General features: G+C 41.2%; 2 protein-coding genes, 1 long non-coding RNA gene and 1 pseudogene across 10 annotated transcripts; all 4 read right to left on the minus strand.

The window, feature by feature from the left end:
* Positions 1–21,214: 21,214 nt before the first annotated feature.
* LOC119532427 (classical arabinogalactan protein 7-like) lies at positions 21,215–79,871 on the minus strand. Of its 3 annotated transcripts, none has more exons than XR_005216534.1 (2): positions 77,815–78,621; positions 21,215–21,334 (listed from the first exon to the last, which is right to left on the minus strand). XR_005216534.1 is itself a non-coding variant. In XM_037834846.1 (2 exons), exons 1-2 carry the CDS (start codon positions 79,008–79,010, stop codon positions 73,223–73,225), a joined length of 315 nt encoding a protein of 104 aa, XP_037690774.1. In that variant the 5' UTR covers positions 79,011–79,871; the 3' UTR covers positions 73,043–73,222. The 3 variants fall into 3 exon arrangements, 2 of the variants coding, with proteins under 2 accessions (XP_037690774.1, XP_037690773.1); XM_037834846.1 differs by lacking the exons at positions 21,215–21,334; positions 77,815–78,621 and adding exons at positions 73,043–73,525; positions 78,999–79,871; XM_037834845.1 differs by lacking the exon at positions 21,215–21,334 and adding an exon at positions 73,043–73,525.
* Positions 41,622–63,070, minus strand: LOC119532429. 5 transcript variants are annotated; one of them, XR_005216536.1, is made up of 5 exons: positions 62,896–63,070; positions 56,726–56,901; positions 56,468–56,558; positions 42,987–56,327; positions 41,622–42,166 (listed from the first exon to the last, which is right to left on the minus strand). It is a non-coding gene; the product is annotated as an uncharacterized LOC119532429 (long non-coding RNA). The 5 variants fall into 5 exon arrangements; XR_005216537.1 differs by lacking the exon at positions 62,896–63,070 and adding an exon at positions 58,206–59,458; XR_005216539.1 differs by lacking the exon at positions 62,896–63,070 and having other exon boundaries at positions 42,680–56,327; positions 56,726–59,458.
* Positions 79,872–81,080: 1,209 nt separating the features above from the next.
* On the minus strand, positions 81,081–85,576 carry NKX2-1 (NK2 homeobox 1). Of its 2 annotated transcripts, none has more exons than XM_037834836.1 (4): positions 85,206–85,576; positions 84,861–84,931; positions 83,642–84,027; positions 81,081–82,742 (listed from the first exon to the last, which is right to left on the minus strand). In XM_037834836.1, the coding sequence occupies exons 1-4, from the start codon at positions 85,287–85,289 to the stop codon at positions 82,000–82,002; spliced, it is 1,284 nt and encodes a 427-aa protein (XP_037690764.1). In that variant the 5' UTR covers positions 85,290–85,576; the 3' UTR covers positions 81,081–81,999. The 2 variants fall into 2 exon arrangements, with proteins under 2 accessions (XP_037690764.1, XP_037690765.1); XM_037834837.1 differs by having other exon boundaries at positions 84,709–84,931; positions 85,217–85,290.
* A 16,861-nt stretch (positions 85,577–102,437) lies between these two features.
* On the minus strand, positions 102,438–110,955 carry LOC119533001 (annotated as a pseudogene).
* Positions 110,956–144,179: the final 33,224 nt, after the last annotated feature.

The raw sequence follows: 144,179 nt of genomic DNA on the forward strand, positions 1-144,179 counted from the left end.
GATGGGGAGACACTGAAGACTGAAAGAAAAGGAATTAATTGGCCAGATTTGCATTTGGGAAAGATCATGGTAGTGCTCTGAGGTGTGTGTATGGTGGTGGTGGTGGTGGTGGTGGTTGGGAGGAGTCAAATAGGAAAGTGAATGGAGGCCGCTGCAGTGGTCTTCATGAAAGAGGATGGTGAGCTGATATAGGGAAAATAAAAAAGAGGGAAGGATCCAAGATATATTAACTGATGAAGAGAATGCAGGAGAAGGAGCTCACTGAGAGAAAAAGTGAGCTCAGGTAGAGACTGAGGTGAGCTGGGACATCCATGTGTTATCTTCATGTAATCCATACAACAATCCTGCCTTTGAGAACTACGATTACCAAGTTAGGCCTTGCTGACTCTAGTCATCACCATCCCATTACTTCAAAGCTGCCTTCTCCCCCAGGAGAAAAATAATTTCCCTCAGCCTACAAATACATGCTGCACTTTGAAGGTGCCTTACTATTTGCAAAGCTATAATAATTAATAACATGATGTTTCATCAAATACTTATTCAGCCTCTAAAAATCTCTAGTTGCTCTGGTAACCCATGATGAGTTAGAGACAGACCCTACTCACCAGAGTTTACAATATATAAAGGGAGCTAGATGCACAAAAATTATTATGAATCAGTTGAAAAGTAGAAAAAAGGTGCCACGGCACTATATCAATTTAGAAGAGGGAGAAATTATTTTTATGCAAAACACTTGTAAAGCACCTAATAATGTACTAAGCCTTATGGTTATCCAAATGAGTTACACTTACAGTGCCAGACTTCAGTGGCTATTTACCACAAAACTTGTGGGAACTGTAGCAGGTCTTAAAAAAACAGGTGGAATTTGAATAGAGATGCAGGGTGCAGATGGGGGTGGGAAAGGCATTCTGGGTGAATGAAGCCCAAAGATAAAAGCATAGAGATGGGAATACTTGGTAGTGTTTGGGACAGGTGATAGATACAAGAACATCAAGCAGTGTGACTTAACTGGCACAGAAAGGGCATCAAAAGGGAAGAGTGAGAAAAGCACTCAGAAGAGAGTTTGGAGCCACTTTGTAGAAGGTCTGGAATGCCAGCCAGTGGGTTCACATAGTCAGTGGATCCTTCCAAATTGGGACCCAGATTTCTTATCACCCACAAAGGAAGTGAAGGAAGGCAGTTCATGAACTATTTTCACTATTTCAGAAAGTTTAACCAAAACATTATGCTTCTTTGTTTTTGGTTAGAATTATGTATCAGTTTTTCTTTAGGAAAACTCTGGTTAGATCATATTGATAAGAAGCTCCGCATCATAGGCTGGGTTGGGATTAGTACACCTGGTTCTTTTATGAGATCCATAGGTCAGGAACACTAGAGCATTTCACAAGGACCTGAGATTGTCCTCAGACACACGTATATTGGCAACCACAATTATGGGATACCTAGTAACACACAGTGCTTAAGTATACTTTAACATCATTGTTTATTCACATTGTAGATTAATGATTTTATAATATTATTGGGGAACCCTGATTACTATTTGTTATTGGTAAAACCTTGATTCAATACTGAAGTGGAAATAATGCTAACAGTTACTAAATGTTATTTGTTTTGTATATAGGCACTTTCAAAACATGATATCCAGGAAAAGACATTTCTCCATAGTAAATATACAAATGGCCAGTAAAAACAAACGATACTCAATATCTTTAGTCATTTGGGAAATGCAAATCAAAACCACAATGGGATGCCACTTCACATCCACTATGTTGGCTATTATTTTTTAAATGGAGAATAACAAGTGCTGGAGAAGATGCAGAGAAATTGGAACTCTAGTCCATTATTGATGGGAATGTAAAATGATGCAGCTACTGTGGAAAGCAATATGGAGTGGTTCCTAAAAAGTTAAATATAATTACCATATGACCTGGCAATCCCACTTCTAGGTATATATACAAAGAGAGTTAAAACAAGAGTGTCAGACAGATACTTGTATCCCAATGTTTATAGCAGCATTGTTCACAAAAGGCAAAAGATGGAAACAACACATTCCATCAACAAATCAATGGATAAACAGAATGTGGTATTTGCACATAATGAAATATTATTCAGCCATAAGAAAGAATGAAGTTGTAATACATACTGCAACATAGAAGCACTTTGAAAACATTATGCTGAGTGAAATAAACAAGGTACATGAGGACAAAAATTATATGATGTCACTATAAGAGAGAACTAGAAATAGCAAATTTACAGAGATAGAAAGCAGCTTAGATGGTATCAGGGGAGTTGGGGAGAGGAGGAGTGTTTGTTAAAATAAAAATAAAATAATAAAATAAAATGCAAAATTCCTTGGAGATCTGGGGGAGATAAAGCATGAGAGTAAGCTTGTTTTTACTCCCCTATTTATGTTCATAATATAAAGATCATGGTAAAAAATATTGACTATGAGTTGATAATCATTGAGGCTTTTTGAGGAGTTCATGGGATTCATTGTATTATTCTCTCCACTTTTGTATATGTTTGACCTTTTCCATAATAAAAAAGGTAAAATGCTGCACATAATAAGAACTGAATTAATGTTAACAAAAACAAATGGTTTGCTCGATAAAGGAATGAGCCCTTCTCTGAACCCTTCCCTGTCCTGGGTCCCATTCTGTCAGCAACTCCCAAGAGGTCTCAGAGCACACACATGATGACTTAGCTGGATGCGGAGTGAAGATGTAGTAAGAACATAGCAGGTTCTTCAAGGGGCCTGATCCAGTAAGGTGAAAGTTTAGAAGAACATAAGTCTTTCACTCAGACCCCTCCAAACGACTGACGTAGCACAGACTGGGGAAGATGGGGCTGGCGGCGACACAAAAGAAAAGACTTGGGGGTCTGAATGAGTTTTTAATCACTGGCTAGCAGGCAATTGCACTCCGTCAATGAGGTTGTGCTGTTCAGAGAGAGGGAATGGAGACAAGTAAAGAAAGAAAGAGGGGAGGAATGGAGGGAGGAACTGAATGAGGAATGGAAGGAAAAGGCAGCAGATGGCAAAACAAACAAACAAACTATAGTTGTATATTTTTTCACCTAGTTAGGCAAGGTGAATGTTGTCCAGGGGAGGCAGTGAAAAAGAGGCCCTTAGTGGAGAAAAGACTGAGAAGAACTTATATATGCCCTGTCACGAAGAGATTGAATAAAGAAATCTTTAAACTGAAAAGTTAACTGGTTTCAGTTTCAAAGTTATAATGGAAGTTACAGGCCTTTTACTGTAATTTTCCTGGACATGGATGGCACACATGTTATAAATAATAGTGTATGATTTATCTGATTTTGATTATTATGTCTTATATATAACTTTTGTTATTCCAGGAAGAAAAGAGGGAAAAAACCATCTTCCTACTTTTAATGCTGAATTTTTTAATTGTTTTCAAGCTCACTGAAACTTTCAAAGGATCATAAATATCCAACAATAGAGGATTGGTTAATATATTGTGGAACACCTGTAACTGAAATATTATATAGCCATTAGAGATGATATTATAAAACATTTATTGAGCGAACAAATTTAGACTGCAAAACCATAGGCATGACAAGATTCCACTTAAAAGAAAATGTGTGGTGCTTTTGTGTGTGGATGTGGGTGTGGGTGTGAATATACGCATATATGCTTAGGAAAAAACTGGAAAAACATAAACAAAAATTTAACAGTAGTTATTTCTAGGAGGTGAAATTATAGTTTTAGTCTTAAAATGTGTCTATATTGTATTTAATGAGCATGAATTGCTTGTATAATTTTTAGTTCTTGACACATGAATTAAAGAAGACAAAATAAATACAGTAAAGTTACTTTTTACAACAGACATTCTAAATTTGGCCCATCAAGCAATAAAGGTTTTAGCACAAGCTAGACCAAGACCCTCCCAAGTGTTTCCTTCAACTACTCTGACAGGGATGCAACGGGTGCCTTTTGGACAACCTGGAACTCAAATTGAACCCTTTTTTCATAAGAACACCCATTAACATTGTCAAGTACTAAGGTTATAAGAAATTCAATTTGTGAAGCCTGATCTAGACATTTTCAAAATTACAAATCTCAGCTACCAAGAGCCTTCTAGAAAGTGCCTTTTTCTGAACAAGACTGATAAAATACATTGGAGTGGGGAAAGAGGGGTGCCAGAGGTGAAGGAGGTGAAGAATTGTTAATGGAAATCATATTTGAGCAATTTGGGAAATAGAAACACTTTTTTTTTCTTGTTCATATCTTGTGTCTTATAAACCAATGCAACAATATGTCAATAAAAGATATTGAGTTGCACCTGCTAAATTGAACTATTAAAAAAAAACTTTAGGAGGATTTGTAAAAATAATTATTAACTTCCTTCTCCCTTTGCAATAGAAGCACATATTTAGATTTAGGTTTACTGATGGCCTCTTTACTCATGATTTTTTTCCCTTGCTATCTGGGGAATCTGGAGAGTTTTTAGTTATGGGATCCACTGCATCAAGAGACAAAAGAAGAACCTCTAGGCCTCAGGAGTTGAATGACATTTCAAGAACAATACAGAAAAAAAGTTTCCTATGCTTCATCCTTACTCTGGTGGCTTTCTCTTAGAGCATTAGCATTATGTTTGATATCATCAAATAAATAACATTCTACATCAGTACAGATATTATTTCATTACTGTTGATCTTCTCTGATTGTGGAAAATGCATTCTTTCCCTTTAGGGGAGGATTTTTGGTCAGCTGATCTGATGAGAATGGAGAGATGTGAGAACATTGAGCTGTCTGTGTTTCTCTTTTTAAATCAAAGTAGCCGTGATATCATTTAGCAATTGGATTACATGAAAAATCCCAACACAGCATAGCTCTTCTATTGAAATTGGACTGATTTCTTTAGAGACCATATGATCTCAGCAGCAGTCTGTGAAAATCCTCTGGAACTTGAAAGAAACTCAAATTAATGGATTTTTTAAAAATCTAAGCCCTCATTTTTTCAAGCATGAAAAGATCCCTCCTCCCAGTAATTTGCAACTAAAAACAAAAGTGAAAGCATGCATGTCTGTACTTATAAAAAATCTAATGCTTCACCCCATCTTGTGCTGAACTTTTTGATTTCTCTGTTTTCTAAAGGGAATTACCATATTTTTGAACATACCAAAATTTCCTTTCAATACCTCACTAGCCCATAACTCAAAGTTCTTAAAATTGCATATACTTTTTTTCTAAAAAAAAAGTGAAGTGCATACTTCTGCTAAGAGTAGTTATAAAGTGCTTCCCACTCTTATGATTTGCAGAAACCCATGAGGTATCCCTCCAACCCCATATGGGTGTTCAAAAACTGGGATACATATGACATCCTCTTGAAGCAATGGAGCCAAAATATTAAATTTTGAGGCATTTACCATGACAAGTGAATATTTATATTATAGTGGTGATTAAGTTTCAAAAAGTTTTATCAACCAGTTTTTCTAATTAATGAAATTCTCTAGAGAGTTTAAAGCAAATTGATTTGCAAAATTTAGGATTTTTAGAAATATACATATTGTGCAGAGCACCATTTCCCAAACTTTGCTTTTTTCATGTCACACTTTTTGCTTTATCTGCCCAGTGATTGTTCTGTTATTTACTTCATGATTGCTTTCAGCAGATTTTAAACCAAATCACCTTTGGCTTTGTTTTTTAACCTAAAGTCATTCTAAGAAATAATATCTGTGAAATTATGAGTTTGTTACATTAATCAATAATTTTTGTTACTAAATAAAATAAAGATATGACCATTAAAATAGATATCTTCATGCATATTCCCTCAAAAATCAGTGGTATACATATCACACTTGAAGAAATTCTAGCATCAAGAAAGCATTCTTGTACCTCCTCACTTTTTTTAAAGATTCACATCAGTCTCCTGTTTGCAGATGACATATGTGGATAAGCCTGGCCCTAAATTTCCACTGTGACATGAAGGGTATAAAGGACCATATTTCCCAGCATATCCAAGAGTGGTCTCTGCATACTACCAGCAACTCTTCCCACCAGTGGTTTCTCACTGCCCAGGATGGGGATTCCTGCTCACTTGGATAAGTGTCTCACTTTCTTGAGGTGATTTTAGGTGGCTGAGGCCTAATACGGAAAACTCCAGGGGCCTCCTTTTCCAGGTTCTGGAACTACCCTGTATTTCTTTTAAATAGACCCAAACCCACTTGACTAAATGCATCAAAAGCCTCAAAAATACAAATATCTTTTGACCTAGCAATTCCATTTCCAGGACTCTATTCTAGGGAATAATTAGAGATTTTGACAAAGATTAATTTACAAAGAAGTTGATTACAATGTGGTTGATAATAATGAACATAAGGAACATGGGAAGCAATCTAAGTATCCTACTCTAAGAGATTGATTAAAGTGTCAAACATACATATGATGGAGCACTGTAGAGGTATGTAAAAAATCAAGTTACAGGATCTGCAGAAATGTTCATGACATATTAAGTAAAAAATAAAGGTCACAAAGCAGTGTGCTTTTTATGATATCTACTTAAAAAACCAAAAGACTGTATCCTAAAATATTGAGTGGTTCTCTCTATTGGTGCTATGAGTGATGTAATTTCCTCCTTCTTCAAACATTTCTTGTTTTCCAAATTTCCAAATGATAAACATGTAGCATTTTTAAAATCAGAAGAAGAAAAGTAAATATCAGAAGAAGAAAAGTATTGTTTAAAAAAATTAGAGGTACAGCGGGTTTGGATAGACTGAAATCCTGAGCAGCTCAGAACTAGTCCAGGCTTTAGGAACCAGATGAAGATAACTCAGGACTGGGAGAGCTCTGTTCCTGAATTTAGTGAAATTTATAGAGACAAAAAAGATCTTTGTAAGGACAGGTTATCATACCTACAGGACTTCTAAGATGTCAGACTACTTTAAAAACCTGTACTCCATTTCAGCTCACCTCATGTCTTCTGCAGTCCCTTAACCTATACATTCTCTCCTGAAGTGACCTTTCAGAAAGGCTTCTGATCTCTAAAAGGAGGTTGTCTTGGGAGGAAGTGCCATCAAGGGCAGTCTGGAGAGCTAGAAGCCCAGAAGCAGGAGATGGCTTCTTAGGGCTTGCTCTGGGTTGAGGGAGAGAGCCAGTTTCTCTGTAGGATGCTCCAACCAGTTTATCAAAGAAGGAAAGAAAGTCAGGATTCCTGGCAGAAATGCTGTTCAGGAATTAAGGTTTCGTTTTTAATGCAAAACTTTCTGTACTGATTTGAAAATATCTCCAGTGTATGCATTGTTAAGAAAGAAAAGCAAGGTTCAGAACAAAACACAGTATGCTACATTTTGATTAAGAAAGTGAAGAAAAAATAAACACATGCACATACACATATATATTTGCTTACTTTATCCTAAAGAAGCATTGGAAGGATATATAATAAACTAATAAAAGTGTTTACCGAAAGGGGAGATGGAAATGGGGTGGCCATGAACCAGTAATCTCAGTGAATATACTTTTATATTATTTTGATTTTGAACTATGTGACTGTATTGTCTATTCAAAATAAATAAATAATTAAAATTCAGCCAAAGTTTGGGGGTTGGTGGAGGGGGGTAGGGTTGTCTCTTTGATTGAGATGGCCATGTGTGTTATCTCTCAGAAATCTAGCATGGAGGACAGGATGCAGGAGGACTTGTAGTGACATGGAGTCAGTCATTCCCATCATAACGTGGGGGAATTTATCAGAGAGTTCTTTTGATGGACAGGATGGGCCAATTTAGGGTCTGGAAGCCAACCTCACAGTTTGCCAAGACTTAGGTGGTATCTTAACAGGTTTTGACCAGCCACACATTTGAGGCCAGAGTTACTTCCTCTATAAGCACAAGAAGGCATCCTGTGCCTGGGATACAGGCTACTGATCTGTGGTTCTGAGAATCAGAGAAACTGGGGTATGTTTAAAGCAAAGCACATGAACAGATCAGTTCTGGATTAAATGGTCATAACCTGCAGCTTCCCCTGCTATTCAACAGCCCCTGTGGGACCTACCACTGCTAGCTTGTTTCCAGGTGTAAAGGGATTGGAAAATGCAGCTCATATACCTATAGGTCTATGCATTATGTTTATGTGGATATGGCCGATTCTTGGTTATACACAAATGTGATTGTCCAGCCTGGAAGGATGGGGTCAATCAGAATAGGGTTTGGGCTGGATGCAGAAAATATGAATATATGCATATAAAGGATAAGAAAGTGAGTATATAGAGGAAGAAGGATTGGGGAAGAGGAATTGACCGAAGGCCAAAAACAATAAAAGAGTTTGTCTCTCTCTTCACCAACCTGAATACGGACAGGTCAGATCAGTGGCCATGGAATTTTAGAATGGGAGGGAGATTAAAAGTAAACTAGTGGAATAGATGATTTTACAAAGAAGGAAACCAAATATAAAGTATCTGTATGGTGGGTGGGAGAGGATTCATACATGCATAAAGAAATAACATGTATGTGTTGTCAACTCACACAAAGATACATCTTGGAATACTTTCTACTTCTCAGGCAACTTAATTTACACTCAGTATCTAAAATATTATTATCAACTCATTCTCATTGCTAAAAATGTGTCTTGAATACTAGGCTTCTATGTCCATTATTTCAAAGCAACTGCCAAACACTGTAAAAATGGTTTCATTTACCTCCAGAATTTGCCAAAAAAAAATCCAATGAGGACTGAAACCAGTAATGACTATTTTCTGTTTTCTTTTCCCTAAGTAATTGACCATTAATTATAATATCAATAGGCAGTGGGTAAGGAAAGCAGACCCATGTTAGGGTTACATTTCATTTGTAACTGTTTTGTATATATCATAAATCTCTAATATTGGGCTATTGTCACCCATGATGAATTATTGTAAGCATGTCAGCACATGGTGGAAGTCAAGTACATTCAAATACTACTCAGTCAGAATTGAATTTGGCATGATAGTCTCATAGAAGGGGGCTCAATTGAGAGTTTCCACTTGCCTGCTCTAAACTTGTCACTTGTAGGTGCTAAAGAGCTTGTTGTGTTGGTTTAATTAGTCAACAAATCGGTCCTTACTTGATTGCGTGGTCGTATCACATATGTTAACACTTCAGTGTTTGATGGAGATATTAACAAGTGACAAGAGTCTCTTGGTCTGTGGACTTTAAAGAAGAGAAGCTCTTCTATATTATTTCATTTGGCCCTGCCAATATTTATTAGATCATGCAGCCCACAGGCTGCCAGTTAAAGAAAGACAGCACAAACATTTTTCAGGGTTATGCTCATCTGTATCCTAAAGAAGGGTCACTGAACAATCAATGGGAGAAGAGCATAAGTAAGATAAGTGTTTTCTTCCACCGCTTACAAATTCATTATTTGATACAGTTTGCTGCAGACCTCCTTTGAGCTTTTTTCACTTAAAGATAATTTATGACAAGAACAGAGAGGTTCTTGAAAATGCTATAGCAACTGAAGCTGAATGATACCACTCGGGTGCAAGACGCAGAATCACCAGGGGCTGGTAAATAGGAAGTTTGCATTTGTATGAAGAACTGTATTAAGTATTCATCAGTGGTGGATAAAATACTCATATTAATTGTCAGTAAGAGATTAAAGGGGAAAAATATAATAATCAAAATTATTATTCCCAGGAGTGGGGAAAAGGGATAAAAAGTTGGTCCCTGAAAGTTTGCAAAAGACTCTATTCACTTTTTCTATAGCAGAACAAACAAAAGGGAGTGCTTACTTCGAAGGACAGGCTTCATTTGTTCTGTCACCACTCTGTTATGGCTTTTATCTGTGCATTAGCAAGAATCAGATTCCACACCATGTGCAGTAATGATGTGAAGTATATGGACCAGAGCCATCAAATAGTTCATTGTGGTAGGCCATTGCTTTGCACAAACATTTAAATGACTGCTAACAATTGAAAAATTGCAAGCAGTGAGTGACTTTACTAGTGAATATGGTGAGGTATAAAATTATGAGTGAAGGGTTTCCTGTTAAGTCTTCCTAGTGGGAATTTTTTTAATCCAATTTATTTTCATCTTTCTTAGGAAACCACCTGGAAACCCAAAGATCCTTGTCTTCTCCTTGCCTCACAAAGGTAGTATTTGCCACTCCTCTCCTTAGAAGAACTCACATTGATTTATTCAATATTTAATTATGTGATGTTCACCATGTTATTGGCTGGAGATCAACCTGCCTTATCTCTTCCTTATCTACCACATGGTGAACCCCCAGGGGGCCTGACCTAAGTGTTCATCTACTGGTTGATGAGAATTGTCTTGAGCTCTTGTAGATATGGCAAGCACTAGGAGGAGGTGCACTTGAATAGTTGAGACATCAGTGTCTTTACACAAACATTCTCTATAATCACAAACTCGGAGAGCATAGCTATAGATTAAGGAGGCTTTTATCTAAATTTAAAGAAGTACTCCTCAAATAGTTATACCATCTTCCAAAGGCCATTCCATTTTTAGCCAAGCCCTGGGATTGGGGCAGCTGCAGTGTGCAACTTAAAGCCTATTTCTAGTCTGAAGTCATCTGAGGGAGAGTTGAAAATGAGGGATGTGCTTTTTCTCATTTACCTTTGCATCAGCTTTTGTCTAACCTAAGCACCAAACTAAATTATTCTTTAGAAGGTGATTAAACTTCGTAACTTCCTCCTCCCAACCCCTTTCATCATAAATGCTTCTCATTAGAGTTACAAACCAACTCTCAGAACCAGCCAATCAGGTTATATACTGTGAAGAAGGCCTTCAGTGAATGCTTGTAGATTGATTGACTAGGGTAAATTATGAGTGTTAGCCTAACCAACAGAAACAAAAAATAATTTGGCTGAGTGACAGGGTTAACAATGAAAGGCTAAGAGGGCAAGATGGGGTGCAGTATGGGGTAGCACAAATTTACATTAAAGCTGTGGAAGCATTGGCAGAATATTGTCTTCTGAGGAGTAGGAGATAGGGAATGGGTTGGTTGGCTTGCAGAAGCTATGGGTACACTCAATGCAAGAATTTTCCTGCACTGAGCTCTAAAGAAAAAAAGAAAGAAAGAAAGGCAAAGGATACAGAGACTGAAAAGCCATTTGATGTGAGGTGAAGAGGAAGGATTAGGGGGAGGGGAGACGGGAGTAAAAGCTGTTGCAAGGGGAGCAAAGGAAGGAAGAAGGGAAGCAGGAACATGTGTGACTTGAGCCAACCTAAGGCTCAAGCTCTTAGCACTTCCAATTTTTTTTGCTATTATCACATTCTTGTACATACAGCTTTGTGTACTTTTGAAAGTTACTGGGGGAAAGCGAAATATAAGGACCTTCCCACATTTTATAATTCTGTAATGTTGGAATTTTGTACATGCAGAATGTATTGCTTTTGCAGTCAGAAAAAATAATTCAGAAAAATTAAAAGAACAAGTTTTGGAGCTGTAACTATCTTCAAATAGAAGAAAGTCAAAATATCAAATTATGGAGTTCAGCAATTTAATAGCAAGTTGGGACTATTGGATTTTTTTTTCAGTTCATTTAGGAATATTTACTTCAGCCTCCAGAAGTGGTTTAATCTCCAAGCACATCTCCTTTCTGAAAAGTTTATAATCTTCTTCTGTAGTTCTTAGAGATTGTTGCTTGACCCCTCAAATAAGAACAAAATGATTTGCCCCGAACTGGTAGAAAAATTTTATTTTAATTATTTTCTAAGTCCCATACCTTTACAGGGTGGAAAACTGCTCTTAAATGTGAAATAGGCTGACAGGAGACAGATCCATGGTTGCAAGAGGCCAGTGATGGAAGGAGGGGACAGACTGCAAAGGGACACACAGGAGCTTATTGGGATGATAGAAATATTTTATATTTTGATTGAGGTAGTGGTTACATGACTGATTACATTTGCCAAAATTCACCAAATGTGCACTTAAAATGGATGAATTTTACACTATGTAACTGATACCTCGACAAAGCTATTCTTAAATAGCTTTAAAAATAAAGTAAACTAGTACTCTTTGGGATGATCATTTATAAGAATATTCCAAATTCTACAAAAAAAAAAAAAAGGAGGGTTATCTTTTCAAAATCCTAAAGCTAGTACAATGATGTGTGTGAGATTTGAAGCGCTAAAAGGACTTTACATACTTAAATGCCATTTTTAGCTCTTTGAAGCTAGCATAGAAAGAAGAAAAGAAGTGCATTTTTTAAATTACAGATTTTTATTAAATAAATTTTGCAATTGCTTTTTCTTTTAATTTACCTTGGGGGAAAAATCCTCACTCTGGTATCGATATTTTGATTAAAACAAATATCCACCCATTCATTAAAAGTTTCTCTCATATAAAGGAATCCCCCCACCCACTTTTCTCCTTTTTATTTTTTTTATTTTATCTTTTTTGATTGGTGGTAGACTCACAGACAGACAGAAATAAGCTGCCATTCTTCCATTTGATAGCCAGACGCTGCCAGTTGTAGCCAGGGCAGTCATGCTGTTAAATTAGGTCTAATGAAGGAGTAATTGCTTTAGATATAGTGAACCATTTCAAAGAAAACAAGGATTCTAATTGATTTGCAATTTGTTTGGCACATTGCATTGTCTGTGGCTATTGATTAGTCTTCTGGATTTCACACTGCATGTGTTTCCCTTTATTAAGGGAATAACAGGTTACTGATTACTTTCTTTCTGGGTTTAATGTAGCGGTTAATGTCTACTTTGTTCTTGTGTCATGTCACAGGCAAGGAAGGAATAATAGGCAAGTGGGTGGCCCTTTGCTAAGCAACTTCCCTGCTGCTCTGAGCTGTGTGCTCAGAGACAGGCTGAAAAGCAGATCAAGAGAAAGGGTTAGAATAGCAGGACTCACAAGTTACGGCCTGAGTCAGGCTAGACCCGGCTCGAAACTTGGCTTTCCCCTCCCAGCCAAAGCATAGCATGGGACAAAGCAGCTGGTGGTAGATTTGTTCTTGTATCATTCCATTATTTACAGACAGGATATGAATATGTGCCCATTGTTTTGTTTAATAGGGATGCATACTAAATAGGCTTGGAAGAAGAATATTTGAGGTTGAGAACTTTGGTTCATTTAACCCTTTGGAAAGTGACATTTTTTTGGCACCTGGGAAATACTTGTTGCTGAGGTGTCGATATGATCATCAAAATGGCTCTTATGTTTATACCAACTGCAGGGGAGGGAGAAAAAGTTCTCAGGGTTGCAGTCATTTCATTGCCCTCAAAGCACAGCAGGAATTATTAGCTTACCCTGGCGTGCCCCTTTGTTTTCCTAGGGCTTTGCTCCTCCAGCAGATACTCATTTAAGGCGAATCCACTGCTTTCTGAAATGTGTTTTGCAATGGTGCACAGAACAGGCACTCACTTAGCGGATCTAATCCTTTCACAGCTCAGCTTGTTAATGTAGCAAACTGCTGAAAATGGGAAATGGATTCTTTAATGAGACCGGTCCCTTCGTGGCTTTATTCTCCCAGTCCAACCCCTAGGCATTCATTCAAGTCCCCCTCCAAGCCAGGATCAGGCACCCCCACTTCCCACCCAGCAAGCTACCCCTTTTCCAGGACAGAATCCCATCTCTAGGCCCCTTGCCTCCCCGAGACCTTCCCAGAGCCCCTGAAGCTCACAAATAACAAAAGGATGTGAAGAGTAAAAGATTCCCTTTTCTCTGCATCAGTTACCTCTTTCCTAAGCATGAGTGCGCCTTTTCCTGGGCTCCCTACCTCACCAGGAAGGTTGCAGAGAGGAGCTTTTCACCTGTTAAGTTGCATTCAAAGTAGCAAATGCCCAGGAAATGCAACTAAATTTATCAAAGAAACACAATTTTTCTATACTATCTAACATATTCTAATATATTTTTTTGCTATATTGGGTATTATAGAAATGCCAATTGCAAAGCATTTGAAATGGAGCAAAGCAGGGAAGGTAAATTTGGACTCTGTTCTTAATTCTTTTTCTTTTACCATTTTTTTTTTTTTTTCACTTCCCTGGGACTTCCAAAAGCCAGTATGCTTCTCCTCCAGAAATCCCACTCCCTTGTAAGCAGATAAAATTCAGATTAAGAGGAATATTAAAGGCAACTTGGAAGTCATGACAGGGCAGCCTGCAGTTTGAAGTATGCATTTAGAAGAGAAAATGGGGATAGTTCTCCACATTTAGTTTTGGAGATACTTGGTTTGAGAGAGTATATCTGCCTCAGCTCAAGTTTTCTTTTAGTCTGGATTATTAAGCATTTTTTGTGTAGGGAGTCCTTCGGCAATCTGAGGAAGTCTGTGGACCTCTTCTCAGAATAATGTTTTTAAATGTATGATATAAAATACCCAGGATTGCAAAGAAAACCAATTATATTGAAATAGAGTTACCAAAATGTTTAAAATGTATTTATAGCCATTTCTTTATTACTATGTATTATTAATGAATTTCTTTATCGAAATAGTTATCAAAATATTAAACATGTATAATAACAATTTATTATTATTTATTATTAACGATTTTCTTGCTTTCAAGAACAAGATCTATTGATGGGCCTAGCCTCTCCTGTAATTTTGAAGTAATACTGAGTGTAAATTAAATTTTGAATATCTGCAATAACTTTAATGTGTTTAAAACAAAATCTTGATTTCTCTTGGTGACAAAGTCACAGGTTCGGCTAATAATACTGTTTATTGTCTGTATCCATAATTGAAAGGGGTAAGTGAAAATAAAGATGTCATTTCTCCTACCCTAAATTCTATCCACAAACCCTAAGGACTCCTGTCCCATGCAGTCATAGCCCCTTCCAATGCCCCATCAGTTGTTCAGCCCCTTGTCATTGTAGCTCTGGGGAAGAGAAAGAGAAATGAGCTTGTGAGGTGGCCCTTGGTGGTGCCCAGGGTCTGGTCCCACCACGCATTTGACTAGGGGGGATTTCATGGAGCTTTGCTTCCCAGTATCCCCATGCGGGTAAAACCATGTCTATGTAGGTTAAGCACCACACACCATGGGCACATAGAGAGAGGAGAGCCTAGCATAAAGTAAAGTGGAACGAGCACATACATTGTGCTTATATGCATTCTGTGAGGCTGCTTACAAGAGTCACACAAGTTTACAAGAAGACTTATGATTCGTGAATAAAATGAATCATACAAGACGTTAAAATAAAGGGACCTAAGTTCCTGACAGATAGCTAAGAAGGTTTGCCAGATTTAGCAAATAAAAATACAAATTTTGCATGGGACATACTTATACTACAAAAATATTCATTGTTTATCTGAAATTCAGATTTAACAGGGTATTCTATATTTTATGTAGAAATCCTAAATTAACATATATACAAAAGGCAAATAAATCCAGGAGTAGGTTACAATTAAGTGACATGAAAGATCATGTGTTTAACTGGTCAAATCATTTGAACTAGGCAAGTTTTTGGTGACTTTTTTTTAAAACCAAGGAGCACCTTAAGGATTGAAAGGGGAGTAAAAAGGCCAGAGGGGAAAAGGAGTCAAGGAGAAGGAATTATATGAGTCAAAGGGTAGGAGAGTCAAAGGGCAGGAGATAACAAAAAGTTGTCCTGCCTAGAACTTATCCTATCTGAAAATCCAGGGCAAGTCAACTTCCTGTGAGACTTTTCTCAGTTACTTCTTCCTCTCCCTTGGCTACCACTCTGCCCTGATTCTTTCAAAATGGACAAAACCAACATTGCTTGAGCTTCTACTTAATTCTCACGAGAAATACGGAATCAAGGCTGAGGGAGGTTAAAGAACTTACCTGGCGTTGCCCAGCCAGGAAGTTGTAGAAGTAGGATTCAAACCCCGGTAGATACACTCCAAAGAATTGGTTCATCCCACCATACTTCCCCACCACTCTAGCAATTACTGCCCCAGTATTTTATTCTCCTCGCTCCATTGCCACCGCTCCTGGTTTACCATAGAGAATTGAAACTGCCAGGGCCAGCAGGTTTGTGTTGTATGTCAAAATACTATGAAAGTCCCACCATGGGGTGGGTTGGGGTGACAGTTTTCTGTTGTCCAAGGTAGAGCAATTCAATTAATTGGATGGAAAACTCACTTCCTTAGAGTAGATAAACCTAATCTACTTTCCTATTAACAACAGTAGTAACCGCAACAGTAACAATAAAGAAAAGCCACATGATTCCAGCACATCCATGCCACCTGGGTCAGGTGAATTTAGACACGGAGATTTGAAATTGGGGAGGACAGGTTCAGATCTCAATAGCTGGCTCTGGACACGTGTGCTCTGAAATCGCTCATCCCTTCTATGCTTGCATTGTATCACAGAGACGTCTGGAGTACCACGTTCTAGAGTCCCTGAGATGAAAAGCTATTTACAATAAGGAAAAGCGTTATTTTATTATGCCTTTTTATGCCCCAGAGCACAAGGGCAAAGGCAACCACAAACAAGCTTCAGATTCTATCTTTGGAAAGTCCATACTTTCTATTAAACACCTGAGATAATGATGTCTTAACCCAGCCAGAGCCCTGCCATCTCTGAGAAATCAGGCATGTTTTTAAAGCTTTTCCAAGGAAAAGCTTCCCTGACTGAACTCTCAACCATCAGACTTCATCTGCACCCTGGATCCCATCATCCCATCTTGATATTCAGATATTTTCACCTTTTGTAGAGGCATTATCTCTTGCTTTGTCGTAAGTGGTATCAATAGGTTATTTATATTTTTAACTCTATTGAAAAGAGGATTATACCAGGGCATTTAATTTTAGTTAAGAAAATATAGAAATTACTCCCATGTATGAAAAGCAGTGCTTTAAAATGAAAGAAAATAGTTCACTTCTCACTGTCACAGCAGTAGCACTAGTAAGTACTTCTAAATTGCTCCACTTTGCTATTGTCTGAGGTCCTTGATAAGCATTCTGCGTTTTAAGCTTTATCTATTTCTCATCATTAAAAAGCTCATTAGTTAGAGTACTGGTACTTTCTTTACAGTTCATGAATTCAGATTATAACCTTGTGTCCTATAAATGGTGCCACTCATTCAATCATCCAAAACACTAGTGTAGAGACATTTAATGGTAAGATTTAAAATTAGATTTCTACATTTAGAAGTCTTAATAAAATATCCTGACTGCCTAAAGTTTTAAAAGGGGTACCTAAAGTCAATGGAAATGCCATATGCGGCAGGACGCTTTGCTTCTCACTGAGCTATTGCAAAGATTAGATTAGATAGTCCATGACCAAATTGCAGGCATAGTAACTGAATGGGGACATATGCAGTCACTGCACCCAAGCCTAGATTTCTAATGACAAGACCGTCTTTTCCTGAGCTAATGTAAGTAGCTTTCACAGTGGTCAGAATTTGCAGTGATGTCCCTTTCAATATGGCTTCACCATGAAGCTAATGTGTCCTCACTCGAACCCAGGATTTGTGAACAGTATTTGTATAATCTATTACTTGAAGAAGCCCCTAGGTCACAGATTGAGTCATCATGGGTCCATTAGGAACCAAGGACCTCATTGACCCTGATTCCACAACCAGTCAATCTCAAGATGCTGAGAACCTTCCTAAGGATTTGGCAAAAGGCTAGATTTCTTGTCCCAATGATAGTAATTAGAGGTAAAAGGGGAAAGTGGCAAAGAGCACCTTGGAAAGGTGGAAACAATAGACAAGACCTTTTTCTATCAGCCTGACTTAAACCAAGGAGCAAATGCAGCCTTACCAATCTGTGTACTCAATGGAAGCAGAGGCAGAGGAAACTGAGCTCCCATAAAAACTGAAACTGACACTACATGAAGAAGAATCAGAAGATCGACCATTTCGGAGAGTCCCCAAAATACACACACCTCCTCCACATTTGTATTCTTCCTATTATTTTTGTTAGAGAAGTTGTAGGTTTAGAGAAAAAATCAAGCAGAAAATAGAGTTTCCATATACCTGCCCCATGATTAAAATTTTGCATTAGTGTACTGCCTTTGTTACAGGTGGTGAGAGAATATAGTTTTAATTGTACTATTAACTATAGTCCATTAGGATCACCGTTTGTGTTGTGCAGCCCTATGGTTGTTTGTTTATTCTTTTTATTTGATATTTTGCCCCAAACTGATTACTGTTGACCTGAAATAGATTCATAATACATTCACCTTTCCCTCGAGTGGCCTACCCAACTTCCTATTCCACTCTGTGTGTTCCAATTGTGAACTATCTCCTTGTATATAGGGGTGAGAAAATGGCTAAAGGACGATGGCAGAGCAGCTTGCAGGTGCGGACAAATTTAGGGGTCGTTCTGGGTGCATACCCATGAGGTATGGCTTTCCCCAACAGACTGCTCTAGGCTGAGTACAAAGTTTCTTATGCTTGAGGAGTTTAGGAATTATGCCTTCTGCCTTTTGCTGCACTTTACACATAGGCAAGTTAAGTAATTTGAGTATGGTATTTGACTTACGGTGTTGCACCCACTTACCTAAACTCATGGTATTGCACCCACCATGGTATTGCACCCACTTACCTAAACCATCTAGAATGAGGAGCACAGTCCCTTCCCTAGCTACTATCCCTCTGTCCTTCCATTTCCTTTATAGTGACTTTTAAGTTTCTCTTTCCTCAGACATCCTTGCCTGCAAGGTAGCATTTAATGGATGGTTTATTAATTTTTGTCCATAGAAGCCTGTCTTTGAGAATTTTCCATGGTGCCCAAGAACTGGGGATGCATGGCCTCTTGCTCCTTAAGAAGCTTATATGGTTCACTGTTTCCTAATATCAGCCTCTCCCTCTTCCCTGTCACTCCCCCACTGCACACTCCACCACCTTCCATGCCAACATCCATGCCAACTTCCTCACCTTACCCCCACCCCTGTATTACGAACAGGCAATCCAAAGAGATCAACATCAGAGTACAATTCAGGAGTTGTAGGTTCTATTCCCAACTCTCCCAGATCTGTTTCTGGGAACCCACACTATTGTCTAACCCACTATATCTTGGCATCTCCATCTGTAAATCAAAAACAGAATGACTGGTGAAAAGCCACTAGTGAAGAAATACTGGCAGGTCTAAGAGAATGAAAAATGTTACATGTGCTTATTAAGCCAATGCAGTCCCTCTGTGTAAGCCACAGTTGTTCTTATGTGAGAGACTGAAGATCCTCTGGCAAAATGTTTCCATATTGGGATACATTTTTTGTCAGACATATTGCCTACCTTCAGTGCTACCATTCTCATGACCTTGCCTCACCCTTGGAGAGCTCTAGCCTTTTCCAAACTTCATCATCATATCTTGGCCAGCCTCTTGAGCTGAGGCACATATCTTGAGATTTTAGCAAATCAATTTTAGCCTTTGTCTCCATCCTTTCCAAAATTTCTCTTGGTCCGCTGTTTCTCAAGAGCCTCAGCTTGGGTGGATAGCCCACGTTATAAAACAGATGTGTTATTGGATGTGAAAACATTTTTGGATAGAATTCTATTCTAAATGTATGACAGGAACTTGCTATAACAATAATCTGTTCAATGAATTAAGTTGTAAAGGAAAGAATCTTACATATTTCTATTCCAAAAAATAGGTTTTCATAAAAACAAGGCACACCTGGATACCCCATCTCTTTTTGCCACCTGGCAAGGAACATCTGAGACCCTGTGATGTCACCTTATTTAAACTCAGTAGTGATTAGCCCTCAGGATGTCTGACTCCTGCCTACCTAATTCTCTGGACAGATTCTGCTCATTCCAGTTTTCCCTCAAACTTCAACAAACAGAATATGTTGCTGTGTTTTACCACTGCAAGCCTGGCCCCAACCTCTGCCCAAACTCACTTACCTGACCTCTCCTGCTAAGCCAGGTCCTCCTCAGTCTCTGCAGCCTGCAGTGGGTTCCGAGGCCCAGATCCCCTGAGCTTATGCTAATGTCTGCAGAAGCCCTTCTGAGCTCTGACATTCAGCTCACACCGACACATGGACAAGGTCGCAGCACTTCTCCTCAGGAATCCAGGGTTTTGCCTCCCGTCCCTGCATTTTAGAAGTCAAGGCTGTAGTGGGCGGTATTTCTTCATGTAGTTCAGGGTTTTCTGTGGACAGCAATCCATGTCACTCATTCACACAGCAAGCCAGCATGCCGCAGCCCAACACTGTAATAAAGCACAGTACACATGGTGATAGCTCTTAGCCAGGCCAAGCCTGCACTCTAAAAGGCAGTACTCTCAGCAAGAGGGTGAAAAGGGCCTCTAAACTCAGGAGCCAAGGAGAGACAGGACAAAGCATGGCCCACACAGGCTCTGTGTGTCAGTTAAGAGACCTAGCAAAGGGTCATTATCTATGAAAGCCATAGAAACCCATGCCCCTACCTGCACCACTCCTAAATAACTCAATTTCCTAACATTAAATGTGCAAGAATTCACAACTGTAGAGAAGCACAAACTTGTATATAAGAAATTATTTTTTAATGGTTTATTTAGTAGGCAGAGTAATAAATAACCCCACCCCTACTTCCCCAAAGATGTTCCTGTCCTAATCCTTGGAACCTGTGAATATGTTACCTTACCTTACATGCAAAAGGACTTTGCAGATGTGATTAAGCTAAAGACTTTGAGATGGGGAGAGTGTGTGTGCTGGATTACCCAGGTGAATACAATGTAATTACATAGGCCCTTAAAATCAGAGAACTTCTCCCAGCTTTGATCAGAGGGATATTTGACTACAAAAGAATGGTCAGAGAGATGCAATGTTGTGTGGCTTTGAAAGGGCCATGAGCCAAGGAATGTGGGCAACCTCTAGAGCTGGAAAGGACAAGGAAACTGGTTCTCCCTGAGAGACTCCAGAAAGGAACACAGTCTACTGATACTTTGATTTTAGCCCAGTGAGACCCATTTCAGTCTTCTGACTTCCAGAACTGTGAGATAATAATTTTTCTCATTTATTTAGTGGCTTGAGCTCCTAAGTCTATGGTAATCTGTGACTACAGCCATAGAAAATTAATACAGTTTATACTAGCATTTTGCTAAATTCGTTGCCTCAATTTATCTTACTTGAATGCTTTGAGAGTTTTCATCACATTTCTCTCTCCTAGAGGCTTTCTGGAAACAAATTACTCCCTTGTTTTTGTTTTTTTCCTTTCAGATGTAAGCTGAGCTCTTATTCTATCCACTGAAAGGCTCTAGCAATATTAGCTCAGCATATAACCTCTGACAAGAACAATCTGCACAGGATGTTATATTTGCTGCCTCAGTAAGGGGGTGTAGGGGTGTGGTGCAGGGGCAGAGAGCCCATTAGCCAAAGACATACCCCAGGGAAGATGATGTGGAGATATTTTTGACCAGCTTGACTGTGGCACTTCATCCCTGGAGTTGTTCCCTGGAGTCTACATTGCAGCTGACTGGGCAGTTTTTCTCCTAAAAGCTTCAGATGACTGAGCGTGCTGCCCTGGGGGAAGGCCCTAGGGTGGAAGACAATAACTCTGAAAGAATCCTATTTCTCTCCCTTACCACTCCCTCCCCAACAATGAAAAGTTAGGAAAACAACCAAATGTGTGCCTCAGAAAAAATGCCTAGTCAAGCAGTTGTTTCACCCCTGCCTGTTGAACATTTGGGTCACCCGATTCAAATGTTAAAGCTGTGTTCAAACCAGAAAAAATAAAAATAATAAGCTGTCAGAATAATTACTAAGAACATGCAAGGATTATACAAAGTAAACTGCAGCCTGCAAAAAAGAGAATTGCATGTTAGCTAATTGTTAATTTTAGCAATCGCAGTGGCTAATTACCACGGCACACATTGACTATTAGCTTGATGCCCCGGCACCTGCTTTCTCCAATGAACAGATTTCTTCATCGCTAGCACAGGAGCAAAATGTGTAATTATTGGCCATCATTGGGGCGATTTTTCAGTGATTCTTTTGTGCGATGTGAATAAAGCGTAATGACATATTTTATTAGAGGGCAAATAGCTGTTTGTTAATGGAAATGATTTGAAATCCAAAAAAACTAGAAGCTAGGAGCATGTTTTCAGTATCAGCGTGAATTCAAATGTATTTTCTTTTAACTCTTTATAAAAGGAGCATAGAAATCAAATCTAAACTGAGTATAATATATTTAATGATATGTACAAACACAGCATTGATTAATTACCTCAAATGCTTTCAACGGTACACCGTTTATTTTGTTTCAGTCATGTGTTAAATTTTTGTATTTCATATTTAAATTCTTATTTCTTGGTCCGAGAGTCTTGGTGAAGCTGGCCTGCGTCACACTTCATTCCCTGAAGAACTCTTTTTTTATTGGTATGCGTGGCACTTGCAGAGAGTGTTTTTTTAAATCTAGGCTTCACTGCTTTCAGAGCAGGGCACATTGGTGTCTCTCGGAAGAGATGAGCCTGAATTAGGTTATCAACACCCAACTGGCAGCCACTGAGTAGCTTCTACATTGTAAATAAGGTGCCCTGACGACAAGACTGACAGTCTTGCAGGCTTGGAAATGTCATTCTTTTCCTCTTCATGACAAAATTAACAGATTACTACCAGAACCTATCAAAGAATAAGAGCAACGTCTGTCTTCACCTAAGGCATATAAATGATCATATATGTGCATATGTGAGTGTGTGTGTGTGTGTGTGTGTGTGTATACATTTAACAGGAAAACAGTACTTCCACTGACCATGATGCAACATAGGAAATAGGATCTTTTCGTTCAACTCTCTCCCATATCAGGTTCTCAAGCCTATCTCTGCTTCCATTATCTTTTATTCCCACCCCTACCCCTAATCTTTGTATTTTTATAATGAAATAAAAGTTCTAAATATGGTGCTATGGAACTTAAGTCTAAAGTCCTCTATAACTGTGAAATGAAAAAAAAAAAAACATTTGAGAGTGGATTAATTAAGAAATAAAATTAACATGTTTAAGATCAACATATTCCTGTTGTTTTTCTAGGGGGAGGGGAAGCTAGTTTGAAAAGAGGGTTTAATTCCACCACATATTTATGTCTTATTTGTATTTCTAACTCTGAACACTCTGTGCTGAATTCTTCCTAAACCATGACATGAAAAGTACCTCTTGTTCTTGACAGGAACGATTAAAGGCTACGCTTGAGATGTGTGTTTGCTGAGCTTTCATCACTCCGTTCCACTCTCAGGTTCGGTTATGAAAGTTGTGTATTTTTGAAGGTCATTGAAAGGCAACCCACCTCTGTTTTCTGAGTGTGGAGAACTTGCTCCTAATCACCAGGCTTATTGTTTTATTGCCACTGTTTACAAACAGAGAGAAACTCCCTTGAATGGGCGCTTCCCTTTCTTACCACAGGCTTCCCCACTATTTTAAGATGTAGAGAAGTTCAGTATTCAGGTTCACTGTTTGACCCATTAAACTGGTATTGAGGTATAATTTGTGTGTTTTCCCAGTACCGTTGCACATAGAATGGGGTTCATTTCCACACGTTTGAATACATTTATCCAGTTCAGTGAACCTGTTGTGAAGCTCAGCAAAACTCAGTAGGTGGCTTTAAAGTCCTGTAATTAGCCCATTACAGAAAATCTGTACTTTAGATTTTTGCACATTGGTTAATAAGCATAACGTGCTTCATATATAAATAACATTACATTAAATGATGCAATATAAAGGAATTAAAGGCCAATGGAGTTAAACAAAATACTTGAAAGAGACCTCAAATTAGCATGTTTAATTCCAATTCACTGCACAGGAAAAGCCTCCTGCTCTTACTGTACCAGTTGCACACCAGCTCACAATAACGTGGGCCGTGCGTAAGGTACTGGTTCTTTATTTTCCACATCCTACCTGTTGTCTGTCTACTCTGTGACGCTTGAAATGGATTTAGCCTTTACCTCATTTTCCTTCATTTCTAATCATTGTCAAGGTGGTGAGTCGAGGGGAGAGGAAAAAAGAAAAGACAAGACTTCGGCCCAGCTGTGGCTTCCTGGGCTGATCCTTACTTGAGCACTTCCTCTCTGACTCACTGGGGTAGAGCCTGCCACACCTGCTCTTCCTCTCTGCTTGTGTCTCTCACTCGAATCCATCTGACAATTACTTCAGAACGAAGTGCCGTGTGCGTGCCACATACACAAGAACTTATTCTTACAGTTCAATCATTTTACTAGAAATTTTGCTGTCAAACAAGCTTGTGTGATATTGTTCCGCTCTGGCCTATTTGAAAAAGCTTTTCACCTTTCTATGGAATGAAATTATATTTCCATTTAAATGGTCCCCAAATGGTGAGGCTGTTCTGTGACTCCAAGAACAAGTACAACATGAAGATGAAGTTGCATTATAGTTACATAACCAGTGATAGAAAATAGTTGCACTACAACTCACTCTACACTAGAGTGTAAGCTCCACGAAGCCAGGAACCCTGATGGTCTTGTGTCCTTTTGTATTCCCCTTACCCAACACAGTTCATTGATTTGTTTATTCATCAACTATGTATTGATTATCTACTGCATTCCAGGCACTGCAACAGGCTTTGAGATACAGTGGTAAATTGAACCTTCTTCCCCAATAAAAGAAACTGGCCCATGGCCAAAACTCCACCCACAAAATCAATTCATCAAATGTTAAATTTACAGAATGACTAATTTGTCAAATTTACCAAATGTAATGATTTACCAAAAATGTGTTTAACTAGCTGCAATTTGTGAAGGGTAGTTTTAGTTCACCAGTTTTCATTTGCTCTTTACAGCAACATTTCAAGGAATGGTTAATAAGCAAAAGCTAACAGTAGTTTATTCTTTTTATGCATAAATTTTATATTCAGAAAAATTTCATATTTTTACCCAAAATTTTAGTCATTTTCCTTAGGAATAGTCCATCCTATACAGATTTATTTTTTATGTCATTTATGGTTTTGTCAACAACTTAGCACTTTTAAGACAGTATTTGCCAATTTTCTAAGAGGAATTTTGGCCTTAAATTGTTTTCCAGCAACTGATTGACAAAATCTAGTATATGATGCTGTCGCTTCATCATCTTCTTGTTCGTTTTTATTTTACCCATCTTTGAGAAGTTTTTAGGACATTTAACCAATCTTTTAAATTGTTTTTTGCAAATTTTATTTGAATGTAAATATATAAATCAATTTGTGGGTTTTATCATTCATTTCATTATGGCAATCCCTTCTGAGCCTCCTTACTTCCTTTATGCATCTTTGAACTCTTTTGCCCTTTCATTTCAAATGATTTAGTGCACTACAACCTGGTAAAAATATCTCAATTTCTCCTTGTTAGAAAATAAAAATTCAGCATTACATCTTCCGCTACTTCCAGTTTCTTTCAGATATTCTTGAAATAATTTTGTACTTTTTCAAAATTATTACCATGGTCAACACTCTTTTTTACAATTGCTCTATGGCATGGTGGACTTAATTTTTGTTTCTAGCAATTAAACTTTTAAATTTCAGCATTACACATGGGATATTATTTCAATTGACTTTGAGTGTTTCCCCAGCTTTCTGAATGTCATTTAGAATTTTTCTTATCTTTAAGCACTTTTACATTCTTTCACCAATGCCTCAACTAGCATACAGGCTTTGATTTCACATGACTGCATTCCATGTTCATTTGGTTATAACTCCACAGAATATCAGCTCTCCAACTGCTTACTAAACATCATGTTGTTTTCTCAGAATTAATTTCTCTGAGGAGAGACCTGAGAATCTCTTTGATATTGTCTCAAATAGGCTCCAGGACCAATCCCAAACCCAGTGAATCAGAATTTTAGGGAATGGGTCTGGGCGTACAGATTTAACAAGCTCCCCAGGTTATTTTGCACCCTGAATTTTTGGAACCACAAGTATAAATCCTAAATAAATAAAACTCAAAGAGAATATTGTGTCAGGGTTTAAACCAGCAGGGGTTTCACCTGCTTCTTTGAGTAAATCCTTTAGCTTTACTTTCTCCCTTATACTGGAAAATTGCTGTAGGGCCGGAATGCATCATTATTCCTTCCCTTCTTTTCCCTCTCACTCTCTCCTAACGCCAAGGAGAAGCCTTCTCCAGGAGTGTGTTCTAGGTTCCATGTGTTGGCAGCAGCTACTCACCCCACACACACTGGGTTTCTGGGGTTTCTGGGTTCCCTGGGCCTCAGGCCTGGAGCCCCAGCTTCCCAGGTGGGCGAGATCATCTCTTTGACAACTGTGCCCACCTTCCTGGTTTAAATCCCATGCCTGCACTCTTCTGAGTGAACGTGCCTGCCCTCAGGAGTGAACAGAAACCTCGGCACCTTCAGTCCTCAGGGGCTATTGAACCACCACCACCCTCCAGCCTCCTTTTATTCCCTAACTGCCCCCTACACACAATCCTCACTATATGGAATTAGGTGGAAATAGGATTTCCAATCAATTAATTTTGGTTGGAAATGGTGGGTTTTTTGCTGGACACCCTGTGCATGGTTCCTTAATGGATTCCAACAGAAATCTATTGTTTCATAAACATTTTTCAGTACTTTATTATACACATGTGTAACCCATCCAGCAGAAGATTGTGATTTCTGTCAATGACACCATCTCTCAGTAATCCACAGTTAAAATTTTCCTTTGACGTTTACATGTGTGGGTATGATTTGTTTACTGATATCACCACTCAATTGTCTCCTCTTGAGTGTGGTCAGCTACACATACTTGGCTCTTTGTTCATTTAACCAGTTTTTTAGTGGGTGCTTAATATGTAAGTACTAAGGTCTCATTAGACACTGGGAATACAGAGATAAATAGGATCCTGTTTCCTGCCCTCATATTACACACAGTCTAGTAATAGAGGTGGATGTGTTTTCTCATCTAATTATAATACAAGAATGAGATATGTGCTAATGCAGCCTTATTTCTCAGAACTTAATTCAGGTAGCAGGAATAGTGCCAGAACTTTCTCAGATACCCAGAGATAAGAAGGATCCAGCACTATCATATCATCATCATTATCATCAAGATACTGGGCCATCATTCAGAGACATAGAGTACATAAAGGTACCACGTTGTAATGGAGGATCATTTGCCTCATAGACACCAGAGGTTTGTACATATATTAGGATAATTTTATGACAGATAGGAAAGGGGTAACCTTATGTAATAAGCACAAAGCCACTTATGCTGCTGAAAGTCCTGGCATTAGGCACTATCTCATTTAATCCTTAAAATAAGCATGTGAAGCAGGCATTATTGTCCCCAATTTATAGATGGAGAAACAGGCTTAGCAAAATTAAATAGCTTGTTCAAGGTCACACAAGTCCATCCACATGATGTTCAAGATTGAGGACTGGTTGAAAAGAGTTACTAATTTACATTCTGAATTGCTTTGCACAACAGCCTAGGGGTAGCAAAGATGACAGCTGAGTTGCTAACTAGTTTGTCTTTGATCCAGACAAATTCAAAGCTCTAGGATTTGCCTGCTACCTGAGAACTTATGAGAATATTAGAAATGCTCAATGCTGTTGTCTAGAGAGTAGATAAAGTCATTACTGGAATACTTATGTTTCCTTGGTTGTTTGCAACTCTTCACCATACAAAATAGATTACTTACCAGCATCTTGCTGGTAAAATTTATTCATCCATAAAGTATGTGTATATGTCCACAATATGTAAGGCACTGGAATTGGTTTAGACACGGATACTACTACCGTATGATGAAATGTGCCTAAATGACCAAGAGGGAGAGGTAAAAGGAATCTCAGGTAAATTGCTTTCCTGTTTCAGAAAAGAGAGCAATTCCTTCCAACTAGAACAGCAGGGAGGGCTTCATGGACGAGGGAATGTTTGACCAGGCCCTTGAAAGAGGACAAGAATTTGGATGTCCAGAGGCAGGAGTGAGGAGAACACTCCCAGTGAGGAAGTCCATCCCAAGTAAAGGCAGGAGGTGGAAAGCAAGGAACAGATACTGGAAATTGGGTCATTCCATTTAAACTACAATGAAATGCTCTCCCAGTGTTCCCTTAAGACAGGAAAAGAAATGTTATTTCTTGATGTGACACTCAAAACAGAAAACATCCCCACACAGATATTCTACTCCGGTTCTGAAAGAGAAAGATTGCACCTGGTAAATGCTCCAGGTGAAAATTTGTCACCAGATTTTATGGCAACAACATCATAAAACAAACTTCTGATAATGCTAAGAATTCTAGCTCAATGTACAGCAGATTTTTGCTATTTATGTCATTCCGTTTTGTGCGTGAGCATGTGTGTGTGTATGTGTGTATGAACTCTCCTTAATGCCACGTGCTTACCTCTTAGGATGTGGTGAAGATTCATTAAATGATCACAGTGACCTGAAATATCTTATGAAAAGAATTATCCAGGAGATCACCATGACTAGGGTATTATTCTTTAATAACAGCAATATCAAGACTTCAATTTTAAACCATCCCAGTATCTTTACCCACACAGTTATTTATGTGGCACTTGCATATACCCCTTAAAGAAGTAGGTGAAAATTTACCCTTATTCTTCCACATTCTTCTCTTTTGGAAAGTTTCAAGAGGAACATTCCAGAGAGGAATAATCAGGGGGAAAAAATCTTATAAATCACCTTCTTTCCTCTCATAGATGTAATTTTACAAATTAAATTATTCTTGCCGTTTACTGCTTGGGTCTGATATAAATCATTTCAGTTGTTAAAACTGCAATTGTCACTTGCCATTTGCCCCAGTGGAAAAAAATTATGAGGTAGCTAGTTAAAATGGGACAAAAATTGTGTGCAGTGCTTTCTGGCCAGTGACTATACAATTTGCTGACGATCATGAACTTGCCCACCAGGCAAAGGCAGTCACGTAATGACCCAGCACCCTCCCTGGTGACAAGCTGACAAGTTAGTTTGCAGAGCAATGAAAGACTGGTGTCTGCTGGTTATGTGAGAACATCATTTTACCCAGGTTAGATTAACAATAACTAATTGAGGGTATTTCCAATATTGTAGTAACACTGGTTAGATTTAATAGATGAGCTATGTCATTTGATAATAGGTTGCCTTTATTACAGAAGTTAGAGGAATTTTGGACCTCATAATATTAGAAAGAAAATTTGAGTGAAAAGTTGTATATACTTATGTCTTAGGTAAAATGAAAATTAGGGTAGACTGTCTTTTCATTTAGCTAAAAAATAATCCTAAAACATAATTTTAAAGACGAAAAATATTCTCGAGCTAAAAAAGTTGCCTAGGGAAAAAGACAACAAAATTTTTGAAACATATAATGTAAAATATTTATAATTAGAATATGCAAGTAAAATGGGTGAAAGACTGGGATAAGAAGAAAGGACTTAAAATGCAGAAAGAGAACATACAAGAAACTGGCTAAAGTGATTACACCTCAAAGAAGAATTGGGAACTGGTGGTCAAGGGTAAGAGGAACACATGTTTTGCATTTGAATATTTAACCTTTAAATAACTGTGTTTTCTTTAAGTTTTTTAATTAAAAATAACTTTTAGTGAATTGGTCAACTGTTTTTCAGTATTTATATTGTTGGCTTTTAAAAAAATTCACTATGTGCTTGCTTTAAATCAGTTTTTGGAAGTCAGTGGATTACAAGTGATAAGCGAATAAATAAATACATTAAGCCCTGTGAGGAAGCAGTTAGGATGGTGGGGTGGGAGATTAAAGCAAAGTATTCCATTGCTCTGACTTTTACTCATCCCTTTTTTATATTCCATGTTCTAAACCTCATAGAAACTCTCTGCAGATTTCATAATTTCAGTTTTACCCAACTCATCCACCTTATAATTATGAATATATGGACATAATTAACTGAAATCACTTTGACAGAGAGGAAAAAATACCCTACTTAAAGCTAATTAGATGAATCATGAATGCCTGGAAGAACCTGTTTCAATAAGGTGAAAAACTTTGGATAAAAATTTAATGAAGTTTCCAATTGATTTGACCGCAGAGAATATTGATAAGCACTCACTCCATGCAGATTATTAAATTGTATTGATTTAGGATCCAAAACTCCAAACACCGCTGTTGCTTCCAGAGGAGACCTGATTGCACTTACATGTCACATTCATAAAAAACATAGTGCACTAATTGGGAGTCTCCCGCCATCTGCACACTTGCTTCCAGGCGCACATGAAATGATCAATGGGAAAGCAGGGTCAATCCAGGCAGACTGTGAGTGAAATTAAAATAATAAAATGTCTAAACATTTAACTGCAAATAGGAAATCTTTATACCCACCCACACCCTATTCTGTAGCATAAAGCTAAGGCACAATTATTCATATACCTCAAGTAATTTGCAGGCTCCATACAAAATCTCATTTAAAGTAAGAAATTGCTATTTCTGCACATTTATTCTACCAAATGCCAGCTAATTGCTGCAATGGCCATTATAAAGAATAATTTTCGCTTAGTGAAAAAAAAAAAGGAATGAAGAGAACATTTTCTGGTTTTGTTCCACTGCGAAGGCTCTATTCAGTGAATGCTGAATGCACAGCGTTTCACTGCTACATTTATTATGCTGAGAGGTCAAGTATTACACAGCATCTTGTATTACGCTTTGCATGCTAAGTATTTCACTTCACAAATTGACCCTCCGGTGTACTTACTACATAATGCTTTAAAAACCCAGCTAAAACGCAGGACAATTAGCAATACTTTCACTCCCAGTTAACAATGGGGACACCAATGTAGGTGATTGCATTTACAGTGTAGCTTTCTTCACAAAACATTTTTGACACATTAAGGTACTTTGGAATTGTGCAGTACCAGTCCTCTCTTGTGAATGGTTTTCCAGCATTTGCAGAGAGAAACAGTTACTGTATGTTAGAGCTTAATTGAAAAGAATTCAGCCACAGCCTATGAAGCACCAATTAGGGTGATATTATATCATAAAAAGCTGTAATATCCATTTTCAGACTTGTGCATCAGCCAATACAAAGTAGGACACAATTAAAAAGGTATACAGTTTAAACCCTTGAAACTGTTCAGTTTAATTAGGAGTTCAGTATGGGGGGAGGGGGAGGGGGGAGGGGCAGAAGAAGAGGAAGTTCTCTATAGGCTAGAAGACCTGCAGGCGCTACTTGCCCAGGAAGACCACCTAAGTTGGTTCTTCCCCTTTAAACCACCCTTAGTTAATGTAAGTGTGGAGTGCTTGCTTTGTCCCCAGCAACTAGTTTCTAAGATCAGATGAACAATCATGCTAGCCAGGAAGTGCTGTTTTCCAGTAATTCTGGTATCTGCTGACGTCTAGAGGGAGAGGTGGCAGAACCTTCTCTAGGCCAGGGAAGAGGGAGCATGGTATTGATGTTCTCTTGCCAACACAAATCAAGCATAATTAAAAGGGAGTTAATTGCATTGCCTTTAATGAAGAAAGACACAGATCACTGTGAAATAAAATGGACATGGCCAGGTTAGTGCAAGTGTTTTTGCAGGCTTGGCTCAGAGCATAATATTTAAATACTGGAACCTGCATGAAATCCTACTTTGAGGTGATAGCCTGCAGGTAATTAACAGTAAAACAACATTATCAAAGTTCTTGTGCATAGCATGTTTGACTGACTGGAGTGCTTCTCCTTACAAATCCTACTAATATCCATTTCAATCTGCTTTAATATGTTCACAAGTTGGGACTTATTTTGAATTCCACTGGGTAAATGAGGATAGAACACTTTGAATTTGCATACTATGCACATGCCTTTCATGTATAAAGGGTTTCAAGAATATTTTTAAAAGAAACTACTTACATCCACGATCGAAAAAAAGCTTCACTATAACAAGAATGAAAGTAGAAAGGATTTCATTTATCTATCGTATTTATCCCATTTGAAGTTATACAACAGATACATGAAAACAATCTTTATTAGGTTTGAAGAAGAAAAAGTTATTTAATAATTTGTTATCAGTGATACTGCAATTTTCTAATGGGATCTGTAAAAGTCTGTGTTTGAAAAATGTTGGTGGACAAGTGTTCACTTCTGATTTGAGAAGGCCTCTCTTCAGTCCACGAGGTTATGGCAGGCTTTTTTTAAAAATTTCCTCCTCTTTCCTGTCCAGCAAAGAGATAGAACTGAAGTGAAGTATTATTGATGAGATAAATTTGAGTTTGAGACCACCTAAAACCCAGTATTCTTCCTTACTTTCTTTCTCAACCAATTCTTCATGACCTTTAAAAAATCAGCAAACAGCTGTATCTCAAAGAAGATCCTAGGATACCCACTCTCAAATCCACTATCTGTCCCAAATAATTCATAACACACAGTGATTACTTTGGAGAAATTTCTGATATTCATCCTTGGTTTCAAATGCCTTGAATTAAATCAGGATGTTAGTAAAATAGTGATAGGTGCATGGAAATCTGCAATAAGGTTATATTACACCATTAAGACTGTTATTGTTTTACTGATTGGATGTATAACAAGAGACATATTTGTACTGGGAGATTTCACCTTTGAAAACTAGGCCAGTTAGCAGACTTTAAGGTGGTGGTGGCATGAAGATGTTTTCTCTTTTAATGGAAATGGAGCCAAAATGATGAATGTGATTAGCATAAGAAGGATTCCAAGGGATTTGAAAGTGAAGGGTTTTAGATACTGTTCAAGCAACTGCATAAGAATTATACACTGAGCAATCTAGATTCTTGGTCTTTCTATCCAGTCCCTTTCCTGTGTTAGATTCCTCTTCAAAAATGAACAAGATGAGGAGGTTCAATTTGCAGGCTTTAATAACAATCCAGTAACTTGTTGCATTAAGATTCTTCCAAGGTGACAAGAGATTTTGCAAATGTTTTTCTAAGTTCATTTTCTGGTATTTCTGGTATTTCTGGTATTCTCACCATATGAGGGAGTCCAGAGAATTAATTAGCACATGTGATCTGGAACTGATTTGATGACGAAAATTGCTGCTGAGGTATTAAAGATCTATTTTTATCCTTTCTGCAGGAAGAGAAGTGTCTCTTCCTCCACTAACTGGTTCTGTCAAGAAGATATCAAATGACTCAGGTATAGTACCTCACTTTTCCTTCTACTGTTTAATCTGCTTTGTATCCAGAGCTTACCATACCCTACTGCTCAAGAAATAATCAGATTTTCATTCACTGAAATACCCAAGGATCACATATTCATAAGCAACCCTGGACTAGCAGGAAATGTAAATGGGCAAAGTGCACCAGGTATAAGACAATAAGGAATAGTGAGGGCACTGGTGAACCAGACAATGCATTACTCAGCTCTGGAGATTTGGATCATGCAGAAATGTGATCTCAGAGTTGCGGGGTCTCGTAATTTTTTCAAGAGAAGCCAGAAGTGTTTGTTCATTGTGAGTGTGTGTGTGTGTGTTTCCCTGAGTTTTAAAACACCATGATCAAAGTGAAGTATATCTGTGGCCCAGATTTGGCCCATGAGATAATCATTTGCAATCCCTGGTATAAATCTTCCTCTGATATGTTTTAAATGTCCTTCTTTGGGATGTTAATGAGCTATAATCTTGCCAATGTGAGATGGTCTGCATGTTTACAGGCATTAAATTTTAAACTACAGTATGGAGCAAAGATGAGCATGCCGGGCAGATATTTCTCCTGGTACATGTATTTTCATAACAATCTGAAATTAAACTATATGACCAGAAAGATCTGTCTCCAGACACAAGAGCAGTTTCATTATAGTTGCTATTTATGAATAATTTCAGTGATATTGGTTAATATTTATTGATCTGTAACTTGGTTCATGACTTTGTGATGTGTGTTTTTATATATATTATTCCACTTACGCCTCATAACAATATCCCATTATTCAAAATGAGCTAGGTGATACTGTGGTAACAAATCACCCCACAATCTCTAAGACTTAACAGAACCAAAGTTTACTTCTCGCTCATTCTGCATGTCCAAATGGGTCATCAGGGTGGTCTGCTCATGATTGTCTCTCAGGGATTCAGGCAGAAAAAAGTTTCATCTCAACATTTGCTTCCACCTTCACCAAGGTAGGTGAAGAGGGCAAAACAAATCTGGCTTCTAAGTTTCCGCTCAGGAGTGACATATATAACTTCTGCTTAAAGTCATTGATCCTAAAAATTTAATTAGAGGAATAAATGCTTGAAAATAGTTGGAGGGAGACATGCTTTATCAAATATCAGAACATATCATAAGGGCACTACAGATAAATCAGGTATTTGCATAAAAGTAAACAAACAAATCTGTGAAACAGGGCAAAGAATCCAGAAATAGATCTCAATATGTATGAGTATTTGATATATGACAAAGATGATAGTCCAATTCAGTGAGAATAAAGTGCCATTATTTTAAAACAGTACTAGAAAAACTTAAGTTGAGCTTACATGCAAAAATAATTTCAAATGGGTTAAAAACTTAAACATAAAAATGAAAGAATAAAAATCCCACAAGAAAATTTAAGGGACTACATGTATGGGGAAATCTTCATAACTGCGACAATAAACTTAGAAGCTGTATGAGAAAAGATTTATATATATTTAGCTACATTAAAGAAGTAGAAAATGAAGTAGAGTTCTATCAGTTGACTTGGAGGAATTCTCCTAAGGAATTTCCTATTGAGAAAAGAAAAATACAGGAAAATATGTATAACATGATACGTAATATCATATTATATATAATATGATCCTGTTTTCCTAAAACGTGGCTCAAAAAGCCTTATGCATGGTAATGCATATATACTGTTATACACATTTCTATGCTTATATGTGCATGGATAAAAAGATGGAAAGACATGTTAGTTGGAAAACATGGGTTTTGATGGGGGAAGAAGCATTAGGGAAGGAGATGAGAAGGGAGGAAGCCTTGACAAAAGGAAATAAAAATAATCTTCACAAGAAAATATAACATGTTTGCTGGAACCCTGTTTATTCATTAATGCACAGATTTAAATGTGTAGTGTTTGTATACAAATAATTTTCAAATATAACCAAATGTAAATAGGTCACGTGAAAACAAAATGTACAAACTAATATCACTAATATCGCTTGACTACACTTTAAGCTGTAGATTGAGGCAGGTCAATTACTTATCCCATCAATCATGAGGAGGGATTTTTAAGGTTTCTTAAGAAAAATCCAGGCTTTGATGGCAGGTGCTTCTCACAGGAAGATGCTATCATGTAGGCAGGTGAAGTGTCTCAGTGTTCATGAAAGAATACCAATCTGGCTATATTTATTAGATCTAACGTATTTGGATCTGCCATCAATGATTCCCACGCTATCCTTGTCTTCGGGTTCTTGCCAAAGACAACAACCTTAAACTCCCTGCTATCCACATTACCTAAAAACTATGCCCAGTCTCCAAACAGGAGGATGGCTTTATTATAGTTGCTGTTAGCTAATAATTTAGTAATGATTACTAAACTTTGGTTTTCTTCTAATTGATAGATCTGGTAAACCTATCTGATCAAAGGTTTGCAATGGAAACTTATGTTCATTTTTGGTTGAACCTTCTGTAGGAACAAAACCATTTGTTTCACAACACTGAAGACTCTAGGAAGCTGTTGAACCTGGTTGAAGCCTAGAAGTTTCAATAAACAGTAATCTTGCTATAGCTACTAAGCTACTGCTTCTCTTAAATCATGGAGTTTGTTACCCCAGCAAACTATTTTTAGCCTCTAGTCAACCACATTGCAAGCACAGAGACCTTAATCAAAGCAAAAAACAATTTTCAAACTTTGAAGCTTCCATAAGGATTGTGGGAAGATGATGGATGAGGAATCTCCAGGAATCAGTCCCTCCACCAAAACAAATATTGGACTGGCAGAAATGTTCTGAATAAACAATTTTTTTAACTCTGGAGTCTAGTGAAACACTCTGCAAGATCCAGAGAAGAGCTGGATGAAGAGGACAGTAAATTGCAGAAAAAAATCAATGAATTTCAACCTCCATGCATCAGCTACCATCCCCTGTCCCCTAACTGGGTGGCGGGCAGAAGTGGTACTACAAACCAGGCTCCTGGTACAACTTGATGGTATCAGGGTAGGATATAAGGACATAGTCTTCCAAAATCCAGGGGTGTGTGGTCTGATCTCAAATCAATGATTTTGGTCAGCTACTTCAGATTACTAGGGGACTGGCTGTGAGGCAGCTATTGTTCCAACCACCCCTCCCCCTCAGACAAAAGTGGCAGAGGAGTCTTTAAAAAGCAGTACTTTTTCTCTCTTTTCTCTTTCCATTCCCCATTTGGGAGCAAAAATTGTTCAGAAAAGTAACAAGTTGTTGGCTCCAGCCCACAACAAAAATAAGCAAACAAACAAACAACTAGCAATTCCAGAGGAGTAGAAGAACTTAATTTCCAGAGTTTTAACAACATAATGTCCAGTCCTTTAAAAATTATGAAATACACAAAGAAACAAGAAAGTATGGCCCATTCACAAGAAAAAAGGAATTTTCCAGAAACCATCCTGAGGAAGCTCATACATTGGAACTATTAGTCAAAGATTTTAAGTCAACTGTCTTAAATATGTTCAATGAGCTAAAGGAATCCATATACAAAGAACTAAAGGAAATTAGGAAAATGCCATCTGAACAAAATAAAGAGATAAAAATTATAAAAAGGAATAACATAGAAATTTTGGAGATGCAAAGTACAGTAATTGAAATGAAAAAAAACTCATTAGACAGAATCAAAAGCAGATTTGAACAGGCAGAAGAGAAGATCAGCAAACTTGAAGAGAATACAATTGACATTATCTAGTGTGAGGAGCAGAAAGAAAAATAATGAAAAATAAAAGATGAACAGAGACTGAGGGACCTGTGGTACACCATCAAGAGACAGAGAAAGGGGCAGGAAAAGTATTTGAAGACATAATGGTCAAAAACTTCCTTAATCTAATGAAAGACATGAATATACACATCCAGGAAGCTTAATGAACTCCTATCTGGACAGACTCTTAAATGTCTACACCAAGACATATTATAGTGAAATTGTCAAAATCCAAAGACAAAGAGGGGATTTTGAAAGCAGCAAGAGAGAAGTGACCTGTCACATATAACGGATGCCCAATAAGATTAACAGCAGGTTTCTCATCAGAAACCATGGAAGCCAGAAGACCACAGGATGGCATATTTAAAGCTCTTAAAGAAAAACACTGTCAAACAAGAACTCTATATCCAGTTGTGCCAGTTTGAAACTGTTAATGGGCCCCAGAAGAGCCATGATCACTTAATCCAATTTTGTTGGGTGGAACCCTTTGATTAAATTATCTCCATAGAAATGTGATCCAACCATTCCGGGTAAGTCTTAATTGGAGTCCTTTAAGAGAGCTCACAGAAACAAGGAGCTCAGAGAAGCTGAGAGAGACATTTTGGAGAGAAGCTAAGATCCATAATCCAGAGTTTGCCCTCAGAAGAAGCTAAGAGCTGACACAGACCCAGATGCTTGGAGATGCTTGGAGATGCAGACAGAAAGATGCTTGGACACGCTAAGCTAAGAGATGACGCCAAGAGTTTGCCCCAGAGAAACTAAGAGAGGACTCCCAGATGCTTAAAGAAAAATGCCCCAGGGGAACCAAACAGAGAGCTGAGAGAAGTTAAGAAAGACAGAAGCCCAGAGACATTTTGGAAAAAGCCATTTTGAAATGCAACCTGGGAGCAAAGGACCAGCAGACACCAGCCATGTGCCTTCCCAGCTGACAGACTCCATTGGTCTTCCTTCAGTGAAGGTATCCTCTTGTTGATGCCTTAGTTTGGACACATTTATGGTGTTAGAACTGTAAATTTGTAACCTAATAACCCCCCTTAATAAAAGACAATCCATTTCTGGTGTTTCACATAATGGCAGCTTTAGCAAACTGGAACACCAGCAAAATTATCTTTCAAAAATTAAGGAGAAATTAAAACATTTACAGACAAACAAAAGCCAAAAGAGTTCACTACCAGGAGACTTCTCCTACAAAATATGCTAAAGGAAGTCCTTAAGGCTGAAATAAAAGGAAATGAGACAGTAACTCAAAACCACATTATGAAATGAAGAAGATCAGTAGTGGTCACTGCATAGGTAAATACATAATCCTGTATTATTGTACTTTTGGCTTGTAGCTGCTTGTTTTCCTCCTTAAATGGTTTAACAAGCGAATGTGTAAAATAACATCAAACTCTGTGCTAATATATGCACATGTATAAAGATACAATCTGAAATGGCAATATAAAGGGGGAGGGACAGAGAGATTTAAGAATAGAGAGTTTATATTAGGTTGTTATTAGTTAAATATGTTCATTGTAATTACAAAGGTAATCACTTAGAAAATATCTAAAATATATAGAGAAAAAGAAAGAAGGGAATTAAAATGTTATACTCCCAAAAAGCATCTAAATACAAAAAAAGAGGCAGTGATTGCATAATTGAGGAACAAAAAACATACATGACATACAGAAAACAAACTGCTAAATGGCAGAAGTAAATTCTTCCTTCTCAGTTATTACTTTAAATGTCAATGGATTAAACTCCCTAATTAAAAGACAGAGATTGGCAGTTTGGATGAAAAAAACATGATCCATCTATATGTTGTCTACAAGAGACTCATTTAGGTACAAAGACACAAAGAGGTTGAACATAATAGGGTAGAAAAAGATATTCCATGCAAACAGTAATCAAAAGAGAGCTGGGGTGGCTATATTATTGTCAGACAAAACAGACTTTGTCAAAAAAGATTGCAAGAGGCAAAGAAGGATATTATTTGTTGATAAACAATTCAATCCAGCAAGAAAATATAAGAATTATAAACATATATGCATCTCGTAAAAAAGCCCTAAAATGCATGAAGAAAGAAATTGACAGAATTGAAGGGAGAAATAAATAGTTCTACAATAATAGTTGGAGACTTCAATAAACTACTTTCAATGATTGATAGAACATCTAAACAGAAGATCAATAAGGAAACAGAGGATTTGAGCAACACCATTAAACCATTAGACCTAACGGACATAACATAGAACACTCACCCAACATTGGTAGAATACACATTTTTCTCACATGCACATACAACATTTTACAGGATAGACCACTTGTTAGGCCACAATTAAAATCTTAATAAATTTTTAAATATTGAAATCATACAAAATATCTTCATTGACCACACAGAATAAAGCTAAAAATCAATAACAGAAAGGAAAACTGGAAATTTTACAAATATGTGGAAATTAAATAACCAATAGGTCAAAAAATAAATCACAAGGGAAATTAGGAAATATCTTGTGATAAATGAAAACAAAAATACAACCTACCAAAATGTATGAGATACAGTGAAGGAAGTGCTTAGGGGGAAATTTCTAGCTCTAAATGCCTACATTTAAAAAGAAGAGAAATCACAAATTAATAACCTAACTTCAAATCTAAAGAAACAAGAACAAGAAGAGTGAACTCAATCCAAAGTTAGTAGAAGGAAGGATATAGTAAAGATTAAAGCAGAGTGAAATGAAATAGAGGATAGAAAGACAATAGAGAGCATCAACAAAACCAAAAGTTGATTTTTTGAGATAAATAAAATCAAGAAACCTCTAGTCAGACTATCAAGGAAAAAGAGAGAGAGGATTCAAACAGCTAAAATTAAATGTGGGAACATTACTACCAACCTTACAGAAATAAGGATTATAGGAGGTTATATGAACAACTATATGCCAACAAATTAGGAAACCTAGATTTAATAGACAAATTCCTAGAAACATATCAGTCATCTAATCTGATGTAAGAAGAAATAGAAAACTTCTTCAGACTTACACAGATATTGAATCAGTAATTAAAAACCTCTCAACAAATAAATGTCCAGGACTGAATGGTTTCACTGCTAAATTCTACCAAATATTTAAAGAAGATTTAACACCCAATCCTTTTCAAACTCTTCCAAGAAGTAGAAGAGGAGGGATTGCTTCCTAACTCATTCTATGAGGCTGGCATCACCCTGCAAACAAAGCCAGATAAAAACAGCACAAGAAAATAAAACTGCAGAACAATATCCCTTATGAATATCGATGCAAAAATCCTCAACAAAATACTAAATGGACTATAACTCAGCCATATAAGGAGTTAAGTGTTGGTATATGCTTACAACATGGATAAACTTTGAAGACATTATGTTCAGTGAAATAAGCTAGACACAAAAGGAAAAATATCATATGATTTCTCTTACATGAAATACATAGAATAAACAAATACATAGAGACAGAAATCAGAATAGTGGTCATGAGGGTTGGGGCAGAGGGAAATGGGGAATTATTGCTAAATGAGTTTTGGTTTGGGATGATGAAAATAGTCTGGAAATAGTAGTGAAAGTTACACTGTTTTTTCAATGTACTTAATGTCAAAGAATTGTTCACTTAAAATGGTTAAAATGAGTTTTGTATTATGTATATTGTACCACAATTAAAAATTTATTGTTTTAAGTTTGAAGCTTCCATTCTTAGCGCAGATATTTGGATGTCTCTCAAGACTGTGTTTTGCCCAACATCTCAAAGCAGTGGTGAAGCCAGAAAAGGAGCTCATAGATTTCTGATTCCCATCACTTAGCCCTTACAACAGGCCTCACCTTCTGCAGCCAAGGTGGTAAAACAGCTTACGTGCTGGAGTCTAGTGCCAGGCTGCAGTGCACAGCTCGATGACTTGAAGCAGGTCACTTTAGCTATCTACAGCCAAGTGATCTCATGTATTCTCTAACATACGATCTCAGGGAAACCTTTTGTTTAATAGCCCTTATAAAGCTTGCAATTATATACTTATTTGTGTGGTTCTTTGTTTAATTGCCTGTCTCCTACACTAAATCATAATCTCTATATGGATAGGGACAATATACTGAAACCCCAATGTCTAGCATTGTACCTGTTACATACTAACAGTCAATAAAAATTTATTGATTTAATGAATGAGTAAATATATAAACTGAGGAAAATGATCTCAAAGTATCTCATCAGCTCTGATAGTCTATGATTCTCTAAATGCAAAAAACTTTGATTTTTAAGGCCCAAACATCATCAAATAGATTAAGTACCTAAGTGAGCGTGGTTCTGTTCTACATAGTAACTTTGAAAAAACTAGACCTATTAATCATAGTCCCATATATCTGAAGGGGTGTGCAAGATTCCGTTTCACCCATGGCTTTGCCTCTAAGCAGAACTAGTATTCATGCAAGATTAGATATTGTTACGTATTGTATTGTATTGTACTATTTTGTTCCTGAGTATTGGAGTCTTAACAGTAGTTGATTCATAAAAGGAAGAGGACTTAGATTTGCCTAGTCCAGTGGTTTTCAAACTTTATTTTAGCAGTGGAACTCTTATTTTTCAAAAGAAATCTTATATAGAGGTTCAATATTTTTATATCTAAATTTCAATCTATAAATAGAATAGATATAATTTTTTTAAAAGATAGAGAAGCTCTACCCTGGATGAAGTGAGAAGGGGAAACGTCAGAACATTTCACCTCAGATTTCACCTCAACCTTCAGGTTGGCCCCTGCTCCCTCCACCTGCCCTGCCCTGTAGAGCCCCCAATGTACACCTGAGACCAGCAGTCCACAGTCTGAAAGCAGCCAGTTTGAATGAATATCTCCTTTTAACAGATAAGAAAACAGACTTGATGATAATCATGTTCTTTATTATTCCAAATCCTTCCTGCAGAGAGTAAACCCCATCTTTTTTTTTTGTTTCTTGTTAGTAGGATACTTTGTACGGTCTTCCCTTAAATATTTTTATATAAATCCAGAAGATCATTCTCACCATTTTCTTCTTATAGTAAATCACTTTAATTTAATTTTACTCATATAATTTTATTTTCAAAAAAAAGTCACCAAAAAAACAATTTTTGAAAATATAAAGAATTTAATAAGCACTGTTTTCCTGTTACCAAAAAATAAATCCATAAAACAATAAAAAATATTGACCTTTATAATCGCAAGCCTAAATTTTGTTCATGTTTATTATAGACACACAATGAATTAAAAGAGCATACGTTACACATTTTCAAATGAAACAAAGATCTCCTATCCAATTGTAGAGGTTGTAGATGTGACTGACTTATTATAAAGTAAAAGCTACATCTACCAAAGAGCATACATGTAGTATTGATCTGGAATTGGCATGATGACAAACTACTCTGCAAATCTTCCTCTTCCCAATTAAGGTGTCGCTCTTGAACTGATTGAAAGCTGTTTGATAAGTACACTTTTTTCAAGATGGTATGCTCAGTTGGGGGTCTTTTTATTAAACTGAAATTCCATCATTAGCTTTGACTAGCACCAGCTGCTGTATAAATTCTGCGTTGATGTAGATCTCCACTGGTATTACAAATATTGCAGGTGAATCTGACTCCAAAATCCTCAATCACGCAGTATGAATAATTAACACCTGATAAATGCAAAATAAAAAGGACTCTCATTAGAAGGCATGTTACTGAGGTCACAATCCTACCTCAGCTCCTCAGAACACTGAATCAAATACGACTTTAGTTGTGAAAGAAATGTTTCTCAATCTCTCCACTTCCTGATTTTTCTCATACCTGATCAGAACTGGTAAACTTAAGACATAAAAGGAAATGTTTTAGTCATATGACAAAGTTAAAGACAGAATCCAAGCTCCAGCACATTCTAACTAATGTTTACGTGAACAATTCCAGATGTGTACACTGGAAGAGAAAGTTAATTCCCAGGCTTTTGGGGCTCATACCTGCCATGCTTGTTCTCTCCTGTATATAGTTCACAATCCTTCACTACTTGAACTCAAAAGAGAAAATTTCCTATTCATGAATTTAATATTATTTCTATGAGATATTTTGTAAAAAAAAAAAAAAAAAAAAAAAAAAAAACAGCATAAAAGAGTTACAGAAATGTTCTTTATAATTTTGAATTTATAAAAACCTACTTTGTGCACCAGGTGTGTCAGGTGGAATTTCTCTAAAAGTGGTTGGTATGTTTTGAACCATGATAAACTTGAATCCTTGAAATAATGAAACACATTAACATGAAACATCCCATAACAATATGGTGATTACAAGCAGAATGATTTGGATTCAGTTCCTGAGACTCCATTTCTTCATCTGCAAATTGGGCATAAAGGTTATTTCAAGCTCTGAGTGAGATACTGTATATAGTATTTAGTGTTACATAGTGCACTAGTTTTCTATTTCTGCATAACAAACTACCACATGCTTAATGGCTTAAAACCATACCTATTTATTATCTCAGTTTCCACAGGAGTCTAGGCACAGTTTAACGGGGTTTTCTGCTTAGGGTGTCCCAAGGATGCAGTCAAGGTATCAGCTGGGCCATGTTGTCATCTGGAGATTCCACAGGGAGGAATCCACATCTAAGCTCCCTCAGGTCCTTCGCAGAATTCATTTCCTTTCAGTCTAGGTCTGAGGGTCCTGCCTTTTTGCCTGCTGTCTGCGGGAAGTCACCTGCAGTTCCTTACCATGTGAGCTTCTCCAATATGGCCGTTTTCTTTGTTGAGTCAGCAAGGAGAGTCTCTGGAGTGAGTCTGCTAGCAAGACAGTATTGTATTTTGTAACATCATCACAGGAATGATATCCCATCACTTTTGCCATATTCTATTGATTAGGAGCAAGTCACAGGTCCCACCCCACACTCAAGGGTGAACACCAAGAAGCAGGGGTCATTGGGGGCCACCCTAGAGTGTCTGCCACAAGTAAAAGAATAAATAAATGACAGTGAGGTGAATGAATTCAGGAATGACTGAGTGAATGAATGAACCTTGTTACCAACTGGGGTGTAGGTAGAGTAAGCCATAGGCCCCTGGGACTGCAGAAAACATGGGAAATTATTCTAAATACCAAATAACCAGGGGGGCAACAGACTCTGAAGGTAACTGCTCAGTTGAAGTCATTAAACAAGAATTCATTCTGTGTTGAAATATTGTATTGAAGGGTTTTGGGGCCTGGGCTTTGAGGCCCAGAGAATGTCAGTGTAAGAACTCAAGGATGGATGGACAATGGTACCCTAAGGATGGAATAGGGTTTTTATTCACCCTTTAAAGTGATAATTTTCTTACAGTTGAATCAAAAGAAGAAATTACAAATGAAATAAAATGGTCAAATATAGTTATGTAAACTAACTTCTAAGCAATAAAAATAGCTAGCGATAAAAACAAAAGAAAAATACTCACTACCAATACAAAATAGCTATCTCCAAGCATATAAATATGTATTCAATCATACATATGAACACTACCAATGCCCCAAAGGATAGATGGGCAAAGAACAGAAATAGTAAAATAAAACTGAAAAAAATTAAAACTAATTTGGACAGGACAGAAGCCTCACAATAAAAAATATTTAAAGTACCAATCCATAATTTTTGTTTTACATCCGATGAGATGAGAGAGTAAAAGAGTGTAATGATCTGTAATGACCTGTATTAGTATTATTCACTACGCAGCTGGCATAACTTGTAACTCGTCCTTGGTGGATGGATATCTGATGACAATTAATTCTCAGTCAGTGGTAAGAGAGTGGGTGTAGATGATTGTGGTACCTAGAAAACTAAAAGTCTTCTTTTCTGAGCATAGGTTCATGTTAGCATGAAGCTAACATAGAAAGAAAGAAACTATTTAAAATTCTTTCTAATTGACTTTGAATACCCCAATAACTGGAAGACAGTAAAACAGATATAGATTAGACATGGAAAGAATAAGAAAACTAAACAAAAGGACTGGATACTCCATGGGAAGTGAATCTGCCCAAGAATGAAGTCAGTGCCTTCATTTTAATGAACACTCTTTTGACAATGCCTTGGCTTCTTTGTGACTGGATTGCTGGAGAAAGCAGGATGAGCACATTCCTGGACTCAGCACAGAAGTGATAAGACAGGTAGGTTTTCAGCTTTTCCCTCACCTTCAGGCCTGTTTTGGATAGACAAGAGATGTTAGTTCCGAGGGCAGTGATAAAAGTTTCCAATGAGTTTCTTCATGAGTAAGTTATGGTATAGCCCTTGTCATGGCCAGGAATGAAAGGGCCAACAATTAAAGGAGTTAATAGTAAATATCATTGTTATTAATGATATTTTTATCTTGAAGGGGAATGAGGCAGACAAGGTCAGGCTTGTTCCTGGACCCTAGATGGGCTATCTTGTGGGGTAGGAGAAGGCAGACCCTCATGGGACAGCTGCAGCAGGGGGCAGTAGGTGGAGGCTCTGCCAGATGAGCACAGCACCTGAAGATGATGATGACAGACAGGCAGCAGATGGTGTCTGGAACATCTAACAGCCACGGGCATGGCCTGTGGTTTCCAAACACAACTCCAGGCTGACTAGCTACAAGAGATCATGTAGGCTCTTGCTGCCAGCACCATCCATCACCCCCACTGATTAGGGGCAGGATTGGTCTGGGACCTGATGCAGGACTGCAGGACAGGAAGGTGTTGTTGGCATGACATGGCAAAGGTGAGTCAAGAGGGATGGGATGGGGAGGAAGTTAACCAAGCAGATGGCGGTTACAGTACCTTTTTGAGAGCAGCCACTTGTTATTATGCACTGGAAGAGAGGAGGAAATGGGCTAGAACAGAGACCGTCACAGGGAATGAGCAGATTGCACATGTTCTTTACATTTACATATTTATATGTAGTAAATATACCTTGATCCTGTCCCTTTAAATATGATTACCCTAGACCCATTTGGAGGTCCATGCATGTGGCAGTTTTCATAGTTTTTGTCTGCATTTGGTGAATCATAAGCATACCTGCCTGCATCGGTACGTCTTTCTTGACTGTAAATTTTTAGAGTGCAGGCATCAGATCTATGTAGTTTTCTTTGAAAAGTGCATAACACGTAAACATTGAGATGATTAATACATTTAAGAGGAAGAAGATGATGACACTTGTAAAAATGAATGGGATTAATAAAGCCATTCTTTTTTGTAATATCAATGGGATTTGAAAAGTGAGTACTCTGCTGGTGAGAAAGCATCAGTACCATTTCCAATGCTTAATATCGGACTAGCTTTCTTATTCCTCTTAAAGGATTTACTATATGAATCTACTTCTAGGAGTCTAGTGTAGGGAAATAATCAGCAATGTGAACAAAGATTTGTGTATCAAGACATAGCACCTAGATGCCTAACTGTGGGAGAATGGCCAAGTGAAGTGTGAAATATTTGTAAGATGGGATATCAAGTGGTCATCGAAAGTCATATTTAATCATTTTAACAGCACAAGAAAATGGTTACATGAAAATAGCAGCGTAAAAAGTATATACAGCATGTTTTCAACCATATTTTTTCTAAAGTATAGAAAACACTGGAAAGAAATACACCAAAATGCTAAAAATAAATAAATAAATTGAGTTCTAAATGATGGCAGAGAAATGACTTAGAGATGTGAACAACGAGGAAACAGAATGTGCCCAAAGGAATGATGTACAGGGAAACTAACATTTTTCGAACACCTACTTTGTACAGCAATAAGCTGAGTATTTAATCCTTTTAATTTTTTTTTTTTAAAGATGAAAGCTAAGCATTGGGATAAGGCCACAGGGAGGAGAGGGCCTCTTTCCTCAATGAACAGAAGCCTCCCTTCTTAGCTTAGTGAAAGAAATGGAAGGCTCAGAAACTTTGAGTGAAGTCTGAGTGAGTCCGCGAGATGACTTGGACATGGTTAGGAGCCCATCCCCTCTGCGGAGCAGCTGAACATGACAGTGAAGATGAGAGAAGGAATCTGACAAACAAGGGTTGAGTGTAAGCACAGTGGACAGATATGGAAAGGGGATAGGCGAGATATTAGGCCTATTCTCCACTAGTTCCTAAACCTTGTTGCCCATTTAGAATTACCTAGAGAGCTTTCTAAAAGACATGCAGCCAAGAAAGTACAGGCCCAAGTAACCACATCAGGTTGTAGAGAAGGACAAAATGAGACAAAATAAGGAATAGACAGCACATAGAGAATGAAAGGAACTAAGAAAGCATATGCAGGCTTTGTGCTTGGTGCTTTATATGGGTTTGCATATTTACCTCCTCGCAACAGCATTCCTTAACAAGTATGGGTTTCCCCTCATTCCCCCTCTTGCTTGCATTTGCAACATGTTCCTTCCTACAAACTTCACCTCAGTGACATTTAAGCATGTTCTTCATCCCCTACTCCCCTTCCAGCTGCTGTACTACCTCTGTCCTCTCCTTCAAAGCCCCAATTCTCAAACTGGTTAACTACATATAGTCACTTCCTCATTCCTACATGTTTCTTAATCCACTACCATCTGGCATCTGAGCCCACTATCTTTCTAAGACTGCTTTCACCAGGTCACCACTGGCCTCCTGGTTGATACAATTAATTGAATACTTTTCATTCCTTACATGAGTTTTGGCCACATTTAACATCTAAGAAATAGTTAGGGACACCTTTTCACCTAATGGATATCCCACAACTTCTTTAAGCCTCAGTTTCAATATATTCCAAATTGAATTCATCTTTCCCCCAAACCTAATCTTCTGCAATGTTCTGTATTTTAGTAAATGGCACCATTACCAGATCTCTTCTCACTGTGGTCACTGTTCATTCTACCCCTTAACTGCCTCTCAAAGGAGACAGTCACACGGCTCCATCCCCACGGCCCTCCACTAGTTCAGATCACCACCATCACTCACTTGGTCCAGACTTTCTTAATCCCCATCCCTCCACCGTCCCACCATCATCTCTAAACTATCCCCATAATTCAGTCAGAGTGATCTTTCTAGTTGCAAGTCTGATTCTGTCAGTCTCTACTTAAAAAATCTCCATGACCTTATATTGTCCCTGAAATAAAGTTATAACTTCTAAAGTGGCTTACAAGATTCCTTTAAGCTTCATCTTCAACACTTCCCCTTCTACACACCACACTACTGCAATACTTTTAGTTCCTCCATTGTAGGCGCACGCTTCTCTCTCTAGCTGTTTCCAATGCCTGAAAGACTATTTCCTGACTTTTCTTCTGCTTAGGTCCTTCCAAACTCTTAGGTCTCAGCTTATAACCACTTCCGCTGGAAATGCTTCTCTGATCCCCAAGTCTGGGTTAAATATCCTTCCTATGGACATTCATTGTATTGTAAATGCTCTCAAAACCGATCTCCACTTAACCAACTCACTTGATACACATCATTTCCTTTGTAAAACATACTGACAAAGCCCTGGGCTCACCAATGCTCAAAGCTGGTAAGCTGCTCTCTAGTGCACCCATTTACTTCTGCTCCCACTAGTTGAATTGAATTGTATGCCACCAAGAGACAAATGTTTGTTACAATCTTATTTTATGTCAGTCTCACTTGTTACTATAACTGCCATTCAATTAAATAGTACATAAATTCAAAAATCTGAGTATAGAAAGGAAGTAGTTCTTTCTATGAAAATTACTGCAGAAAGACATGAATGTGAGCTGCTAAAAACTGCTGTCACATTAGGTATAGATGTGACAACTATAAATGGGAAAAAAAATTGTTAAAAATCTAACAGATTCCACCCTCAGATTGATTTCGAGTATCTAAGTTCTTGCTCCCATTTAAAGAAATTAAAACTGGAAATTTAAAAAATGTATTATGCATGTGGTTTATGTCAGAAAGATGACCTGGGACTGCAGTTGTTGGACATATACCTAAAGAAAAGCCCTTGTCCCTACATCAAAAATTGGCAAGTTAATGTATATTTATGTTTTAAGCTGAAATGAACCTTCAAGGCACATAATCATTTTTTTAATGATTCTCCATTTTTACTGAAGTCTATCAACCACTAGTCCAACTCAGGTTGGATACATGAGCTTCTACTGTCCTTACAGCTCTGTGTTATAGTTGCTTATTTGGTTGCCTGTCCCCATCCCCAGAGAGTGGGTGCTTTGCAGTCAGGAACCATGTTTGAGCTGTTTATCACAATGCCTGGCACACAGTGCACTCTGTATTTTGGGGGATTAATTCAAATTACCAAGAGGCAAAGTATTTTGCCCAAGGACATATAGCAGTAAATGGTGAGTCACAATTTAAATCTAAGTCGATGTCGTAGAAAGGGCAGCCCATTTGGGAGGTAGATTTCCACAGCAATCATATTAGAGCTAGTACTTGGGAGGGCTTACTACGTGTCCAGCACTGTTTTATGTCCTTAACAAGCATTAAATCCCTAGATCTTCCTAACAACCTTACAAGATAAATATTATTATTAACTCATAAATTCCAGATGCCTGAATCCAATCCAAATATAAAGAAAACCAGAGGAAGGCTTTGTGGCTTGGGCGTGGCTTGACCAAATGCCTGAGAAGAAACATCACTTTATTCCTTTAGTAACAACTTTTACGATTGGCGTTAGGGAAGAGGAAGAGAGGTGAGAAGTCTGAAATGGAGCACTCTCTAGAGTTTGCTCTCCTCCTCACACACGTAAAAGTCTTGGGGTGTGTCTCACATGTGCTAGGTTATAATTCCTGTGAAAGATGCCATTTTTATGCTTTTTTCTCTGTTGGGTATCACTGTATCCTGCAGGTTCACCCATACCTACTGTAAACCAGAATGCTGCTGTCTCCTGCTAGGCCCAGTTGCACTTTGGGCTCCTCCATTCCTGTGTCTCTCTTGAGGAAACTGCTTGAGCTCCAGGCCATCTCCCTCTTACTGGGTACCACCGTGACATGTTATGCTGAGTGCCGCCACTGAAACTGGGAGCCCAGACAGCAAATGGGCCAGTGCTGCTCAGAGGTCTGTGGCACAGTGGAGGAGAATGCTGTTCCGTCTGCTCTCAGCATCCGCTATTACCAGAGCAATACTGGTTGGCTCTCTGAAATCTCACAGAGGCTTCGGTGAAGATGGGTCTTCTGGTTTTCATTCACAGTCCTTTCTCTTTCCCAGGACCCAGAAGTGAGTCCATGGACAACTAGGCCTGGGGCAAATGCAACCGACCCTGAGGTACTTGGAATAGCTACTCTGCTCCAACAACCAAAGCCTGATAACTGGGCCAGGCTTGTCCCACATGATCCCCATGTACTCCCCCTCTCAGCCCCTCAGACAAGGTCAGATGATTCTGAATTCTAAAGGTGAGCTCTTTTCAGCTAAGCTGGGATGCCACCTCACTTGCATTCAAGACCAAGCGTGGGAAACAGAAGTGAAAGAAAAGCAATTTGAGATCCTGTAAGGGATGAAGCTCATGATTTGGGGAACCCTTGATGGCAAAGACTTTTAGCACTAACTTATGTTCTGCATTTCTCTGGAAAAGTCTGGTGCTTTCCACAGAACTTTAGGGCATTGTGTGCAAGGAGATGAAGAAAATATGTGATGTACAATTTTTAAATCCAGAGGTTTAATTTCTGTCCTTGTCCTATCATTACAGGAATTATATTAGTGGAATTTAATCCAACAGCCACTTTAAAGCTTTGGTTGATGTGCATTTTTTTTTTGAGTAATGCCTCAGTGCAGAAGACCATAAAAGGCCTCTTTGGGGGGGGGGATGCAGACAAAGTGAGTTTGAACTCTTCCTCCTACACAGAACTCATCGCTCAGCACATGCAGGGATACGGAGCAATACAGCCCAACGCCTCGTGAGCATTGAAACGGATGGAGGGTAGTTAGTGATGATTGTTATATTCTCTTTTTTGCTTACCTATATGCTCCAGTTTTCTATAATACACATAAAACAAGGATAAATACTCTTCAATCAGAGTCGGCGCCTGACACTCTGATGACTCTGTCCTCCCCGCAGCCTTCCCCAGAGCTGGCTGGTGAGCTTCCTCCATCTCATCTCTGAACATAGGATGGGAGGGCTGAAAGCAAACCAGAGGACACCGGTCCCACCTCTTCCCTTGCTCCCTCTGCTTTATCACTGCAGAGATAGATACACTGCACACTCAAGAGAGCCTTCATTATGCACCGTAAACTACAAGATGCTATGATGATGATGATGATGATGATGATAATAATAATAATGTGCCTGAGAGGCCTTGCTAATGTTTTAAAAAATAAATAGGCTAGGCGTTGAATGAGTGTTGACCCAAAAATTTTAAAAAAACTAAAGAACTTTAAACGATATGTTGCTCAGTGCTCCTCTCTGATGTCTGTTTTTCAATATGATCCAAAATAAATAAAAATTTCTATTCCAAACATCCCCCTTGTAGGCATGAGATCTTTTAGTAAGCTGTGTCCTAAACACATATGGAGTTAGCTTCATTTTTGGTGTGTGTTTTTTTTCCCAACCCATGCAGGAACAATACTCTTATCTAGATAGTTCTTGTGGAATGAGTAGATAGGAAAAATTTTAGAGTTTGAATTTAAATATTTCTTTCATAGCTGATGTCCTCTAATGTTTCTTTATCTCTTGACCATCATCTCCATCATCATCATCATCACCACCACAAACATCTGGCTAGTATTTGAAATTTACAAATCATTTCCACACACATTATTTCTCTTTGTAGTTCTATGAGGGAGCTATTGCTATCTACATTTTATTGAGGAGGAAACTGAGGCTCATGGACGCTAAATGAGTTGCGTAAAATCTCACAACTAATTCAGGTACAGAGTCAGTACTCAACCCCAAATCTTCCAACTCTACTTTTTTTTTATTCTTTATTCTACCACATTGCTGTTCCATTTCTTGGTGCATTTTAGTAGCAGTGACATTTGGCTTGACTTAGAAAATCTTGAACTAAACCTTTCAGTAGCTACCTTTACCACACTCCCAAGAGAACAATCCAGGGGTACAAACAGGCTGAAAGGAGCCTCTTATGTCATTCCACATCTGTCCACCCATTAAAATCAAAGCACCAAACCTTAAGGACATCTTTGGAAAGTTACAACTGGAATTTAAGTTCAGGTAGTGAGCAGGGAGAGGGGAGGAGAGAGAGTTTTGCCGTAGTGGCAGTGCAGCTATTTTCTCTCTCCAACCACTAATGTTTAAAAAAAAAAAAAAAAAAAACTCCGAAATATGCAGCATGAACCAAATGCTATGTTAGGAGGAAGCAAGTCTAAGCAGTTGTGGCAGACTAGTACACAGGATCCAGACTAGGGGGCTGGACTGCAATTCCAGATTTGAGGATTTCCAACCTATGAAACACCCTGCCTCAAAGAGTAAGCACAGAAGAGATAGGGCGCATGTCTGTCTGCATGATTCAGAGTCCCAAGTTCAGCCATGGAGGGCAGAGAAGGGGGTTGTGTGGGTGTTCTTCAACACCCCTGGGGTAGGGTTGCCAGATTTAGGGAAAAATAAAAATATAGGACACCCAGTTACATTTGAATTTCTGATAAACAACAAACACTTTTTTTAAAAAAATGCAAGTATGCCCTATGCAATATCTGGGACATATTTATACTAAAAAATTATGTACTGTTGATCTGAAATTAAATGTAACTAGGAATCCTGTATTTTATCTTACAATCTTACCCTAGGGGCTAATCTGGAGGGCACCCCTGGGCCAGGTACAGAGAAGGCTTGCTCGAGGCCATCCCTGACAAGCCAAGAGCTAGAACTGAGCTGATAGGAGCAAGTCTGAATTAAATCTTTGGTTGTATATATACATCTTTTCTCGTGTTTCATCATCTGCTTGGGCCTTTTGTCTTTGATTGAGAGTCTTAATAAACTGTGCCTGAATACCACAGCGTTAATCACAAGCCTCCTGAAGTATTTTCAATTGTGTGTAATAAATGCCCATATACTTGGGATTTAGAGTGAGAACTACTCACCACAATATTTAGTTAAAATTACAAAGGGAGTACAAATTAAGCCATCATTTTTTAAGGTGTATATTGTAAGTCTTATTTAATTTCCCCATGTTCTTATATGTATGTTTGTATAACTGTTGTGTCAAGACTTTCACTGATAAAGTATTTCAATTAGCTGCTAAAAGAAATACATCTAAGGAGTTATAACTGATGCACATTTGAGCTAAATACCTATAATCAGAGTTGTTTCTCACCTGAGTCCCTCTTACTGATGTTATGTAATAAGTGGCCCTGATTGCTGGCAGTACCTTGCTTAATGGGTTCACATTTGTGTGGTAATCACATAAAAATAAAATAATGACTCCCTAGTCCTTCAAAAAAGAAACTGACACTAGGTTTGGGATAGATAAGTTATATATGGTCAGTTTATCATGTCTGGGAGTCTTGTTGCTAAACCACCAGGATTTTTCAGACTCTTTTCCACAGGACTGACAGGGGATAAAAATAAGCCATGAAAGAAACTGGTGAGTGGAAGGCGTGAGTCGACCACACTGGTGCTCAGCCCCCTCCGTGCTTCCGGCCACCTGCCACTAGCTTCCCGGGCAAACAGAGCTTTTTGCCTGGGTGTGGTCATATGGCAAAAAAAAAAAAAATGGCTGAAATGAAGTGAAAAGGGGCAAAGCTGAGTGAGGAGATTTGGTGTAGACATGTTCAGGGAAGTAAAATACTCTCTTATCCATGACCAGCCTTTTATCCTCCTTGTGGAACATGCATGATGATTATATCACTCTTCAGCAATATTCTAACACTGCCTTTTATAATCATGAAATCATCACCAAGAGTTTTTCTCATAATTTCTTTATTCTCTGCCACCTTCTCTCATAACCTCTTAATTTTAGTTCATGGAAGTAACCGGATAATTCACAAAATCTGGCTCAATTCCACTACCTTGCCCCAAATGACCTTAATCTGGGAAATTTACAGAGCTTTGTCAAAGAAAAGTAGTATTTTTGTGGCATGGCAGCTACTTTTTCTTATTTGTTTCTCAGCATAAGATCTTTGTTTAAAGCTTAAAGGAGAAATTTTTCACATTGCTCAGCTTCATGGCTAAGTGGGACAATCAAAAGTATGGGCAAATCAAGCCTCTCCAACCAAGTTATCATAAGAAACCTGAAGTGGCCACTCAAAACAGGCTTGTCCATAGTAAGTTAGAGAATGAAGTCAACTCCTAAAATTGTTCCAATGTCTTACATATGTCCTGTTATAAGAAAGTCCATCTCTGAGAACTTTGTTGAGAACAATATTCCTCCTCCTAGCTCTGGTCTAAAATCATTTCCATGAGATAATGGGTCTAAGAATGTGGTAAGAAAAATCCAGTGGTTTCTAAGAAGGTTTCTATCTCTTATTCAGAGTCTCCTTGCCCAGTCCATGTAATGTTCTTTATACCAAATGAATGTCGCCAAGTACCTCCAAACACCTCAAAATGCATCTTCTGCTTCCAGAACTTGGGTAGGGGGAAATTTATTTTATAATTTAATTTTTTAATTTTATGTTTTTGAACAGACAAAAAAACCAAAATGACATAAAATGGTATACACTGAGAAGCTGTGCTTCACCCCCTTTCCCTATCCACCCTACTAACCCCATTGGCCTCCAGAGATTTGCACTTCCTTTGGTTTCTTATGAGGTTTTCCAATGTGTTTATGCACATTCAAGCAAGTGTTAACACATATTCTTATTTTTACTTTCCTACATTCCTTATTCAAAAGAAATACTCTATACCTGTTCTGTACCTTGCTTTTTCATATAAATATATATCCTGGACATTATTCCATATCAGTACATAGAGAGTTTATTAAATGCTATAGAGTGCCTTTACAGATGGATATCAGGCTGTTTCCTAACTCTTATCATTACAATGTTACAGTGAAAATTTTGTGCATTTGTCCTTTTTTACATGCACAGATACATCTGTAGGATAAATTTCCAGAAGCAGGACTTGACAGAATTTGGTTAAATACCTCTATTCATCACTTATCTAAGAGTGGCCTGTATTTTAGTTAGTGCTGTCTGATTGTCTCCTCACTATTTTATGAGCTTCTGGAAAGCATGGACTGTTTCATCCATCTTTGCATCTGCAGCCCCTAGAATAGTACCTAGCATTTAAGCACTGAAAACAAGCTAAACTTACTAGTGTAACTATAACCTTGAGAACATTAAAGCAACCCCTCAACTTAAAATGCTGAGATCTAGGGTGTAGCTTAAGAGGCACTCCAAGTTTTTAAAGAAGAAAATGGGGCTCATAAAAATATTAAAGAGTAGAAGTTTCAGGGATTAGGTTATCTCTTCAAATCCAGGAACTGAGTCAATGTCAGATAAATTTTCTGGGTTAATCACACACAGAGAGGCTGAATGGTAAAATGGAGAGGAAGCCCAGAGAATGCTGCTTGGTGAAGATCAGCCACAAGTGGCTGAGAACAGCACTTCTTCGGAAGCTCAGCCCAAGTAAAGGTAAATGCACCCCTGTATTAGAACATGAGCAGAAAGAGAGAGAGAGAGAGATTATGTGAGTGTGTGTGCCTGTGTATTTGTGTGTGTATGTGGAACACGGTTCTAATTCAACTTCATCTCCATTCTCATGACAGCCTATATGAAGGGACACTGGCTTTGCTCTGCAGCCCACCCACCCCCACCTCCACTTGCAGAAAGCAGCTAGCAAGGAGACTTGGTGAAAACTCAGAGTGCCATTCCCCACCCCATCCCCAGCCATTGCTGCTATCCTAGCACATAGGCTTATTCCCTCTTTCCACTAGGCCATCACTAACTATTCCAGCTGCTGCTGAACTATGTTTAGCCACATTTGCAGAGCTGGAATGGCAGGCGGTCACATCACAAACAGAACCCATACCAGATCTTATCAAAAATCCCTCCCTCTCAAAAACTGTCAGTGAAAGGCAAACTGATACAATCTAATCTCTTTGGTCATATCAGTAATATGGCAATGTAATTCAAATTTTTAAATGTGTTTTTATCTAGCAATTCCACTTCAAGGAATTAATTCTACAAATACGTTTATAAAAGAACAAAAGAATATGCATACATTCCCCAATGTATTCTTTGGAAAAGCAAAAAATATATATAAAAAAACAAAAAAATAACCTAATATCTATCAATACAGGGATAGTTATACATACAACAACATATATAATATCCTGTGCACTGTTAGAAGAATGAGGTAGGTCCCTTTGTGAGGGCATGGAACATTAGCCAAAATACATTAAGTGAAAAAAAGCAAGTTACAGAGTAGCACATATATTATATGATCTTATTTGTGATTTAAAATAAGAAATGCTTGCATGTGAGTGAAAAATGTCTACAAAAATATACAAGAAACTATTACTAACGGTTACCACCGGGGAATGGGTTTCAGGAAGCTGGTGTAAAATAATTTTTTTTTTTTTTACTTTATGTCTTTTTTATATTGTTTTTATAATTTAAAACTCCACTTTCACTGAGTCTCTTATTTCTTAGGTTCCTGTGGTATATGGATTATATGGAATTTAGTGATCATTTTTGACTCAGAATAGCCATCACTTAAAATATTCTCCAAAAGGTTTTTTAAGACTCAATAAAGAGCTATGGTTGACCTTAATTGAGGTTTACAGAACTGACTTCTGCATCATGGGCATATACTCAAAACCCAAGTCATATAGGAAACTTGGTAAAATGTCCAGTGATTGCCAAATTCAATGTGTTGGGACTTCAGGCCATTGATGAGGTTGTCAATAATTTTAGCAGCACTCTTAAACCACCCACAAACATTGACTTGTCACTTACCTGGACACATCTTCTAAGGAATGCTTTTAAGTTCTTGTATTGTAATACCTGCAAGGTTTCCCATGCAATGGACTTTAAAATCATTAAAAAAAAAAAAAAAAAAAAAAAAAGTATATCACAATTTACAAAGTAAAGGAGAAGAGAAGAAAAGATGATCCTATATTGTGCAAGTATCCTGCTGCTATGACAGAGACTGCTCAGGGCAGACTTACACGAGTTGGTAGATTCTGACATTAGGTTTTGAAACCTTGATCATTGGAATCAGTCAGTCAGTTTCTGTGCCTGATCCTGAAGAAAGCACACCTGAGACAAGAAGCGAGAAGATGAGAAATCGTCAAGGCCAGGGGAAAGCATTTGGTAGATACAATTGGCAACAGACTCAACCTTACGTCCGCCAGAGGTAAGGCCTTAATCAAGAAGCTCAACTGTAGCAAAATTTTATTTGGAACATTAATTTCCAGGTCACCTACCTTTTTGAAGATTTCCTGTTGCTAAGATGAAGATTAGTCCTTGGTTACTAATCTAACAAAGTTTTCCAGTGTAAAAAACTTGGAGCAATTTGCCATTCTCTCTGCAACACAGGGGAGAAGAGTCCCGGTGTGTACAACATTGATTTCAATGTCCCGTGGTATCCTCGCTCTGCTCTCTGCAAATACAGTATTTTATGTTTACAAATGTAGAGAAACCTACATTTTTTTTTTGATTGTAGGATGGTAGGTCTATACTAGAAACTAACAGACATATGTGTCATGCAAATAGATAATCTATCTTGCTGTGATTATAACCAGGTTTAGTTTATGGAAGTAATCCAAGCCTGAAATCCATAAACAACCATAAGAGACCTTCAGAAACAGAGCGTACTTTTGAGATAAGTCCCAAAACCTCTAAGAGCTCCCACTTTACAACTAAATGCTAAAACAAAATAAGTATTAGAATAAGAAAGAAACGGATTAAAAAACAGCAAATGAGGAAGAAACAACAGAAATTAAAAGAAAAAGAGCAGTCATTTAGCAATTGTTATAGCCTTGTCCACTTAATTCACTTACTACCAAACAATTTATCTTCCACAGTTAGAAAAATGAATGTAACCTTTTAAGAAAATTTTGCTTCTACAGAATGAAGAGTTGTAAGCCTGTTTGATAATTTAATTTTGAATATATGTGTGGGTGTAATTTGAGGTTTTAAGGCACTAATCCCCAATATTTAGATCTGGGTATACAAAAATAAATTATCATAACAACTAAGGGGAAGTCAAAATGCACATTGGCCCCAATAATTGAAATAGTATAGGTGAAAGAATATTTCTTTACTCAATTCTCCAGGTAACTGTAGACCCAGCCAAAATCCACAGGGTTGGGCTACCTCTTCAAATTCATTTTGGTGTAGAATGTTTTCTCCTTTGAACCACTAATCAACCTCATTATGCACAGTTTCTACAAATACAAGCCTATTTGCCCCAATGTCTTAACATCATGGTATCCTCTCATCAGAACATTGGTTAGGTTCCCCAGTGTGAATCACTTATCCAGTTGCTCGCCTGATTATTCTCATGTTTTTGAGATTTGTGAAATGTGGCAGATAAACAAGTTTATGCTGTGTGCAGCTTGGAGGGCAGCCAATGTCTGTCTGCCTATACAGTATATTTACCCTCCTTCCTCAAATCTCTCTCCCATACAGAGAAGCTGTATTTTTTAAGACTAAAATCAGTGTAGAATGCAATCCAGTAATGTCACTGCAGAAAACAGCAGGTGCTCATCCACTCATTTGCAATGATTCTGGCAGAGAAGAAAGTGAATCAATGATTCATCCAATGGACAAAGAAACGTCAAAGAGACTATTCGGAAAACTCAAGTGTGAGGAAGGAACATTCCCATCTGAAGGTGTACTCTGATTTTAGAAAGCAAAACCTTCCACAAGAAAATCAGGAATTTTGTTGTGCTCTGATGGTACCTGCAGTAAGCAACGGCATGTTCCCTCTCTCCTTGATTCCTCTGTTTTATTGCTTTTGTGTTGTACTTCTAAAATAAATATCAATAAATCATTGCAGTTAGATACTCTAATATAGACAGAAATGTACTTGACTCCCTACAGTCATTACAATTGGAGGGGACTCTGATTAGGATGCTTTACTTAATTAAGTGATATCGTCTAAAGAGAGTTCTTCCCTCCGTTTTCTGTTTAACAGTCTTATAAAACACCAACAGAGGAGATTCATTCTGTTGTTTGCTTTCCTTATTGTAAATGGTTTCTTCTCATTCATATTTTGCAGAAGAAGATGCCATGCTAATGAAATGGCTAATAAGCCAAAGACTGTGGTTCAGCTACACACAGAGCCTTATTCAAATCAGCCCAAGTTATACTAGCCTGAGAATGTTTTCTCCCCCCAGTCCCAGAAATGTAGTTTAAAATGTATTTTTACATTTGTAACCTAAAAGTAAAGGTGATTCAAAAATTTTTTTTTCTGAGAAATTGTACTTCATCTGCTTTATGTATATTTCAGGAGAGACCTTAAAAATCTGTTTATTGGAGAAAATAGAAAATACAGGTAAAGAATAAGCAATCCTTATGCATCAGACGTTATTTGTGAGGCACATTGATTTTACTGAAAGAAGTCATTAAATTTGGATTGCCGATACAAATATGATTATATATGTTTTCTAAATAAAATGTTATTATGTTGCAATTGAACTCATCCATTTATTGTTTGTTTACCTAATGCTCAAATGCATGTTTTATTCATAGATGTCTGGGAGAAAAAAATTTTGCTTGATAATCACACCAAGCATATTTAACAAAAGCGATTCTCCTTTTATTAGTGAAGAAGTTTAAGCAGAATGATTTCATTTTTTTCCCCATTTAGTTAATTCAGACTTGCAGGATCCTCAGCATACAGCTTTTGTTTCTCCCCCTGCTGCCTTTTATGCCTTTAATGTATGCATGCCTATCCACTGATGGGAAAATATCATTTCCTCAAACTCTTCCCTTTTCCTTCTTGACTATATGCTCAGTTTGATTTCTGGTTTTGGTTAGTTTTCACTAGTTAGTTCTGTCAAATTACTTAATGTATGAGACAGACAAATTGATGCCAAATAAATAGTTCACAATCCTGTTAAGGATTTTAAACTCTCTTTCTTTAGAGAGAATTTGAATTCTAAATATATTTATTCGTTCCTTTTGAAATGAATGCTATAGGAGTATATTTATATTTTTATAGAAATTTAAAATTGTATAGGATAGAAAGTAGTCAAAAAAGTGGAGATTTATTAATATCTATGAAATTGTTTTTATTACTAAATAAAACATTTTTAACAAAATGTTTGCAACTTTAGCAAAAAAGCAAAGATCTTGTATTGGATTTAGCAACTTTGTCTGTATTAAAAAAACAGTATTACATGTAAACACTCTTAAATGAACTCAACCAGCTTACAATAGATCTTTTTTACCTTGATATGACAGCCATCTAAAAGCATCTAATGATCTGTAAAATTTAAATGCATATAAGTCTCAAGATATAAAAATGAATATTAATGAATCACATGCAAGAGATTTTAAATTCATTCCTAAACTATTAAATGAAGACTTTCTAACATTGCTAAGAATCTGAATTGTTTTAATTCCTGACCTGTATAGCTTTGGCCATTTATCAAGCAAAATAATAATAATAATAATAATAATAATAAACCAGAATTGCTAAATGAGTTAATTAATGTTGCATGACTCTAAGGTTTTGTTTTGTTTTTAACTTCAAAAAATCACTACCTGGAAATATTCTGAAGTTACATAATTTTTCTTAATTCCCAAGTGCTTCCATGAGCTCTACCACAGAAAAATAGTAAAACAATGTGCTTCCTGGTCATGTTATCCAAAGTGAATTCCAGGAATTGTTTGTAATTGCTTTTATTTTTAAAAGATGCTCTTCATTAAAGACTAGCCTTACATTAGTTCTAAAGTTCGTTAAATTTTAATCATTTTCTAATTTTGTAACCTAGTTAATTTTTACAACCAAAAGCTTGGTTAGCCTACTTTCTATTAAACAAACTTCTTTATACATTTTCTTTAAGCTCTTCATTTAAAAAGGTGCCTTTGTCCCGGAACCAAACATATGACATTCCTGCCCCCTAAGAAAATTTTTGAGGAATTGAATAACAGCAAGTAAATTCTGATAGAGGTTTTATTCCATTCTCGTATATTTGTTTGCTTCTTTAAAAAATAAAGTAATTTTTAAAAATTAAGATTGTGGCGTTTTTTCTTAAGACTCTTAGGACGAATAAGAATTGCATCCAATAGAATAACTCTGAAGTTAGAGTTGCCACTGAATCATTATCTGGCAAAAGAATGTGAGTCCTTTTTTTCCCAAACCAATTATTTTTATCAAATGACTTTTCTACCTAAATAGATTGCTTTAAGAAATAATGATTTTAGAAATAAGCAGAGTTATTGTAACAAGCATTTTTAGACCATTACTATTTCATTTCCTATAAATCAAATTAGAGGTAACAGAGCCAATTCCAGTCTGTTATTTACTGGAACTTCTTTTCACCGGGGCAGTGAATATTTGCAGCTAGTGCTCCAATCCTGACAGGAAAATACATCAGATTTTTAAAACGTAAACTCAAATATTTCTATGCCTTTAACAGGCTCTTTAGTAAGGGAAAAAAAAAATTCCATCCTAATCTGGTCCTTTTTTTATAAGATGAGTGTTCTAAAGTATTTGTCATCAAAGCCGTTTGTCCCTGTGAAGCAGTAGAAAGAGTAAATTATCGAAAGAGAACCTAGCTAAGAGAGATACTCCTGCAATGAAGTAGGTCAAATCTGTGCAAAAAAAGAGGACAAAGAAAAAAGTTTAGTGCTAAAGCAAAGGTAGTTCCTTGAAACAATTATTATTTCCTTTCTTCAGAAACATACAATGAATGCTCAAGAAGGAAAATAATTAGCCATAAGCCTTGTTTTTAGGGGATGGGGAGAAAAAAAACATCCGTGTGATATCAGAGGAGTAAACATACAGACCAAAATTTAAAAAAAAAAAAATAAAAAAAACAGACAACCCAAACCAGATTGTATTTGTTTTCTGCTAAAGCATGTTTTCTTTTGGCTCAAGATGACGACAGAGTCTGATAAGAAAATTACTCCTGTCAGCCAGTTGTAGTTTATAAATATAGGAGAATGGATCACCGCCTCATTTGAAGACAGTTCACTTATTTATAATAGCACCAGTTTCACAGCTATTTTTAACTTTCAAAAGCATACCTACTAGAAATTCACAAATCAGCTCTTATGAGGTGGAAAAACTTACAAATCACGGTCAAGACGTATATTTCTGATTCAAGTTAGATATAGTTTTAACAAACCATCTTATGAAGCTCTTTTGAAATACCTCAGTGGCCCAGACTAAGCTCTACCTTAATGTGAAAACACAAGGTAACAAAGAATCTGTCCAAAAAAAACAGAATAGTCTGCAGAAAAAGAAATGCTGTTTATAATGGACAGATTATGAACCTCATGAGAATATGACAAAAGCAATATTTTGCCCTAGTACAATTCCTGATGCAGAATTGACAAATATAAAGCAAAACTTTTCTGGGTAGAATCAGACACTGAAGGACTTGTAGAAATAGAATAGTGTTAAGTAGTGCATATTCTTTAAAAATATATATGATATAGAAGTTAATGTAGTTAACTTAGTTAAGCATTCTGTAAACATGAAAATAGCTATGATGTAAGTTCTTCATTATTTGTAATATATTAGTTAATCATTCATAATATAATGGCTCAACAGTCCAGGAAAAGCCCAGTTATCTTTCACAAGTACCATAACCATATATAAATCATATAACTAAGATATACGCTCTAAGTTTTATTTTTTAAAATTTCATGTTCAAACACGTAAAATTAAAACAAAAAATGTAATTAAGATTATCTCCCTAGAACACAAATAGAACATTTGGGGATTTTCAAAATCTTATTTTCATAATAACAACTATTGGAAAGGGCAATAAAAATACATCAGATATTTTAATGACTGAAATATTTATTTCCAGTTCTTTTTGCATCAAGACTGTGGGAAATTTGTATTATGAAGATCAGATGGTGTGCTGATGTGAGAAATGTTGCAAAGCATCCTGTTGATTAGTTCTAATTAACTGCAATGCTCTTGTGTTCTCAGTTTTAGCCGGCACACACTACACAATGCCTTTTATTTTGCTTTGAATGGATTTTTACTTAAAAACAGCTGACCTCAAAATCCACAGCATTTTGGCTTTTTTTTTTTCTCTTTTAAAATTTTCCTGCAGTATCTTCTTTTCTATTGTAAAAGTTAAATTTGAAAATATTTTTAAAGCATAAAGTATAATCAGTTAAATTAACAGCACTCATGTGGTCTTTCACATGTATTTTGCATGTTCTATAGTATGTGGTTACATTCTTAAACCACATTTCAATTCCTCTTTAAAAGTTATACATCTGAGAGATGGTTTAAGCAGGAAATTCTGAAAAGAAATTTTGACCATGCTGCTAATTTTTTATTTTTGTAATCAGACTGCTAAATAGAATTGCACACCATGGAGCTAAAACATGGTATCACAAGCAAGAGATAGGAAGAATTCCAGAAATAAAAATATTAAATAAAATTCTTTGCACTCACCTTTCTCTGGTGATTTAAGCTCAAGCAGCCCTGACAGAGAGAAGTCATGAATTTTCATCAGCTTCACACATGTCATATATTTAAAAACATTTTGATTTGCCCTGGGACCCCTGCATGTCTCTGAAGCACAGTAACAGTGCTGTGATGTTTTGTAGGCACAAACCCTATGAACTCCCAGAGCTCTCAAAGATATATTACTAATGTAAACAGGTCCTTAAGGAAAAAAAAAAAAGAAAAAGAAAAAGAAAAACAGACCATTAAATAACAGGAATTCTCCAAGGAAATGTGGAACTTAAAATCAGGAGGGTACCATTAGAAGCTGCATACTTTCTATAATTTTAAGGGCCACAATTTTACCCCTGAATTACCTTTCTGGGAACACACAATTATTTGATCTCAAAAACAGAATCGTTTTGGACAGGAAAATCTAAAACCTAAAAATTAGAGCTAAATCATTAATTTAGTATAATAGACCTTGACAGTGATTAAATAGTCCTCTTAAGATTAATATAAGGAAAAAAATGTGACCAACATTTTACTAACTGATCTAGAAGGGAGGCTAAGTGTACTAAGCACAGAGCAATAAAAACAGAATTTTATCCTTAAATGACACATGTAAGGGTTATCTTCCAAAGATTTCTGTTCCTTTTACAATTGTGGAATGTCATTAAAATGAGGTAAGAAATAAGTATTAGGAGAGAATAAATGCAAAGTTACAAATTATAGAATGATATAAAGTGGCATTACCAATAATTTACCCTGCGCCTTTCACTTTACAACTGAGGAAACTGAGACCCAAATAGGTAAAGTGACTTCTCCAAGATTTTACAAAGACTAAGTCATAAAACTAAACTAGAGGCAAGTGTCTGGACTCCTGGTAGCACTTCTCAGTCTTTTAACACAGTAACTGAAATGACAGCGCAGGTGGATGTTATCAGACAATTAAGTAAAACAATGAGCAATAAGCCCTCAACCCTGGAAGGTGAATGCAGAGCACACAAAATTAATCAACCTTCCTCACCCAGTATGAACATTTTCCTTAAAAAGATGCATCTTTGGAAAATATCTTTGTGCCTTCACTCTTGCTAGGCTTTGAGGATTGGTATCTATTTAATGAAAGGTGGTTCTCTTTAACACACATACACCATGAAAGCAGGTAAAAACAATCTCCACATAGTTTCTGTCTCTAGTTTGCCCTCACTTCCAATCCATTCTCCACTCTGCTGACTCCTTGGTGTTTCTAAAATGCACACCTGGATTATGTTCAAAAATATTCAATGACTTTCCATCTCATACAAGATAAAATCTACCTGTCTTGGTCTGGCATTCAAAGGACTTCAAAATGTTTAGCCACACCACCACTCCAGTTTTACTCCCAGCACTCTCCTCACCCTTTATGCTCCTGCAATCAAACTAGGTATCATTATCTCGATATGATATGCTTTCTCATCACCTCTGGGCCTTTGCCCATGCTGTTTCCTCCACCTAGAATGACTAATAAAACCCTGCTCCTGTTTCTCATTCAAGAGTGAGCTCAACTATCCCCTTTTCTTCCCCTGCCAGACATAGCAACTTCTTCCCCTGAGATCCCACTGCATCTTGCACAAACCTTACACTACTGCACTCATCGCATTGAACTGTAATTGTCTATTTACATTCCTGCCTCCCCATACCCATTGTCTTTGAGGTCACAGACATATATTTTTCTCCACACCTAGCACTTTGCCTGATGTAAGCACTCAGTGAATGTTTACTGATTGAATAAATGAATGAAAATAAACTACCCTATTTTTTTAATCACAAAATCTTTAAGTCTTTGGGTGATATCTCCTAGTTCTTCTGTATAATGTTTCACCTGGGTGCACATTGATAACAGTATTTGTTACCAACCTCTGTTTGGTTTCTATAGACCATTTTCTCTAAGTACAATTTTTTAAGCACCCTCTCGGTAGAGTGAGTTGACTTTGGCATGAGGTTGGTGGTGAAATACCAACTCCTATCTACATGTTAATGAAGAGGAGAATTCTTGGGTAAACAGTGGGTTGCATTGTTCCAGACTTGGTAAAGAGTTTATATTTGGATATAAAGAAGAAATAGTATCAGCATCTCCATGCCAAGTGAGTGTTTGTAAAAAGAACTTTCAGCTTTAAACAAATGGAATTTAGATTTGAGACTGCCGGTTATTTGAGGTTCCAATTGTCTCTCTCCAGCCTTCCCCATCTCACTGAGTAAATAATGCCTAGGTGCAAAATTCTAGGTGGCTTGTTCACCCTGAAACCAAACTTGGTACATAAACACACATTTTCCACTTGAAGCAATAACCTCATACTCATTGATGAAAGGTTTCACATTCAAAATTGAAAACAATTTATCTGCATTGTCTTCCCTTAACATGTGGATAACCTTGAGCCAGGCCCCCAAATCAGTGAAGAGAGGCTACAGTAGCTGTTGGGCCAACATATGACACAGGCCATCTCAACTCTGAAGTTGAGCATCATAGACATTGGTCCTGTGGAACAGATTCCCCCTTGGTCATCAGATCAACTTCCACAGAGAAGCTTTTTGTGGCATTGTCATTAATAATAGCCCCTGATTTTGTTTTTGTTTTTTCTAATTCTTTTCTGGTATATGAGGCCACACTAGCCAGTTCCCATCCCACCCTATCCCACACCTCCCAACAGAAATTTGTGATCTTGTGCTCCCTCACCACTTCAGAAGACAGCTTCCCTTTAGAATCGTAAAGGCCTTGAATGGTGGGTATGCTATAGAAAGTTTAAGTCTGGAATGTAGAAAGAAATTAAGGATTTCCCAAGTTATTGATTCTTAGGATCCATTTTGAGCTTTGGGTTTTTTGTTTGTTTGTTTGTTTTAAACATTAAGGAATCATCTCAGACAGTTTTTATTCACAATAGGCAGGGGAATTTCAGTAAAAGACTCCTCTGTTGTTTTCAGTCATTTTAAGTCATACCCACCAGAATTTTAATAATTTGTTTGGTCACATAAAAAGAAGAGAAGTACTAACAATAGTCATTATCTTTACATTTTGCACATCAGAGAAAGGATTATAACAAGGGAAATAGTGAAAGTGTTTTACAAATTCATTCATTCAGAAAATAATTATTTAGAAGGTACCATGCAAGGTACTAATTAACATCAGAAACAGAGGGGGTGGGGTGCAGAGTGGAGATTATGGTTGTTTACAACTCAAAATTAAAGAATGTAAAGTATGACTACCTATGAATTTATAAAAGCTTGGAATTTCTTTCTGTCCACTCCCTATCCATTCTCTTGAAAGAAAAGTTACCTGGTAGGAAGAGTTAGTCACGATGGGAAATGTACTTCAGCATAAATTTCAACTTTATACTTATTAAGCAAGAAGGAAATAGAAATGTCTCCAAGTTGGGTGGGGCCATTTGAATGTTCTCCATAAACTTATAAAAAGACATAGGCTTCAGTTTTCTTAAGGGTTTGGAAATGAATCCATTATATTAAAATGACTCTTAGTAGCGAAAGCAAGTAATGATTTGCATTATTAGCTAATAAAATGGGAGGTTAGGCATATTTGTACAATAAGGTCTTTTTTTATTCACTTTTATAGAGATTCTCTTCCATCCCTGCTTAAATGAACTTGGAAGATTGTTCGCCATTCAGTATTGTTTAAATTACAAGGCAAAAATCTGTCATCTGGTTTTTAAATAGTTTTTCCCCTTGGTAATATAGATGACTAATGTCCATCTCCATTCTTTAAGAATACACTAATGTAATGATAGTATAATTTGGAGGAAAAATTTAAATTAGTTTTTTTTATACCTCACATCTCTCCTGGCATATTAGAAATACAATATTCTTCTAAAAAATACTTTGCTAATCTTCCTGAACACCCATATTTCAGTGAATTGTACTTTTCTGTTCAAAAAAGGGCTCTGAGGCCTCTCACACAATCAAATTCCCTGAAGAAGACTTCATTGAGGAAGTCAGTCTACTTCTTATGGCACCTACTGCTAAAAGTTACAGCTTTGCCTTCAGCGATGATAGTTTATTCTAGAGCTAAAAACCACTTCCAAGGTAAGAGTATGAGAAAATTATCAACAAAGGGAACCCAGGATGTCTTCTTTTCACCCTGATGATTCTTGTATATTACATTCCTAGATTTTTACATCGTTAAGAAAAGAACACTAATATTTGAGAGAGAGATAGTTTTCTTTTTCAGTGTTCCTATATGCTAAATACCTGTTTGTTTCAATTTGAGGTAGGAGAAAAATACTTTTATGTAATTTCAATTTCATAGATCTCAAAAGTTACATGCCTAAAATCTTACTGACTTAGCAATGGTTTCTCTATTAAAGCAAGGGTTAAAACCAGAAGATTTCATTAAAAGCTCTCGGTTACTTTTCCAACTACTATCTGATAAAGGACACTCTTCTTGATTTTGCTCCCTATTAGTAATGAGAATTACTTGTATTACTTCTATTAGTGGCTGTTTTCAAAACAGGGACTATCAAGTAATATATCTGCAACTTAATTCCCAAGGAAACTACTTGAAAGCTTCTGTATCTAAGTCACTTCTTGTTATTCCCCTTCCTGCCCTTCGAATTGTATATGCTTAACTATCTCCAGGAGGAATTCCTCCAGAGAGATTTACACCACATCTGAGGTGGCGGGGTTTAGAAATGGAGACAATGATGGATCCACCTACGACCACTAAAGTTTTTCTGGCACCTTCTAGATGCTACTGCAAGATTACATGAGGGCTTCACTCCCCTCCTTGTCTGCTGGCAGCTAAATGGGAATATTGGACAGCTGCCAGAAAGGTAGGTAGCCAACCTGTTCGCCCTTGATTATGCCTGCCAGCTTTTTATGAACAGCAGTATGGGTCAAGTAAGTGAAATCACAAACTGAGGAGAGTATTCTGAGAATGCAAAGGCAGTTAATGTCCTTCCAAGCCTCAGATGGCTGGCAACCCTTGGCAGAATAATCTATGATTTGTGACACCTGACCCTTCCACTGTGGCTGTTATCTATGTATTCACTAGAAACATATTTACAGGATCTATCAGCAAAGATGCCTTGTTTGTAATTACCCAATTGTCATAGTCACACCAGGATTTTGATACAGCGCCTTTTCACAACTGAAAACCTGCGCTAAACTACACACAGGATTGGCTCAAAGCAGGGATCCTCAATCAAAAGATCAAGATTTCTCCTGGTAGGTCTGAGAGAGATTACCACAGCCATGCCCCACCCCTATCCAATCACAAGAAAGAAGCTCTCTCATTTATTCCCTTGAACCTTTAAGAATTCTTAATAAAGAATAATCAGCTATAAGAAATATGGAAAGTGGGCCTGTTTAAAATAGAGTCCATCTGGTAAAATACCGGAAGAGCTCACCACTTGTGAGTATTGCTCTACATTTACCTAGTACTTAGAATCAGCAAAGTACTTTCTCCTCACTTAAAAGTTTTTGGTTACAAAGGCAGACGGTTTCGTGACAACTTTCCTTCATTCTTATGGAATCAAAAATAAGAAGTTTTTTAAAATCCTCCCTGAGACAAGTGAAAAATGAGAGCGCTACCGTTAAAAAGTTATTTGGGTAATTGTAAATGTATCGTCGCCTCTCTCCAAAAAAAAAAATGATATTGAACTCCTCCGCGTGAGAAAATTCCTCTTGTTTACATCCTACGTTGACTTTCACGTTATTATTAACTGCTAAAGGTGAAGCCGTAATTTAGGGAACCGAATCAAACCCACCACGAGCAAAAAATTCATCATGATTCAAAATGAAACAAACGATAGTCCAAAGTCATTGTCATGCCTCCCAAATGAGACTTTCCGAGGAAATGAGAGTGACCAAGTCGCACCAGATAAATAAATGAAGGTGATAAAATCGCCACAGATCAAGAAACACTACTAGGGAAAGCCGAGGTGACAGCAACGGCAGGCGACCCTGCGGAACGGCTTCGGCGCAACGTGCCCTGAGCACTGCTGAGATCCTGACCACCTGGCAGAAAGCGCGGCCAGAGGCCTGAGCTTTAGGCCGCTGGGTCCTGGCAATTAGAGACTAGGGGCCAGCCCCGGGGCCTGGAAGATTTGGGGACCAGGCTCCTAAGGTTGAACGCCCTCCGCGAGGCACTGGTGGAGAGGGAGGAAAAACCCGCGGACTCTGCGCGCTCAGTACAGCCCACGTCGAGGCCGCAATAGGGCTCTGAGGGTAGTTCCGCTAGCGCGGGGCTGGAGGGGCACCTTCCCGGGACCCACGCGGCGGTCCCGCCGACCACGCACGGAGGGACACGCGCGCCTCGGAGCCCAAGGGCGGGGGCGCTCAGCGGATGGGGGCCCGTGACCCGAGAAGTTAGAAGCTTCTACTCCGCGGCAGGAAGAAAGACGCCAGACGGACGCCACTGCCATGAGCCCACGAAGGAACCGGCCCACGGCACTGGAGGAGGGGGGAAGCTCCGTGATGGAAGGGGACGTAGACTCTCTGGCGGGATCTTTGGGGGACACCCGGAGGTTGGACTCCCCTTGCAGCTGGGAGCCATCTCCATGCAGTTCTTCCCCAGCGACCCGAAGTCAACCCTGCGAAGATGTTCCGGATATTAGAGAGCAAAGGGGGGAGAAAGACGAGTTATTTAAATGGGAGAGGGGAGAGGAGAGAAGACCACAAGAAAAGAAATTCCCATCACCACAAAAAAAAAGGTTGCTAACAATTCCTGAGGTTTTATGCCTGGAGATTTCACTTTAAAAGCTGGAAAAAAAATTATTCCACGCTTTTAATTGAAGTAAACAAAGTGCAACAAATCCTAACTCAAATATGATTGCGGTGAGATTAGGGTCTAATTGCTTAGGGTTCAGGTAGAATCTGCGGGCTAAATCCTACAGGGCCAATCTAAATTTCACAATCATTCTGTCAAAAGGAGAGCGATGAGAGCCCACACGCTTCCTAACAAGTCATTTTTAACAGTTACAAGCTTTGCACAAAGACCACACAGGGCGTCTAAGAGATGCAAATCTAATCCCTGGTCATTCTGCAGGCCTTCAACAAAGATGTGCTAAACCCTAATAGAAAAGAAATCAGTTCTCTGTCACCAGCCCCTGGTAAAATCTATTAGAGAATGGACAGAGCCGCATCTACAGCAGTTGCTGCAAAGGTTAAGGACAAGTACAAATAAGAGAGACCCAGTTTTGTTTTCCGTGTGAAATATCGGGAGAAGCTAACCCCAAATGAGTGACGGGATTCGATTCGTGGCTTTGCATTCATTTGAATGCTAGAAAAAAGTAAACGCACACACTAAGACTTTTGAAGACTCCGTTTCTGAATTTAGGAGAGATGAGACAAATTCTCCCCAAAGATGGAAACCTGTGCCTCCGAAAACATCGAAGAATATTAACCGGGAAGGGAGGGCGAGAGTTCGGGTCGCCGAGGGAGGACTCTGACGCGGCCTCCCGCTTCGGGTTCCCGACACCGGCCTCGAGTCCCGCAGCCCCGGCCGGCGTCGGGAAGCTGCCCCACTGACTTCGCGCCGCGGCGCCTCGTCCTTCCTTGGAAAAGCCCCGACGACCGAGCCGCCGCCGAGCGGGGACTGGGGTGCGAGCCGCCTCCCGTCCCTGGTGCCCAGCGGAGGGCGCCGACGGCAGGAAAGTATCGGCGGCCGCCCTCACGCCCAGAGGAGCCAGCAAGCGCTCGGGCACCGGGTCTCTCTCCCGGACCTCACCAGCCAGGCCCGGTCTGCGGCGGGAACCCGACTGTGCCTCACCCGCCCGGGGCGTCTCAATTGTGCACCTCTGCGGTCACCAACCAAATGAGATCCTCACTAACACAGTGTCATGCTTGGGTATTAAAAGGGTTAATGTGCTGCAGCTAAAATATATCAGTGTGGAGGACCCTTATAGGAAGGGGCCCAGTCTCCAGGCCCCTAGGAGAAGCTCCCAAGAGGGGTCGGTGAGGTTTTTGCAGGGTCATAGATAGCTGGGGGGCGAAGACGGGGCAGGGAGAGGCTCCGGTCTCCTCCACGCGGGGCAGAGTCCCCCGCGGCGGGGCGAGTCTGGGCCTCCCCTGGTACTGCAGGGTGACTGTGAGCGCCCAGCGGAACTGGGCCGGCCCCGACTGGGGACTGGAAGTGAGGGTGGCGGGGAGGGGGAGAAGCGACCGGATCCCGAAGGGAGCGGGAGGGGCAGCCGCCACCTAGCCCACGGCGCGCTTGGGGGACACTGCCCGACCCGGGCGCAGGAAAGGACTCGCCCCTTCGGGACCGGCTTTCCATCCTGCGAAACGGTTCAGTACCCAAAGGTGAAGGCCGCGGGGCGGGCTAGGCTCCGAATCGCTGCGAAATTACGCGGTCATTTTCCTAGGTTGCTAGGGTACCCTCCAGGTCGCGCTTGTAGGGACGAAAGGGGGCGCTGCTCAACGGACAGGATAGGAAGACTGAGAAGCTCTCCTTTTCCTAAAGGGTTTCTCCCAACTGCAGAGAAAAAGGGAGGGTCACGTGTGCAAATGAAGTTTGGTCTGTTTCCCCGGAAGTTTCCAGAAATCACTGTTTCCTCTCCCCGTTGCTGCGCCCCTCCCCCCAGGTACTCAAGCATTTGTTCCTCCTCTGGGTATAGAGCGGGGAGTTGGCCGGCCTAGGGGTATAGGCTGGGGTTTGGGAGGCGAATTTCAGTCCTTGGCCCCTCTTTTCCGTGGCTCTTTAGTTTAGTCCTGCTAACCGGTCCCCATTCTTAAAGCCTGGAGGGAGGGAAGACCGTGGTTGCTAGATCTGCCCCTCAGCTCAGGGACAGACCACCGTACATACTTATGTTTCCTCCTCATTCCACTCTATGGTTGCCCATGCCACGTGTGGTGGGGCTGTACTCCTTCCTTCCCATCTTCGGATATTAATTGGATTTCTCCAGACTGCTGCTTCTCTTTGCTGCTATCATATTTTCTTGGTAGTTCTCTGTAATGCTGACCTTGGCTATTCCCTGGTAGTCTTACTTCGCCCTCCTCCTCCCCAACTGGCCTCCCATTCGGGCCTTTAAGAGCTTTCATTCTTTAGGCCTTATCCCGTCCATTTTATCTGTTTTTCCTTTCAGTTCTGACATTAGGGAAATGATAGTGAATTGCCTATAAAGTAAGACTGCAGCTATGAAGCTGGAATTGGAGAAAAAGCAAGTACAACATAGGCATTGAAATGAATAAAAGGGTAACAGGGAAGGGTGAGGAAAACAAATGAAAAGTAGATACTGAAGTCACAGCAGGCTGTAAATACAACAGTAAGATGCTCCTGCAAGTGATCTTAGGGTTCTAATGAAGGCTTTGCATGTCTGCCTTGGGAGGTGGGGGGTGGGGGCAGGTTCGCTGAGGATAGTGGGTTGAGGTTTCTTCTCCCTGACCCATGTTGCACCTAAACACCTGGACCTGCAATCCTGAACATGTGTGTCCTGGGTCCCCAGGTTGGTTCAGGAAGATGTGAAAGGATTAGCACAGATCAACCACCGCTCCCCAAAATGCCCACCACTCTGTTCTGACTGTATGGCCACTATATCTCTGGGGCTGCCAGGTGGCAGAAACTTCCAACCCTGGGAGCCTGCTCTGGTTCTCTGCTGCTCCGGAGGCAAATTCCTGTGCATCTCCCTCTGTCCATCCAGCCAAGCATAGGCTGGGGCATTAATCCTCAGTAGAGCTCACTCTCCTTACTCACAGGAGATTTTGTTCTATTGGTCTCAACTGTGAGTGGTGACACCCCCACACCCTTTGGTGGAATTAGTGCCACTGGACCACTCTTGCTGATCCACAGAATGGGTTCTAGAGAGGAAAATGTTCAGAATTTAGAGCTTGGGATGGAAGGAGTAGGCGTAGGGAGGAAGGATGTCTTTAAATCCCTATGGTCCCTATAATTTGGCTCCTGTTAATTTTAGGATGAGGTTTGCAGAAAAGTGAACAAGCAGGGTCAGGAGCTGTGCAGAACCCGCACCCCCCCCCCCAACACACACACATGCACTCCATCTATTGGTTCTCCTTTCTTCCCAAAGGCGAAAATACTTTGCAAGAAGTCTAAAAACAGGTCGCCTACCTAAGAGGTACCAATAGGATAACTTAATAAACTATCCCTTTTTGAAATAAAAAGGAATCCACATTAAGCATAAACTTTTATTAGATTTACTTTGAGCCTACTAAAAAGTTCATTAGATGTTAGTATCTGGGCAGAGGAAGAAACTCGCCTTTTCCTTAGGGAAACTCATCAGGGAAACAGCAGCAGTTCACTTTGTTTGATTTTGTTGTTCAAAGAAAGATCATCCTTTACCGTCTTTGAAAAAAAAAAAAAACACAAAACTTCAAGTTAACGTTTGAATCATCATTGTGACCCAGTGAAATCTTTATTCCGCACTCCAGGGTTCTTGGTGTGAGCTCCAGAAGAAATTGGGGCCCCAGCCAGCAAATAGCGCAGAGCCGAGGTTGTTCTCGGCGCGGGCGGGGAACTGATTGGAGCGTCACCCGCTGGGGTTGGGGAGGTGAGAGCCGGAGCCGTGAGAGTGGCGGAGAAGGAGCGTAAGGCTGCTGGCGGGGGCGCAGTGATGGGGTGCGGGGAAGCCGCGGGCTGCGGAGGGGCGGTAGCGAGGCGGTGGGCTGAGGCCGAGGGCAGCTGCTTCTCTTGGCTCTGGAAACCAAAACTTTCCAAGATGAGAGACCATAAAATCTGTCGAGATTTCAAGTGCCTTTACTTCTAGCAGAGATCCCCTACAACCAATTCGGAGCTGCGGGCCCGCAAGGCCCCCAGATTCTTGGCGCCGCAGCGCGGCCACAGAGCCGCCCCGGAGCTTTCGTTGCGTCGCGTCTCGGCGCGCCTCCCTCTTCTCCCCCTCCCCCGAGCCCCGCGGCACCGGGTCAGGGCTTCGCGGTACCAGCTCTCTAATTTTAGCCCTGGGCATCCTCTTCTAGTGGCCCTTCCTTGAAAAACAAGTTCACATTTGCCATCAAATCCTTTACCTAGTGTTCTCTTTATTAAATGACTGTTAACCGCCCCGCAGAGAAGCACAATCTACATGGTTTCTCTGTCACCTTTCTCGCCGTTTTTTTGTTTTGTTTTGTTTTTGTTGTTTTTTTTTTTTAACCAGCCATAGAGTCTCACTGTGGATCCAAAGCTCTTCTTTTCTAAGCAGTTAGGTTATATATTCAATAGGAATATTCGATTAAAAACACATCGGAATTAAAGACTGATGCACACGATCTGAGACTGGAAGAAAATATTTAGTGCTTGCCTACAGATTCTGTCACCCATCATCTGCTCGGAATGCGCTGGGTGTCTTTCAGCGTGTCCGGCTCTTATGATTGCAAATGGCCCTGTTTTCAAATGGAAATAAGACTTGCAAACTGATTATGTGTATTGAATCGGAATCACTCACTAGATCCTCTTGTTTAAAATGTATTGAAAAAAGGTTGATGGCTGCAGACCTCTGTAACCAGCTCCCCCTCTTCTCAGGGAGGTCGATCTATTTTGCAACTTTTTGCCATTTGAGCACGTTTCGGCTAGATAATTACGTTTCCATTGTGTTACCAGCCCAACGCTCAGACATGGTACACATACCACCTCCCAGCCGTCTCCCCAGGCCTCCCCACTAGCATCAGCCCTCAAACACTACACACATCACACGTTGCACCCACCCTTCCCCAATTACTTTGAGCCAAAGACTTACTCCAAGCAACACAACTGAGCTGCACACAAACGCCAGCAGAACCCAACTCGCTTTCACCAGATGCAGTTCTTCCTTTTCCTTCCCCCTCCCCCCTTCTTTTCGTCCTTTCTCTTCCCTTTTCTTCTCCTTTCTTTCCAGCGAACAGGATCACATACACACAAACTCCCAGCTTCCGCATATATACATTACAGAATTAAGGATTTAGCCATGTTCAGAATTTCCAAGAATTAATTCTGTGTCTGTGCCATTGTAATGATTAGAAAACAGTTCATACAGAAAGGTTAATATCAACTCTTGGGAATGCATGAAGGAGCTTGTTTTCTTCAATAATTCTCAAACGTTTTCTCTTTACTCCTATCCAGAGCTAGATTATGACTGTGGGTGGGTTGGCTGTTTGTTAAATGATATTTCCAGAAGTTCCCGGGTTTGATTTCAGTATGAAGCCAAAGCACTTGGACATGTAGGGAGATATTTGAGTTGTAGGTTTGATACATTGCAGCACTTCCAAGGTTTACTGCACCTCAGGAGTCCTGCAAGGGAGCGGGAATCGACATTTCAGCTAATACTGCAGGTTGGTGGGTAGTAATGAATTAGCTACAACTTCAGTCTGTCCTGATTGGAGGCGGAGTTGTATGCTTTGTGTGCGCCTGTGGCGCGAGAGCTGCAATTTTTTCCTTAAGCGGACTCAGAAGGGAAGGAAGAAGCCTAATTGCCCACCTCCACCCCCACCCCTCCTTCCCACCGAAGACTCGCAGACCTCTAGGCACCGTCGAGTGGCCAAGCGGGGAAGAGAGATTTAATCCTCTAGGACTTCAGTCTCCTCTGAAAAAGCAAGCCTACACTGAAAGTCTGTTTAGAAAACTGGTGCTCTGGGGGTGGGAGTGAGGGTCTGCGAGGACCCTAACTGCGGGGCCAGCTCTAACACAGACGTAGCCAGACTCGTTAAACCATCGATCCGATCTCCTGGGTTAGGGCAAAGCGAGCAGCTCAGAGGAACCAACTCTCGGTCCTCTTCGCGTCATTACGGTAATTCCCAGGTTTACATCTGCGCGCGCGCGCGCACTCTGCAGTGTATGTGCGAGAGAGATCAGGTAAATCAGTAGCGCACAGGCCAAATAAGCCCTTGTTTTCCTAGAGTTTTAGACATCTTGAAGCAGCAGCATTGGGAGGGAGGATGCGAGGCAAGGTGGAACCAGTACCCTTCTGGGTGATTTTCCGTAGAATGGCTCCGGGGCACTGCGACTGGGGGAAGGGTATCCAAGAACACTTTTCATGGTCTGACATCTCTGATTTTGTAGAAATGACATTACCAACACTCTTCGAAAACGCTAGAAATGCAATTTTTAACATTTTGTCAAGGGTTTGTTGTTATCGACAGTGTTTTCCAACAAGACAGATTTCCCAAATGTATGAAATGGGAGGAGAGTAAGAAAAGTTTGCTCTTGTCTTGTCGTGCTACACTGAAACCTGCCGTCTTATTTCCACTACCCCGTGAAGGCCGAGATAGCAGGAATGTTTGCTACAAATGAGGAGCAGAAACATTTCCATGTGGCTTTGTTGTTGTTGTTGTTGTTTGCTTGGCAGCAGTGTTTATACTAACAATTTCTATTGCTGGATGATGTTGGTATGGCAAATGACAATTTTTGTTATAGATTGCCTCAAGAAATCACATCCACAGCTATGTGTCTCAGGCACTAAGCTCAATTTGTTTAAGAATAATTTTAATATTTCCCAAACATAATTTCTTTTCCAAAATTCCACATGGCAAAAAATCAAATATTCCAATTTAAAGTAAGCCAAACAAAATTTTGTTTATTTGATTTTTAAGGGAAACTCAGTTTGATGTAACATCTTAGTTGAGGTAATAAATGCATTCAACTTTCTTACATCTAACAGGTTCTGTAAGTTCCCCTACTTATGAAAACTTTTCTTTTTAAATATTTTATAAAAATAGATTTTCAAGATAGCTAAGCTAAATACATACTGTGTATGAGATACTTATATGAATATACTTCTATGCATATACAAGAATATGTTTTCAACCAGTTATACCTACATACAGAGTAAACAGAATCAGATGTGAATTTTATGTTGGTGAAAAGAATCCTCTTTAACAAGTCCTGTTGCCTGCAATATTTTTGTTTATGTTTAGGCAGAACACTAATCATACCAATTTAGATTGCAGTATCCTGCAAACAACTACAAAAGAAAAGCCAAAAGATGTATTGAAATCTCAGGCTTTCCTACAACTCTTAGTAACAAAGGTAATAAATGTTTAGGAAGCACAGAACAAATGAAAACATTGTCAAGCAAGGAGAAGGACAGTGCCTAGGTGCCCTCCAAATTGGGCATTAGGTCACTATCAGAGAGAAATGCAACCAGCCACTTCAGCTGTGGCTTCAGATGAGGCAGAAGCTGTGCTGCCAAGTTGCTGAAATTGCTCCTCCTACTTGCCTCTGAGAATCAGCAAGGGAAGTTCAGAAACTCAACTATATGGGTTGGGAGTTAGTTCGTACAGACCCTGGACCTTACCTTCAATAAGATACATACTTTCCTCTACCCCCACCCATACACAATTCCCCCTGCTTCTTGGGTGGAAAAACTCTCCGGAGAAAGTGGCTGAATATAGGACACTTTCCGCTGGTGAAAGAGGCTCCAGAAAACTTTCTGTGCTCCAAGTTGAGATAGGAGCTAATATTGGACCTACAGAGGGTAGCCTGTAGCTGCAGAAACACGACTGCACAAATGCACAACCACAAACACACCAGCCAGGAAGGCAGGGGGTGGACCAGTAGAAGGAGGTGTCCAGAATCTTGTAACAGCAATCTGGTTGAATAAAGAAATCTCCATCCTTTCTCATAACCATGCCTGTCACTTTTCGTTCCATTCGAAAAGAATGAAACAAACAAACAAACAAGCAAACCATGCCTAAGAGCTATGTCTTACCGGATTCACCTTTCCCCACAGGCTTTCTAGTTCTCCAGAAATAAAAATCACCTGTTCATTCTGCTCAGTTGTTCTAATAATTGGCAGTGGAGGAGTCATATCTGAAGAAACGGGAGACATCCGATCAGAACTTCGCACAACTCTCCTGTTTATAGAAAATGAATTTCTGCCTGGCTTGCTTTTAGATCAGGAAAGGGGTCAGTCTTTACCAGCATAGTTCACACAGATCCTGGATTTTTTTCCCCCCTTTATCTTAAATTGACCCTCTTTTAAGATAAAGATATAATAGAGAAAGCATTGACCTTACCTGGTCCCTAATGAGTTGGAAGTCAGAAGACCCCGTTCTCATTTCCTCTTATCTCGGATCGCTTGAGAAGAAATTCGTACTACCCTTTGTGCACTCGCGCCTGGACATAGCCCGTTACAGTCACCCATAACGCGAGTGAGCACGCTCGAACGGTGTAGGGCCTCTAAAGTCTGAGAATTCTTCACCGGGGCCTCAAAATCGAAGATCCTGATGCCAGACCTAGGCAAGGTCACTGGAGCTCCCTAAAACCTGCCTCAGGAGGATTTTAAATCCTTCGGAGGCTCCCGGAACAAGTCTTCACCCTAAGCAGTGGGAAGAAGAGCCGCCTCCTGCGGGGCCCCTCGACTTGGTCGCCGAGGCCTTCTCCCCCGACTCCAGGAGTCTATGTCCTAAAGCGTTTCTCGCGGAGTTGGCCCCCGCCTGACTCGTATTTCACGCGCGGGTCGCGTGCTACTTCCCACCCGGCCAACTCCTACCCCGGAGCCGCTGTACCCGTTGTGAGGCATTCCTTGCCCCCACCCGCCTCCTGGCCTTAAGGACCCCAGAAGAATTCGCTTGTGCCCCTGTTGGGGGTGGCAGCCGACCAGGCTCCCTTCTCTCCTACCCCGAGCATCTCTTCCGGGCTCTTCTCGCCTCCCCTGAGCCCTGCCCAGCCCCCGCCCGACCAGCTGAGAGGGCTGCTTCCCAGGCTGGGTTCCCAGACTGGGGCAGGGGTGGGAGCGCTTTCGGATGCTAAACATCCAACAAGCCAAGACTGGGGTTTCAGGCCCCGAGCCACTAGAGCCGCTCTCCAGGGCTCTCGAGAAAGTCCTCGTGTTTACATGGAGGGTGGGGGTGGGGGGAAGGGGGAAGGAGGCACGCAGTTTGCAAAATCTCCCCCTCTCCCCACGGCCGTCGGGGCCTAGGGATGGGGTGGGGGTTCTCTGGCGAGGGCGCTCGGCATCGCGGGGATCTCGGAGCGAACTGCTCTGCCCCCACGCTTGGGGAATCCTCAGGCTCTTCCCGGCACAGCAGCGTCAGGGGCATCCCCAGAGGCTGATTTCTTTCCGCGGGAAGCCAAACCCTACCTGGGCGGAGAGGCTGGAAGATTCCGAGACGACGCTGGACTTCCCAGAGGCTGACAGGGATGAAGGGGGCAAGGAGCGCAGGCTGCAGAACCCTTCTGGGCTGCACCCAGGGCGTACCTGTTTCTCCATCAAGACGCTTCAGATTGCTTTCCAGGGCCGCTTCCTGCCGCCGCGACAAGCGCTCCCAGCCGGCAGCAGGAGCAAGCAAACCCGGCGTGATTGATGATGAGACGCGGCACTATTTGTCTGGGTCCCATCCACAGACTCTAATGAATTCACCTTTCCCCGGGACAAGTAAACAGACTTTAAACTAAGCCGACTGCAGAGAGCAGGGAAAAGAATGTAGTTGATGGAAAACCCATCCAGTGCAAGGATGATAAGACCAAGGGTAGCACAGCCCACAAAAATTGACTGTCGAGGGTCCGCTCCAAATTCGGGAGCGGAGGGGAGAGGCAGCCGCAGTGGCCACAGTGAACACAGCCAGCAGCGTGTTTTGGTCTTGGATGGGGATGGGGGTACAGGTTGAACGAAGCTCCCAACTCCACAGAATCGGCATCTTAGGATCTAGCAGCCGCTGCGGTATCTAACTCTTCTTGCCCAGTTCAGGCGTGAGCTAGGTGCCTTGGCCATTTACACTCCCCGTCCCGGGACCAAAGCTGCCCATTCCAAGTCAAGTCTTCGAACTTTCCAGTTTTTTGTGTGCTTCCCAAAATGTGAGGCCTGCTGAGATTTCCCCCAACAAGCACACTCTGTCAACCCAACCAACCATTCTCAGAATCTCCAAGCCCTCCGTCCATATTGGAAGGCTTATCTCAGAGCCAGACCCAGGGTTCTGGGGCAGAAAATCCACCTAGCCCCCAGTCCTAACTGGAGAGAATTCCCCAGGAAACCAACAAAGAGGGCTGCTGGGTGGGGAACAAGGTCCTAGGCCAGTCCACTTCTTACAAGCTCCTAGGTGGGGGCGAGGGGAGGGGAAAGAAAGAGAACTAAATGAAGAAAGTAAGGAAAGGTGGAAAGTGTGAGGCAAGGAATGAAAAGTTGAAATTGTAGGAGAGAAGTGAATACATGCCAAATATGAATGAATCCCCCACAACCTGACACTTCCAAGTCCTTAAAGAAAAAGTGCTTGGAAAGGCATCAATCCACAACCGATTTGACCGCCTTTCCTCGGGGCAGTTTATCACCGGTGCCTTAGGAGTGAGAACGAAAGGGCAACAGCCCATCCAGGAATTTTGATTTCTTTCTGTCCACAACCACTCCATGCATCACCTCTGCCCCGCCCCGCCCCGCAACTCTAAGAGTTCTCTAACCTTTCTTCACTCCACCCCACCCCCAGAAATTTGGGCGACGAGGAGATGAGGAAATAAGGGGTCAGAAGAAAGGGATCGAAGATGATATTTTGCCAGGGGGAGGAGTGTTGTGGAGCAGGGAGGTGGAGGATTGAGGACAGGAGAAAGATTCGTTACTAAAAGATATAGAAGCCTAGAGATGGAAACCGCCGGAATAGAAAGAAAAACCTCAGCCCCCCCCCAAAACTGCGGGGGCTTTCCCAGGCCGGCGGCCCAGACACCACGGAGGCTTGAGCGGCCTCGAAAAGCTAGGGGTCCTCGGCCTGTGCCTGCCAGGAGATCGCTCTTTTTGAGCAGAAACAAAATCCAGTAATGACTTTCCCATCAGCTTTGGAAAACAGCTTCCCACCAAATTTTAACTGCGAAGGGGCTCCACCGCAGTTAGAAATATAGGGCCAATCCGTTCAATAAAAATGGGAGCTCATTCAGGCTTATTTAGAACGGGATGTCCCCATCGACTGTTTTAAAACGTTGGCTCAGCTATATAAGATCACAGTAGATACTTTTGAGTTTTCTAAAAACAGAAGCTTGTCTATGAAGCCAGTTATTGCCGTCTTCCTCTGTCTCTTCCTTTTTCACTTACCCTCCTGGTGGAAGTAGTTAGATTTCTCTTCCCTACTGCCGAGTCCCAGAACTGGTCAAGGCTAGCTCCTCTCAATTACCAGGCAGAGTAAAACCCCCTATTCCCGCAGAGCAAGGACCCTGGGCCCAGACTTCTTGGATGGTTCGAGATCCCTTGCACCCCTAAATAATTCGGATCCCATCATGCCAGTGATGAGGGCCCCCAACCAAACCAAACAAAAACAAAACCAAAAGCCAATTAAAACCAACGCAAAAACAAAGAGGAGGGTTTTTAATCAGAAAAAGAATCTTTTAAATTTGTATAATTTATTAGAAGCTTCATAGGAACTATATTTAAGCCAAATATCTACATAAGTTACAACAACAACAACAAAAGACTGACGCGGCAAATACCAAACTGCCAAATAATATACACAGATTTGTCAATGCCCATAGAAAATGTGAGGGGCTAGGATCAGGAACTGGGTTTCTTCCTTTCTTTTTCTTTTCTTTTTCTTTTTACAATAAAATGTACAGATTTCTAAAAACTAGGCCTTTAGTCCAACTTTTGACAGTGTTTTACAGCTACAAGTTCACATGAAACAAGACAATTCTCGCTGGGGCCATGGAGACCCGGCCGCGCTGGGCGGCCAGAGGGCGCCGGGGAACGGGCGCTTCCTTTGTGCCAGTGACAAGTGGGTTCTATCCAAGAGTCTTTCCTCTCCCCCAGTCCCCGCCCTCCCTTCGAAAGAAATCCTGGTATTTACAAGCGAGTCCACTTTGCTGGCAGAGTGCACCAAGAGTGAAGTTGGCGATCTTTAGAGTCCAGAGCCATGTTAGAGTAGAGCCCTCTCCAAACTGCGCCCCGCCCGGGCGTGGAAAACCCGTTAGAATCACCTAAGAGACACCCCCAAAGCTGTTCTCTTTATGTCCTTCTTTGTTTAAAGACTCCTTAAAGAATTGGATTCGCTTGGCTGTCTATTATTTTCTTTAGGGAAAAAAAAAAAAAAAAAACCCACAAAATTTAGTAAAGAAAAAAAAAGAAATATGCCCAGCAGTTTGGCTTTTGTGTTTTTCCTTGTTCTAAAAGGAGATAGGTTCTTAAGAAAAGTTGAAGCGCGTGGAGCAGCGGGCGGATGGTGGTCTGTGGTGGGCAGGATGGGGAGCGGTGAGGCCGCACTCTGGGCTAGGACGGGCCCGGCGTCCTCTCACCAGGTCCGACCATATAGCAAGGTGGAGCAGGACATGGTGCCGTAGTCCGAGCCCGAGGAGTTCAGGTGGGACAGGCTGGAGACCTGACCCTGCAGCGCCGCGGGGCTGGCGGCGTGGTGAGCCAGGTCCGGAGACTGGCCGGCGCTGCCCGGCTGGTGGCCGGGGTGTGTACCCAGACCCTGGCCACCGCTTCCCACCGAGATAGCCGCCGCCGCCGCCTGCGCCGCCTGAGCCTGCTGCTGTGCCTGCTGCTGCGCGTGGCCCTGCAGGCCCGCTGCGCCCGGCGCAGGAGCGCCTGCCTGGCACGGTTTGCCGTCTTTCACCAGGACGGGCACAGCCACGCGACGCGGTGACTGCTGCTGGGCTTGCTGCTGCTGCGGGCACCCGGCGCCCCCGCCGCCGCCGCCGCCGCCGCTGTCCTGCTGCAGTTGCTGCTGTGCCGCCTTGTCCTTGGCCTGGCGCTTCATCTTGTAGCGGTGGTTCTGAAACCAGATCTTGACTTGCGTAGGTGTCAGGTGGATCATGCTGGCCAGGTGTTCACGCTCAGGCGCAGAAAGGTACTTCTGTTGCTTGAAGCGTCGCTCCAGCTCGTACACCTGCGCCTGGGAGAAGAGCACCCGGCGCTTCCGGCGCGGCGCGCTCGGCAGCGGGGCCATATTCTTGCTCACATCCCCCAGCGAACCCAGGCCGCCCATGCCGCTCATGTTCATGCCGCTCGCCGGGCCCATGAAGCGGGAGACTGTAAGCGACAAACGCATAGCGTCGGCCGGGGCCGGGCCGGGCTAGGGCACCTCGGCCTTTCGCACCCTTGAGCCTCCTGGCCCGCCCAGACGGCTCCTTCCTCACCCAGGCGGCCTCGCGTTCCACCCAGAATGGTCCAACCGCCGGGGATCGCCAGCGCCTGTCCGAGGTCGTGCCATCGAGGGACTTAAGGGAGAGCCTCCCCCGCCCCCAACCCCGGCCTGGGTTACTCTCCTTTAGTCTTGGTGCTAGACCCTCAAAAAAGCGCTGTGAGAGAAGGACGCTCCCTACCCTTTGGTTCCTATCCCGGGCAGGAGTTGCGGGGTTAGTTGGCCAGAGGCAGCGAACTGGCTCCAGGCCGGGGACTGGGGGCCGAGGATAGACCACAAATTAGGGAGCTTAGAAGAGGGGAGTATTAACTCCCGAAAGCTCGAACCCCTAGACGTTTTGTCTCGTGGCCACACTCTCCTGTCGGCCCCAGTGTGGGCACCTGCTCGGCTCATTTCGAGCCCCCTCCCTCCCAGTAGGGTGACCTCCTGCCCGGTCAGGCCGCGCCTCTTGGTGCGGGTCTCGCAGCCTCTCCCTTCACTCGCAGGGCACCTCCCTGAGCAATCCGAGGTCTCCCGCGCGGAGCGGAGCTGCCAGCGGGTCGCTTCTGGGAGATGCCGAGTAGAAACACCTGCCCGCAGGACCGCAGGGCTACCAAGTGCCTCTTCCTGGACCCCCAGCCCGGATAAGGGGAAGAATCCTCTTGCCGCGCGGGACTCCCTGGCGCGACTGCCCTGCCGCCCACCCTGCTGTCCAGCGCGCAGCCGGCTTGCGCCGCGCCTTCCCAGCCACTCTCCCCATGCCCTGCGCGCTCAGCCCGCGGCCCCACAGTGGGGCGGCCTCACTTACTGGCGGGGAAGCGGGGGTCTGGATTCGCGCCGTACCATCCGGGGCCGGAGGCGCTGTTCCGCATGGTGTCCTGGTACGGCGGCAGCTCGCTCATGTTGCCCAAGTTGCCGTTGCAGTAGCCCCCCACGGCGGAGTGCGAGAGCTGGGGCACCCCCGCCGCCGTCATGTGGTAGGCGGCGGTGACGGCGCCGTGGTGCCCCACGGCGTGCTGTTGCATGGCCGTGGCCGGCGGCGCAGCCTGGCCCTGCCTGTACGCCGCCAGCGGAGCCCCGAGGCCGCCGCCCTCCATGCCCACTTTCTTGTAGCTTTCCTCCAGGGGACTCAAGATGTCAGACACTGAGAACGGAGTCGTGTGCTTTGGACTCATCGACATGATTCGGCGGCGGCTGGAGGAGGAAGGAAGAGGAGGAAAAAAAAGGGAGAGGGGGAAGGCGAAGCCTCGCTGCTTTTTTTTTCTCCCTTTGCCAAATATTCTGGTGTTACCTTAACGCCGATCTTGTTGGATGTACACGTAACCGAGTGGACCGAGTCCGCCTTAATTGGCTTGAGTGGAGGCTCGGGGGCTGCCTAGCGTTTGTTTTAGCCAGGCGCCAGGTTTTAGGCAGCCACCAGAGGCGGGGCGTAAGCGCTAAAGCAACAAGACAATAGAAGCCTACATCTTGCCCGAGATAATTAGCTTACATGCTGATGACAAGGTAAACACCTTTAAGTTTCACTTGTCAGGATTTTAGGTCTCAAAGAGGGAGACAGAGGCAGAGTCGCGACCCAAAGCATTGCTTTCCTCCTTCCCTGGGGACCCCCACCCCATTTTTTGTGGGGTGCCGGCTGCGCTCTGGGGGTGGTGGGGGAGGGGAAGGAGGAGGGAACCGAGAGCGGGAAGGGCGGGAGGTGGAGTGGGGAGTAGCCGAGGAGAGGGTTGGTGGGGAGGAAGGAAGGTGAATGCTGCTTTGCAACCAACTTGCGGAGTTACAAAGTGGAACCATTTTCCAATTCGGTCGGGGTTCCCCGGGCGGGCGGGAACAGGTATATTAGTGGGAGGGGGCCGAGGGACCGGGTGGGGGTTTCACCTGAGCCTGCCGGGACTGCTCCTCCCTCCCGCCGCGGCCTCCCAGCCCCGCGCCTTCCCATTGCCTCCGGACCACATCAGGATTCACGGCGCGGAGCCCCAGTCGCCACCAAATGAGGCGAGCAAGTCGGGAGACGAACCCTGGGGCCGCACCGTTGGTCTGCGTGTCTGTCAGTCTGTCTGCCTCTTCTGCCGCCGTCAGAGGGACACCCTCTGCTCCCCGCCTACCCAAGAGAATCCCCGCGGGTGGAGGGGGCGCTGAGCAGGGGAGCTGCTGAGGCTGGGAGGCTGTCCCGAATCCCCGCGCCCACCCACCCCCACCCCAGCTCAGGGGCTTCTCAGCAGACCAGGTCCCCTGCATTACGCCACCCCCCCCCACCCCCACCAACAAACACCACGCGGCGCACTCTCCCCACCCCCACAAGCATATCACTGGCCGCCTGGGCTGGCGAGGTTGGAAAATACTAATACGAGAGGCTATCACTGAAGTTGCCCCACCTCGAACAAACCTGGTGTCCCCGACCCTCGCCCATCGCGTGGACTCGCGGGGTTCTGGGGCTTGAGCTGACTTTCCGAGCACATCACAGCCCCAGCACCCAAGCCCAGGGCCACGGTGCTTTCCCCTCTGATGCTTCAGGGAGGTCGCGGGTAGAGAGCGGCGCGAATCCTAGCCCGCCTGTTGCGGCGCGGGACTGAGCCTAAACCCCGGCGGGACCCGCTGGCGGGGAGGGGGCGAATCCCCAGGCGCCGGCAACCCAATGGGCGGGAGGCTGGGCTGGGGCTCGCCTCCGCCCGGAGCTCAGCCATGCAAAAGTGCACTTGCTTCCCCGGGAATAACCAAATATCTTTGTTTAAAGTGGCGGCGTAAATGGCCAGTCGCTTTGTGGCCACGCTGGATATTAGTAGATGAGGATCATTCTGCTTCAATTGGGCGCCTCTCATCTGGCGAGCAAGAAACTGCTTAGGAGGAAGTGGGTTTCCTTTCTGAGCGTTCCCAGGCTTCAAGTGTGAGCCCCGCGCCTTGAGGGTCCTTGGGCTCCTGGCAAGGGGGAGTTGTGGGCTCTTCTCGCGCAGGACCGGGGGCATCCGCCGCTCGGCTCCGACCAGGCCCTGACCTTCAAAGAGTGGACCACCAAGAGGGGCGCTGCGCGGCCCAGATCCTGAGACCGACTCTGGCTTTTCCTCCCCTTGGATTTAAAATTTTTATTGATTTTTCTTTGGCTGAATTAGCTTTTCTCCGCACTGGGGACTGGGAGGGTGGCTCTCTCCATGGCCCGGGAGGGACCTCCAAAACCCTACCAGGACTGGTCAAAGAGGCTACTCGAATTTGGTTTTTGTTTTCACATTTTCTTTCCCTTCCTTATGGAGGGGGAGCTCCCAATGACGAACAGGCAGTTATGGACGACTTAATTCAGCAGATTAGACGCCTTTTTTCTTAATAGCAATTACGGTAGAAAAAGTTGTTTTATTTGCTTTCTATTTTAAGATTTCAATACTCTCCTTGAGGAGTGCTTCACAATCTCCCAACGTAAAGCCAATTTCTATCCTAAAATTTCATTTCCTCACTATCTGAGCCCCTTACAAAAGGAGATAAAACTCGGGGAACCTCCTGGCTTCCGAGGCTTGCGCGTTAGCCGGCGTTTCCATGCGGCTCCAAGGCGCCCCTGCCTACCCGGCAGGCAAACTTCTGTTTCCGCACCTCTACGCGCTCACGGCTGAGCCGCGGAGGACACCTGGCTGGCTCTTTGCCCTTCTTTCCGAGGGGCTTCTCTGGGGGGCGCTCTCACGAAGGACTTAGACCGCATCAACTGCGTTTTGGTCAATGTGGTCTCTGATCCCAGTGCTCTCTGGAATGCGACATCATGCTAACCGGAACAACCAGAGAGAGCTGGCAGAGCTGAATACAGACCTTGTCTGCATGCGCAACCCAGACCCCCGGCCTGCGCCCTGAATGGGTTTTATTGGAAAGGCTGGGTGGCTTTCCCAGGAACTGTCTCCTCCATTATTTCATACTGTTGATAAGTGTAAGGAACACCAAGGATAGAACGTCGTACATCTCTCCCAGTCTCAATGACATTTAGAAATGGAGATAAAGGGTTTTTGTGAGATGCAAATAAGATCGAATACATAAAAGTGCTTTGCAATTTTTTAACCTCAATGCCAGCAATCGAGATTTTTGTAGTTATTATCATTAGCAGAAGGCTCATACAGCAGGCTAATAGTTTAGGGCTAATCTTCCATTGCCCCTAAGCGATGCCGCTTTGGTCTTCGTCCCTCTGCCACTTTCCAGCCCGGCAACAGGCCCAGGGACACGTGGCTGGCAGCTATCTGGTCCTAGGCTCCCGGAGCCAACGAGCAGAAGGGCCCGCAGCTCCCTAACCCCGGGACGTGGACGCGGAGCCACTCAGCAAGAGGCGGGTCCAGGTGCTGTGAGGGAGCTGGAGTGCACTCCAGGGTGGCGGGCAACTGTTCCTGATCCACCCTCTTCCAGCCACAAGGGCCGTGCTCTTTGCAACCTCTGCTTGGCAGGAGCTCTAGCAACAGTTCCCACCTGGACCTCTCCTGGACTCTTGCAGCGCCTTGCGGGCCCCGGCTTCCCGTACGTCTCTCACCCATGCACTTTCACATACACATCGCCCAGCAGTCTTTCCCAGGCTCACTGCACTGCCAAGAATAAGCCCAAAGACCAGGCATTTTGTAGGAAAAAGACGGGTATATAGATTTCCGAACTTGTCCAGGCAAAAGCCTTGAGGGACCCTCTCCTGGCCCCAACACCTCTTCCTGACCGATGAGTGTCCTTTCTTCCCGCCTCCTCCCGCACTCATCTTCAATAACATGGACGCGGGTTAAACTAGTGGTTTCTCCAGAGGAACATGAAAACCCTGCGCCCATCCGGGGCTTGCTTGCAGCATCTTTCTTTATTCCGCAATTAACTCGTTTCCGGGCAGGGTAGCGGTGGGGCAGTGGGCAGAGCAGGGCCTAGCGCCAGCCTCTCCCGGCGGAGTTTGCCCTGGCGCTGCGGCACATGCCCGCCTCAGACGGTCGCCACACTCTTGCTTCACTGGCTGCGGAGCCGTGGAGGTGCAGGACCAGGCCCTACCGGGGAGGAGCAGAGTTGTCACCAGCTTATGCTCCCTACCTGCGTGGCCGAAAGGAAACTCCCTTCTCTCCCTCCAGTGTCACTTCTTTGAGAGTTTAGAACAGAAGGCTCATACGGCAGGCTAATACGGGGTCCGCAGCCCGCACTGGGTAGGGGACGAAAGGACAAAGCCTGTTTTCTCCCCTTTTGGTTCATTTTCTAATTCCTTTCATGACCCTTCACACCTCTCCTAGGGCGCTGAGAGACCACGTTTCCTGGAGGTATGTTGCTCCAAGTTTTATCGCAAGTCCTGATTCATTCAACAAATATTTATGGAATGCCAGCTTTGTGCCAGGCACTGTGCTAGGCCTGGAAATTCAGCCTAAACAAGTTAGAAACGGTTCCTACCCAGGAGGAGCTTACATGCGAACAATAAATCACCTAAGTCATAGGTAGTTGCTTCGTGACAAACGTCACTGCGGGATCCGACTGCGATAGAGAAGATCATAATGGAGATTTGGGTGTGGGTTTCTGCACCATTTCCTGATTTTTAAGAGCTCTGGGGTCTTGAGAAAAGTACTTGAGAAGGTCAGAAGTCCTAGGGTTTGAACCCTGGCTTTACCACTTTCCAGCCATGTGGCACAGCTCTGTAGGCGCCTACCGCACTCTGGAGCCACACCATCACAGCCAGATGGTATATTGTTTACCATCTTCCCCTTCTCGAGGGCGGGGCCCTGTTTTATTTATCCTTGAAACTCTTAGTGTCTCAAGAGATGTTGAATGAAGAGCGTCTATTTCCTGAACTGTAAAAGTGTGTTCATAACCTGCTTTGTGTATCTTCCAGCATTGTTTTGCTAGGGATCCAAATATTTAAGGATAGGATAATGTGCGAGCTTGTAAGAATGCAAATGGAAGGTGTTACTACTTTTGATATCCGAATCCAGGCCTCTGACCTCTGAGAAGCTCTCTGGCCCCTCGATTACTCCGGCGTCCAGACCAGAGACCCGGGAGAGGCAACCCCGCCCAGCGGGAGGAACGCTAGTACGCAGGCAGGTGCTGGGGGTAGCTGCTCTCCAGCTCTGAGATCCAAGAAACCAAGACAGGACTCGGAGCCCCCTCTGGAAGGCATCTTCCCGGTGCCTTCTCCCTGAAGGGCCTCACAGGAGTCCCTCCTCCCCTCTTTCCCAGACACGAGACCCAAGAGCCTTGGTAGGGTCTGCACAGCCCGGCGGCTTTCTCCAGGAGGCTTTCTTAGACGGTGAGCGAGGAAGAGCTCTGGAGATGTCTTCTGCTCGACCATTTAGGGCCTTTGAGGTCGACCTTCCTTTGGGGGTTGCTCTTCTCAAGTTGTGGCCGCTGGGCAGGCCGGGAGGGACGCCGGGACATCGAGCGCAGTTCCTTTGCCACCCTCTCCCTGCACCAACAAGCTTTTGGTGTTGGTATGTGGAGGCGGGGGCGTGCGTGTGAAGGCCAGAGACCTTCTGGAGAAGAGGAGAGAGTCGTCAAGTCTCCCTAGAGGTTGACACCTGTGGTCTTGGAACTCGCCTTCTTTTCGCGTAGCTCAGTTCAAAGCCTGAATTCAACTCGTTCCAAGTTATATCCGGAGTCCGTACCCTGTCCACCAACTCCAGGATCGCCCCCTGGCGGGAGGGGGTAGGAGCGAATTTGGGGACCATGTCAGAAAGCAGACAAGGGGAACTCGGCTCTAGCAGCACCCTTTTAAATGCGAAGAAACTAACACCGGCGTAAGGAATGGGGGACGCCCGCCTGAATCCACTTGGAAATCCAGCGATGCCAGGCGCCTCAGGAGAGAGGCGAGCAGTTCTAGGCGGGGACTCCACAGAGAATCTGCTTCTTCCATTTCCTCCTAGTTCTTGGTTACTGTTTAAATAACGATACTCGGAGAGAGAGTGGGTGGTGGCGATTTCTAGAGTCTCTGGATGGATGGCAAGCCCTTGTCCTAACGGGCTGGTATGCCGGCCAAGGCGCTATCGGGCGCGTGCAATTCCAATGAAAGTTTTGCGGCAGTTGCTGAGACCGAAGTGACAGATTCCGGAAGGATCCTGGTGGCGGCGCGGCTGCTTCGCCCCAGGACCCGTGCAGCCTCAATCAGCTTTAGATGGCCGCAGCCTGCAGCTCTTTCTGCCCTCCATCCTCCATCAAACCGCAGCCCCAGCAGTGTACACCCTGGGGCTCCAGTCTCCCCAGAATCCCAGCTACACCTTTGGGGCCACCGAGGAGCCGGAGGCTCAGGTCCCGTGGGCCCTGAGTGTTCGTTTCTGCACAGCGCTGGGGTTCCCTCGTTCATTCCTTGCCTTCTCTCCAACTTCCTGCCCTTGCCATTCTCCCCGCGCCACCCCCCTCCACCCCCCACCTCCCCACCCCTGCCCAACATTCGGGCCTGGCAAAGTTTCGGGTGGTAGCAGTACAGACCCCAGGCCTGCTCCGGGGAATCTCCAAGGCTCTGGGTTTTCAGGGACAGGACTATGACTGGATTGCCCCAGCTACCCAGGATTTCCGGTGTCTCTCTGAAGGTTGCAGACCGAGGCGAGCCGCAGTGCTCTCTTCCGGCTGTCTAGAGAACTGCAGTCTCAGGAAGTCCTGGGGAAGCTATGCTGTTAGGTCTGCCAGGCAAGACTAATAGAGGTCAGAGCTCTGTTCGTCTGCCGCTCACTTGCGCCCCGCTTCTCCCACTCCCCTCCCCCCGCCCCCCACCGAACAATTCACGGTATCATCCACGTCCGTAAACCCAGCGGTCCTTAGGTCCACCCAAAGCCACTGCAATATTTATCATTGACTCTTGAGATCACCAGCCCTCCCGCACCTGCTATTTGAATACGCGCATGTGTTGATCAGGGCCATGGAAGCTGATGTGGCACCTACAGCCCTGCTTTAATTATGCTTTATCTCATTACGGGAATCTACGACAATTGTACATGCATTTGGTGGCCAGCGAAGTGGTGGCCAGCGAAGTAGTTTGCGCTTTCTGCATGTCCAAAGCGTCGAGAAAGCAGCAGCCTGACGCAAGGGGGCTCTGCCTTGCTGTTTAAGCAGTAGGGTCATAGAAAATATCAGAGCAAGTAAACTTCTGGGACTAGTGACACTAGGGCAGGTGCCTTCCAGCCCTACAGATTCTGGCACCAACTTACCCAGCTAGGCTTTCCCCTCACTTTCCCTACTTCTCAGACTCTTGTCAAGACAGGCTCCTCACCACCCCCCTCCCATATGCCTAAATTACTCTGCTTTTTTTATTTCCACTTAGCCTTCCTAATTTCCACTTCTTCCTTCCCCCATAGCTAAGTCATACCCTTCTTTTAGAAAACTCAATTGCCTTTCCAATTACTAAATACCTGACATATAGTAGAAGCTCAATATATTATTTGCAGAATAAATGAATGAATCTCTATTCTACTCTGTTATATAATTATTTCATATATGTTTGGGTTCTCTCCTCAGCTAGGCTGTAGGCTCACTGACTTCAAGGGTCACTTTGATATGTCCTCAGAAACGTGCCCAGTGCTCTGCAACATTTGATACTGTTAATCATCCCTTCTAAAAATTCTCTCTTTGGTTTCAAAGTCACTGCTCTGTTATGGTTCTCCTCCTTTCCCCTCTTTGGCCATTTCTTCTCAGAATCCCTTGCTTACATCTCCTACCCATCCCAATTGCTTCAGCCACCACCTTGTGCTAACGATCCTCCAAATCTGCACCTCTCTGTCTGGTTTTGGTGTCAGGGTGATGCTGGCTTCCTGGAAGGAGTTGGGAAGTATTCCCACTTCTTCAAGTTTCTGGAAGTTTGTGAAGAATTTGCATTAATTCTTTCTAAAATGTTTGACAGAATTAACCAGTGAAGCCATCTGGCTTGGTGTTTCCATTATGGAAAGATTTTTAACTACAAAATCAATTATATATGTTCAGGTTATATATTTCTTCCTGAATATGCTTTGGTAGTTTACATCTTTCAAGGAATTTGTCCATCTCATCTAATTGTTGAAATTATTGACATAAAATTATTCCTATGAGTTATTTCCTTATTATCCTTTTAATATTTGTGGAGTCTATAGTTATATTCCCATTTTACTACTGATATTGGTAACGTCTTTTCTTCGTCTCTCTTTTTTTGATAAGTCTAGGAAGAGGTTTGTTCCTGTTTGCTAAAGCTGCCAGAATGCCAAATACCATAAGTGGATTGGCTTTTACAATGGGGATTTATTAGGTTACAAACTTACAGTTCTAAGGCCATAAAAGTGTCCAAACCAAGGCATCAACAAGAGGATACCATCACTGGGGAAAGGCTGATGGCATCTAGAACACCTTTGTTAGCTGGGAAGAAACATGGCTGGTGTCTGCTGGTGCTTTGCTTCCTGGCTGCATTGCTTTCAGCTTCTGATGCCAGTGGCTTTCTCCTTAAGTGCCTGTGGGTTCTCACTTAGCTTCTCTGGGACAAATTATGGGCTTCAACTTTTTTTTGTTAAATCATATTTGTTATTGTAGAATATAACATATATACATAGAAGTGATAACTTTCCAAGTGCAATTTAACAAGTAGTTAAGAGAGCAAATTTCAAAGAATGTTATGGGTTACAGTTCCACAGTTTCAGTTATTCCCTTATTGTGAGATACAACATATATGCAAAAAAGTAATAACTTTCGAAGTACTATTTAACAAGTAGTTATATAGGAAATTTCCAAAAATGTTACGAGTTACAGTACCAGAGTTTCAGTTATTTCCTTAGTGTCAAATATCACATATAATAAAATGGCGATAATTTTCAAATTACAATTTAATAAGTAGCTATAGAGCAAATTTCAAAGGATACTATGGGTTACAGTTCCACCATTTCAATTCTTTCCTTCTAGCTATTCTAATATCCTAGCAAATAAGAAAAAGAAAATTATATAGAGATTCAGTATTCATAATCCTTTGTCAAATTCCATCTTGTCTGTTGCTACCCCTTCTTCTATTTTAATCACTTACCTGACCTTCAGGGATGTCTAGGCAGTGACCACCATAACTTGTTCATGTTGAAAAAGGGGTGTTGACCTTATGGGAAAAGGGGATACATCTGGTTGATATTCTTGAAGAGGCTATTGCATCTGGGTTTTGGGACTTAGTTGGCATAGGAGCTTTCTGAAGTATTTAAGTTTCTAAGTGTCTCTCTGGGCTTTCTTCAGAATGTCTCTGCCTTTTATCCTCTCATAGAGGTTGCCATAGACTAAGATCCACCTTGAATAGGTGCTTTCACATCTCCATGGTAACAACCTAATCAAAATGCCCAACCAAAATAAGTCCATACCTACAAGAGTCAATTAAAAGGAAATAGCCTTTCATGGGTGTGGAAAGCCGCCTCCCGAATCGGGCCTAGCGTATGCGCTGCAGCCTGCTCTAGAGTTACCCCCGCCCATCGAGTGAGCCAAGATGGCGCCTGCATCCTGTTTCCGCATAGTGACGCATGTATCCGCCACCCGCTCCTACCAATCGAAATCCTGTATACGCGATACTAGCCTAGAAGCTTATTGGTTGTTAATTGTGTATAAAAGGTCTTACCCGGACGGGGTAGGGTGAGACAGCCCACAAGGAGCCGTGCCTGACGGCCACATCGAGGCTGCTCTCCCACGAGGCGCCGTGCCCCGTGTGGGAACCAGTAACACAGAATGTTCATCTAGCTGTAGTAAAGGGCTTGCTTTCACAACTGCCGTGTGGTTCGAGTCGTGATTCATGACCAGGTTAGTTCGCGCAGTCTGCATCTCTCTCTCTCCTTCCCTGTTTCCCCTCGCCGGCCGGGAACCGGGGACCGAGCGGGGCAGCGCCGGACAAGTGGTGGCCCGTACGGGGAAGCTCCTCCTCCTGCCTCGCTCTCGACGGTCCCTCTGTGAGGAGAGCAGCGCTGCGCGTCGAGCTTACGGCGGACTTCCCGCGCCTGATCAACGCGAGAAGGTGAGTGCGTCTTATTACATGATAGTTAGGGCCCGTGGGTTTTCAGGTGACCCCGGGGGACTCGGAAGAGCTCTCCGAGTGACTGAAGTATAGTGCCGACTGCAATCATGGGGCAGTCCGGAAGTTCACCTCTCTTAGCTCCCTTAAAGAACCTTTTGAAACAACGGGGTATCTCGGTCAGGAAAAGCTCCCTTCAGCGTTTTCTTGATGATGTTGATACTTTAGCCCTTGGTTTGCCTGCACCGGCAGCCTTAGCCTACCCTCTTGGATGAAGCTCGGTCGCGACATAGACCGAGCGCGCCAGACGGGCGTGTGTATGGACCCGATTCTAGTACCCATATGGGAGACCGTCCGTGCGGTCCTTGAACTAGAATCGGCTACCGGCCTAAGCCCGTCCTCTGTCTTGCAAGAAGCACGGTGCGCGCTCCAAGAAACCCAGTCAGTTTCGTCAGCGGACGGCTCCTGTAAGGGCAAACCGCCGGAGTCCAGTGACTCTGACTCAGAGTCAGATAGCGATACTGACGAGAAGGCGGAAGCATCCCCGCTAATTGAGTGGGAGGAGCCTCCCGCCACACCCGTGCGGCCTTCCGCCCCGCCAATGTCTACCGCTGCACCCCCAGGGACACCCCAGCTCCCAACTGACGCCTTGGGCGGTCCCACCAAAGGACCTTGCCGAGAGCTCCCTCTAGTGGCCATGCCCAGTAAATGTAATTATCCTTTGCTGCCAGACCCGGAAACCCCGATGGGTCGGTCAGGGGAGGGGCAACCTTTGCCGTACCCCCCGCCCGAGTATACAGGCCCTCAGGACCCTTTGCCATTAGGTAGTGGTGGGAGACATTTCTGGAGATGGAACCCTTTCACAACATTTAGACCTTTTGGCATGCTGGGTGGCTACCAGCCACTTGAGCCGCAGCCAGTCTCAGAAATGTACCCGGTTATTATCAATCCCCAAGGTGGCAATCGGCACGAATCATATGATTACAAACTATTGAGGGAATTGAGGCAGGCCGTCCATCAGTATGGCCCCAATGCCCCTTATACCTTGAACATGATCGAGAACCTCTCTGCTCTAAATCATACACCCGCAGATATTTTTCAGCTAGCCCGTGCTTGCTTGCCGTCAGGCCGATTCATAGATTGGAAAGCATGGTTTGAGGAGTTAGCTGAAGAGCAGGCCGCAAGGAATGCGGCGGGGAGACGTGGCGGGTGGAATGCTGACATGCTGTTGGGGAGAGGCGCCCATGCCCAGAACCAAACGGGTTTCCCACAAGAGGTCTATGCCCAGATCTTCCGCTGTTTTGTGGGTGCCTGGAAAAAGCTAACAGGTGAGGGAGAGGCTCAGGCCTCACTCAGCAATATACACCAAGGCCCCACAGAACCATTTGCGGATTTTGTAGCCAGGATGCAAACCGCAGCTGAGAGAATCTTCTCAGATCCAGGAGTAGCAGAGACTGTGGTTAAGCAAATGATTTTTGAGCAGTGCAACAAGGAGTGCAAAGTTATCCTGGCACAAAACAGAGCAAAAAATTTGACAGAGTGGGTCAGGCTCTGTAGAGATGCTGGCAGCCCTTTAACTAATGCAGGTCTAGCTGCCATGCTAGCCAGCTCCCTACAGGTGGCTACAAAAAGCCCGAGAACCTTAGGGGCAAAGTCTAACGGGTGCTATGGCTGTGGCCAATCAGGGCACTTTAAGAGAGATTGTCCCAATAGACGTCAACCCCCTGCCACTCAACGGTTTGGCGAACCAGGTGCAGCAACCAGGCCGTGTGGCCGTTGCCACAAAGGCCCCCACCGCGCAGAAGACTGTAAATCGGTTTTCGATGCGCAGGGTAGACGCCTCTCTGGCCGCCCCGAGCAGATTCCAAAAAACGGGAAGAGGGGGTCCGCCCTTTCGACGGACCCCCTTGCATGCCATTCGACAACACAGGATCCGATCAAATTCGTGCGTCCCCCGGCTCAGCAGGACTGGACCTCTGTGCCACCTCCAGACTCGTACTAACCCCCTCCATGGGTGTCCAGTTAGTAGGGACCTCCTTCAAGGGGCCCTTACCGGCTGGTACTGTAGGGCTCATATTGGGAAGAGCATCCACGGCCCTGAAAGGATTAACAGTTATACCAGGACTTGTAGATTCAGATTTCACAGGCCGTGCCCAAGTTATGGTTCAATCTCAGCGGGGCACCTTAGTCATTGCAGAAGGTGATAAGCTGGCGCAGCTCCTGCTCTTACCCAGCTTACATGCAGTCTTTCCAAGCAGAATCAGACAGAGAGGGGAAAAAGGGTTCGGATCCAGTGAAGCGATTTTTGAGGGACTCCATATGTCCCTGGAGTCTCGACCTATGCTAACCATTAAGGTGCAAGGCAGATCTTTCTTGGGCCTGCTCGATACAGGGGCCGATCGGTCTATCATAAGACAACAAGAATGGCCCCCCACCTGGCCAACGAGCAGGGCGGAAGAGCCCATTAGAGGAATAGGCCAAATTTCAGCGCCCATGCTCAGTGCAGCTGCCCTTCATTGGGCCGATGAAGAAGGACACCAAGGCAGTTTCCAGCCTTATGTATTAGCCCTGCCTGTGTCTTTGTGGGGAAGAGACATTCTGACCCAAATGGACGTTACTTTAATTAGCGGCTACTCCCCAACCTCTAAGCGACTGCTAAAAGAAATGGGGTATACCCCCGGCAAGGGTTTAGGAGCTTCACTGCACGGACGTGCGGAGCCTATACAAGCTGCCCCCAAGTCTGACAGACGAGGCTTGGGTTTTTCATAGGGGCCACTGAGGAGAGATTCCCACCCACACCTATAAAACTAAAATGGAAAACCGAGGCTCCGGTGTGGGTGCCTCAGTGGCCCTTGCCACAGGAAAAACTTGCAGCGTTGCACGCCCCTAGTATCAGAACAACTAGAAAAGGGCCATATCGCCCCTTCCACGTCACCGTGGAACACCCCTATATTCGTAATAAAAAAGAAATCTGGTAAATGGAGACTGCTACATGATCTAAGAGCTATTAACGATTGCATGGAGCCTTTAGGGCCCGTTCAGATGGGACTGCCCCTCCTCTCGGCATTACCGGAGCACTGGTCGATTTTCATCATAGATCTGAAAGATTGCTTCTTTTCTATTCCGCTCCACCCTGAAGACACCCCTAAGTTTGCCTTTACTGTGCCCTCTAGTAATCAAGAGGAGCCCTGTCAACGCTTTGAATGGACAGTCCTGCCCCAAGGCATGGCTAATAGTCCTACCATGTGCCAGCTGTATGTCGCTGCGAAGCTAGCTAGCACTCGGCAGCAGTTCCCTCAAGTGAAAATCATCCATTATATGGATGACATTCTCTTAGCCCATAGAGACACAGATCTTCTTAAAACAGTTTTGTCACATTTAGTCCTTAGTCTTAGAGAAGCTAACCTAGAGATTGCCCCTGAAAAAATCCAAATGACTGACATTACCACTTTCCTGGGGGCGAAAGTCGCACCCACTCATGTTTCCCCCCAAAAGGTGTCTCTCAGGCTAGACAATATACACACTCTCAATGATCTACAAAAACTCATGGGGGATATCAATTGGATCCGTCCATACCTAAAAATACCCAATGTCAAACTAACACCTTTGTTCGACCTGTTGAAGGGGGATTCTAATATAAACTCACCTCGAAGCTTCACTCCAGAGGCAAGGCGAGCACTATGCCAGGTGGAACAGGCGCTCAGTGGCGCTGCATTGAAGAGAATAGACCCTGATGAGCCTTTTGAAGCCTGCGTGCTGCCGACAGAATTACAGCCCACTGCGGTACTGTGGCAGCGGGGGCCGCTGCTCTGGGTCCACCCTGGAGTTTCCCCCAAAAAAGTCCTAGAGCACTATCCTACAGCGGTTGCAGACTTGGCCCTAGAATGCATTAAAAGGGCTGTGCAGCATTTCGGTCAGCAGCCCAAAAATCTCAGGGTGCCTTATTCTTCCCAGCAGCTTGAGATACTCACCGGATGCATAGATCAATGGGCCATTCTCCGGTGTACATTTCTTGGTCCCATTAACAATCAGTTCCCTAAGGCTCCTCTCTTGCAGTTTGTCACCCGGCACCCAGTGATTTTTCCCAAAGTAACCTCTCCTAGGCCACTAGCAGGCGCCCCCACCGTATACACGGACGGCTCCAGCTCCGGAACAGGGGCGTATTGTGTGGAGGGGGACACTCCTAAAACAGTGCTCTTCCAACCACAAAAGCCTCAATGGGTAGAACTGCAGGTTATCATTGCAGTCCTGGAAAGCCTTTCCGAGCCCTTAAATGTCGTCTCGGATTCTGCTTATGTTGTGAACTCTGTACAAATTTTAGAAACGGTGGGCATTGTTAAACATTCCTCTACAGTAAGGACGTTCTTTGCCAAACTACAGGAGGTTATATGGACCAGGCAACACCCTTTTTACATAACCCATATTAGAGCCCACACAGGTTTGCCTGGCCCTATGGCCCAGGGGAACCATAGCGCAGATGTAGCCACTCGACAGCTGCACATCTTTCCGACGCTGGTACCGTATCAACAAGCCCGAGAATTCCATGCCAAGTTTCACATCAATGCAGGTACCCTAGCTAAGCGGTTCAGCATACCACGTGCAGCTGCTCGAGATATTGTCCGAGCCTGCAACAATTGTGCAGAGCAGAGAGCAGTCCCCTCGGTTGGGGTCAACCCTAGGGGTCTCACCCCAGGGGATACTTGGCAGATGGATGTCACTCATCATTCAGAGTATGGTAAGATCAAGTACTTACATGTGTCGGTGGACACATGCTCCCAAGTTTTATTTGCCTCTGCTGAACCAGGAGAAAGAGTCTCCCACGTCATTGCACACTGCCTTGCTGCATGGGCAGCTTGGGGTAAGCCAAAGACGTTAAAGACGGATAACGGGCCTGCCTACACTAGTAAATCCTTCCAAAAATTTTGTGACAACATGGATGTCCAATTAAAACATGGCATCCCCTATAACCCTCAGGGGCAAGGAATCATTGAAAGAGCGCACAGATCTCTCAAAGACTTGCTTAAAAAACAGAAAGAGGGTATAGGCCACGGCCTGTCCCCAAAAGCTCGACTGTCTGTAGCCTTGCTCACATATAATTTTTTAAACGAAAATTCACAAGGAATGACACCTGCCCTGCAACACACCACCCCGAGTCCTCCGCATAGAGGTCTAGTCCGTTGGAAGGATGTCCTGTCGGGGCAGTGGAAAGGCCCTGACCCGGTGCTCAGCTGGGCCAGAGGCTCTGTTTGTGTTTTTCCCCAGGAACCAGGACGTCAACCAGTGTGGGTTCCGGAAAGACTGGTGAGAACCGTGACATCACCTGAAGAAGCCAAGGAACAGCTGTCAGAAACGCCAACGAATATACAACCTGAACCATTAGACCAAGCCTCCGACCCTGCTGATGATGGCGACGACCGACAAGACGATAATAGTAGGACTGACCACCCCGCGGTTGCCCAAAAGAGGATCGGTAACTCTGTTCTTTGCTCTCCTATAGCAATCCTTCTAATCTGCCTTTTTCTTTTTAGTGGAACTATATTTCCTCCACAAGCTTCAATGAGTCCTTCCCCCTCACCAATGACACACTGATCCTCTCTTTTGCTAACCTCTCTGTCAAGGTTGTCAACACCACAGTTGCGGCGAATGCTACTTGTGAAACTGGTAATGGCGAGTTAAGTAAGGGAGTCTTGCTTGAATTTCTTAACGTTACAGGGAAGAGCCGCCAGTCTTGTGAAGGGATCTTGAGTAAAAAGGAGACTCAAAGGTGCCTTTTCCTTCCGGGGTTTGCTCCTACAGTCTGCAACCGTTCCAAAGACCCGGATGCCTCGCCGCCCCGCTATCCTAGTGTATCGCCCAAGTTATGTCTGGCTCCCCGTCAAGGCAACCGACTGGGTTGGCCCTGTTTCTCAAGTTGTTTCACTTAACAATATCCCCTTCTCTAAGTCTAGGCGTCCAAGAGGCATAAAAGAATGGCTATCGAATGCTGCCAGTGTAGTTTCCTCTTTGTTTGTCCCAACGATCGGGCAGGCTGTGCTACAAGCATGGACAGATCGGCAGCTCGCCATAACGATGGAAACGGTAAATGGCTTGGTCAACCTTACCCGAGACGTGCTACGCCGCCACAATCAGATGCTGAACTTAAATTTCCAGGCCATTCAGAAACTCCAAGCGGAGATAGATGAACTTGGACTGGAAATAGATGGACTCTGGAGAGTGCTTCAGCAAACATGTGACACCCGGTGGCTTACGGTTAAACTCTGTGTCACTCCTGTCAGGGCCAACGTGACCGGAAGCATTTCCAGAGTCTCTGATTGGCTGAAAAGGTCATATTTTCCTGAATTTGTTAATCTCTCCCAACAGGTGGAATCTAGTTTAGACACAATTGGGGGGATCAAGTTAAAACCCGTTAAAGTCGATCTCTCCGGGTTAGGCGAGGTTCTACAGAAATTATTGCACAGTGTTTCTTCCTGGTTCTCTTGGCCCAATTTAACTAATTGGATCCTCATTGCAGTGGGATTATTGGTGGGATTAGTCGTTGTTAAATATTTGCTAGAACGCCTGTTTCAAGCGCAGCAGCAATTGCGTGTTACCACTATGATGGCTATGACTCCCACCTCTGTTACCCCCGATAGTGACCGATTTATTAACCATACCCCTTCCTGGTCGCCTCAGGTGGGGCGCTTTGGAGCAAAATTTGTAGCGAATCGCATGGCTGTTTCTCGGGTGTAAAAGGCGACACCAGTAGTCATAATTTTGTCTCAGGTGGGTCTCTAGGGCAGAGTCCTAGTTGTGGCCAGACTGGACCCTAGCCATTGCACAGAGACACCTAGTGACACCCCCGACTCTGGTTACTGCTGTTCCTGCCCCCGTCGTTGTTCCCCAGTTGCCAGGCAAAGCACTGCAGGGAGAGTCACGTTGCTTCCAGCTTACGGACTCTCCGGTCTCCATATGACGTGAGCATTCTGGTTGGTGCTAGAGGCTCCGCCGCTGGATGGCTGAGGCCTAGTCCAGACTCCCCAAAGCACCAAAGAGGTTGTGAACCATTTGGGTTCACGGGAGCACGCTCATCACTGGAGACACTGGGTCAAAAATAAATAAGAAAGGGGGAGATGTGGAAAGCCGCCTCCCGAATCGGGCCTAGCGTATGCGCTGCAGCCTGCTCTAGAGTTACCCCCGCCCATCGAGTGAGCCAAGATGGCGCCTGCATCCTGTTTCCGCATAGTGACGCATGTATCCGCCACCCGCTCCTACCAATCGAAATCCTGTATATGCGATACTAGCCTAGAAGCTTATTGGTTGTTAATTGTGTATAAAAGGTCTTACCCGGACGGGGTAGGGTGAGACAGCCCACAAGGAGCCGTGCCTGACGGCCACATCGAGGCTGCTCTCCCACGAGGCGCCGTGCCCCGTGTGGGAACCAGTAACACAGAATGTTCATCTAGCTGTAGTAAAGGGCTTGCTTTCACAACTGCCGTGTGGTTCGAGTCGTGATTCATGACCAGGTTAGTTCGCGCAGTCTGCATCTGTCTCTCTCCTTCCCTGTTTCCCCTCGCCGGCCGGGAACCGGGGACCGAGCGGGGCAGCGCCGGACACATGGGGGTACATAATAGTTTCAAACTGGCACAAGATTTATCAATTTTAGTGATCTTCTCAAAGAATGACCTTTGGTTTCATTGGTTTTCTCTATTATTTTTATGTTTTCCATTCCATCAACTTCTGCTCCCATCTTTATTATTTCTTTTATTCTGCTTACAATCTGTATAATTTGCTTTTCTTTTTCTAGTTTCTTTACATGGAAGCTGAAGTTATTTATTTGAGACTGCATCAGTTTCCTGTGGTTGCTGTAACAAATTATCATGAATTTGGTGGCCTAAAAGAACAGAAGTTTATTTTCTGAAAGTTCTGGGGGCGAGAGGTCTGAATTCAAGGTGTCAGCAGGGCTGCACACCCTCCTTAGACTCTGGGGATATTGCGTCTCTTGCCTCTTCCAGCTTCTGGTGGCTACCAGCATTCCTTCGCTTCTGGTTTCATCACTCTGTCTGCATCATCACATGACCCTCTCCTCTGTGTGTGTCCGTCTTTACTTCTGTCATGTAAGGCCAATGGTGGTGGCATTTAGAGCCCACCATGGTGAGCTCATCTCAGGATCCTTAAATTAATTACATCTGCAAATATCCTTTTTCCAAATGAGGTAACATTCGCAGGTTTGGGGGATTAGGATACTGACATATCTTTTGCAGGGTCACCATTCAGCCCACTGAAAATAAACAAGAGCAGAGACTGATGACCTCTGGGGCAATATCAAGTGATCAAAAAACTTAAAGCAAAGATTCATTTTCATGCTTTACTCGATCATGAAACCCACAAAGGTTTATAATTTATAATATAATATACTCTATAGTTATAATTTATAATTATAATGTAATATAATAAAATTTATAAAGGTATATAATTTAGAAACTATTTCTATCATTCAACAGTGAAGATTATTATTGTTGGCATGACCATCAGAAGTTTTTCCCTTGAGTAAAAGTATTTCTTACCATTAGATTGTCTATGGCATACTAAAGGTTCAATAATGCCACCAGTGGTGTAGCAAACAACTCGCCAGCATGATCAGTCCATACATTTACGTTTGCCTTCATTAAACTTCAGTAAACAAACTTAACATACTTATAGACAATGTTTCTCAAAAGAGTCTGTTCTACCTTCTTAACTAGCTAACCAAACATAGGTCATCATTGCTTGGCTTGACCTCTCCTTCCAGGAGAAAATTCACAACTTTGCAAATAGCTGCGTGTTCCTTTTTTCCAGGATGGGAAGTGTTCTAAAAGTGTTCTAAAAAGAAGTCATGTCACCATCTTTTTCAACTTCCTTTAGCTACCTCTCATCTTTTTTTTAAATTCATGAAGTGCTTCTTTCACCAGATTGTTTGGATCTGCTTTGTCTTGAAAGTCCAGCTGAGGGTTTCTTTCCAGTATGAATGATACAACTGTTATAACTCAACAACGATTTGTCTATACTTTGGCTGTTTGATAGTTTCTAACATGTCTTAAGCAAGGACAGATAAATTCATCTCATTCATAGCCATATCTCACAGGGGTGGTTGCTATGGCAAATACATCCCAGGTACAGTGATACCATTGGGTGTTTGCTCCAGGATCTCATACATTTGGTCATAGAAGCTTGTAGGAGTTTTATTCAAAGACTCATCGATTTGATGTCTGTTCAGCCAACATCTTTTATTCTATTAAGGCTGGAGAATTTCCAAGAGAATTTGCTGAGTATATCATTTGTTGGGTGTGAGTTCTGGTTAAACTGCTGAAACTTATTGGCCTGATGCATATAGCAGTAGAGAATACCTCTCATACATTTTATACACTTTATAGCCAAGTGCTCTATGGCCCCTCCCTTATCATCATCAATGTGCCTACATGCAAGGGCTAAAGTCTAGACATGGGTAGCACAGTACAGGCTATTCTGGATCTTGGCATTCTGGTCATTATTACATGCTTTAGTGGGAAAGAGACCTGTGATTGGATTTTGCTACAGAGCAATGTTGACTCAACAATTCTGTAACAATGATCCCTAAGGCTAGGGTTTCACTATCAGGTCTTAGAAGATTAATGCTTTTAAGTGGTTCATAAACTAAACCAGTCCTTAAGAAATTGGGTGAAAGGAGATGACTGTATCAGATGAGCTGGCATTTCAAATTGTTGACTTTAACCATAAATGTCTCAAGCTGATGTGAACATTTGGGCCTTGCAACTCCTTTTGGCCATATGCTCCACAAATCCTACAATTGTGCTTGGGCTGCTGTCTTGCTATTTGATTTCTATGTGTTCATTTATTACAAGCCAGTCTCCCTTTAGGTCCTTGAGCATAGCCATAGTTGCTGCTTTAAAATCTTTGTCTGCTCATTTAAACATCTCTGTCATCTTGGGGTTGACATCCATTGATTGTCTTTCTCTTGTGAATAGGACTTGCTCCCCTTTTTCTTCATATTTCTAGTGATGGTATTCTAGATATTGGGAATGATTAATTTTGGGGGGCTCTGGCTTCTGTTATTTTCCTCCAAAGAGTGTTTTGTTTTGTTTTCTATGTTTTATTAGGAATTAGCTTGTCTGGACCCAGATTCGAAACTCTATATCTACCATGGTGAATATCAGAGATCATTGTTTAATTCTTTTATGCTTAACTGAGTCACTTGGAGTCTATCTTGCTCTTGTGTTTTATAGGAGTCAGCTACAGAGTTGGATAGAAGTAATATGCAGAATTTGTGTCTCCCCTTTGTGGTTCTCTTCTTTCTGAATTTCCCCCTCTCATTCAAGCTGTAGCTGTCATCCTACAATCTGTTCTATAGTTCTTAAAATCCACCGGTATGACTATGGGTTTATAACTAGTTTTAGTTGCCACAGTGGCAACAGGTTGCTTTTTTTTTTCATCACTTTAAAGATTTTGTTCCATTGTCATCTTTTTTGTATTTTTTTTATGAGAAGTCTATAATTCTTATCTTTGGTTTTCTGGCTGCTTTTAATATTTCTTTTCTTTGTCACTGTTTTCAGGAATTTGATTATTGTGTACCTTTGTGTGATTTTTTATTGTGATTATCATGATTGAAATTTGTTGAATTTATTGGATCTGTGGGTTTATAGTTTTCATCAAAAGTGGAAAAGTTTTGGCCATATTTCTTCAAGTAATTTTTTTTTGGTTCCCCCTTCTTGGACTACAATTACAACAAACTAGACTTCTTGAAATTTTACTCTGTATCATTGTTCTGGTTTGCTAATGCTGCTGGGATGCAAAGTGCCAGAAATGGATTGGCTTTTATAAAGGAGGGTTATTTGGTTACACAGTTACAGTCTTAAGGCCATTAAGTGTCCAAGGTAATGCATCAACAGTCGGGTACCTTCATTGGAGGATGGCCAATTGCATCCGGAAAACCTCTGTCAGCTGGGAATGCACGTGGCTGGCGTCTGCTCCAAGTTCTGGTTTCAAAATGGCTTTCTCCCAGGACATTCCTCTATAGGCTGTATCTCCTCTTCAAAATGTCACTCTCAGTTGCTCTTGGGGTGTTTGTCCTCTCTTGGCTTCTCCAGAGCAAGAGTCTGCTTTCAATGACCATCTTCAAACTGTCTCTCATCTGCAGCTCCTCTCTTAGGTTCTGTGCGTTCTTCAAAGTGTCCCTCTTGGCTGTACCAAGCCCGCTCCTTCTGTCTGAGCTTATATAGTGCTCTAGTAAACTAATCAAGGCCCATGCTGAATGGGCGGGGCCATGCCTCCATGGAAATTATCTAATCAGAGTTATCACATACAGTTGGGTGGGTCGCATCTCCATGGAAACACTCGAAGAATTACAATATAATCAACACTAATATGTCTGCCCACACAAGATTGCATCAAAGAATATGGCTTTTTCTGGGGGAAATAATAAATACAAACTGGCACAATCATTGAGGATTTCTACAATTTTTTCTTCTTTGTGCTCTGGTTTAGATAGATTCTATTGCTGTGTCTTCAAGTTCAATAATAGTTCTTCTGTACTGTCTACTCTGCTTTTTTTATGGTTACACTTCATTTATTTTTTAATGCAATTTTATTAAGATATATTCATATACCATACAATCATCCAAAGTGTACAGTCAATTGTTCACAGTATCATCACATAATTGTTCATTCATCACCACAATTTTTTGAACATTTTCATTCCTCCAAAAACTAAGAATAAAAATAAAAGTAAAAAAAATCACCCAAAACATCTCATACTCCTTTTATTCATTTACTTTTTGTCCCCCTTTACTCATTTGTCCATACACTGGATAAAGGGAATGTGAGTCACAAGGTTTTCACAATCACACAGTCACACCATATAAGCTATATAGTTATAAGATCGTCTTCAAGAATCAAGGATACTGGATTGCAATTCAATGGTTTCAAGTATTTCCTTTAGCTATTCTAATACACTGAAAACTAAAAAGGGATGTCTATATAAATACATAAGAATAACCTCCAGAATGACCTCTTGATTCCATTTGAGATCTCTCAGCCAATGAAACTTTATTTTGTTTAATTTCCCTTCCCTCTTTTGGTCAGGAAGGCTTTCTCAACACCACTATGCCAGGTCAAGGCTCATTCCTGGGAGTCATGTCCCATGTAGCAGGGAGGGAAGTGAGTATACCTACTGAGTGGGCTTAGATCTCTCTGCATCTGATCAACAAGAGTTTCTCTGTGGGGTGACTGTTAGGCACCATTATAAGTAGGCTTAACCTCTGCTTTGCAGTAACAAGCTTCATAAGGGCAAGCCCCAAGATTGAGGACTGGCCTACTACAATGGTATTCCCCAATGGTTGCGAAAGTATCAGGAATTCCCCAGGTGGGGAAATTTAATGTTTCCACATTTTTCCCCAGGGCCTCATGTAGGTTTTGCAAATACTTTTTATTCTATGCCCAATTACTCTGGGATGTATTGGGGTTTCACTCTACCCTGTACAAACCAACCAGATCTCACCCCCTATTCAAGGTTCCATGTAATTAAGGTGTTTGAATAAACTGATCATACAAGTTAAATTATATAGCATGCTACAGAAAGTATAGATTTTGTACCAAATAAGCATCTCTTCCTTTGGCCTCACACAGAAGTTGAAGTTTTAAAACATAGTCAATATCATCCTTTTCCCTTTGGTCTGGTTTACCTTAGTTTTAATCAAGTCCATTTTGTTTGTATCTCTAATTGAAGTCTCATCTTTTTCAGCTTTTTTAACATTTGCTGTATGGGGTAATGCTGACATTCATAGCTGCTGAATTCTGGCTCTGAGTCTCAGGTGTCACACAGACACCCAAAGTTACAGGGACTGACCAGCTTATACACAAACAGTTCAGCATCTCAGAATTTAGAGATAACTATTACAACTCATGAAAAGATGTGATTGCTGTAAGAGCTTACAATCGAGGAACCTTTACCATAAGCCTTCCCCTGATAACCTATGTTCTCAGATTCAATTCTCAGAGTTTGTACATTATAGTTAGTCCATATTAGTGAGGTGTTATAATATTTGTCTTTTCAATTTTGGCTTATTTCACTTAAAATACTGTCCTCAAGTTCCATTCACCTAGGTGCATACCTCACAACTTCATTTCTTCTTACTGCCCCTCAATATTCAATTGTATATATACACCACAGTTCACCATTCTGTTTATCAGTCAATGTACCTTTAGGCCACCTCCATCCATTGGAAATCATGAATATGGCTGCCATAAACATCAGTATGCAATGTCCACTTGTGTCCCTGCTCTCAGTTCTTCCAAGTATATATCCAATAATGAGGCTGCAGGACAATATGGAAACCCCATAGTTAGCTTCCTGTGGAACCACCACATTGCCCTCCAGCTGGGCTGCACCATTCTACTTCCTTACCAACAGTGAACAGGTACATCCCTCTCTCCACATTTTCTCCAGCGCTTGTATCCCTTTGTTTATTTTTAACAGTTTTATTCATACACCATACAATCCACCTTAAGTAAACAATCAATGATTCCCAGTATAATCACATAATTATGCAATCACTACTACAATCGATGTGAGGATATTTCCGTCTCTTCCCCCAAAGAAAGAGGAAAAGGAGGGAAAAAATGAAGAATAAAAATACAAAAGATAGAAGAAAAATAAAAATAAAATAAAAAGAAAAGATCAGGCAATACCACCACCAACAAGAACCCATAACACTCCCTTATATCCTCCTCTTATAAACATTTAGCTTTGGTATATTGCCTTTGTTACAATTAATGGAAGTATCATTCAATGTTACCACTAACTATAGACTCTAATTTGTATTGATTGTATTTTTTCCCTTATACCATCCAATTTTCAACACCTTGCAATGTTTACATTCATTTGTTCTCCCTCATTTAAAAACATTCTTATATTTGTAAATTTAATCATCACCATTGAGAACTCTAGGTTTCGCTAATTTACACAATCACAGTCTTTATCTTCTATCTTTCCTTCTGGTGTCATACATGCCTCTAGCCTTCCTTTTTCAACTGTACTCACACTCATCTTTGTTCCTAGTACTTACAATATTGTGCTACCATCACAAAGTATTGTGCTATCCATTTCTGGATATATGCAATAAATCCTGTTGAACCTTCTGTACTCCTTCAGCATCAAATGATCAATTTCTAACCTCTTTCTATCTCCCAAAAACCTGTGTTAACAACTCTCAAATGTCACTCATCACTATTCATCCAAATTAGTGAGACCATACAGTATCTATCCATTTGTTTCTGGGTAATTTCAAACAATGTAATGTCAACTGTCTTTGGGGTTTTATATGTCATAACTTAATTTTTATTATTTTCCCTCTCTGTCTCTTTTTACCCTTACTGATAGTCTTCATTTCTACACTTTTTTCCAAACCTCTCTCTCCTGTTCTTTCCTATTTAACTATAGTGCTCCCTTTAGTATTTCTTGTAGAGCAGGTATCTTGTTCACAAACTCTCTCAGTGTCTGTTTGTCTGAAAATATTTTAAACTCATCCTCATTTTTTTAAATAATTAAAATCTGTTTTATTGAGATATATTCACATACCATACAATCATCCATGGTCTACAACCAACTGTTCATAGTATCATCATATATTTGTGCATTCATCACTCCAATCTATTTTTGAACATTTTCCTTACACCAGAAAGAATAGGAATAAGAATAAAGAATAAAGGTAAAAATGAACACCCATCCCACCCTATTTTTCATTTAGTTTTTGTCCCCACTTTTCTACTCATCCATCCATACACTGGATAAAGGGAGTGTGATCCACAAGGTTTTCACAATCACACTGTCACCCCTTATAAGCTACATTGTCATACAATCGTCTTCAAGAGTCAGGACTACTGGGTTGGAGTTTGATAGTTTCAGGTATTTACTTCTAGCTATTTCAATACATTAAAACCTAAAAAGGGTTATGTACATAGTACGTAAGATTGTTCACTGGAGTGACCTCTCAACTCCATTTGAAATCTCTCAGCCAGTGAAGCTTTATTTCTTTTCATTTCGCATCCCCCTTTTAGTCAAGAAGATGTTCTCAATCCAATTATGCCAGGTCCAGATTCATCCCTAGGAGTCATATCCTGCATTGCCAGGGAGATTTACACCACTGGGAGTCAGATCCCATGTAGGGGGGAGGGCAGTGAGTTCACCTGCCAAGTTGGCTTAGCTAGAGGGAGAGGGCCACATCTGAGCAACAAAGAGGTACTCAGGATCTCCCTCATTTTTGAAAGACAGTTTTGCCAGATAAAGAATTACTGTTTGGCAGTTTTTCTCTTTCAGTATCTTAAATATGTCATACAATTGCCTTCTTGCTGCCATGGTTTCTATTGAGATATCTGCACATAGTCTTATCGAGCTTCCTTTGTACAAGATGGATCACTTTTCTCTTGCTGCTTTCAGAATTCTTGCTTTGTCTTTCACATTTGACAATCTGATTATTAAGTGTCTTGGAGTTGGTCTACTCATATCTATTCTGTTTGGGGTACACAGTACTTCTGTAATTTTGTGTCTTCATAACAGATGTGAAATTTTCAGTGATTATTTCCTCCATTATTCTTTCTGTCCTTTTTCCCTTCTCTTCTCCTTCTGCGACACCCATGACATGTATATTCATATGCTTCATGTTGTCATTCAGTTCCCTGAGACCCGGTTCATATTTTTCCATTCTTTTCCCTGTCTGTTCTTTTGTGTGTAGGATTTCAGGTGTCCTGTCCTCCAGTTCATGAATCCTTTCTTCTGCCTCTTAAAATCTGCTGTTGTATGTCTCCATTGTGTTTTTTATATCTTCTATTGTGCCTTTCATTCCCATAAGTTCTGCCAATTGTTTTTTCAAACTTTCAGGTTCTTCCTTATATTCAATGACTTCTTTATATCCTTCACCTCTTTTGCCATATCTTCCTTCAACTCATTGATTTGATTTTTTGAATTGATTTAGGAGATTTGTTTGATTTATAATTAATGTTCAATTCCTGTATCTCATTTGAAGTGTAAGTTTGTTCCTTTGACTGGGCCATATCTTCATTTTTTCCTAGCATGATTTGTAATTTTTTGTTGTCTAGGCATCTGGTTTCCTTGATTACCACAATCAGAAATCTCAGACCAGACAGGCCCAGGTCTCAAGAGGAGACTATATTCAGGATCAGGTTTCCCTGAGGGTGAGACCCACAGATTGTGAGTCTGTGCTGTGAGGCCCCTAGACTCTGTGCTTTTCCTATCCTACTCAGCAGGTGGTGCTTGTCAGCCCACAGCTCCCCACCAGTATAAAGCTGTGTGGTGTATTTAATTCTCAGTTGGCCCTGTCCTGGCCAGGGACCAAGGGTGTCAGAAGCCAAGCTTGAGCTGTTTCTGTTCCCCTGCCCCAGCCCTGGGGTCTGAGTTCTCTGAGGGAAGGCTTCCACTTGAGCTGGGCCCTGCCCCCCTTTTCTTAGGGAAGATAAGCCCTTTAGGGAATTGTCTCCTATAGTTGAGTTTTTCCTTTGACTCTCTGACTATCTTAACTTCATCTTTGCCTCAGTCAGCGCTGGCAATTGAAAATACCTGAGACTTTCTCTAATGAGCTACCTAGAATGAGAGAAAAAAAGGGAAAAAAGCAAGAAGTCCCTTTTTCAGAGCCCTTCCCCAGCCCTCCATTTCACCAGGCAAGAACCAGAATTGGTACCTGGTTTTATGTGCCCCTTTTCTTGGGGCACAGCCCTTTTCCAGTATTCTGATCTCAGTGGACTCCAAAAGCCTCTGTTTTTATTTATTTATGTATTTTATTCCATCAGCCCTGCCTTTTTTTCTGCCAGGATGAACCTCTGGGTTCCTTTCCTGCTTGCTCTAGGTTTATCTGTGCTTGTAGTCTGCACTCAGTTGTCAAAATTTGTTAATTGAAACCACAATTGGAGCTTGGTTGAGCTACATTCTGTTGCTCCTGGAAGGGACTGCTTCTTTTTCCCACAGCAAAATTTTGCAACTCAGCCTGCCATGCTGCTGGGGGAGGGACACCAGCTCTGCAGTTTGGGGTGCTTTACTTACAGTTATTTGCTGCAATCTCAGCTGTTTCACCCATTCCTGTGTGGTGTATGATGTTGTCCGGTCATGGATGCCCCCCCCCACTAGTTGTTCCAGGCTATTTTCTAGTTTTTCATGGCTATTTACAAGTTGCTCTAGGGGACTAATTAAATTCCACACCTCCCTGTGCTGCCATGTTGCCCTGCCTCATGTCTAATCTGCTTTTAAGCCATTCAGTGAATTTATTAGTTCAGATATTACATTTTTCATCTCTAGAAGTTTCATTTGATGTTTGCTTATGCATTCCATTTCCATCCTCATTGTGTATGTTTTCCTTTAAATCTTTGAACATATTTGTAATAGTTGCTTTATTTAAGTCCTGTCTACTAATTTCTTCATATTGTCCATTTCCAGGCTTCTCTCTATTGAGTGATTTTTTCTTCTGGTTATGGGATAAATTTTCCAGATTCTTTACATATCTAGTCATTTTTATTGGGTGTTAGATACTATAAATGTTACATTGTCAAGTGTCTGGTTTTATTTTTTTCTTTAATGAGAGTTGGATTTTATTTTGTCAGATAGATAAGTCACTTGTTGATTGGCTTGAACATTTTCAGGGCTTGCTTTTAAGCTGTTAGGGCAGGCCTAGAGTATCCTTCCTCTCTGGTTAACTTAGCTCTACTACTAAGGTGTGACTCCTCTGGGATCTCTACTGAATGCCCCACTGTCATCAAGTTCTCTTTACTCTGGCTTAATAGAATTTAAGAGTCTCACAGCCTTCTGTAAACTATAGGAACTTTTCAACTTAGAATTTCTCAGTTGTTCTTTCCCAGCCTGAGAAATTTTATCCTATCTATGCGCACTTAAGATTCATCCAAAAACTCAAGGGGACATTACGCATATTTCTGGAGCTCATTCTTGACATATCCCTCCCTCTTCTCTAGTAATCTGTTTGACATACTCCAGCCAACTCAACCTCATCAAACTTTGATATCTGTCTCCTCAACTTAGCAAGACTACTATATGCTGTTCAGAGAACACTTTCCTGTGTGATATTCAAGACTATTCTTGCAGGCAGGAGGCTGAGTGACGGTAGGACCCTCCTTGTTTGTTTCCCTTTCTCAGGGATCACAGTCCTTAGCCATTTGTTATCCAATGTCTGCAAAGCTGTTTCATATGTTTCATCTAGTTTTCTATTTACATAAAATGAGAGGGCATTCTTGGTACTTAGTTACTCTGTCATGGACAGGAGTAAAAGCAGTGACTTGATTTGATTCCAAGCAATCTTCTTCAAGCCAAGAGACAGAATTAATGGAGTCACACTTGTATGGGCATGCAACAGAATTAGATTTGGGCTAACAATTTTCTTCCCAGAAGGCAGCTGCACAAGATGGTTACATAAGTCCTAGCATCTAAATCCTTCATAGTCTTATCATTACCTCTAGTTTACTAGGCAAGGATAATATGATGTACCATAAAAGTAAAGGAATTTGTTAAATAAAGTGCACATTTAACTAGACTGAAGGAAGTCACTGAGGGTTGATGTGAACATTCCCTCCCAAGAAACAACAAAATAACCACAGAAGTAAATTGAAGATACCTTAGGAGAAACTAACAAATGTTCCCAAATTTTGAGATGATATAGCTGGAGATAAATTGGGTCATGGGTCAGGTGGGGAGCTTTATCAGTCAGAGTTCAACACAAGAAGAAAAATCACTAAGGGGTATACACAGATGATAGATGGATAAATAGAAAGATATAGATAGCCACACTGATATATATTTGTATATACATATACACACATATAGACACACATATACACATACAGAGAAAGAAAGAAGGGGTTTGTTATAGGGAATTGACCTCAACAGTGAGAGATGATCTAGACATCTCTGTAAAGTTGTTGCTTTCACATCTAATGCTAGAGTTTAAAGTTCATAGTGCAGGCACTCAGGAAGGGAAGATGAATGTAAAGTGCAGGAGAGAAAGAACAAGCTGGAACCAATAGCACAACCTAAAACCAACAAGGCTGAACTGAAATCTGGGCCAATTTTTGCTGCCTATGATTTTGATCGCATAGGTACCCTGCAGGAGAAAATGACACCTTCAGTCAATGAGCTAAACACACCTGGACTAAGAATTGGAGAAGTGAAGGAGGATCCAAGAGAAGATGAAACAGCTGTAGACCAATGAGGTCAGCCAGAGGTAAGTGACAATGTGAATGAATTATAAAAAGTAGCTGTTGCTTCATTTTCACCATCTAAATCACATATAAGAATTTCTCTTGTGGTCCACCTTAACTAGAAATGTATGGAAAAGAAAATTTCTGAAAAATGAAGTTCAGTCTAGCCATGTTGACATACTACAAAACAGCCACAGGAGCACACCGTTTGGATTCCATTTCCCCAGTGCAAATCAGCAGTTTTTAAAAGATTAGAGCTGATCAAGAGGCAGGGCCCTGCCTCAAGTAGCTGTTAGCAGCATCAAGGAGACTTTGAAAAACACTTGTATTTGACATGAAGAACTACGCAAGTTGAAACAGCATATTAACTTTCTGGATACAGAAGTTTAGCTTCCAATATAGTAGCTTCACTAAACACAGTGGAGAAATATGATAGAGACAAAGTTCCTTTGCTTGGATATTTCAATGTTTCAATGTCCTTCTCACATGCCCTAGGATTCTGGTTCACCATTTATATAAACTAGTCTTTCAGCTTAGAGTAAAAGTCTAGTGACAACCTGGGGGACAGTGAAGGAATCAAGGAGAAAGCATCTACCCTATTTATGGGGAAAACGAGGTCTGAAAACATCTTTCCCTTTCAAGGATAAGAAATAAAAAGAAAGTAAACTAAACATGGAAGTATGTAAAGATTCTGCAAAATATAAAACAGAGAAAGTAGCTTCAAAGTGGACGAGAAGAACATGCTTTTGAAAAAGACTTTTTGGAAGATGGGAATATATGTTTAGTGTTTTCCAAAAATACTTTGAACTTATTCTATGAAATAAGACATAAATGATGAGATAATAAAACCATAGAGTGAGATGGAAAGGAAGGTAATTAAGAGATGGCAGAAATAAAAAAGGAGTGAAGTGATATAAGGAAAGACATATTGAAATAGAATATATTAAATCTGCTTTAAAACCAGTAAAATGCAGAGTTTTTACACTTTTTATATTATGGGGAGTTTTTAAAAATATACATAAGTAGAGAGATTAATATAGAGAATCCTCATTTATTCATCACCCAACTTAGACAATTTTCAATATTTTGCCAAACATTCAAAAATCTGTCTCTCACCAACTTTTTTTTTAAATATCTGAATTTAATTAAAATTGATTAAGTATGTTACAATAAGAGAGTCTTTTTGCAAAGATAAATGTTTTCTTTTTATTATAACAAGTTAACTTCATGGTAAACAAATGTGGTTCTGAAAACATTCCTTCTTAACTACATCTTTGACGTTGTTCTGCTGTAGTGCTGATTCCCTACTGCCTCCCATAAAAGGTACAGGTTATGGATTCATAGTTTAAAGTCCCTTGAATACAGTTATTCTTAAATCTTCTCAACAACTTTTTTTGAACTAAAATGTTTCAATGTAAATTCCAAACATAATATAACTTCACCTGTAGATATGTCAGTAAGTACCTCTAACACATAAAATCTTTCCTTATCTTTTTTCTTTTTTAAAAAAACATACTGTAAGGGATCTAATAAATCATCACACCTAAGAAGACTGATCACACTTCCTTAGTATCACCAAAACCCAGAACGTATTGGATTACCTCAGTTTTCTCAAAAATTACTTCTTTAGGTAGTTTGCTTGTCATCCAAACCAGGTCCACACATTTCTCTTAAGTGATGTGTCTAAAAAGAGTTGAAATGGCACCAGAGGAAACAAAATAAGTAATATATAAGAAATACTTGAGAATCACACTGAAATTATGGAAAAAAAGGATATAGAGATGAAAATTATAAGTGAGACATTATTGGTCATGGAGGATAGAGCATAGGGATTTTTGGTGTTTTTAAAGATAAATCATGAGAACATGGAGCAGTAGCAATAATCAAAGATAGAACAGGGAAAATAATTGTAATAAGTTAAATGAAGAACTGTGTCTGCAAATGGAAAGGGTTAATAAAAATTTAATGAAAATAAACAAATACCAAAACCAGGGATTTTAAACTTCAGGTCCTCTATAGATGAGTTTCAGGATATCAATGACATTTAAAAATCAGAGAAACAATGTATACACTATTAGGAACCAGGGCCTAGGGTCCTGCCACCTACTCCATTACTGAGATAACCAGCTGCCTAAATGACCAGACAATAGGCCCCTCCACCCGAGGGCAGAAAGCATTAAAACTTCCCTTCCCTAATCACTGTTAGTAACCAAATCTCAGAAGACTTTGTTGTAACCAAATCTCACAAGACACTCCATTGTCACAAACCTTTTGTAAGAACACACACACACCTTGCATGCCTCACAGTCACTCTGAAGAATGGTAGAATGCTGACTACAGTCTGAGAAAAATTATCTCCTGTTTTGTAAGTCCCTAATTAAACTCCTGGGTAACTCCATGCCAGGCATGTTCTTTGGTCTTCAGGCTAATCTGGGTTGGAACAGCTGGCTTGCCAGCCAGGAGACCAAGTAACCACCAGCTGTAATGGGCATCATGAGTCCTAGAGAAAGAGACAGTCCGGGGGGAATTCCAGGATGGCCTGATCCATCCATTTGGGGAGGACTGACAGCCCTCCTGGACCAGTGGGGGCCATTGAAGGAATATAGCAATGCCCAGAACACCCCAGCTGGATTGATGGTTCTCCTGAAACAGGCTGCAGGACAGTTAGGATTTCATAAGAAAATGGAGAGCCATCAGGCTGCTGTGGCTGTTGCAGAGCCTTTATTAGGAGCTGTGCACTCTGCTGTGGAAGAGGCTCTGGCAGTCAAAGCTGAGGTTTGCCGCCTAGAAGGGGAACTTAAGTTAGAAAGAGACATGCAGATAGCCTGAGCAGATCTGAAGGATTCATTAAATAAGAGGCTGCACCATATAGATAAAAAGTTAAGAGACAGTAGCATGCCCGTATGCTAGAGTGAGAGGGTGCAAGCTGCCATAAGGGCAAGTCAGGCATTTTGTGACTTCTCCTGATTGGGATCCCAAAGTGTGTGATGCTGTTAATTTTTCTCCAGATGAGGATGAGCCCCCATCTGACTGGGACCTGAAGTTGAGGAAAGTAAGCATTCTCATCCTCTGGTCCAAAAAAGACCAAAATGAAGCAAATACAACACCCTGATCCCCAGGCTTGGACTGGGGGAGATGTTGCTGCAGGTGCCAGTGCCCTAGCAGCACCTCCTGATAAAAAGGTCTGGTTACAATGCAGGATTATACTGCTAATGAGTTATGGGAAACTGGGCATTAATGCAGACAAAAACCTAAAGAAATTTTACCAAATTGGCTGCTGTGCCTGTGGGACACTAGCACAGAGGAAATACTCCTTTCAGGACATGAAATAAGCAGACTGGCCTCTGTTACCATTCACCCTTCATTCTGCCAATGTATATATTCCTTAGCCACCCAACCTGGATCCAGCTCACTATTAAATTGGTTAGTGACTCAGTGTAAAGAAACTTGGCCCAATGTGGGGACATGGCCCAGGTCACCCACCATTGGAGCACACTTGATGAATTATAGGATATACTAAGGAACGAAACATGTAGATTATACTGCCAACATGTGGGACCAGATAATGAAACTCACCAGGGGCATGAAAAAATCAATCTTACAAAGTGCTCTGAATCAATGGTATGGGGCACTGGTGCCCAGTCTTAGCACATTGGTGGGGCACCACATCTCCAGTGCTGCCCAAATAGAAGCAGATCTAGGAGAATCTGAATGCCTGAGGTGAAAATTGGCTGGAGTCAGGGTCATGGGCTATGCCCCCAAAAAACATGATGGTCCAAACCACGTATCATGCAGAGAGATGTGGGCTGACCTAATAGCCACCAGCACTAAAATTGAAGATATTGATAGACAACCAAACCCTGTGCTAGTAAAGTTATAGAGTAAGTTACCAAAAGGGCAGAGATACACCAAATTTTGAATTAGATCACTGGAGGGAGAAACAATCTCTGGCTGAAAAACAGCCCTTTCAATATAAAGAGTCCCCTGCACCCCCTGCCAAGGAAGTATGGCAGGTACCTCTTCTCCTTGGACAGAGGATGGGTCAAGATCCAAAATAAAAGCTACGTATGGGGACACTGGGGATAGGAGGCTGCACATTGAGTTAAATATATTCTGGTCCCCCAGTAATGAACATAAAGTTTCAGCATTATTGAATAGTGGAGCAAAATACACCCCAATATATGGAAAACAGCCACGGCCTGGAGGGCCTACATTAGCCATCACTGGGTATAGAGACCAAAGTATTAAAGCAACACAACAACAATTACTAATGCAGATTGGCCAGCTACCACCTCAAAAGTACAGTGTGTGTATCTCCTATCCCAGGATATATATTAGGAATTTATACTTTGCAGAATATCACTGTGCAAACTACTGTAGGTGAATTCATCTCCAGTGCCAAGTGGTCAAAACCATCCAAAGAGGACATGCTAAGTGGTCACCAGTAAAGGTGCCCTCCCCACAATGCACAGTAGCAGTGTGTCAATATAAATTACTAGGGGACATCAAAAATTATTGCTACCATCAAGGAATTAGAGAGAGTGGGCATTATAATCCCTACTTACAGCCAATTTAATAGTCTAGTCTGGCCAGTAAGAAAAACTGATGAAACTGATGGAACCTGGCAGATGACTATTGATTATAGAGAGCTTAACAAAGTAACTTCTTTGTTTGCAGTTATACCAAATATAACTACTTTGTACAGGACTTAAGTATGCAATTAGGCAAGTTTCATTTTATGTTAGACCTTGCTAACACTTTTTAAAGTATCTCCTTAGACCCGTCCAGCCAGCCTGCATTTGCCTTCATCTGGGAAGCACGGCAGTGGGCATTTGTCATACTACCACAAGGATATCTTCATGGTCCCACTATTTGCCATGCTTGGTAGCTCAAGATTTTAAAATGTGGAAACCTCCAGCAGAGGTCACTCTCTTTCATTATATTCATGATGTTAGATTGACAGGTAAATTTCTTCCAGAATTGGAAACTGCCATTAAGACTAGTCCCATTTCTGTTGTTGATAAGTGCAAAATTACCCCACTCTACATACTGCTAAACAGCTCAAGGCTTTCCTTGGTGTCACAACTCAGCTTAGCCCCAGGATTAAGAAAACACCAGGCAGAGTTAGATATGAGTTTAATAGTACTTACTTACAGGAGTTATGGTTCCATGGCAGTAGCGGCCTGGGAAAGATGAAAGTTAGAGCTCAACAAATGCAGAGGGTGTCAGAGGATCATTTGTAAGTGTTAGGACAAGGAGAGTGTGAGATCAGAGTTTCAGCAGGGTCTTGTGACACGAGGTTGTGGAGATTTTATCAACCATGATCAGGGGAGGGGAGTTTCAATGTTTTCTTAACAATACATTTTTTTCCTCCCCTGGGGAGGTCTGATGACTTTTAATGTCTGTCCCAGTCAAGTGGGCAGCTACATGAAGTCACTGTGGAGGGGAGGGGCCTGACCTTGGGACCCCACACTTGGTTTGTTGGGTTATAGGAGACTGTTTATACCCCATTTATTACAGATTCTAAAACCTTTGTATGTCTTAGGAAAAGAAAAACATGGGAATGGGAAGTTCCACAGCAGGCTGCTTTTGAAAAAGCCAAATGACTATTGCACAGGCTCAGGTTTTATGTGTTTGTGAGGGTGAACCCAGATGTGCCCTGTGAATTAGGAATGGTCAGTACCGATATTGGCTTTAGGTGGGGCTTGTGGCAAAAGCAATAGGCAAAACAAGCTCACATTTGCTTTTGGTCTCAGCTCTGGAAAGGAGCCAAACTGTGGTACAGCCCCTTAGAAAAACAACATGTACTGCCTATAATGCCCTGCTGCAAGTTGAAGGACTAACCCAAAGATGCCCCATATCATTTTTGCACTGCCATCCCCATACAGGGGTGGATAAAAAACACAGCAAATAAACTGCATCAGGGAGTGCTTAGCTGAGCACTGTGATGAAATGGAAAGCCTATCTGCTGCAACACAGTGTCTTTAACAGCAGCCCCTTAAGTACTATGTGGAAGAACTGCTCCTGTTGTGTTGGTAACTGCGGGAATCATGCAAGCGCTGTGAATTCAGGTAAAAGGACCAGCAATGTTACAACCATGAGGTAATGAAAATAATTTGCTCTTGCCTGTGCCACAAGCATTAGAAATTGGGGAAGATAAGGTCAATTGGCCATGGTCCTTGCCGATGCAGCTGCACTGATGAGTATCCTAAGCCCATGGGCTATTGGGTCACCTAAGATTTAATGTCATCCACCTATCTATCTATCTATCCATCTATCTATCTAACCCAGGACTCCCCATACATCGAGGTAGTGTGTGTGTATGACTTTGTGGACACTTATTATGCCTAAGGTAACCATGGATTTAACTTGAGAAGACTCCCTGCAATTGCAAGGGAGGAAAGTGTGATATATAAAACCCCCTCATAGCACCCCTTTCCCAGGAACTCTTCTGTCCACTAATGGAAACTTAGCTTGTATATCAGCAGGAATTACCTCTTAATGTTCCCCATAAACATCTTTCTTTTTGCCTATAGCACCCTAGAGGCCACAGTGGTAAGGCATGCCCACAACTGAACCCATTGTTGGGTTTGCACAGACTTGCCACCTTTAGGTGCTACCAGCCTTTCTTGGACTATAACACCTGTGACTTGAACTGTGTGGAACATGCTGCTGGCTTGGCAGAATTCAACACTCAGAAAATAAGCTCAGATTTTATCAAGTGTCAGTAGCATCTCTTTGTGAGGTTGTTATTTCTGTATGGGGGACCCCTAGAGTTCTGTTGTCTCTTTTCCTACAATGTCTGTCATATGGTCAATGTAGTCTGCTGTGTGGGGGTGCACTGTGAGGACCCAAGGCCCAGGGCCCCACCCCCTCCTCCATTACTGAGATACATGCAGCTTCCTACAAGACCAGGCAATAGCCCCCTACCACCCCCCACCCCCACCCAGGGGCGAAAGCATTGAAACTAACAGGAGTGGGAGCAGCTGCTCAAGGTCATGAATTGAGACTGGTGAGGGCTGGATATAACTGGCTGGTCCACTGCTGTGGGGATTGTTTATCATCTTTTTAACTACTCTTTTAAAAGCCCATTCATTCTTTCAATTTAACCTGCTGCTGTGGGCTTCTATGGCACATGCAATGTCCATAAGACATCATGTTCAGTATTGTAGGCTTGGGTTAATTGTCTGGTAAAGAGGGTCCTTCTTTCACTGTCCATATGTATAAGGACCCCAAAGAAAGCACTTAACTTCTCTAGGCTATGTATTATAGCCCTCTGGTTGGCTATTCCTACCGGGAAGTAACAGCCCAGTAGCCACATGTATGGCTGCAAAGACGTATTTTGCATCCTCAGATAAGGGAAGGGGCCCAATGTAGTCTATTTGCCATCTGGTGACTGGGATCTGCTTGCAGCTCATGTGACCAAGTTGGTGAGGAAGCACTCTTTGCCACTGCAGGGAGCAGAAGGAGCAGGCATCCACAATGTCTTTCAGCTCTTGCCTTGGGATGGGCATTACTGCATCAGCTTCCCCAGAGTCTGGTTTCCTCATTGACCTTTTATCCCACATAGCCATTCAGCAGCCTCATGTGATGTTGGCTCCAGGCTACAAATTTTGCTAAAGCGTCTGCTTCCATATTGCCAGGAAAAGGGTCAGTACAAATAGTGCATCGCCTGGTTCATGAACAATGACCATCTATACAACTCTTAATTCAGCCCATTGGCTGCTTTGCATAGTTAGTCCCAGTTTCTGACCATATTATATCCATCACAGCTACTGCCATCCAGGTGGTGGGCTGCCTGTGTGCTGATCCATTAGTAAACCAGGCAGACTTTGGTATACTGCCACATCCATCAACAGTGGACACAGAAACAGCCACCTCTGGAGGATCAGCAGGGAGAGGCAAGCATTGTTCTTCCACATAGTAAACAGGTCCTAGATTATCACACATTTTTAAGTGGCTGTTGTTTAAGACACTGTGTTGCAGCAGGTAGGCTTTCCATTTTATCAGAGTGCTCAGTTGAGCACCCCCTGAGTGCAATTTATTTGCTGTGTTTTTATCCACCCCTGTATGGGGATGGCAGTGTACAATGACACAGGGCATCTTTGGGTTAGTCCTTTAACTTGCAGCAGGGAAATATTGTCAGCACACACTTGTTTTTCTAAGGGACCCTATGACAGTTTCGCTCTTTTCAGTGCTGCGACCAAAAGTCAATGGGGACTTGCTTTGCCTGTTGCTTTGCCACAAGCTCCACCAAAAGCCAATATCAGTACTGACCACATCTAATTCACAAGACATATCTGGGTCCACCCCCTGTACAGCATGAGCCTGTGCAATACCCCATTTGGCTTTTTCAAAACAGTCTTCTGTGAAACCTCCCATTCCCATGTTTTTCCTTCCCTAACTAGGGCATACAAAGATTTTAGAATCTGCACAAAATGGAATATAAACAGTCTCCAATAACCCAACAAACCAAGGAAAGCCATGAGCTGCTTAGTAGTATGTGGCATGGGATAATTTTGAGCTTTAGCAACAACAGTAGAGAGAATAGTCTTAGCAGTAGTTCCCAAGTCTGCAGGAGAGTTACCTGCCCATTCATTCTTTCAATTGAACCCACTGCTGTGGGCTTCTATGGCACATGAAATGTCCATAAGACATCATGTTCAGTAGTGTAGGCTTGGGTTAATTGTCTGGTAAAGGGGGTCCTTCTATCACTGTCCACATGTGTAAGGACCCCAAAGAAAGTACTTAACTTTAACTTGAGAAGACTCCCTGCAACTACAATTGCAAGGGGGAAAACTGTGATATCTAAAATCCCCTCATAGCACCCCTTTCCCAGGAAACCTCTGGGAAAGGGGTGCTACCAGAGGTTTCCACATTTTAAAATCTTGAGCTACTAAACCATGGCAAATAGTGGGACCATGAAGATTTCCTTGTGGTAGCATGACAAATGCCCATTCCTGTCCTTTCTAGATGAAGGCAAATGCAGGCTGACTGGAGGGGTCTAAAGAGATACTTAAAAAGTGTTAGCAAGGTCTAACACAAAATGAATCTTGCCTGATTGCATACTTATGTCATGTAACAAAGTAGTTATATTTGGTATAGCTGCAAACAAAGGAAGAGTTACTTTGTTAAGTTCTCTATAATCAGTAGTCATTTGCCAGGTTCCGTTGTTTTTTCCTACTGGCTAGACTGGACTATTAAATGGGTCATGAGTGGGGATTATAATGCCCACTCTGTCTAATTCCTTGATGGTAGCAGTAATTTCTTGATGTCCCCCACATATAGCTTTTATTTGGGGTGGATCTTACTCATCTCCAGTGTGAGGAGAAAAGAGGCCTGCCAGTAGCTATGTGAGAGAGATTGGAAGCAGCTACTCCTCCAGTTGAGCCTTGAGATGACTTCAATGAGAGACTGCAAGTTAGGATTTCCATCTAAGCTGCTGCTATATTCCCGACCCAATAAACCGTAAGATAATAAAGGTTTGTTGTTTTGAGATGCTAAATTTTGGGATACTTTGTTGTGTAGCAACAGGTAACTAATGTAGACATGCTTTCCATTATAATCTCTCTTTTAATGAATTGCTTGATCTCATGCCTCATCTATTTTAGTAGTGGGACCATAATATTGCCTTATTAGTTCCTCTGTGTACACTAAATTTGTAGGTATAAAGTGATTTCTTTTTAAAGTGGGAGAACTGTCTTTGCTTGCTGTTTTATTACTAGAGGTGAAAACTTTAAAACAGATTTTTTTTCATTTTGGGACAATGAGAATCAGCCCCTAAGCAATGCAAATAAGAAGTAAGAATCACAAGGCTTTTTTAGATAAAACTACGAATTTAACAGAAGTCTGAATGCAGAAACTGCCTATATTTAGTGGACTTTTTCCATTGACCAGTTGGAGAATTATTTGTGTTTTTTTCTAAATATAAATTTAGACTGGACTGAATTGCACATAATTTAGATTATTGAATCTTGGTTTACGCCATGGACTAACAGTGACTGCATCAATCAGCCCACAAGATTTGGTTCAGGTACATGTTTTGGTGAGAACAATAACTTGGACTCTGTTTAAGTTGCTTTTACTTTAATATACTCCTAAAGAAGACAATAAGCAATGCAATGTTTACACAGTTAAAGATGCAGGTAAGTATCTCTCTCTAACTAAGCCACCTTGGCGGGTGATCTCGCTGCCCTCCCCCCTACGTGGGACCTGACTCCCAGGGGTGTAAATCTCCCTGGCAATGCATGATATGACTCCCGGGGGTGAATCTGGACCAGGCATCATGGGATTGAGAACATCTTCTTGACCAAAAGGGGGATGTGAAATGAAATGAAATAAAGCTTCAGTGGCTGAGAGATTTCCAATGGAGTTGAGAGGTCACTCTGGTGGACATTCTTATGCACTATATAGATAACACTTTTTAGGTTTTAATGTATTGGAATAGCTAGAAGTAAATACCTGAAACTACCAAACTCCAACCCAGTAGCCTTGACTCTTGAAGATGATTGTATAACATTGTAGCTTACAAGGGATGACAGTATGATTGTGAAAATGGGTGACAGTGTGATTGTGAAAAGCCTGTGGATCACACTCCCTTTATCCAGTGTATGGATGATGAGTAGAAAAATGGGGACAAAACCTAAAAGAAAAATAGATTGGGATGGGTGGGGTGTGATTTGGGGGTTCTTTTTTATTTTTATTTTTTGTTCTTATTCTGATTCTTTCTGGTGTAAGGAAAATATTCAAAAATAGATTGGGGTGATGAATGCACAGCTATATGATGGTACTGTGAACAGTTGATTGTACACCATGGATGACTGTATGGTATGTGAATATATCTCAATAAAACTGAATTAAAAAAAAAGTGCAGGTAAGTAGATACAGCTTCCCATTGCCTCTCTCACAAATCAGGGAGGCATACTCAAAGTTCAATGCCTCTTGTTAAGAGTGAGATATTACATCCAGCTAGAGAAGTGAATACCTTTATGCCTCCAGTCACATCAGCACACTCTACCATAATAAAGCAATATTTCTGCTACATCATTATGTCTAATGTCTGGATTCTGGGCCTTGAAGTTCTTTCTATGCCAACAATGGGAAAAATCCCCATATTGGCCCCTGTTCTACTGTCCATCATGTCCATTGGTGAAGTCTGGCTCCGGGCTACCGTATTCACCCTGTCTCACCCCTTCTGTCTCCCTCAACTGACAGTGAGCAGCTTAAAGTGACTCTAAACTGAAAGTCTTTTCTGGACCTCCTGGGATAACTGCATCTATTTACTGCATACAAAAATTATTTTTTAACCAAAAAATACTCAACAAACATAAAGTGTTCCTCTTATTATACATAGTTATTTTGATTTATCCTAGCTCTGATACTGATTTGGATAAATCTCTTCTTTGTACTGCAGCTTCTTCTGAAGGGTTGAGAAAATGTTTCTAGATTTTTATAAGTATATGCAATTCTTATGAAACCTTAAACCATTTGGAAAATCCATTGAAATCAGATTGTGAACACCACTTATTTTGGATTTCAAGTTTTGAGATTCCTGTTCATAAGGGTTTTAGTTGCAGTTGCTTCCTGTATAACCCAGTCCAATGACATAGGCTTTAACAGACATGTCACTTCCCAGATTCAGTAAAGATGAGAATTACTGGGCTTATTTTTGTAGCACAAACCCTGCTAGTTTGAGTGAATGACAGCCTTTCCTCAAATTACATCCCTAAGTTCAAAAGCTCATTTCATTCACTGATCTTTTATTTTTTGTAACATTATTTAAATTTAAACAAATTGCTGCATGTGATTTATTTTGAATTTAATTATGGAGCCAAAATGCCACATGTAATTATGGATATAAGTAGCAGTCAATTCTTTACCCTGATGGTTTGAGAAAGCCTTTAAAATGTAACATAGTCTTTCAATATAATCTCCTGTGAGCCTTCTTTTCCTGACATTGAATCAGTGCTGACAAATAAAATATCAAAATAGCAACTAATAAGAGGTCACACTTCTGTATCAAGCCCACCCCTTGCTTCTCATTCATGTTGATGCTAATGGGATGCCAGTTAACACAGCTCAGGGAAGAAGAAATTTTGATCAAAGACTGACAAATCATGAAACTCCAGGGGTTGGTGTTAAAGCTCTAAAGTGCATTTTAAAATTCTGATAGCATATATATAAAATAAAAGCTGTCATTGTAACCTCATTAGTTTGCTGACGCTGCTACAATAAATAACACGGACTGATAGACTTAAACAACAGGAATTTATTGGCTCACAATTTGGAATCTAGAAATCCAAAATCAAGGTATTGGCAGGCAATGGCTTCTCTGAAGTCTGTAGAATTCTAGTGGTGGCTTGCTAGCAATCAGTCTCTGCCTCTGTCACATGACAATCTGTCTCTTTTTGTCTCCTTCTCATTTCTATCACTGTGTCCAAATTTACTTTGCTTGAAGGACTCCATTCATATTTGACTAGGCCTACCCTAATCCAAATGCAGGAATTAGAAAAGACAGTGGAGAGAGAATGTTTTATCTGAGCAATTAGAGCAGAGTTTAGGGCAATGAAGGCCTCCATGTGTGTGCCAGAAATGGAAATCTTTGTTTTGAGAGTTTCCATGGGCTCTAGGAAGAAATATGCTGAATCAATAACCAATAGAAGATATAATAATATTCTATCTGTCTTAGTTTTCTAGGGCTGCCATAACAAAGTACCATAAACCACATGGCTTAAAACTACAGAAATTTATTGTCTCACAGTTCTGGAGGCTAGAAGTCTGAAATTAAGGTGTCACCAGGGACGTGTTCCCTCTGAAAACTGTAGGAGAGAATATTTCCTTGCTTCTTCTAGCTTCTGATGTTTGACAGCAATCCTTAGCATTCCTTGGCTTGTAGATGCATCTTTTTCTGTCTTTACATGACCTTCTCCCATGTGTTTGTCTGTGTCCATGTCCAAAATTTCCTCTTCTTATAAGGACACTAGTCATATTGGATTAGGGCCCACTTTAATTCAGTTTGGCCTCATCTTAACTAATCACATCTTCGAAGACTCTATTTCCAAGTAAGGTGACATTCATGGGGCTGGGGGTTAGGACTTGAACATGTCTTCTTGGAGGACATAATTCAATCAATAACACTACCCAAGGCAGAATCATGGATGAAGTTTGTCAGTGGGACCACTCCAGCTCGATTTTACCTTTCTGCACTCTTGTTCTCAAAAAATTTTTTTGGCTTGTGCTTTTAGGTTCTTTTTTGTCCTTTCCTGTAGGAAATGGACCTGATAAGCCAACCATCACCAAGTTGTTAACTGAACAACTATTTTTTCAATCCAATATCTATGTTTTAGAATGTTTACATTTTAATATAAATTACTATTTACATTAATTTTGGATATTTAGATTTTTAATACCTGGGAAGGATAATGTTTAATTCTAAGAAATGATTGTTAATTTGGATGTTTTAGGCCCCATAGAATATAGTTAAGGGAGATATTGGGAGGAGAAAGTTTCTTCTGCATCTATTTTGCTTACATATAACAACAGTATTGATACAATGTCAAAAGAGTTTATTCTAAAACATGAACAGACAGCATTTTTGAACCTAATTAGTTTCCAAAGCATCCTATTTCTGGGACAAACTTCTGACTTAGTGGGATTTAAAATGACAGTATGTTTAGATAATTATATATGAAATCACTGTTTAATAATTGTGCAAACTAATGGGAGGATAAGAGGAGTAGCTGCCTTAGGAAAAAAAAAAAACATTAATAACTCAGTATGGCAGAAGTGGCCAGTGCTTTCTCAGGGCTCAACTCTGGGACAGGAATGGCAGTTTTGGAATGCAAGTTCAATTCTTTCAATGCCAAGTCACTGGAGGTGGCAGTGGCCACCCGTAAAGCCTAACAGAGATCCTAAAGGGGTGGGTCAAGTCCAATCACCCCATTAAGCTATGGCTGTTTCCCTAGTTAGAGGGGCCAGGTCACTCAGCTGAAGATGCATTTCCAGAGAAATGGCCTTTGGGGATGAGAGGAGTCCAATCTGCCAAGTCTGAAGGGTTGGTAAGCTATGCTCTCAAACATACTGTTTCAGATTGCTAAAGCTGCCAGAATGCAATATACCAGAAATGGGCTGGTTTTTAACAATGGGGATTTATTAGGTTGTTTCAATAGAGATGTGACCCAGCCCATTCAAGGTGGGTCTTAATCCTTTTCTGGGGTCCTTTGTAAGAGGATAAAAGGCAGAGACACTTGGAGAGATCAGAGAGAGCAATGCCCAGAGAAGGAAGAAGGACCCACAGGAGCTGAGAGAGAGAGCCATTGAAACCAGAACCCAAGAGAGAAGGACCAGCACATGCCACCATGTGCCTTTCCATGTGACAGAGGAACCCCAGATGCCAGCAGCCTTTCTTCAGAGAAGGTATCCTTTTGTTGATGCCTTAATTTGGACATTTTCATGGCCTAAGGAACTGTAAATTGTAGCTTAACAAATCCCCCTTGTAAAAGCCAATCCATTTCTTATATATTGCATTTTGGTAGTTTTAGCAAACCAAAAACATATTCCTTACTGCTAAATCAAGGTCACAAGTATTTATCATATGGAATCGATCCTTTTATTAATAGAGGAACAAGATATTCAGAAATTGTAAAACAAAGTATACAACAAAGATACATGATAAGTATTCCATAGTCTGTAATAAATACAATTTAGTTTCTTGCTGACTCATTTGTGGTATCAGTTGCAGCAGCAGCTTTACAAAAATAAATGAGGACCTAGGTGTTTCTGAATAAAAAAGCACAACTTTGAAGCCAGTGAGTGTACTTGTGCCTTTATGTGTTCTGAAAGCAAACTGCAGCCAGAATCCTCAACCAGTCCAGGATTGGTCTGCTCTTTCATACATCCAGTTCCTACTTACTTTTAATCATTTGTAAAGCCATGAATGAGTGGTCCTTGTTCTTAGAAGAACAAACAGCAAACAACAAAGTCAAAATGCCAGACTGAAAAAAAAAAAAAACCTTAAAACTACTTTGCTTTCAATGGCTGGTGAATATGATTCAAAGATTTAGAATTTTTGAAAAGATTCAAAAAATAGGTCATAGATTGGACCAAATCACCAGGGAACAGAGCAGGCTTCTTGGGTTTGCCAAAGAGTGTGGCTGCACAGGGCACCTCTGAGCTTGGGGCTTAATGCTTCTGGGCATTTTCTTGAAATTCTCAATAATTTCATCATTGGCTTTTTGTTTTGTGAGTGGATTCTGATGGGACAACAGAGCATGCACAGGGGCTTGGGGTCTCTGCTTATGTGTGATCCTGTCTCCCACTGACTCCACACTTGCCCAGAGTTGGGTTCTGTGTTCCATGACCTGCTCTGATCTGTGGGGGGAGGCCTGGCATACTGCTGCTGTCCTCTGCAGGAAGGGTCAGGGTCAGAGCACCTGCCTTTTGGTGTCAGGGTGGGAATGGCAGTGGTTGTCCACCCAGAGCTGGCAGTGCCATAGCACATTTGGTGGGCTGTTCAATAGAGGCAAACCTCTCACACCCCATCCAGGTACTCAGCATTCCAAGTGCAGAGGGTGCACTCTTTTGGGTATAGCCCATCTACCTGGTTTGAGGCCCAGGGTCCAAAAGGGGTCTGAGCATTGACTTCCCAGGCCTGAGCTGGGAACTAGGGAGGCTGGCAGATCACATGCAATGTTGAGTCACAGGGTGCCCCCAAATGGCATCTGAATTTTCCCTGTGAACATTCTCATACCTCAGAGAGTACATTAAATGTCTGATAAAATGCATTGTGACAGGTGGAGAGAGTCTGAGGAAGAAAGGAAAAAGTTTTATATTTTAGTGCCTTTAATGGCAATCACCTCTCTACTTTTTGAACAAAGTGTCCTGTATTTTCATTTTGTATTGCTCTGGAGCCCCCAAATTATGTAGCAGTTGCTGTCAGGAACCCATTTAGGGGGCAAGGAACTGGGAGCCACGTCTGGGTTTAGAGGGAGCAAAATAACCAGATGAGGGCTAAGCTTGGAGGTTATTGTGCTTGTTTGGATGTATTATGCCCCCAAAATGCCATGTGCTTTAATGCAATCTTTTGGGAGAAGATGTATTAGTATTGATTAGGTTGGAATCTTTGGATTAGGTTGTTTCCATGGAGACCAACCCAACTATGGGTAATACCTTTGAATAGATTATTTCCCTGGAGTTGTGGCCCCACCTATTCAGCATGGGTCTTGATTTAATCATTGGAGTCCTATATAAGAGCTCAGACAGAAGGAGCTCTCTGCTGCAACTTAGAGAGACATTTTGAAGATGGCCGTTGAAAGCTGACGCTTACATTTTGGAGAATGCCATTTTGAAATGCAACCTGGGAGCAAAGAAATGCCAACCATGTGCCTTCCCAGCTGACAGAGGTTTTCCCAATGCCACTGACCTTCCTTTGGTGAAGGTATACTTGTGTTGATGCCTTAATTTGGACATTTTCATGGCCTTCAGATTATAAAGTTGTAACCAAATAAACCCCCTTTATAAAGGCCAATCCATTTCTGGTATTTTGCATAATGGCAGCATTAGCAAACTGGAACAGCTATGGGTGCTATAAGTGATGGGCATGGAAGGCAAAACTATGGGAAGTAAGGCAGATATTTGGTCATGGCACTATGAGTGGGCAAATATTGCCAGGAAACCCAGCATCACATGGGTGGGAGTCCTTTCTTTCCTTTGAGAATGAATTTTATTTTATTTTTTGCAATTAAATGAAAAAAGAAAGACTTTTTGAAATGTTTTGCAAGAGGCCTAGAATATGTGCATGTTCTACCCCCATCTAGACCTTTCCTGCATGTATTGTCTTCTCATTCAGCAAACATCATAGAATAACAGTACTGGAAGGGACTTTAAAAATTATTTGGTGATTAAAGCAACTTATTCTTATGGTCCAATTAATAGAATCAAATTACAAATGCAAGTTTTAATGATACTTATTTTGGTACACAAATACAAAAGTGGGACAGCCCCATACAATAAATATTATTAACAATTACAGAAAAGTATTTTCAAAGGCATGTTATTCAGAATAAAAGTCTTCAACCATCCACCGTCCAACTCGCTGCATTCCAGTATTGATTTTTAATATGTCAGGATGCTAGCAAAATCATTTGCTTCTCTCTGTGGTAGCATGCTGGCAAAACTGCGGCTCATCTCAGTAAGTTAAGGATGAAGTTCTTCAGCATTAACTCCGCATTTTCTTAACAGCTCAAGGTAGTTCTTGACGTATTTTCCCCCGATACAGAGGGATTTATATAACTCTTGGCAAATTGTGTTGAAAATATCCCAGATTTTCCTGGCCTTGAAGAAATCATTTGTTACTCTGTGTTGAGAATTTGAGTTCCAGTTCTCACTGTAGTTGCTATGGCATAAATAACATTGAAAGAGCCATATTAGGAAATGCATTTTTCCTGTCTGTTACTGCCATTTTTTTTTATCTGTCAGCTAAAATATGTTATATTAACTTAAGGTCACTAAATTTTCAGGAGAAATGAAGTATATACAGATATCTTGTCTACATTTTGACATTTCTAAATATTCAAGACTGTGTTTGATCCAAAGGGGCACAATGTTCTGCCACTATTATTTTCAACTCCTGGTCTCTCTAGCTTTAAAAACCTTGAATAATGACCTTCACTCCCTTATTACTGCTCAATACTTTCTGGAGGCTCAAATGGCCAGCCAACGAGTGTCTACATGAGGAGTCTAAAACCGCTATGGCCTACAAGCCAACCCCTGCTGCTTGTTTTCATGAATAAACTTTTGTTGGAACACAGTCACACCCATTCATTTACATATCATCTGTGGCTGCTTTTACACTAAAATGGCAGAGTAGTAGAGACAGAGACCATAAGTCCTGTGAACCCAAAAATATTAGTTATCTGACCCTTTACAGGAAAAAAGTACCAAGCCCTGCCAAGTTGATAATCTACTTAATGCTCAGTGTTACTTACTCTGTTTAAAAAGAGACCAAAACATATCCAATATCAAGAACTTCTGGGAAATATGGTGGAGTGGGGAGCTCCAGGATTCACTCAATCAACCGTTCTGGGGCTCTCGAGACCACAAGAACACTGTAGCGCATCCAGGGAAGAATGCCCAGGAGTGAGGGCTTTCCCAGGATGTGGGAAATAGTGGTAAAATAGTGACAATGGGAAAGATGAAGTGTTGCATAATTGAGCATTGGACTTTGATTTTTAAAATCTAGGGTTGTAATTTCACGTTTGCATCTGATTATCCATGTTATTTTGAGTAAGATAATTTAACATATCACCTAAGAAGTGAGAATATTAGTCTCTATCTTATATCTACTTTTGGAGGGGGGGATGGCAAGTTTCAACTAGCCACCTCCTACACAGGATTCCCTAGCCCTGGCCTCTCTTAAATGATACAATCTATATATTAAAAAGTGAAACACTGAAATTGGGGATTCCCATTGATTTATTGAGAATTAATAAAATACCCCTAGAAAATGTTTTAAGCATTCTATTATTTTTTGCAGGATGTAAGACAGAAATCTAACTTCATTTTCTTCTGCATGGGAGACTATTTCTGCCAGCACCATCCGCATTTTTTAACTGAATTGAAATGACACATTTGTCATATGGTCTTGGATCTATTGTTGAACTTTCTAATGCATTCTTTGACTATTCTGATATGCACCATTATCCTACTGTTTTACCACGGTAACTTCATAGTAGGTTTCATATCTGTTATGGCATATTTTACCCTTTTTAAAAAACATTTGCGTAATTCTCATGAACTTTTTATTCCTCATTAATATATATCCATGAATATTTTTTTCAGTTCCAGGAAAACCCTGAAGGGGTTTTGATTGGAATTGATTTAAATGTATATGTATATATTAATTTGGAAAAATTGGCACATTTATCTTATCATCTTCCCATCTGGGATATAATATTATTTATATTTAGTCACAGCTTGTGTCTTTTAATAAAGTGTTATGATTTTTATCTATAGGTTATTTGTTGTTCAATTTATTCTTGAGTGTGTTTTAGTTTTTCTGACTACTGTGGATAATATATATAATAGTTTATAGTTTTTGACTCTAGTTATTACTATCATTCTCTTTTAAAATTTATATCTAGCTACTTTCCCAAGTTAGCTTATTAATTCTAATCATTTTAAATAGTCATCAGTTTTCTAGCTACACAATCAAATCATCTACAGACATTTAGGAAGATACTAGTACAACTTTGATACAGGGAGAACTTTTTACATAAGTTAGAAAACCCAAAAGCATACATGATGGGCTTGGCTAGATAAAATTTTTAAATTTCTATATAATAGTAATAGCATATGCAGAAAACTGTTTTATGAAATTTACACTCAGAAAATGTTTAATGTATGCTAGCTAAAAATTGGGAATTCTACTACTTTTGCTGACTGTTAGGACCAGCTAGCAGCCTCTGTCATAGGTACCTTGGGAGTTTTCAGTCGTGGTGGTAAGGGTTAGATGTGAAACCGAGCAAAGATGGGATGTAACAATTGGTAACACTGGCCAAAGAAGGTAACAAAGCTCTCAGATTCCCTGAAGAGTGAACATATGAGGACTGTGGTTTAAGTAAATACAACTTTTGATGGCCAAAGAGGAAAACAAGCAATATGGAAAGCAATGAGATCAGAGAAGAGCCAAACATAACAAACTCCATTTTAGGGAGCACACTTTAAGAGAGATAGAAAAGTCCAAATCCCTCCTTTTCAAACTAATATAAAGACACCGGATTACCTTAACTTTATGGGAGCAACTGCTTGGGGTCATGTGTCAGTGAGGAGATGGAAACAGCCTCGGCATTTCTTTTCTAGCCCAGTGATCAAACATCATTGTCTTGAAGTCAGACTTTAGCCAAGTTGTGCCATCACTTAATTGATATAATTCCAATTTGGGACCATCTCCCATCCTGAATGTTTCTTGGCCTGCGTGGTGACCTGGGATATTGCATTATTCATGCCAGTCAACCAACCTGCTTATAATTGTGCCAAAGAGACTCCCCCTAGGTACCTCTTTGCTATTCAGATGTGGCCCTCTCTCTCTAGCTAAGCCACTTGGGCAGCTGAACTCACTGCCCCCCCACCGCCTATGTGGGACCTGACTCCCAGGGGTGTAAATCTCCCTGGCAATGCAGGATATGACTCCCGGGGATGAATCTGGACTTGGCATCGGGATTGAGAACATCTTCTTGACCAAAAGGGGGATGCAAATTGAAATGAAATAAAGTTTCACTGGCTAAGAAATTTCAAATGGAGTTGAGAGATCACTCTGGTGGATATTCTTATGCACCATATAGATAACCCTTTTTAGGTTTTAATGTATTGGAATAGCTAGAGTAAACACCTGAAACTATCAAACTCTAACCCAGTAGCCTTGACTCTTGAAGACGATTGTATAACAATGTAGCTTACAGTGGGTGACTGTGATTGTGAAAACCTTGTGGATCACACTCCTTTATCCAGTGTATGGATGAATGAGTAGAAAAATGGGGAAAAAACTAAATGAAAAATAGGGTGGAATGGGGGGGATGATTGGGTGTTCTTTTTTACTTTTATTTTTTATTCTTATTCTTTCTGGTGTAAGGAAAATGTTCAAAAATACATTGGGGTGATGGATGCATAACTATATGATGGTGCTATGAACAGTTGATTGTACACCATGGATGACTGTATGGTATGTGAATATATCTCAATAAAACTATATTTAATTTAAAAAAAAAAGGATGAAGACATGTCAAAGGATTACAGGAGCTAACCTAAAAGAGCTCCCAATGGCCAAAGCTGGAAATCTTTAAGCTCCAGAATAACTACTGCAGTTGGATTATAACCCAATGCATAAAATAAAAGCATGAGTCTAAAAGAGAAATGCAGTGTTTTAAACCAGTTTTAACTATCCTGCCCCTGCTCTGCTAATAGCAGAAACTGGGTATCACCAGAGAGAACATTAATCAACATAAGAATAAGTCCTGTAGTCTTCATTATATCCCACTCATTGATGCATAGAAAATTTGAAGGTCACATTAAGTGGTGGTGTTAGCCTCAAAATTGGTGAACAACCCTAAAATATCTGCATCTTAAAAAAAAATCTCCCACCTTACTAACTTGTGCTCCGTGTTTTGCAATAACAGTCCCCTCCACCAGGGGTCTCTAGCTCACTGACATCTGAATCTAACTCCTTCATTGGATATACTAAATCTGTGCTGTCCTTTAGCCACATGAGGCTGTTTAAATTCAAATTAGTTAAACAAAATATTCAGTTCCTCAGCTATACAAGCCACATTTTAGATGCTGACATGTGGCTAGTGGCCCGCGTTTTGGATACAACCAATGTCTAACATTTCTATCACTGCAGAAAGTTTTAGTGGACAGTCCTGTACTAAATCCTGTCTGTTTAATTCATCAGTGTAGAAACAGTAGTTCAGGAACCTAGCGTTAAAAGGACAAAGAGGCAGCACCTCTCCTGACCGTTAAGTCTTCGGTACCATGTTTGAATCGTCTCTTTATCTAGGTGGGGTCCTGGGTGGAGGATGAAAACATTCTTTGTGATCATAGTAAACTCACTCTGCCCTCCCAGCCAGCACTTTATGTCACTTTATTCTAATAATACATAGACATCTTTTCATATTTTCTCCTCTCAAAAATAATCAGGGCTGGCAATTGTAAGAAAGAGATGTGGTTTAACAAAAAAAAAAAAAAAAAAAAAAAAGGAGGTTTTAATACCCAACAGTGCCTCTAACAGGCTGAGAAGCTTAGAGAGAGTCACTGAACATCTCTGGGCCTGCATTTGCTCCTGGGTAAAATGAGTGGGGTGGACAAGATGTTCTCTAAAACCCAAGACACTGGAATCTATATCCAAAGTGCAGCAGGGCAACAATGTGTACTCTTAGGGGTTACTAATCTCCAGCCCACAGAGGAGGTTGCAATATGCCCAGAACACATGGGCAGTGTCTCATGTTGAGAGGAGTTCTGAAGTCACAGAATGGTGTGGCTTCACAAAGGTTGTGGTAAGCAGTATTGGCTAATTGTTTAGACCACATTCAAAAATAACTGCTATTTTTAGTATAAATATAGTTTTCCCTTTTATTTAAGATGAGATTGGTACTTTAAGGGATAAAACTAATCTCACTGTTTATTGCTAATATAAGCCACAACTAGTGTATCACTTCAGTGAGAATATTTATAAAAGTAATGCTGTGACTTTGTTCCAAGGATTTCAATTATAAACTTAATCTTAATTTTGTGGTCATTATAAAACCACCTTAGGTGGCTCCCTTAATTATTTCTCTCTGTAAGATGCCATTCCTTGGAACGGATATCACTCCTTTTATAGAATATAAACATGGGCTACATTCTCTGGTCTATAGGGTCACATTTGGAACAAGTGGGTTATTAAAATCATTATTTTAAAGAAAAAGATGAGCGTTTTTTTGGGTTTCATGTTCCAGCTTTTTTCAAACTCTAGATGGAGATAATTTTGTACCTAGAATTTCCCTTGTAGGTAGCTTTCATTCTTCAGTGACTTGGCCAAATCCTCTCCATTTGCATGCAATTTATCATTTATCATCTGTATAGTCCACAGTGGGCTGAATATGGGGAAAACAAGTGATAAAATGGAGTTTAAGGAGAGAAAATTGGGGGAAGAGGAGGGAAGAAAGCAGATGATTAAAATGGAAATGGTGGTCAAGAGCCTCTGTTGTTCTCCCCAGGTGCTTTGTTGGTAGAAATTAAAAACAAAAAACAAAAAAAAACACACAACTTTTCTATCAAACCCCACCTAAATTCTTTCAACTACAATGATGCAAAGAAAATACACACTAATTATGAGCAGAAACATTATCTATTAATATGTTAATGAAGCAGGTTTGCTAATGGTGAAAGACCTGAATTTTAATAAAATTTTAAGAGCTTCTTGATTACGTGTTTGTTAGTAGATATGATCATTTAAAATTATCTCTAGGTGGCTTTACATGGAATAAAACCTACATTAGAACTGTATTCTAAACAGGGCTTAATGAAGCAGGTGAGGATACCATCTGTGACATACACACTATCACCCAGAAATTCACTTCAAAAGAAATGTCAACTAGTTAACAGGAAATGTGTTATTGTATCTGCCAGTAACAGCTTTCAATGTAGGTAATTTACTTATGCATTTGCCTGCTAATTTTTCAAACATATTTGCTTATGAAAATAATGTTCTATTGAATTAATGGATATGGCCTTTCAATATTGGAAGGCTTATTTTTCATTAAAAAAAATCTCTAATGTCCTGTTGTGAAAACATTCTATACTTGAATGAAAACTATGAATTGAAGAAATCGTGTTACCTTTTCTCCAAGATGATTTTGGCATCAAAGTGACTGGTAATCCTTACCTGCCTCTCTAGAATGCAGGTGAAAGGTGCTTGGCATCGTCATTCACTTTACACAGTATAACCATGAGGACGTGATTTCAGCAGTTGAACCTGGATTACAACATGGAGCTTCTGAAGAGAGGACAAACATTGAGGGGAGAGAATGGAGACCCGGGTGTGAAACGCCAGCACTAGGAGCCCAGGTTGCCTGGAGGAGGAGCTGGGGTGGGGGAAGAGCTGGGATTTGGGAGGAGCTGGGATGGGGAGGAGCCGGGATGGAGGGGGAGCCGGGATTGGAGGGGGAGCTGGGGATGTGGGAGGAGCCGGGATGGGGAGGATGGAGAGCCCTGAGGGTGTGTGCAGTGTGGGCCTTCCTTCCATCACTGGGGGGCTTGTGGTCCAGGTGTGGGTGAGTGGGGCTTGTGTCTTCTCTATTACGTATGAGGCAGTGACGGAGGTGTTAGGGAGGAGAGAAAGAGAAAGTTAATCCTAGAATCAGGGAATAAGGCTAAGAGCTCAGGCTCAAGTGCCTTCAGGGCTCCTATTCTGACTAGACCAAGAATGAAAGGAGGTGGAGGAGACTGGTGAGAGGAATGAGGAAGAGCCAGGACCACCCCCTCAACAGGTGTTTCCTTCTCAGCAGAGTTCCTTCTGGTAAAGGTGACCCACAGCACCAGGTTTCTTAATTACTCAGGTTTTGAAATGCTGTTTATTTGATGATGCCAATAAAACACACTTCTGTGGAAGTCATTAGAAATTACAGATAAAACTCTTTAAAAGTCCTTAACTGTGTTTTTAGTGAGATTTTTGAGGACCTATTTCAAGGTAAGTAAGAAATAATTCAATGGACAATAACTGGCCATTTAAATGGATTCTAATTGAGGCCTCTAGTGAATTTGCTTTGAGGGCATGTTACCCTCCAGGGCTGCAGCACAAGGTACTGGGGAGGATTTCAGAGGTTTTGGTTTTTTCATAAAAACGGTTCAGTCTTTTAATCTAATTGTATTTCAACTCTAGAAAAATTTTATTTCATAGACTCAACTGCTCTAAAAACCTTAAATAAAGCAATAGCAGATTCAATATATCCTTTTTGTTTCTTTTTCTTTTTTTAAGATTTAGTGTCTGCCATGGGGTGGAGGGGACACAGAGAGAAATATACAGGCATTCTAAAAATCATAATCCCCCAATTCCCAATTATTCAGTGCAGACGTCTCTTAACCTTTATTGGATTGGTACTTTCTGTAGGTCCTTCCACAGGCATTCCACATTTAATTCTCACCTTAATTTTACCAAGGTCCAGAATGTTAAGGACCATGAAATTAGGAAACAGAAGAACTTTCTTTGAACCCAGTTTTCCTAAATCCAAAATCAGTTTATTTTACAGTCTGCCAGTAGAAAATCAGAACCAGTTATCACTTAGCTTCTTAAACAACTGGTTATCACTTAGCAGGTGGAGTTTAACTCTTTCTATCCTTCTCTGATTTTCTACAATAATCATGACTTTAGTTTTTTAAAATAAATTAAAGAATTTATTGATAGATAAATAAATAAATGACAACCATTCAGCAACACGTTTATCTGAAACCTCCGTTTTGCTAACATAGCCTAGAGAGAAAACCACATATGAAAATTAGTATGGTGGCATAGGCCTGTGGCCTGAGGAAAATTCAGACTCGAGAGACTCAGGTAGTGGGCCAGAAAAAACTTATAATAACAATAGAAAATAAAATTGCAGGCATGGGGAAGACTGTAAGAAAAATGGCATAAAAGAGTTAAACAGTAAAGTTCTGGTCTCTCACAGCCTGGGGCACTTCATACACCATGGGACAGATCAGAGAACCTGTGGCCCTTTCCAGGTAAGCTAAGGGCTCCTTCCCGGGAAATTGCTCCCAGCTGGGACACTTCTTCCTTTTCCTGCCTCCCCATCTCATACTAAACAACAACATCAGCAACACAAAGGTCAGGGCAGGCTATAAAACTCTACTTGCAGCTACAGATGCTGTGTTAGTGGAGAGCAAGTTTGCGGAGCTACAGCATGGAGAAGCCATTCTCAGAGTGATAAACAACTGCAGCTGGCACTTAACACGCAGAGTGCCGTGCACATGCACACATACACATGAATAAGCAATAGCATCACAGAATCCTAGGGTTGAAAAGGACTTCACGAATTTGCTTTCTAATTAGATTCTCTGTAATGCTCAGATCCCTGCCTGAGCATCTCCAGTGATGGGGAGCTCCCTCATGAAGGATCCCATTCCTAAAACAACTTGAACTCTTAGCAAGCCCTTGCCTTAAATTACATCCACTTAAATCTGCCTTTATCTTGCTATCCATTTGTCCTATCTCTTGCTGGTGCTGGCAGATTTGGTAGCAAGTATTTACATTCAAATACACCTTTCCTAAATTCTGCTTCACTGACAATAATAAGGAAGAACCCCTCCCCCACTCTTGGTGCTCATTCTCCGCCCCCCATTCCCCCCATATATTCCTAATATATTGTCCAGAGTGTGCACATACCACCATGATTGCTTTTCTGATGATGAAGTTGATGTTAGTGTTTTTCATTCTTTTTTCAAAAATTCGGAAAATGTCTCCTGAAGTGGAGAAAACAAGGTTCACAAGGCTCTAAGCAGGAGAAATCAAAGAATGTAAAATCTCCTCCTTTTCCAAAAGGAACTGCTAGAGAAAGAAAAAATCTGTTACTTAATGTTTGAAATTACCTGGAAAGTGGCCTGGTATTCCCCTCTCTGCTTTGAATCAGAGTTGCTTTTAAACAAGCCTGTTATAAATCGATCTGCTAGCATGCACATGTGTGTGTAAGCATCTGTGTGAAGATCCTGAGCCTAAGACTTCCCTCATCATATGGCAATCCATTGCTGGGTCTCAATTTCTATGATCACTTTCCCTGCTGTCAAACCTAATATATCCTGCTGAAATTTCAGGCCAGTTGCCCTACTCCAGACCTCAAATCAAAAGCTACTTGATACCTCCTCCCTCGTCTCCCCATTTCTTCTTCCTTTATAGATGTTTCAGTAACATCCTTGCCTATGGAGAGGGTTCTTTACCTTTTGGGGATTTATTTCTCAAACACTTTATAAATTTCATTCTCTTTCTCTAGAAAATATGGTTTAAGTTATAGGTTTGGAAAAATGAGACAATATCCATTAGCTTCTATCTAATGCTGAAAATAAAAAGGAATATCATAAAATTTATAAAGTGTTATTTCAATGTACCTTAGAATCTTTATTGATTCTGAACAACACCAGATTTCTTATGACTCATCTTCTTCATGTGTAGTCAGCCTGTTCTCGTGTTAAACCAATTTAAGATCAGTGTGTTATTGCTGATGAGCACATTAACTTGTTTGGGCATAAAGAAATAGACTGAAGAAAAAAATTCCCCAGAAATACTATAGTTCTTCTCTCTTTTCCTGGAGATCAGTTTGGTTCTAATTCAGGGTCAGAAATGAGGGTTTGTGTCCTCTCCAATCCCAGCAATCTGAGCAGAAAAAGTGTTTAGAGGCCTGAGGCACTTCTCAAAACAAAGTCTCAGCTCAGTCCCCTTTGGGAATTTCTGGACCCCAGTCCCACCCCACGCAGGCCTGCTCTGAGAGTATCCCTGTTTCATTCATTCATATACACTTTACAAATATTTCCTGAAAGACTGCCATGTGCCAAACACCATATTAGGTGCTGGTAATACAGAGGTGAACACAACTGATACAGTCCCTGTCCTCAAGTCAAGTGAGATAAGTAAATAGTAATTACAGAAGTGTGGTTAGAGTCATGATGGGGAAGCAGCGAGTGCCATGTGAAGAAGCAGCAGGTCCCTGAAGCAGTCCTGGATTAGGGGACAGTCAGGGATAACCTCTCTGAGGAAGTTATGTTTGAATCAAGGTCTGAAGAGCCTTAGATGTTAGAACAAGAGAGACCACATATAAAGAACTACAAAGAAGAGCTTGATGTTTTTAAAGAACTCAGTATTGCAGACTAAACTTTGTCAGGGTGGTGGGGCCAGGGAGATGTGGCGAGTGTATTGGGAGGTGACGGGGAGGGGGGGTGTTGGTGGCTCATGGCAAGAAATGAAGCTAAATAATAGCTGTGACCCCTATTAGGAAGTTTGGTTTCTGTAAACAGTGATTCTGTAAATCGTGGGTAGACATTGAAGGGCTTTAAGCAGATGGACAACTTGACCAGACATGCATCTTGTAAACATCCCCCGGATGCTGGGTGGAAGGAAAGCAAGACTAGAAGCAAGGAGGAGACGGTGGTAACCCAGCTGAGAGTGATGATGGTGGCCCATATCCTGCAATGGTTTTGGGGCCTGGTCTCTGAAGCAGTGGACAGACCAAAGTCCCCAGGAATAATTTTATCTCCTCTCTCTCATTCCCTGATTGACAAATCTCTGGGAGGTGAGTGGATTGGTATAGCTATATTTCACCTAGGGGAGACCCATAGGGTCACACATGTGTTGATAATCCATGACTAATTTTATTTAGAACTATAGTGCTCTAGCTTTATTTAGGACTCTTATATGTCACCTACTTATGTCACCTGTAACAGTTTTATGAATTCTGGAGAAGAGTTCACAATCTTTTGTGAGTTCTAAATAGAATTATATTTAGCAATTTGGAGATCATTGGTGATCTTGACAGAATGGTGGGGCAAAGCTGATTAGAATGAGTTTTAAAGAGACTGGGGGATTTTTCCTTTTGCTCATGAAGAATTAGCAGCTTCAGGAATTGCCCTTCAGCTATAAACAACTGTTCTAGTTTGCTAATGCTGCTGGAATGCAAAACACCAGAAATGGATTGGCTTTTATAAAGGGGGTTTATTTGGTTACACAGTTACAGTCTTGAGGCCATAAAGTGTCCAGGGTAATGCATTAACAATCGGGTACCTTCACTGGAGGATGGCCAATGGTGTCTGGAAAACCTCTGTTAGCTGGGAAGGTACGTGGCTGGCGTCTGCTCCAAGTTCTGGTTTCAAAATGGCTTTCTTCCAGGATGTTCCACTCTAGGCCACAGATCCTCTCCATAATGTCACTCTCAATTGCTCTTGGGGTGTTTGTCCTCTCTTAGCTTCTCCAGACCAAGGGTCTGCTTTCAGTGGCTCTCTTCAAACTGTCTCTCATCTGCAGTTATTCTCTCAGCTTCTGTGCATTCTTCAAAGTGTCCCTTTTGGCTTTAGCTCCTCTTCAAAATGTCACTCTCAGCTGCACTGCATTCCTTCTGTTTGTCAGCTCATTTATATGGTTCCAGTGATTTAATTTAGGCCCACCCTGAATGGCTGGGGTAACACCTCCATGGAAATTATCCAGTCAGAGTCATCACCCACAGTTGGGTGGGGCGCATCTCCATGGAAACACTCAAAGAATTACAATCTAATCAACACTGATACATCTGCCCACACAAGATTACATCAAAGATAATGGTGTTTGGGGGGACAAGATACATTCAAACCGACACAACAACCATAAACAACCATGAAACTGGAGAAAAGAGATGAAACAATGGTTTTCAGACATTGGACTATAGGCAGCAGAGGACTATGATAACTGAGAGGAAACAAATGAGATGAGCCTTAGGATTGCTTCGCTTATTGCTAAGAGCCAGATTTCAGGCCACAGTGCAGGAAGAGGGAAACCAAAGATCCTGAGAGTCCTGCTGAGTTGAGAATATTAAGATCAAAGTTTGGGGATACTAAGAGGGCTAGAATTTTATAATGCAGAGTACCAAAAAGAAGGGCATTGCCCAGAAAGGAAGCTCTAAAGATATGCAGAGAAATTCTCTTGAATCTTTGGTTGAGTACTAATCTGCAAATTCAAGAGAGACAACTCCCCAAAGCCAGGAAAGGAATAGCCAAAACAATTTCTGGAGATCACACAGTGCTGAGAGGAGTCCATTTTCCACCACCAAGAATGGAGGGTTCCCATAATGCAACAGTTAGTATCTTCGGAAGGGTCATGTCTTAGTGATGGGACTAAGTTAGTCCCAAAGTAAATGTTCAGGGCCCATGCTAACAGAGCTTAAAATCAAGCTTCAAAAAGATCAAACTGATCTATAAGTACCTGATTGCCTGTCAGAACAAATTCAACAAACTTCAAAGGAATACAAGAAAATCCAGTCACAAATAATACAAAATTCACAATTCCATATCAGTGAAAAATTACCAGGCCTTCAAAGTACCAGGGAATTATGACCCATACCAAAGTAAAATCAGCCACTAGAAATAGATTCAGAAATGACAGAACACATTGACAAAAACATTAAAACAAGTACTATAAATTTTATAAATACACTTAGGTGGGTCAAAAACATAAAAATTATGAAGAGAGAAATGAAAAATACAAAAAGACCCAAATAAAACTTCTAGAGATAAATATTACAATACCAGAAAGATAAATGAACTTGAAGACACTGCAATAGAAACTACATGAAACACATAGATAAAAAAAAAAAAGGAAGAAAAATGAACAAACCTTAGGAAATGTGGAACCAAACAAAAATGTCTAATATACACACAACTGAGAGTCCCAGAGGAGAGGACAATCATGTGAGAAAAGGGGGCATGAAATATAATTGAGGAAGTAATAACAAAAAATCCAAACTTGTTGAAAATTATAAGCCCATAGATCCAAAAACCTCAACAAATCACCAGCAGAATAAACATAAAGTAAGGCCATTTAAAGGCACATCATAATCAAATTGCTGAAATCCAGTGAAAAAGAAAAACAATATTTAAGGAAGTCAGGATCAAGACACATTACATAAAGAGAAATAAAGATAAAGAATGGTAGCAAACTTATCATCAGAAACCAGAAGACAAAAGAAGAACATCTTTAAAGTGCTGAGTGAAAAAAACCAAAATCTGTTAACTCAGAATTCTATAGCCAGTGAAAATATCTTTCAAAAATAATGGTGAGGATGTTTTGTGTGTTCTTTTTCACTTTAATTTTTATTCTTATTCTTTTTGTGTGTGTGGTAGTGAAAATGTTCAAAAATTGATTGTGGTGATGAATGCACAACTATATAATGGTACTGTGAACAATTGATTATGCACTGTGGATGATTGTATGGCTTGTGAATATATCTCAATAAAGTTGAATTAAAAAAAAACTACATCCACACAGAAAATCACCTCCACCCAAAATAAGGGTGAAATAAAAACTTTTTAAGACCAAACAATCCAAAATATGTATATATTTAATAATAGAGCTTCAAAATACATAAAGCAAAAACTGATAGAACTGAGAGGAGAAATAGACAAATCTACAATTATAGTTGGAGATTTCAACATTTGTTTCTCAGTAATTGAGAGACCAAGGGGGCAAAAAACTAGTAGGGATATAAAAGACTTGAACAACACTGTCCACCAAGTTGACCAATCGAATTTTTAGAACTCTCTACTCAACAACAACAAAATGCACATTCATTTCCAGTACATATGGAAAATTCACTGACAAAGACTATACACTGGGTCATAAAACAAGTCCCAATAAATTCAAAAGGATTGAAATCACATGAAGCATATTCTTTGACCACAGTGGAATTTAAAAAGAAATCAATAAGCAAAAGACTTCTGAAGAATCCCAAATATTTGGAAATTAACCACGTACTTCTAAATAATCCATATGTCAAAGAAGAAACCACAAGAGAAATTAGAAAATTGAACCAAACAAATAAGGAAGAAATAATAGCAATTCTACTCAAACTCTTTCAGAAAATAGAAAAGGAGGAGGGAACAGATCCCAATTCATTTTATGGGGGTGAAGTATTACCTAATATCAGAGGCAAAGTTATTTTTTTAAAAACCCTACAAACTCCCATGAATAGAGAAAAAT

This window comes from Choloepus didactylus, chromosome 4 (assembly GCF_015220235.1).
Source record: "Choloepus didactylus isolate mChoDid1 chromosome 4, mChoDid1.pri, whole genome shotgun sequence".
Classification (NCBI taxonomy): Eukaryota; Metazoa; Chordata; class Mammalia; order Pilosa; family Megalonychidae; genus Choloepus; species Choloepus didactylus.

Coding starts and splice junctions, on each gene's coding strand:
- LOC119532427 (XM_037834845.1), bottom strand. CDS start 77,856: ATGAGAACGGGGTCTTCTGACTTCCAACTCATTAGGGACCAG. Junction 73,526..77,814: donor TCCAACTCATTAGGGACCAG/GTAAGGTCAATG, acceptor TTTGGTTTCCAG/AGCCAAGAGAAGCAGCTGCC.
- NKX2-1 (XM_037834836.1), bottom strand. CDS start 85,289: ATGTGCTCGGAAAGTCAGCTCAAGCCCCAGAACCCCGCGAGTCCACGC. Junction 84,932..85,205: donor GGACACCAGGTTTGTTCGAG/GTGGGGCAACTT, acceptor TCTCTTGGGTAG/GCGGGGAGCAGAGGGTGTCC. Junction 84,028..84,860: donor GACAGACACGCAGACCAACG/GTGCGGCCCCAG, acceptor TTCCTCCTCCAG/CCGCCGCCGAATCATGTCGA.